The sequence below is a fragment of the Hermetia illucens genome, chromosome 5 (assembly GCF_905115235.1).
Source record: "Hermetia illucens chromosome 5, iHerIll2.2.curated.20191125, whole genome shotgun sequence".
In the NCBI taxonomy this organism is placed as follows: domain Eukaryota; kingdom Metazoa; phylum Arthropoda; class Insecta; order Diptera; family Stratiomyidae; genus Hermetia; species Hermetia illucens.
In genome coordinates this window covers 99630787-99774965 of record NC_051853.1, presented here as the reverse complement: position 1 = coordinate 99774965, position 144179 = coordinate 99630787, and the positions used below count along the sequence as shown (strand labels likewise).

Genomic DNA, 144179 nt, shown 5'->3' with positions numbered 1-144179 from the left:
CCACAACATTTGTATCGGGCAGGCCGATCAACGTACTTGATGTACATGCCTTCATCAAATGTTTATATAAGAGACACTTGAAACACCCCTCTAAGAGAGTTGCTCTCTAAAGTAACAGACTAGCCACCTAATTTGGACCTTATCGATGTCCAACCTCTGCCAACAGTCGGATGGTCGCCTTCTAAGTGCTTCGTTATGCCTTTTTGAAACTTAAAATGGTTGTCTTATGTATGTCACGCAGTTTAAATTTCTCTGCTGAGGCAGCTCACACACCCACTTTAGTCCGAATTCAGCTGAAATTTTCCCCGAAGTTTTTAAATTTGGAGTCAGCTTTCACCTTTCTCAGTACGTCTGCGTAGGACTTATTACCAGTGCTTGAAATTATGACCGCCTTTGGGAAGATTTCCCAAAATTAATCCAGCCGTCACTTTTTTTATTATTTGTTAATTTAGATATTGACTTCCTTGATGGCGCTAGCGTTTTTGATACTATTTTCCCACCTACCAAAGTGTTATCCCCCATTCTTAAAGTGGGCGAAGCCGTTTCTGTTTGCTGGGAGCATGCTGGTTGTGGTGGATGTCCCCCTTCCTTCCTCTTCCCGATTGTTTTCCCGACCATTTGTGAGTATATATAAATGTTACATGTGTTGGCTAGAGCACCGTCAAAAGGGTAATTTTAGGGTTTTAACTTGACTATTTCTCATCTTCCCGCGGTTTATTGTACAGAACCTCAATGCCTGCCACCATATTCTTCATTACTTGGGGCACGTTGTGCTTGTCTTTAATGAATTCCAACAATTCATCAACAACCTTATTTTATGCCAGAGTAATCTCCATTCCTCCTCTTATCGTCCCAGATATTGGAGAAGAGATCTCTTAATCATCTTGGTTTAAACACTTCCTTTTCTAAGCTGCTTATAGCATTACATGCCATGGTGGTCAAACTGTTCACCACCGAAGTATTGCAGTCGGAAGCCTGCTCGCCTACTCTTAAAAGCCGCTGGTACTGGGGTTCCCAGTTTCTGTACCGTAGGTCTGATAGCCATTTTTATCCAGAAGTGAGAGTTTTCCCCACCGGTGCATAAACATGCCAACGTGTACATATTCGTGTTCACATGTAACCGCCAAGCATTCCGTTATCCGTACGAAGGGATACAAATGATGGGAAATTTCTTACGCGCTTCTTACTCTGTCCGTCAGTCACACGCACTTTTCTCAAAAACAGTTATACCTATTGGCATGCAATTTTGTGGAAAGGTTTAATGCGCGAACCCGCTCTTACCTCCTTTGAGATGAATGACGTCGTGTTACGTTAAATTTAAAAAAAAAGTCACCATACACCTAAACTTTCTTTCATCAAACGATGGAATGTAGATCATCAAAAAAGTAATTAGCTATTGTGTTCATTCTCAGAAGCTATCCAGTCCAAAAACCTGAAACTGCCTGTATAGAGTATCTAGGGCTCAAAATACCTTCTGTATTGATATCAGGCGGCGCGAGATCTTGGGCTGCACATCAATGAAGGCAAGACAAAGTATATGGTGGCAACGTCAGCACCGAAGACGAACCAACCAACAACATCAAACCACACTGGTCAAACGGGAAGAATAAAGATAGGAGAATACAACTTTGAGACCGTTGATAATTTCTCCTATCTAGGGTCGAAAATCACAACCGATAGCAGCTACGACGATGAAATCCGCGCGCGGTTGTTGTCAGCCAACAGAGCCTATTTCAGCTTACAAAGATTGTTCCGCTCGAAACGTCTCACCATAGGGTCAAAGCTCTTACTGTACAAGACAATGATCTTGCCAGTCTTCATGTATTCCTCGGAGACTTGGATTCTTAGCAAGAAAAATTGCGAACTCTTAGCCGTGTTCGAGCGAAGAATCCTCCGAAGAATTTTTGGCCCCCTACTTGAGACTGGATGATTCCACAGCCTATATAACGACGAAATCTATGAACGATACCATGACCGTCTGGTTGTGGATAAAATCCGGCTTATTAGGTTACGGTGGGTGGGTCACTTAATCCGTATGGATGAGGATAATCCAGCCCGGATAGTTTATAAGGGCAATATCTATGGTAGGACAAGAAGACGAGGCAGACCCTGCCTAAGAAAGAGCGATGGCGTAGGCCAGGACGCCAGACAGGTTTTAGGGATATCGAATTGGTGGACCTCGACGCAAAAGCGGGATGTCTGGAGTTCCTTATTAAGGGCAGGCTTAGACCGGATACCGGTTGTTGCGCCGTTGATGATGATGATTGATATCAAACAAAGTTGATGATTATTCTCTTTTAAGGTTTTGTCTGTCACGCACAATTTTCTCAGAAATGGCTGCACCTATTGACACGAGATTTGGTGGGAAGGTGGAAATTGTAAACTGCCATGCATGAGGGGAGCAATATCGTTCTAGATAGATTTTAACGACGGGTCCCCATACCTACGAGAAAGGGTGCAACTTGTTTTTTTTTTAAAGTAGGCAGGTGTATCAAATGAAATGTCTTGATAAATACTTTCTAAATCTTGCATCTGTTCTCACATTCAATGCAAGAGGAGGGAGTGTGGAGCCTGCAAGTTGATCATTCCTTTTTCGGACATATTCTCAGAGACAAAAAATTCGAAAAAAATCACGAAGCTGCCACTACACCGTCTGTAGACCTCAAAATATTATATAAATAGTTAATAATAGTACATTACTATATTTACGGGAAATTGACTGCAAACCCCTTTAAGCTCATCTTTAAACTATATAATAGCATAAGCTGTAATATAAAACATGACCCTACCAAGTGTGGTGGAAATCACACTCTTACTAACAAAGTTATAATAGATCAAATGTATCTCTTCTGTTCAAATTTACAGTAATCTAAGATTTTGAATGTATCAGGCAGAAGTGAATAGTCTGACACAATATATATGTACACATTACGAGATGTCAATAGATAAGAAAACCCTGCACACCTGAAGGGTCCAACTTCTGGTTTGCGTACTTGTTTGGAAATTGACAAGAAATTCCTCACATGAACATCCTACAATTGTAGAATATTGCAGTAGTATTGGCAATAATGTAAGCCACCACACCACTACATCGGGTAATCATGCTACTATCGGCTACAAAGTTGCAACCCACGGTCTTCTTAAGGCACAGATTGAATTTGTGACCACAATCAGAGCCCCGCTGTTACAAGCAACAATAATACCAGTCTATACTGGTGGAAGCAAGACATACCTAAGTCTCTACCAAACTAAGGAGTACGGCACCCAAGATGAAACGCAACTCCCGAAAGTGTCTTCGTCCATTTCGACATAACCACAACCCCCATGAGACTCCCACTAAGGGGGCTCCGCAACAACGGAGCTGAATGTACCTGAACCAGAAATTCTCCTGAGACATGTAAATCCAGAGGGCTATCCTAGTTCCCATTGCACCGGTGTACCCCTGGTAAGGTTTTGTGACTGAAGTCACTTCTGTGCAGACTCGGCTCTGATGACCCTAATTAAGCATCACGCCACCTCAGAGCACCACTAAATGCATACGTATACATTACGAGCTACTTCCATGTAAAACAGTTCTGAAAATATTCTTCCATAAGAAATACACAAAACCGTTCATTTTGAGATGTACTTGGTGGCTTAAATTTAACGCAGATGCATCGTGATATTTCTTTCACACTTTTGGTTAAGAGTGACTCCTGTCCCACTTTTTCATCCCTTACTACTTTAGTTGGCAAGCAACATAAAAAAAATCCAGATGCATTTGTTTGATACCCTATGGTATAGGGTAGGTATGTAGGTATCAGTGGCCGCTCCGGGGAGCCCAATTAGCGCTTTGGTGCGCCGTTTTGATGCCACAAACCCCTAAGACCGTGACTGTTGTTATGGGAGCAGGGAGGCAGAGTCCAGCCGGCTTGGATCTTCAGAGCCAGCCCGTAGTATTCACGAAAGAAAGCAGCTCTCCCATCCTGGAGCTAGAAATCTCTCTGAGGTCCCCAAAGAATGGTTTACCCAGTGTCCGCAGCCTGACCGTAGCCAGAGCTGGGCAATCCCTTCCATCCCCCCATATAGGCCCATGTTCCGTGCAGGCCGCCGTAGTCTTGAATGCATTTGCACGCGTCTGGCATAGGAGCGCTCGTGATAGGGCTATGTTATAAGGGGGCCAAATTCTCCTTGACTTGGCACAGCTTGTAAGCCTTCGCCATCTCATGCCCGCGGCTGCTAAGTAGTGCGAGTAGACTCGGCCCTCATGTGCTTTACTATCATACATGTGTGGGAATTTTAATACATAACATTCCGCTTCGAAATAAAATGCGTTTGACAGGCAAACGTATAGTAAATAGATGTTAATTTTAAGTTCACTGGTAAATAACCTCTTTTTCAGGTCTCCATCCCAATTTTCACGATGATCATCCAAAAGAACAACTATGATATTCCCGACTTCCTCAACGAGCAGTTTTTTAAAAATGCTGTCGAGAATAAAGTTGGATCTAAGAATTTCGAATTAACCAGCCTCGATTTCTCAATGGGATGTAAACCTGAAGATAATCATCTGAGCAATGTTTACCGTGTAGAAGCTGCTTATAATGAAAAAGGAAGCGGGAAGCAAAGCAGGAAATTTTATTGTCAAATGTGTTCCCTTAGAAGGCGACAGGAAAGAGTTTGCCGAGATGGACATTTTCGAAAAAGAGAAGCTAATGTATTGCGACATCATACCGCGGATTGCGAGCTGCCTAGTTAATATAAAAACTGCACCAAAGTAAAGTACAATATATGGTAAGGTTCCACATAGTTAAATATTTAATATGAGATTTACTTGATTGCTAGGTGCTACTATGTCATGGACGAGCCCATGGCGAACTATGGTCTTTGAAGACATGAAGCCAACGGGATACGATATAGGAGATCGCGTGAACGGGGTGGACATAAACCATTGTAAAGTATTTTTGACGAAACTAGGGCAGTATCATGCTGGTTCCTTATTGCTCCTGGAAAAAGTAGAAACTAACAATTCAGGAAAATTAAAATTCACAATAATCCTTTTCTGTAGGAACCTTCGTTGAGAGAATCAGAAAATTTAAAGCATGGTATATTTTCTTCGCTGAGCTTCAGCAAAGCAAATATGACAACCATGCCGTATCTGAATCTTTCAAGACTTATCGATCATGCATCAAAATGGCCTGGCTATGAAAAAATCGTGAATAAACTAAAAGACTTCCTTACAAATAAAACTTTCCTCAACAAAGTTGTAGAAAACATACGTATATCACCAGGTGATATAGTAGCAATCTGCCATGAAGATTGTTGGGTAAATAACATCCTTTTCCAATACAAAGGGAATTCGGTAACGGATGCTCTTCTCGTGAGTATACGATAATAATCATTTTTGAAATGGCATTCAATTGTAATAATATTTTATTTATGTCTGAAGAAATATTCTAAAATAACAGATAAATTTGCATCGATGTATTTTTAGATTGATTTTCAAGGATGCACTCGAGGGAGTATAGGACTTGACATTATATTCTTTTTTACTGTCAACGCTGAACTAAATGTCTTACGCCAAGATAGAGATCAACTAATTGAAGAATATTACTACCCAGCGTTCCGAACATCACTCGAACAAGGCTCCTATAAGAACATCCCTACAATTCAAGATGTCAAAAATGAAGTTAAAAAGAAAGCAATGTTTGGACTTTTCGGTGCAGTTCTAGGTCTTACCTTTTATCTCAATGAAAAAAGAAGACAAACTTGAAAATACTGTTGAATCCCTAAAGGATAAAAGTAAGGTGGAAAAGATGGCCGACATCGCTTGCTCATCAGAACGATTCAAAGAAACTCTAAAAATTTTCCTGAAGGAATGGGAAACCTATGGGATATTTGATTGATAAATTACCCCGCTAAAGAACTGTGCTACAAACTACTTCATCTCCATCAATTCTATTCAGTATTTCCATCAACATACTTGGGATTGAAACTATTAAATTGATAATAAACATGTGAAAACTGAATTTTATGTGTAGCTCTTTATTTTGACTTGAGGTAAAATCAAATTTTGATCATCTAGGGGAATCTGGTAGATTCTTGGAATCTAAGACTCTTTTCTCTGTGAGTTGGGACCTCCGAACACACTCAACGTCTTCCTCGCTAGTCGCAATGGTGAGAGATTTATGAATTTCTGCGACATCGTACGAGCAATCAGAATAATCGCTTCACGATCGGCAGTAAATCAGGAGTTGTCTTTTTAATGTGGGTAATAAGAGAGTGCCCAGATTGGCTTAAATGGAGCGGAAGATCCCGCTTCAAATCTCACTGGCAAAGGGATTTGTTATCGTGACTGGATGTGGGATGCCAGTCGATACAGCTGTGAATAAGTACTTGGCTGAAATCAGCGTCATAGTCTCGGGCGAGCAATGCTGACCACATTGCCTCTTACAGTGTACTGTAGTGTACCGTTACGGTCTTGAATGAAATGTTCTAACACACTTGAAGGCCCTGATCTAATATGGATCCTGGATCCTTGTGACAACGATTATTATTATTATTCCCGAGTTGCCACAATCTCAGCAGATGCCGGATTTTACCTAATATTAGCACTAACGGCCAAGCATTTGGACTCGGATGATCCTACCTACTTAAAAATTAAGGGGCGCTAGTGGTGGTGGCCCGTGATAGGTCAATGCGAGAATCCGTCGAGAACTCCCCGCAACATCGAGCATGTATGCAGAATGGTGTACTTCTACATAGTTTGAACCAGACTGTTTGAAAGTCCCAGGACACCAAGAGAAGCTGTGAGGTATTTAGGTACAGTACCTGTAGCTGACAATATTATGGTACCAACCGCTCGAGACGCCAAATTTCTTAGGTTTCCCGAGCCATGGGCACAGAGTTCACCTTCTTCTTCACGTATTTCCGTTCAATGTTGCTATTATGGAGGATAGCAACATCAAACGCCGTAACTGCACTTCAATACACAAGTGATTGTGGTTGCAGCAGCAACGTATCAGCAGATAGCCGGGATGCAATCTCATCATTGATTTGAGATAGAATTATCGGAGTTGATGGAGATGCATAGAGCGTGGTCTGTGCAAAGTATTCACTTCCGAAAATTCTATAAACGCTCTTTGGAATTCGTCCCGAACCTCAGTCGAGACATCATCTGGACGGTGGAGAAGAGTGCTTCGGCGAACACTGAAACTGTTGCATGCAGTGCGACCTATTGTTATTGGTGCACCGCCTCTGCCTCCATCGACTCTCATTCACCAGTTTCCGCGATGACCTCAAGTCGAACACGTTCGCTAATGATGGCCGGGATTGTGTCGCTGCGAGTAATAAAGCGGTACTGGTCTGCGACTTGCTGCACAGTCACATACCCTCGACGAATCTCTGATGCAAGAAGGGGAGGAAAGATGCTGTACTCGCCTTCCCCGTTATTTCGTAGTAGGAGCAAATGATAAACAGGTTCATTTCTTCAGTCCACCTCAACCGCTGCCTACGCGAACCTGCTGAAGTAGTCTCCACCGGTTCTGAGAGACGAAGCAACGCTCCTGGTTGTCGTGGGACCTAGACGTCGAACCGCCCGACGACAAGCTATTTCGACGCCGTGCAGTCCATTAGGAGAGCCCAACCCAATCATCAAGTCAGACGACTCCCACCGGTTATCTGTGCGGGACCTCAAGTTTCTCCTTCTCATTAGATGGATTTGCAGTAAGGCATAAAGCCTTACTGCCACGTATATACAATATGCCGTGCTACTGATATGTGTTTTTCTGTCCTGTTTTATTAGCTCATTTTCTTTTAAATGTTCCTTGATGCTAGTTTTGACTAGCCGTTTGGCTTGCCCTACGTGTATGCAAGGACAATCTTGGCAAGACATCTTGTACATACCATTTTTTTCTCTTCCTTTTTCAGGTCTTCTTCATTGCCTAATTGCGCTTTGAGCCTGTGAATCCTACTGCTTCGATGCTTTCTTTGGCCAAGATTCGTCGCAAAGCTGGGAACATTTTCGTTCAGTATGTTATGCTGGCTCGATGTGTTCATCCTTTGTTGTACAAACAAAGTTGTTAGGCGATTTCGTTCCTTCGTACCTTGCATTTTCCTAATTAAGTTATGAATTAGGGTTGGCCGAAATCCATTTTTTGTGGCTGTATCCACAATGTATGACTTTCCTTTTTCAAACCTTTCTTTCTTAGTAAGAGGTATAGACAAAAGTTTTTGCACCATGGATCGGTAGGCGACCACTTTATACTGGTGTGAGTGGTTGGGCATCCTGACGATGATACGGTGTGTACTCGATAGCTTCCTATATATGTCGAATTCGAAACCGTTACTCCTCTTTAGTAGTATTTGGATGTCGAGGAAGGGAATGTCACCGTTTGATTCCTCTTCCATCGTGAATTTTATATCAGGGTGTGATTTGGTCAAGTATATCTTGTTTATTCCCCTCTTTTACAATGGCCAGAACGTCATCTACGTAGCGTAACCAAATTCTAGCTTTGGTCATCTGCCGTACCATTTTCTTTTCCAGGCCTGACATGAAAATTTTATTTAATAGTGGGGATAATGGATTACCCATCGCTATCCTTTGGTCGTCTTATAGAATTTATCTCAAAAGGTAAAATAATTTTCTAACATACCTGTCGCCGCTAGTTTGGTTTACAGTTTGGCCTTTTCTTTACCCTCCGGAGTACTGTCGTGCTGTTTGATCCATTCTTCCAGCTTTCTTCTTCCAGCTTGCCTTCAGATCGTATGAACCCAAGATTTCAACGTCCCCTATACGGCACTCTTACAATCTCTCCACGACTTCTGCTGTATTTCTCACTGATGTGCTCTTGTAGATATTACCAATTTTATGTACTTCACATATCACTCACTTGGCTATGTTGTATGTTGGAGAGTTCGTACCTTCTACAGGGTGCGGCAGCATAACTTCCTTTTTTCAAAACTCAATAAAAACTATTGTATGCATCGGAAAATATTTATTTATTTTTTATAATGTAGGTACATGTCTAAAATTTTTATTTACATTGTTTTAAAGATCAAACCTGTTAGGTGACGTTCCCCATTCTCCATACATTGCGTAAACCACTCTTCCTCTTGCTACGCTGGATGACGAGCTTGAGGGTTTTGCGAGCGGCCTTATAGCAGCACTCTTTCTGCCCCTGATCGACTCTACCTACCGCCCTCTGAGCCGCTCTTCTGGCTCGGTGGCATGCTGATCAAAGACCGGTCAGTTCATCATTCCACCAGTAGTTTGGTCTTCTACTGGGGAATGAGCATCTCCTAGGCATGGACACGTCACATGCTTTGGCGGTGCATTGAGCCAGATGGACGGCTCTTTCCGTAAAGGCGCCTGCTTTATCAGGTTAACCACACCTCTATGAAGGTCTACTCATGCAAAGATTTTGTAGACCAGCTTGAAATCTTTTTCGGTTTCGGGCATGATAGCTCTTTGCCCTGAGGGTCGACACATGTCTCAAAGAAGATTGCCTGTTGACCGCTGTAGGTGTACCGTTCGCTGACGCACCAGGATATACCACGCGCCAGCGAAGGGCTGACAAAGGTCAGGTCTACAACTGAGCCTGACCCTCCTTTCTGGGAGGTGTTTATAGTACCTTCGTTAGCCAAAACCATATTCATCAGCGCGAAAGCTTCTATTAAACTGCGCCTCCTAGCATTTGATTCTCTGCTACCCCACTCTAGGGCCCAAACATTGAAATCACCACCAATCACCTTTGGAGTTCATCCCCTTGCGTCGAGAACAAGATTATCAAACGTTTGCTCGAATTCAGGCAGTGTCAAACTTGGTAGGGCGTAGCAGCTGTATACATATACACCACTTATTTTCGCCCCAACAAAGCCACGGACTGCCTGACTTGCAGTACATTGTATGGCCTGTCGACCGCATGCCCATATCGTCGCTCCACCAGTCGAGTCTGTGACCCATACGCCACCGTAACGGTTTCTGCACGGGTCACTTATGATGGCGATTTCCATCTCAGATTCGAACGTGGTCTGCTGAAGTAAATCCTGAGCGACCCTGCAATGATTAAGGTCTATTTTAATAAACCTAATTTACTACTTCCGGCAATATGCCGGTAATCTTGTCCCTCTTTCACCTCGCACAATAGGCAATTGGGGTTCCAGATTGCAAGCCCTGGCAATATAGTTCTTCTCCCCACACCTTCTGCATCGATCGGATCGATCAATGCTGCTGGTGCATACCTTGACGAAGTGCCCAAACATGAGGCATTTAGAGCACCTGTTTAGTGAGGTCTGTTCTCTTAAATGGCAGACAACCCATCCGAACTTTTTCGACCGCCTACAACTTCTGCGCTGTCTCCGCTGGTGCTTATATTGTGGCCGTTTGAGTTCCACCATAGACTTTTCGTAAACTCACAACAGACTCCTCGGCAAGTTCTTCCAACTTGAATTGCTCCTTCAGAGCAGTAAAAATTTCTGCTTTCGATGTTATTTCATCGAGATCCTTACATTGTATATAGACCTCAAGTTTTTTGGCATGCACTGCGGCATTCTCCCCAAGTGAGTCCTTCATCCGAGTGCGAAAGTCATCAGCCTTGCCCACACCCGATCTTTTCAGCTCGAACCCCTTTCTGGGTTCTTCGGATTCGATTCACATTACCGCTCAGATCTTTTAGGTCGGGATCCACTTTGACCTTTCTGAGTATCTCCGCGTAGGACAGATTGCTCTTACTGGAGATAACAATCGCACCTGGACGGGTTCGCACTTTTGCTTTGCTTTTCGCTTTTTTGCTCCATCCATCGTTTCCGTTCGTCATGGGCTTCGCAACGCTGGCCGACTTTTCTACATTCGCTGTACGCTTTCCTCCTTCAGAACTATTAGTGCTGGTTTTCAGAGTTTCCTGTCTGCTTTTTTTTCTCTTAGGCGACTGATGATTATTTAAAGGATCCCCCTCTTTTTCCCGTACTCTTTTATTTCCCCGTATTTCGATGGTAGTACGGTTAGGTGTCACTTAGATCGCTTGTGACACTGTTAGTGCAGCGGGGTTTGGCATATCCTTAGTATTCTTTTCCTCCATCTGCGATCTATTATAGAGGACTCTAATAGCCTGGCCTAATGGCTTCGTGCACGTTGTGCTTGTCCTTGATGAACTCGGACAGCTCAACTATCTTTCCCCCAAACTGGATAAAGGGTAATTCCTCCGGATCGTGACTCCATTCCCTATAAGCCCCGACAGGGTTACTCCTTTTGTACGCTGTTTCACTTTTGGCAGTTATTAATCTTGGCTGTACTTTATCCTTCATCGTCTTTAGCATTAGTGGAGATCTCAAAGTTGATGAGCTTCTTTTGAATAGATCCTTTTCTTGTTCCTGGAGCACCTCTTGCTGTCGCGCATCTTAAACATATGCGGTGGGTGTTGTCACAGTTTTTGTCGTCCAACGATCCGTCTTCAGTTCATCCTTGGTTGTTCTTGTTACTGGTATTCTCGGTAAGGTCGTGCTTCGCTTGAGCACTTCCTTCTCCAGATCCAAATCACTTGTAACATTATATGCCAAGGTGGCCACCGAGGCACGGCGGTCGAGGGATATCGACGACTGGGAGCCCGCGTCCTCACTCCCAAAAGCCGCCGGTAATGGGGTTCAGGGCCCCTGCACCGTAAGTTTACTCCTTCTCTCGTCTTCCATGGCGGTTTTATGTTCTGTGTATCCTTCCCATAGCCATTTTGGTCCGCGCACCAGAGATGAGCAAACACTAGCCCATGCATAGTCAGAAAAGAAAAGGACATGAACACATATTTACACATCAATAGATATGCCCCAATCCGCCAGCTGGGGTCGCGCCTGATGGGAGATCTGGCCACTCCTCACAGGTCTATCTGTCTGTCACAAGCACTTTTCTCAGAAACGGCTATACCGATTGACACGAAATTTGGTGAGAAGGTGGTGGACCCCCAGACATGCAGTGAGTGATATCCTTCTAGGTTGAATTTAGGGGGAGGTCCCCATACATGTAAAATGGGGGTGTACATTTTTTTTTCACCGAATGTAGCCATGTAGAGTATCAAATGAAAGGTCTCGATTAGTACTTTTCGAAGCCGGACTTAGTTTTAAGATTTGTTAAAAAGGCGGGGAGTGGAAGGGGTGGAAAGTGATGATTTCTTTAAAGGAGTTATTCTCAGAAACTACCCAACCGAAAAATCTGAAGAAAATCATGAAGCTGCCTCTATATGGTGTCCATGGCCTCAAAATACTCTCTATATCGATATCTATTCAAATTAAGTTAATAATAGTATATTACCATATTTTTGGAGAAATTAGGTTAGGTTTATCCCAGAGTTACAAAAGTTGGTATTGTTATAAAATATAATATGAAGCATATTATCTCCAAGTTTAATCAAAATCATAATATTACTAACAAAGTTACAGTAGCTCAAAGTTGACTCTCCTCTGTAAATACAACTAAATATCAATATCACATTGAAGTGGGTAGTCAGACATGCTAAAATCAAATACATAACGGACTACGTACAAATGGAATAGTTCTACACTTAAATATACTCACAGAAGAAGCAAACAAAACCTTTCATACCTGAAGCGGCCAGCTTCGGGTTTCCCGACTTGTTTAATAACCTCGCGGGAGTAAACTGGATTCGGAGCTAGTAGATAGAGAGGTGAATATGAAGGGACAAACCAACGCAAAACGTTTGAGAGGGTCGATAACGAAGTTTATCTAGTTCAGTTCAATTAGAAATGGAGCCAATTTCTATTCCGGCTCACTTTGCTTAAATGGAATAATTGCATCCTGAAATAATATTTATGACTGGGAGTTTTCCTTCATTAATTTATTATCAGTTTGGGTTGAAAATATTCCTACGAGAAAAAGTGAAAATTATTCCACGACGTTTCCAATTGTAATTATAAAAATTTATTATAATTATATAAATTAATTATAAAATTTGCAAATGTTGAATGGCACAACCATATCTGAATTGTCACATGCCGTTTATAGTCTCATTAACCTTATCTTAACGCTACACCTAATTCAACATTAAAATAGTCCATTCGTATTTTTATCTACTGAAACATGAACGTCATACTCGATTGTTCTAATATGGGGTATTCATGCAGCTCCGACTCCGACTAAGATTTTATTCGTAAAATTTTCAGAAAATTAAAAAAATGACAAAGCATTCATACAAGATTTTATTCGTAAAATTTTCAGAAAATTAAAAAAATGACAAAGCATTCATAAAAAATGATAAGCATGAGTAAGAGAAATAAAAAAATAATTAAGCTATGCTAAAGGTTTGGACAACAAATTAATGCCTAGTGACTAGCATTATTTTTCCCATATATAAAAGAGGAGGCGTTAATAACTTGTCTTGCTAGACGGATAGTCCCATGCGCCTCGAACACATCAGCATGCCAGACAGGCTTCACTCCAGCAGATCAGTGAAAGACTAAATTTTCTCCCTGCGACAATTGATGGAGAAAGTGTGGGAAGTGCGTTTGCACCATCATATCATCAACGTTAAGGCCCTTTGCGATTTTAAACCCATGATCAAACTTTACGGGCCAAAAACGATTTCAGTATCCTGAAAAATTTCAGATTCAGGTCAGATAAAAGCAGCTGAAGTACTCCCCACACTTTTCATGATTACAAATGGCGTAACAAATCCTAGCTCTAGGAAAAGTTATCGGCGACGATTTGGTGGATGTTAGAAGCACAAATTGCATTCATCCAGATCGAACAAGTGATATCAGTGACATAAAATAGCACTCTTCAACCAACAATGGTAAAAGCGGGAAACTACAATTTCTGAAAATTGTTGAAATCCAGTATCGAAATTCACATCCGATAACAGGTATAACGACAAAATCTGCACACTGTTGTTGGCAGCTAACAGAGCCGATTCCATTGAAACAACAAGTCGGAAACTGGTTCTACATTATATGTACCTTCAAATCGGTTTCAATGACTTTTGGGAGTTTATCTAAACTTATTTGTTAGCCTGTTTTCGTTTTCTTTTCTTTGGCAGCATAGTCTGATATCGGTTCATGATCTCCCAAATTCTTCATCTCTATTCTTCTCAATTGGGCAATTGACTTTACGAGAAGCTTGCCCTCCTTCTCCCCTGTTCTGGGCCATATGGTTGTAGGACGACCCACTCAGGGGCCATCCTGGTACAGTGTGGGATCCATTGCACGACGCAGGCTGCAATGAAGTTAATACCGCTTCTCGATGAGGAATCAGGGAAGTTTTTCATCAGACCAGAGTACCTCAATGGTACGACACAGGCAACAACGGCGTTTACTTGCCTCCATTTGTTGAGAAGGACTTTCATATAAAGTGGAAATACTACGATTGTTCACAAAGCTGATAAAGTTGCTTGCTGTGCGTATGTTTAGTGCACCTCAAGGCCGAGCGCGGACTAAAATTGTAGCGTAATAAAACCTTTTTTTCGAAATTAATTGTTCCCCTGACATTGCGCATACTGCAAACATAAAGTTTCATAAATGGGCATAATTTCAACCACCACTTGGCTTGAGAGGGAAAATACTCCCCTTTCCCGTGGAGATGGTAGGTACGCTGACTTCTGCCAGATGGTTATGTAGGACTTTTTCCCTCCTAAAGCTACTTCCTCCTCAATCCACTCTCCCCGCGGACTACCATATGATACTACATCGCATGGCTGGATCAATATTTAACCGTTATTCATGATGGAGGTCGTCTCCTTTTGTTTCTTTCTTATAAACTGCGTCCGCCATAGTATTCCGTGGATGTTGTTCCTTGCTTTTTCCACACCTTTATCGAACTCAACATATTCTCCACGATACTTTCCACTGATAAATGGGATATGATGACGACCATGGGCATGGAAGAGAATATGCTCGGCATCCTCCGTTACATACTCGCATCTTTACTAGTTCAATGAATCATCATGGCCACATCGGTGGAGATATCCTCGGACACCACCTAGTCGTAGTGGGTGAGCTTGTGGTAATTTACTACTACACTAAGGGTGGTGTTCAGAGGTGGCAGTAAGGAAGACGGAGCGGCAACCCTGTCGGCCAAACCAAAACCAAGTGGCCGAGGAGAAACTCCATAGTGGTGGCTCCGGGAGACGCTGTACTCACTTTGGTTTGCCGGCCGTGATGCAGTAGGCGAATGCTCCAAAGGCCTAATCAGGGCGATCAGACCCGAGTCTGCACGGGGACTCATCTGAAGTGGCAAATTGGTCACGAAACCTTACCAGGGGTATACTGGTACCATGGGAGCCGGGATAGCCCCTGGACTCTCATACTTCGGGTGAACTGCCGTTGTATGTGAGTAGAGCTCGGTTGTTTGCGGTTGGCCCCCCTAGTGGGAGTTTCATGGTGGTTGTGGTTGTGCTCAAGCGAGAAGAGACCTTCGGGGCTTGGCGTAGTGTTGCGTTTCAGCACGGGTGCTGAACTCCTTAGTTCGGTAGAGATTTACGTAATTCTTGCATCCACCAGTATGAATGCTAAGCCATGCACTTGGTATAGACTGGTACCGTTGTTGCTTGTCTCAACGGGGCTCTGATTGTGGTCACAAAATCAATCCTTGTCTGAAGAAGGTACCTACGTAAAACACTCATGGACTTAACTACACTAAGGGTGTCCAAAAACACATGAAGATGGAAACAAAGGATTGTAACTCCCCAAGTGGTAAGAAGTCGACTCTGAGAAATCAGGTCGTGGCCGAGGCACGAATTTTAGAGGCCTCACCTAATTCATGTTTCCTCACGGAGAAATCTGTGGAAGACAGGCTCTCTACTTCAGTGGAAAACCTACACCCGGTGTCAGCCAAGAAGGATAGTACAGCAACCCCCTTAATGAAAGGAACTGGAAATCTGACTACGGCCGGCCTGTCGGTGCCACTGTTGCCTAACTCTTCTAAAATACGGGGGAGGAAGCGAGCGAAACTTTACCCGCAAAGGAGAAGGAACTGCCTTGCCTGTCAGAACCTCTGCTTTGCCTGTAACCGGAAAAACGGAAGAAAGGGAAGCTGGTAATGTGGACGCAACTGGTCTAACGCCGGTATATGAAAACAGATCCATTCAGCCCGGACCCCGTGAACCTGGGAGGGCTTCTAGCCGGCGACAACGAAGTTTCTTGGGAATGAGCACATGGACGTTGCTACACCATCAATTGTGGCGATATCTAAAGAAATCGGACGCAAGAAAGTGGAACTTTCGGCAAAACGTGAAGACAAGCTGGTAACCCCGGTGAGATTTACACTGAATGCAGCAGACTTCTCAGTTAGCGGCGGTTTTCATGTTAGACAGCACTGATGGCTACAAACATAAAAATTAGTCAAATCAACCTTCAACATGCGAAAGCTTCTTCCTATCTTCCTTCCTACTGGTTGGCAAATTTGCAGAACTGTCCTTATATATTTCTGGTCCAAGAATCATGGGTTCGTTTTAATAGCATCCGTGGTATTGGATCCGTCAAAGGGGCTAGGATCTTCTTCGACGAAAGATCCTCGAGACAGAGGTCCTGCGTTCCGATGTCAAAATTGTTAGATGCAACCATGCTGAGCCAATTCTGTTCCCAGGTCCTTACATACCAAGTTAATGGTATGAGGAGAAACGTCATAGCTGCCTCTACTTACTTACCCTATGCTTTTTTGTGTCCTCCGCCGACGAAAGAACTAAAGGATCTGGTAGTGTATGCAAAATCAAGTGGCGTTGAACTTTTAATAGATTGTGATACAAACGCTCAGCATATTTGTTGCCATGCCATCCTAGAGGAGAGGAGCTGTTTGATTTTATCATTTCAGCTGGTCTAATGACCGCGAACGAAGAAGAAATGAAGTAATTGAACTTATAATCTGCACTTCCAAATTATTAAAGTTAATTAGAGACTAACAATTGCTAAATGAAGTCTTACGTTCAGATACGTAGAATTTAGTCTGACTATTGCAGGCGAACAGTCTCATACCAGGCTGTGCAGGGTCCTTTATAAGGATGAGCCAGCCAAGTTTGGCTCCCTTGGAAAACCGGATGGTACTTTCACGAACTCCAGAGTTGAGTCTATACAGATTCTCTTGGAAGGACACCACCCGGGAGAACAGGTCTCAGCAGTGGGAAGAAGTGAATTGGCGGTTTCTGTAAACCCTTCAACTCTGAGATATTGCAAAGGGAATCGGGACACTGAGAGAGCGGTTGTTACAAATGAAAAGGCGAGAGCTACTATACTTTCATTTGAACACTTCAAAGCAAGGAGGGTATAGAGCACTTAGGGCAACTTCTAACAAATATTTTTCGAAGATGTCTTGCTCTGGGCTACGTACCTTGGAAAGATGACTATTCAAATCTGAAGAACTTCAGTCAAATCAGCCTAACATCAGTTTCGCTGAAATGTCTGGAGAGACTGGTTGAGCGTCACATTCGCATGAAGACTAAGGCTAAGGTCCCACCTCCTAAATGAAAGCCAACGTGCTTACCAACGTGGAAAGTACTGTGAATCTGATCTTCATTCTTTGGTTTCAAAGATAGTGGATGCAACTCTGAAGGCTAAGTACGCGATGGGGGTGTTCTTGGACATTGAAGGGGCTTTTGACTGTGCGCCCTTCCAAAAGCTCTATGATTCCGACAGAGACCGTGGTATTGACGAAACTCTAACCAACTGGATCCACTGCTACCTAACAACGAAAACCGCGAAAGGCTGCCCTCAAGGAGGGCAGGGAATGCTGATCAACTCACTACTATCATCATGATCATAATCATCAACAACGGCGCAACAACCGGTATCCGGTCTAGGCCTGCCTTAATAAGCGACTCCAGATATCCCGGTTTGCGCCGAGGTCCACCAATTCGATATCCCTAAAAGCTCTCTGGCGCGCTGACCTACACCATCGCTCAATCTCAGGCAGGGTCTGCTTCGCTTTCTTTTTGTACCATAAATATTGCCCTTATAGACTTTCCGGGCTGGATCATCCTCATCCATACGGATTAAGTGACCCGCCCACCGTAACCTATTGAGCCAGATTTTATCTACATTCTGATGGCCATGGTATCGCTTATAGATTTCATCATTATGTAGGCTACGAAATCGTCCATCCTCATGTAGGGGGCCAAAAATTCTTCGGAGGATTCTTCTCTCGAACGCGGCCAAGAGTTCGCAATTTTTCTTCCAAAGAACCCAAATCTCCGAGGAATACATGAGGACTGGCAAGATCATTGTCTTGTGCAGTAAGAGCTTTGACCCTATGGTGAGATGTTTCGAGCGGAACAATTTTTGTAAGCTGAAATAGGCTCTGTTGGCTGACAATAACCATGCGCGGATTTCATTGTTATCGGTTGTGATTTTTAACTCAAAGTTGTAGTCTCCTATCTTCATTCTTCCTATTTGACCAATGCGGTTTGATGCTGTTGGTTGGTTGCGTTTTGGTGCTGACATTGCCACCATATACTTTGTCTTGCCTTCATTGATTTTCAACCCAAGATCTCGCCCCATTAGCCGCCTGCTCGATCTAGATGAAGGCAGTTTGTACGTCTCGGGTCGTTCTTCCCATGGTGTCGATATCGTCAGCGTAGGTTTACCTTAGCATCATGGATCACTTTCGATGATAGGTCATCCCCTTGTCGTAGACCGTTGTTGATGTCGAATGGTCTTGAAAGTGCTCCTGCTGCTTTTATCTGGCCTCGCACATTGGTCAGGGTCAACCTAGTCAGTCTTATCGATTTCGGCGGGATACCGAATTATCTCATGGCCGTGTACAGTTTTACCCTGGCTATGCTATCATAGACGGCGTTAAAGTCGATGAACAGATGGTGAAACTGATGTCCATATTCCAACAGTTTTTCCATCGCTTGCCGCAGAGAGAAAATCTGATCTGTCGCTGATTTGCTTGGAGTGAAGCCTCTTTGGTATGGGCGAATGATGTTCTGAGCATATGGGGCTATACGGCCTAGCAAGATAGCAGAAAATATCTTATAGAATGGTACTCAGCAACGTGATACCTTTACAATTGCTACACTGTGTGATATCTCACTTTTTATGTATGAAACAGATAATGCCTTTTTGATGAGGTGACTACTATGCGAACTGCAAAATCTGCCTGGCTGTGCTGGCAGTTGGTCGAGATCTCGGAATGTAGAAGTACCCAACGCGTCGTTGACTTGATTGACAGTTGGTGTTTCAAGCATGTCTCAGTAAAGCCAAATAAAACCACAATGGTATTATTTACATAAGGGAGGAAACTGAATAGTCTTTACCTTCCGGAGATGCGGGGTACCACCCTTCAACTCTCCGAAGTAAAATATCTAGGAGCTATTCTAGACAATAAACTTCTTTGAAGAAAACATGTTGAGATAAAAATGGAACGAACTCTCACAGCTTATGGGCTCAGTAGGCGGACCTTTGCTTGGACGTGGGGACTTAGGCTTTAGGTAGTAATGTGGATATATGCATATCATTAGGCCGATCTTCGCTTATGCGTGTTAAGGTGAAAAAAAAGAATTTTCGCTGTAAACTAGCCACACTGCAAAGAACTGTGTGTCTAGGTAACACCGATGCCATGAACACCACATCCGGCGCAGCTCTGAATGTATTACTCAATTTGTATCCCTTGGATTTGTTTACTCAGAGCACAGCAGCTCATAGACTAATTCGATTAGATCTGTGGGAAAACAATGGACGTGGGTGGCACAGAGCATTGGAAGGGTCATTGGGAGAACTGAATTTAGTTTTCGCATTGCCTTCCAATTCTCAAATGGCCATACATCAGTTTGGTAGAAGATATGAGGTTATCTTCAAACGGAAGGAAAACCGGGACGAACCAGAAGAATGCGTGTCAGGATATAGTGACGTCTTCTCTGATCTCAAAGACCGAAAATGGTTCTGGAGCAGGAGTGTACATCTCGAATAAAAACGAGAAATGTCCTTTGTGGTTATTGTGGTGTAACTTTCTATATGCCCCGACCCGAACCAGCAATTGGGGTGTCGGTAGCATTGGCTGATGGTGCTATCAAAAACTGGGAACAAGCTTCCCATAATAACAGGTTAGGTTTACAAATTTCATAACCTGGATCATGAATCCATATGGCTTCAGTCACCAAGTTATCGATAGACATCATCCCAGTTCGGTAAGTACAGTATGTTCGGAGAATACAAAGTCGATACGCTCCAATAAAATTAATAACGGTATATTTCCATATTTTTGAAATTTACTCGAAAACCACTCTTAAGTTCATTTCTCGTTCCAGAAGTGCATCAGTATAAATGATAATATACCACATAATTTTGGAAAGTTTGAAGGCAATCTAACTATCAATAACAAAGTTATAATACAAAAGGTCAAAATTTTGTTGTTGTTTTGTTGAAAACTAGAAAGTAGTCCTAATTTTGTTGAAGGTCTTCAGGTTAGTTATTTTAATTTTCATTATTTCCTTAACTGTTGTGATAATCTTTCTGTGATGCCTCAAGCATTTCGTTGGCAAGTGCAAAAATGACATGCCTTGGTGTGGTGGCCTCTAACACCTACGGAGTTGAGTAGTCGCAAATGAATTAACTTCCTGTTGCAGATATTTTGGTGCTTCGACGTGCCTTTCGCTGAGATCGTGGAGTTCCCATATGTTCTGCCGCGGCATTAAAATCACCACCAATGATGGTATTAGAATGTTTTTTTAAAAAGAGAAATGTCGTTCAGACTTTTCTCGAAAGATACCTTTTGAGGTATTCGGTGGAAAACGGTTATTAAATTCGGTTTCCAATTTTGTTTAATGGCTATCAGAATATCATAATCAAATTGATAATGCACTTCAAAGGAGAAGATATAATTTTTGAGAAATATGCCTGCTCCTCCATATAGATCTTTTCCAAGTATGAAAATTGTGTTGTACCCAGAGATTATGCTATACGCAAAACTACCGTTGATGTTGAAAATTCCCCAGAGAATTTGGGTATTAATGTCTTGTCTATTGGCAACATATAAAAGAGTTCTTATTTTTGGATTGGCTTTACATATTATGTTGTAAACTCTTCACCATTTGCGGCTTTGATAATTAAGAAATCATCATGTGTTAATTTTATCTGCAAATCTACGAAGACTAAAGTAGGTAAAAAAAATTAACTTAACAATGGTAGAAGGAATGAAAGCATAGGTACTATCTGTATCTCTTCTATTGAGTTTGATAACGTTAGCAATTTTCACTGGCAATTTTGTATCACAAACAATCTCTCGTTCAGTGAACATGAGAGAAGTACGTTTTATGATATGGTATCTGTAAATAAAATTTTTGAGAATAAGATCTCTAAGATGCTTGTCTGTCGAGAAAAATGTCATGTTAAACCTTTTTTGTGTCTGTAATTCATTTTACATTTGTTACATTTGTTACATTGTTACATTTGTTGATTCATCAGATTTAAAGGATTTTGGGGGATCAATAATGTTGAATGGGTTTAGTTATTTGTTAACCTATTTGGGAGAATTATAAATCGATTAGAAATGCACCGTTTTTCCAGTTGAGTGTTGAAGATAAAAAACAGCTAATTAACCGGAAAAACTGGGGACTTTACCCAGGAGAAATGACCAAATGCACCAGAACATAATAATTTAAACATCCGTACTTAAAGCTCAACATCGGTCGGCGTGACAATAGCAAAACATGTTTGGAATCCTTCCCACTTTGTATGCCCCAAATAGCCCTCATTACAACAGCAAACCCCATTTGAATTCGATTGCGTCTTGCCTTAGCCAGAAAAAATGTTGGAAATGCATACAATATTATGCAGCATGAGCAAGTCTATGTGAAAGCCAGAGGTAAACGATTATTTCCCAATATTAAGAAATTGTTATGACAAAATTTGGAAAATTTAAATAGAAATGGATTATAGAGTTTTGGGGAAAAGTGCAACGTAATAGGGTTTTGTAAACAAAATTATGATAAGGGGAATTTAATTGATCATTTTAAGTTAATGTTGAGACGCTAATTAAAAAAATTGGAAGGAGGGTATTGGAGCAAAGAAGAGGTGCTAAAATATGAGAAAAAGCAGAAATGTTCCATATTAGCAAATGCATTTTCTCGTCAGGCTGCCACCGGAAAAGACAAAGGAAACTTTGGACATTATATAAAGCCGCGAACACTCACGATAGTGCAATGTTGCATCGACTGGTATCGAACTTCCAGTCACGATACACTACCCTCTAGAAATAAGTAGACAATTTTATCTTCTGTTACGTACTAACGTTTTTCAAGGAAAAAACTACAAAATGCTCCACACCTGGAAACTGTAAGCTGTTAGTTTTTTTTTTGTGTTTTGGTCTAGCTGGTAGCGTTTTCATTCCGATAACTGGATTTTTAGGTCTATCTCGGTGAAAATCCAGATGTTCCGTCATTTTGAAAAGAATTTAAGCGAAGTGCCCGGTCACATGACCAGATTAATGGAATTTGTGCACAATAACATCTTGACAGACTTTCCACGTTCATAAGAGATTTCAACGTTTAAGTCGCCACTTATTACATAGCAATCAAATGGTCGCATTTATTTGTCTTTCGTTTGTCCATGTCACATCATTCCAAATTTTTGTCCAATATTCTATTCCATATGATACGAATAAAAAGCAATCATTTCATTCAAGATAATCATAATTACGCGTGACTTGCATTCTATGCTCAATATGTCAACTTATCACAATAAGTGTAGAACCGAGCCTTCATCGGCCTTCGCTGGAGTAGCGAACGAATCCAAAATATTTGATACGTGATATTGAAGCCACATGGGTTTATTTTCAGAGCATCAAAATCTCATCATTACCAAGCAAATTATTTCACTGTCAACTCTGAGTTTATTTCAATATTTGAATAGCTCCAGCAAGTATAAAAGGGGTTGCGACTTTGTTTCAATGTTCTAATCAACACCAGGTTAGAAGCGTAGTTGTTCAGAGTATCGGCGTTTCAGTTCCGAATTTGTTCAGATATTGTGCCGCGACTAACTTTTGCAAATTAGTAATTATTGATCACTGAGATATTCTTATCAGGTAAGGCGGTCTTCCAGTGATCGAAAATAAGTGAATGTACGAAAAGTCTTATGCTAGTGCAAGTAGTTTACATTAAGATTGTCAACATACAATCGCTGGTGTTATCGTGACTGGATATCGGATACCAGTCGAATCAGCTGTAAATAAGTACCTGAGTCAAATCAGGGCAATAATCTCTGACGAGCGCAATGCTCCTACAGTGTATTGTAGTGTACCATTACGATCTTGAATGAAGTGCGCTAACACACTTCCAGGCCCCGATCCAATTGGATTATTGGGCCAACTTATTATTATTATTAACATACAATCGCGTTTTTATAATAGCTAACAGAGATGTGAAATGGTGACCTTGTCTGACAAGAACAAAGTGTTTTAGATAGTACAACTTAGTGAATAGGTATGCCCAAAAAAGTAATCTGCAAAAACTGAAAGATAAGGTATTTTAATGGACCAGTGATGTGATTTTAATAATATCAGATCAACCATCAATCAAAGTAAATCAGTGGATAACTAATCTAAAGTGACGATATCTATTTAATTGTTTGGGGAGAATATGTGGGAATCCTTTTACGTGCAGTGAGTGACATAATTTTATGTTAAGTTTAAGAACGGCTCCCATTAAATGTGAAAGGGTAATGTACAATTTTTTTTTATAAGAATATTTTGTTATGGGGTAACAATAAAAAGGGCTCAATGAGTATTTTTCAGAACTGTTCTAACTTTTTATACTAGCTGGAAGATGAGGGAAATAGCACCCAAAATGTACCAGAAAATGTAAAAGACCTCGTTCTCAAAACGTGTCCAATGACAAAAATTTAATAATAATCTAAGCCCAAAGTACATCTCATTTCTTTGTCTGTTCAAATAAAGTTAATAAAGGTATCTAAATATATTTTAAAAATTCATCAAAAAGACTACCTCCGATTCTTTTTAGAAGTTCGAACATAAAGGAAAATATAGGGCATAATCACGAAAAGTTTTATGTAAATCCCACAACTAATAATCCTACAATTAATAAGAAAGTTATAGTAGGTCAACATTTGCAATTTCGGTCGATTTTTTCCCCGGAAGATATCATACATAGGATACGTTTTATATGTATTGCGATAAGCGCAATAAAATGAACCGCTTAAGATACAGTATATACCAAGGCAGTATTTAGACTTTTTTAGTTTTTCATAGATATTTGTAAATAAGCTTCTATTTCTCGACATCGGACATGAATGGAATTGAATAGGAAGCATGTATGTCCATGTTTGTTCTATCTATTAAGTTGCGCTCACACAAATATTTGAATACATGTGTGTATGCACCAGTAAGCAGTAATGGGCAAAGTTTGTTTAAATATTTAGAATAGTAATAATAATCGTTGACGCAACAATCCATATTGGATCAGGACCTTGAAGTGTGTTAGAGCACTTCATTCAAGACCGTGACGATACACTACACTACTACACTACTACTACTAACCTGTAGAAGGCAATGATTTGACTCAGGTACTCATTCACAACTGAGTCCACTGGTATCCGACATCAAATCACGATACAAGTTCCACTGTCACCAGTGAGATTTGAACCGCAACGTTCCGTACGACAGTCTTGCGGTCTAACCACTCAGCTATCCGAACACAATAATTATGTATTCGATATGTACATACATGTGTAAACGAATATTTTGAATTTTGAATTAAAGTTATATTAAAAATTCCTCACATTACGGAAACACAAAACCGTTCATACCTGAAGCGCCAAGCTTCTGGTTTCTTGACTTACTTTCTTAAATATTGCCGAAAATACATATGTCTTCGGGTTACTATTAATTTATTCATTGGGGCCACATATTAACTAGAATAACTAACTATTTTAACCAGTGTGTGCAGTTCTTTCGTTGAAAACTATCGCAGAGTTTGAAGATGTCGTCCGCACCTACACGACCCCATTTGCTTTGTACTCTTTAAATCGAAAATTTAGAACTCCATGGAATAAGATTCTTAAACGCTGCTTCCTTCAATCTAGCCCACAGGGAAGTTCTGGGTACTGGCTTTCGCAGCATGATAGCGAGTTCCATTCTGCATACATATTTAGGGATATTGCTTCGATCGGACATTGGTGCACTACGTGTAGATTGGCAAAATTCAATTTCGATATTACTCGCCGTTCTTCTTCTTTTTCGTTAATCTTTGTTCCGTTCACAAGTTGGGTCAGTTCATCGCGATTGGTTACGCCATTTTATTCTACCAAAAGTCTGATCTGGTTGCTGTCGCAAAGCCCCCAACTCCCCATCCAGCGTATCAAGCCTCCGTTCTTTTGGCCGGCGTTTTGGTAGCTTACCATAGACTTAGATATTCAGACTATTCTTATCAAATGAGTTCTCGTTGACGTGAATTACATGACCATACCATCAAAGATACCTCTCTCGCAATTTTTCGATCAGTGCCACCCCGTATCGACCGCGCATCTCGGTTCGATGATCAAGGCGTGTAACGTCACTTGTCCAAAGCAACATCTCCGTCTCCACTACCGCAAGATGCCTTTCTTCTTTTAGAGTCGTTCGTTTAGAGACGTTCGTTGATACGTCGTTCACAACGAACACCAGTTGTGGAACGCCACTTCATCCAGGTTGCGCTTATGCGTGAAGCAGTTTCAGAGTTCCTCATTCGCCGATGACATTAATCCGACTTATTCAAACCGTTCAGATCTAGGTAGTTCACTGACACTGCTTCAAGGGCATCGACCAGCCCATTTTTAGACAAGTTGTTCAAGATTCTTTTTGCTATTAGACGCCATGGAAACATCATCTACATAAAGAGGAGAGCATACTAAATGAGTTCGTATGGCACACAATCAAATGATTTCTCCAGATCCAGAAATGCAATGTAAAGAGGGCGACGCTTCATACGATGTTTCTCCACGATTAACCGCGCGGCGTGTATTGCATCCGTAGTTCAGTAAGCATTTAAACGTTTTAGATAGATACGTCAGGCACGCTGATAGGTGGATTTGCCCCAAACATATCAACAAATTCTTCCGTTAAAATCTGCCATCTATCCGTCGCGGCTCATCGGTCGGCAAGCAAAATATCGTGCTTGTCATTAACATAATAGAAGTGTTCGATATCCTCAGTGCGTGAATTACTTGACAAGTCTATATAAATCTCTCTCACCACCCCAAAAGTCCAGTTTATCGTACAGATTTTTGTGATGGACAACTCGAGTGACTGCGATCATTTTCTTTGCTTCCCGGTTGCCATTTTTAAGGTTTTGTGTGAAACAAAACCTTATTAGAATCGAGACGGTGTCTGTCTGTCCGTCTGTCCGTCTGTCTGTCTGTCTGTCTGTCTGTCTGTCTGTCACACCCGATTTATTCGGACACGGCTAGACCGATTGTGACGAAAATTGGTGAGAGTATGTAATCTGGTGATCCCTTTACATGCAGTAAGTGGCGCCATCTTGTGTTAAGTTTAAGGGGGGGCTCCCCATACATGTGAATGGAGGGTGCAAATTTTTTTTTCACAGAATGTAGCCATGTAGGGTATCAAATGAAAGGTCTCAATTAGTACTTTTCGAATCTGGTTCAATATTTGATATTAGATGAAACATAGGGGAGTGAGGGTTCAAAATATGACCCACAAAAAGTGTAACAGGTCTCGTTCTCAGAACCTATCCAACCGAAAAATCTGACAAAAATCACACTGGTGCATCTCTACGAAATCTAGGCCTCAAAATATATCCGGTTCCGATGTCTGCACAAATAAAGTTAATAATAGTATATTTCCACATTTTAGAAATTTACCCGGCACCCCCCCTTATGTTGATCCCAGAAGTACAAAATTTGGCATGCGTGTAATGAAGAACATAATGCACAGTTTGGTCAAGTTTGAAAAAAATCCAACCATTATTAACAAAGTTATAGGGGGTGAAACTTTACAATTTTTTGTGAATTTCGTGCACTCTACAACCTGCATGACGTCATCATCACATATCAATTCGTCAATACCACAACGAAATGAGTTCTTATGAATTGGGTCACAGAGAATTATTTTGTTTTAGTTTTTTAGTTATTTGTCAGCCAGACATGTGTGTATGTAGGTATATCATAGATGCCTGCTAATGAACTTTGCGGGTAGTGCCTAATTCAAATAGATATAAGAAGTAAATCGGAAATATGGGTAGGATCAATTTATATACGTGCATATATGTGTACAGTATTCGGTAATAGGCAGTTTGTTTGTTTAGGGTGAGCGTGATATCTATGGCTGTAAAATGTACGTATGTCTCGTAGTTTGGAAAAATATGAAGGATTATGTTGGATTTGTAGCTATATACGGACAGAAAAATGTGCGTTGAAGTTTCTCACATAAGATGAACACAAAACCTTTATACCCGAAGCACGAGCTTCCGGTATTCCGACTTGTTATAAATTAGCCAACTGGCGAGCATTTTATAGTTGAGGAACTGGTGGTAAAGACGTTTCTTTTCAACATCGTCATCCCAAAGCCAAGTATGTTGGTTCATGAACTGCTCATCTGGTGACTGCATTTAGGTCGTTTTGTGGATAATATGTTTAACTTGGTTCTTCGATTGCAACATTTAATGCGCGGCAGGCCTGTGCATTCCTCACTCTGTTTCATCGGTGGCTTGATGCGGAAAGTGAAAGTAAACGGCCGACGTTGAGGTTCGATGGTCTCGTAGGGAACGGCTTTGTAGTCAGTGGCGGTGGTAAAATATCTTATAAAAATATAGTCAAATGTAAAAATATAGTCAATTTGTGTTTTACTGTACCTACTATAAAATGTAGGAAGACGAGACAATCGTTTGATGAACCATGTATTCATAATTACAAGGTCCGCAAAATCGACTATACCCTCGCCATCCTCATTGCATGCTTCAAACCCTTTTCACCCATGGCACTAGATGCTTATAATGATGAGATAGTCATCAGCAGGCACGTTACAGGTTTTTTGTTTCAAGAAGTTGCCAGACGGCATCAGGTCGACCTGTCTACGGTGCGTATAAGTTCAACAAGTGAATAGAGCCATCAGCTAATATATTGGTGGGCTCCATGAGCCAGTCATCAAATCGTTCGACTTCGTTAATGACGTCACGGAAACCCTCTGAGATGGCAATACCAACACCGGATTACCTGTGTGGGCTACGAAAATAGAGAAGTTTATAGCCATTTTTACCGCCATCGCGTTCTAAGCTGCAGCTTTTGGCATCAGACTATAGGGTTTCTTGTAGCTCGCAGAGATCAATGCGCCTTCTCCGATGGCGCTTGCGAGTTGCTCGATGTTTCCAGTGCGGGTGCCAATATTTAAAATGAAGAGACATATTTGTTTAGCTCGGACTAATTTACTTACTCCCTGAGGTCTTCCATGCGTCAAGAATCCATGCCCATTTCTCGACACGACCAGGTCCTGCCATTTGCTTTGGCTGTTCCCCTTTTAATCGAAAGTTGCCGTTTGTGCGGTCATTGCACTATTACGATCCCCGCCTAGGTCAAAATCTTGAAGTCAGCAGCCGAAACTGTGCCTTTCAAAATTGATCGGGATTAATGAAACAACACATTCTCGCTTATTTCGGGAGGCTTGCTAGAATGAAAAATACAGTTCCCTATTAAAGGGACGACAATTCACCAGAATCCATATTTTATTTTCACTTAACCTTAAAATTTGCAATATGCGCATGTTCTGTGTGACGGTCCACGACACTGTAGCCGAGAGGCTTAACCGTATTCTAGACACAATTCTTGTCCACTTTCAATGGCCAAGGCCAATCGATCAACTTTTCTGTGTTGTTCATATATCAAATTTTTGAATTTATACGGTACCAATATATAGATATATAGTTGCTATGTACCTCCAATTGAGGTATAGCACTGTCTGTTTGCTAAAATATATTCCAGCCCCTCTCACGAATTAACAAAAGGTTTGCACCCCTCTTCTATTGATCTATGCCACGTACTTCTAAGGAAACCTATTCGGTGGTCATCGTATAATAGTGAGGTCCATTATATGACGTAACCTGCAAGGGAGTTGACGCTCTTTCTTCATATTTGACGTATCCACTGCTTCTATCCTCTGCCTGCTCCTTTTTCAAATTCGTATGTCACGCTCCCTTGAACCCCAACCCCTACATACTCCAAATAAGGCGGCATGCAGAGCGTCACTGATAACGAGAAGACATAATATCGGAGAGAGAGTGAAATCGTGGCGAACTCCTCCTTCGACTTGAAATGCACCCGAAATTCAACCTCGATGCTCGTGACATTTTGCGCCGTGAGAGAGAGAACTGAAACTTTGCCAGATGTGATACGGTTCAGAACTGTGGGGAAGTGCACATCTAACCTCTTGGAATGGTCATCATAGTAAATGAGGAGACACTTATTAACGTCCTTTACCAGACCAAACCAATTCCGAAATCATTATCTTATCTTCCCTGACCAGCGCAATAATAATATTGTTTTATCTCTGTATATCTTACCTTAATTTCTTACGGTATTGGAGATCAAGGGGGTTACGATCGCCACCACTCTCAGTGATAATAGAGCCTTTAATCGGATGAGTTTACCGATCGACGTCCACAGTACCGCATTGAGCCCGATTTTGTGACACTTTTGCAGGATAAATTCGACACCTGAATAGCGCCATCAATATTCTTGGGAGCGACCGTTTCAAACATCTGTCGACTGTGAACGAATTAGTTCACAGCTTGGCGCTCGAGGTTGAAACTGCTCGGTCAAATTTCTCTTGTCCTACAACAATCAACGGATGCAACACGCAGCTTATGCAAGAGATTGTCATAATCCCTTTCAAAACTGATATTATTGCCTCTCTTGTCATGTACATCGTTCGTAAATCTACTGCTAATCATGATGCCATAAATCTAATTGTTGGCACGTTGTTGAAATTCAACTGAACTTGTAGCAGTGTTCGATCAATATGCCTCAACCAGTCATCCATATCACAACAGTCTCTGGGGCCGCGTTTGCTCATCCTATGCCCAATTAGGTGGTCAGAACTTACCTTAGCACGTTTCATTAGCTAAAACAAGTCGTAGTATGCATGTTGCTAGCCCACAAACTCCGATCCCCTTTAATCGTATTCTCCGAGAAACACGTAATACTTTTAATGAGTTTCTAATTTTGAACTAACAAGAGAGTGACTATTTAATAGGCACTATTATTAACAGCACGGAAGCAAGCGAATGAAAATCATAAATTTATACAAACGTTCATGTTTCAGGGACCATATCCTACTAGGGGGAGGACCCTGTTCCTAAATACTGTAATTGCAGTAGAACAATTCATAGTCATGGGAAAAGATTTCCCTTTTTAAGGTACAAGTGCTGTCCAAATATTCCTACGTGTTGTTGAACTAAAATATTCTTTCTTCGAAGATTTTCAGGTAATGCGTAATAAGTTGCGACTTCCTAAGGTGGAATGTTATAATATCTTTTGCGATATATTTTTATAAAAACTGGATATCACTTCTCTATTGTCATTAGATTAAACTGCAATTTAAGGGGGTCATCTGGTTTTTCGGATCGGAGGAATCGATTTTTTGGCATCAATTTTATCCATATATAGTGTAAAATAAAATATTTGGGCAAAGTGATTTGTGGATATTCGGAGTCGTTTATTCAGTGTTAAACAGGTAAATTGTCAGGTTTATGTCGATCGCAGTAATTAAGCGAAAATTTACCAGTCCAAACGACGTTTGAATGTCTTGAATTGAAGCCAAGTTGAAGATTTATACATTAGGTATAGTAGATTAATGGTCAGTTAAGGTTTTATCGTTACTAATCACATTCTAATTTTTAAATGCTTTTTTCTCGAAACTGCATATTGAAAATCGTGTATTCAACGAAATTCTCAAAAATTTTCATAACTTATTCAGAACATAATTCTTCGGTTCGTAAGCTAGAAAAATTGTGATTCATCGAGCCGCTTTTAAGGTTTTGTGTAAAACAAAACCTTACTAAAATCGATTCACTGTCTATCTGTCTGTCTGTCTGTCACGCGCTTTTCTCCAAAACGGCCAAATCGATCCAAACGAAATTTGGTGGACAGATGGGAACTATGAAATCCCACGCATACAGTGAGTAGTATAAATTTAGGTAGAGTTTAAAAGGGAGCTCCCCATACATGAAAAGGGGGGATTCAAAAATTTTTTTGAACGGATATAGACGTGTGTCCGGAGAGCTCAGTGGTTAGAGCACTGGGTTGTCATACGGAAGGCCGCGGTTCAAATCTCGCTGGTGGCAGTGGGATTTGTATCGTGACTTGACGTCGGATATCAGTCGACTCAGCTATGAATGAGTACCTGAGTCAAATCAGGGTAATAATCTCGGGCGAGCGCAATGCTGACCACATTGTCTCCTACAGTGTTCTGTAGTGTACCGTTACGGTTTTGAATGAAATGCTCTAACACACTTCAAGGCCCTGATCCATTTGGATTGTTGCGCCAACGATTGTTATTACTATTATAGACATGTACGGTATCAAATGAAAGGTCTCGATTAGTACTTTCTGCGAATATTAGTTATTTAGTTTAGTTTTGTCATTTAATTATTAGTTTTGTTTTATGTTTAGATATTAGTTTTGTCGTCCGCGAATGAGGAGTCAAAATGTACGCACTTAAAGTGAGACAGGACTCATTTTAGGAAACTACCCAATCCAGAAATCCGAAAAAAACAGGGTAGTGTGCTTAGATGAAATGTAGGCCTCAAAATATGTCCCATTCCGATATCTGCTCAAATAAACTTGCTAATAGTATATTACCAACTTTTAGAAATTTTCTGGAAAACCCCCCTAAAATTCATCCTAGGACTTATATTTCGTATATACGTGCCAAATTTCATGGAAATCTGGCCATTAACGCCAATGTTATAGCAGATCCAACTTCGCGCGAATTAATTGCTTCCTAACCCATACAAATTAGTTGCTGACGTCATAATTGACATTCGGGTGAAATATTAAAGTCGTTTTTATGAAGAATCTACTTCGCTCCAGCCTTTTTTACGGTTTTCTGTAAAACACTTATGTGAAATCTAAGCCTCGAGAGATATCCCATTCCGATATCTGCTCAAATAAACTTACTAATAGTATATTATCAACTTTTAGAAATTGACTGAAAAACGCCCCTTAAGTTCATCCTAGGAGTACTAAATTAAATAGCACCAACATAGAAGACAGTCTCGTGCATACACATGCCAAGTTTTATGCATAATCCGTCCATTAGTGTCAAAGTTATAGCAGTTCAAACTTATCAATCGTGCGAATTTACTGCATCCTAAGACATACAAATAAGATCCCCAGCCCTTTTTCAAGGTTTTGTGAAAAACAAGACCTAATTAATATCGGTTTACTGTCTATCTGTCTATCCGTCACACGTATTTTTCTCGGGGACGGTTATAGCGATTGACACCAAATTTGGTAGAAAGGTGGGAACTGTGAACGCTCATGCATATAGTGAGTTATATCCTTTTACGTCGAATTTTAGGGGGGTCTCCATACATGCAAAAGGGGGGTGTAAATTTTTTTATCATCAACTATAGTCATGTGGGGTATCAAATTAAAAGTCTCGGTTAGTACTTTTCGAAGCTAGTCTTAGTTTTGACATTTATGAGAAAGGAGGGGAGTGCAAGAAATACACAAAACCTTTCATACCTGAAACGCCTAGCTTCCGGTTTCCCGAATTGTTTATATCTGTTGAAGCGTATGTGGTTGACTATTATCAATACAGGGCTTTCCATCAAATGATTTATTTAGATCGCTTTCTAAAAAATAGCGGACAATGGAATTTGTAACTATGCGACACGGAGCTGTCACTCCTCACTTCTTCTTCTTTTTCTTTGTCCCATTCACAAGTGGGGTCGGCTCGTCGTGAACGGTTTCGCCATTTTATTTTATAAAACGCCTGATCTAGATGTAATCGCGAGGCTTTTAAATCCCCATCCAGCGTATCAAGCCACCGTTTTTTTGGCAGCCACTTGGTCGCTTACCGTTGGCTTCGATGTTGAGACCAATATTGGCAAGTGAATGCTCATTAGTGCGAATTACGTGACCATACCAACGAAAACGCCTCACACGCACGCAGAAGCGTCAAGCTTCTGGTTTCCCGACTTGTTTATACATTAAAGAAGAAGCACTAAAATTTACATAACAAGAAAGTTTACCAGACACCAAAAATTTACGTTTCAATATTTTCTAATAAACCTAGTTTGCGAATCGTGGTATAGTCCAGCCGTTGAAATCCCAGTTATTTTTTCTCTATGATGAATAAAGCGTCCTCTATCGTGTTACCCGAGATAGGTGTATGTTGCCGATATTTCAAAAATGAGCAATTGTATCGGTTTTCGTATGCGCAAGATATAAATAAATACCATGGTGAAAAATTCACATCTGTATCTTTTAGTGCTTCACGAAAAATTCCCAAAATAGCAAAAAAACCCCTTTCACACGGGATGACCCAACGTCCAAATTTTAATATTCAGGTAGCAAAAACCTTGAAGAGAAATATATTTTCTAATGGTGAAGATAAACTGAAATCTATTTTGTTCCTACCCTTACGTCATGAATAAATGCTCATCTTAAGAAAAAGTATGAATGGAATTTCTTAGATAAATATGCTAATATTTTGGTTGTAAATAATACATCAGGTGTTCATCTGTATTTATTGTTATTATCTTTCATGTTGATATGGAAGTTTTATCGTATCGTATCGTATACATTTATTATCTTCTTATCAACTATATATTTACTATGAAACTAGTAAATAAAAAGTTTTTTGGCCGTAGCCAAGTATCAGGAAGCGACTCGCCTCGGCTTCTTTTCAAACCGAAAAATTTCTAATCGTAGGTAAACAGTTTCTTTCATTCTGCAAGTCATCAGTTTCAGTTATGCTACTGTTATGTTTACTCCAACACTTCAACGCTCTCAGATAGTATATACCACCGGCTCCGTGGTTCAAGGTTTGAATTGAATACGCGTGTGTAGTATATTGAGTAACTTTTGATAGTAGTTACTCGCGTTCTTCATTCTGTCGTGATCTTTTCGGTCCTAACATTCTCAAAGATTTTGGGAGTCAAGTGTGAGTTTTGATCCAAAATCCTTTTTTCAGCCCGAAAATTTATGTCCGATATCTTACCAATGCAACTACCAAACATAGATAATCTTTCTAGTCAGACAAGAGTCAAAAAATTAAAACGAAGCTTCTGAAAAGAATTTCCTAACAATAAAGTGAAAGTGATTATAATTTAGAATTTCGTGGAAATGGACACCAATTCTTGTACGCTGCGAGAGAGATTTATTCCATTAAGTTTTACGCGCCACATGATTTCTAAATTCTACTTCGATAGAAAATCCAAGCTTCTCTGGCAAACTTGTTTACCTTCGAGTATCATCGCCAAGCGTATTTTGCCACAAGCCTAAATTTTAGCCTTGAATTCTGGCCAACATATGGTACATATTTATTTTGTTTCACGGTGGATATTCTAATATTAACCTTTTAAAAAGCAAGTCATCATTGCTAACGGTCGACTGTTTCGAAGATAAGCGTGCACTCTACTCAATGAAAATCACTTGTTTTTAGGACAAAGGAGTCGAAAGAGCCGGAAGATAAAATCTATAACCTACCCATATATATGCAGCGCGGATTTCGCTTTATTCAAGCCATAAGTCGATAGTTCCCGATTCGATATTTTGTGTAATTTTCACTGCAGAGGTACTTTTTTGAAATCAATTCCTTTTTAGAATGTGCCTCGACTCAGCTATGCAACAAGTACCAGAGTCAAATCAGGGTAATAGTCAGCGCAAGCAGACAAGCACAATACTGACCCCATCGCCTCCTACAATACAATAGGAATGATCTTGAATGAAGCACTCAAACACCCTACAAGGCCCAGAGTCAATTCCAGAATTAATATAATCGCGAAGCCCAACCTAATTTAAGTAACATTAACATTTCATTCATTTTGCAGAAAGCCACGCCAACCTTGCTGAATGTACACACGATGGCAATCTTGTTGTCGGATTATTAGAGTAGTTTACTGCAGGTAGGTTTAGTTTTGTTGACTCCTGAGTCAAGGCACATGATAAAATCTCTGTGTCTTGACAGGGAAATAATATTTAAGAACTAAGAACCCCGCCCTCATCTCGTGGAACTGCTAGCATTCGGGTTAGCTCCAAGCACGTGCCGTTCGGTTCCACATATTATTTCACGCAGTCAGTGTTCACGACTGGCAAACCTGTTAGGGGAGTTTGGTTGGTTGGCAAGGTCATGCAACGCTGAACTCTCGTAGTAACTAAATTGGCGCCCGACGTGGGGCCACATTTGTTGCATACGTAACAGAGTTAGCGCCCAACGTGGGGCCACCGGGTTGCGTGCGTTACATGATTCAATGATAATTTTTGTAGTACTTTTCCTCTGCACTTGTTAAACCAAATAAAACGTTGTGTGTACTATCAATGCATTCGCCTTATTTCATTTACTTCAACAGGAATTCTTTATTTCACTAAGACTAAGCCTATGGAGCAATTGGAACATTTCATTTCATTTTCGATTATTAGATGCGTCCGAATTGGCAACGTCTTTCATTCTAGGGGCGCGCTGCCTGTTTGTGATCTGTCAATGGAAGCATTTTATTATTTCTCATTCTTTCGATTGTGAAGTGTGGCCTTTGTGTGGTTGATTTAAAGAACGAGCAGCTGGATAACGCTTTTCCGCCTTTTTAAGGCTTTGTGTGAAACAAAACCTTATTAGAATCGAGACGGTGTCTGTCTGTCTTTTTTTTTTTTTGAGGAGGTGGAAATCTTTAAAAGACACTGGTCTGTACACACCAGCGTGTGGGATTTTTACCCACTAAAACCGCCCCCGACTCCCTCCCTGCCCCGCGGAACCACCATAAGGTATTACATCACGGGGCGGAGTCAGCTGAATAGATGCGATCATGGAGTTGACCGCATCCCAATTGTCTTGATGTGCTAGCATTTGCGGCACCAGATTTTCTGGTACCAGCACTTCTCCTAGAGTCTCCTCTAGATTCCCCCTTTCTTCCACAAATCTCGGGCAGTGGAAAAATACATGCTCTGGGTTCTCTGGGACTCCATCACAATTTGGGCAGTCGGGTGAGGTCTCCAATTTAAACCTGTGAAGGTATTGGAGATATCCTCCATATCCCGTGAGAAACTGGGTGATATTATAGTTAATCTCACCGTGTCATCTCTCCAACCACTCCTTCATGGCAGGAACGAGCCTGTGAGTCTACCGACCCTTTCCCGAGCGTTCGCACCGCTCTTGCCATCTATTTATGGATCTCTCCCTCTCAGTCTTCTTCGTCTGCAATAAGGCAGAGGTTGGCTTCGCATGCTATATATATTTGCCATCTCATCTGCCAAGATGTCAATGGGCATCATTTCAGAGATGACGAATGCTGCATCATCTGAGACAATCCTGAAGGCAGAGCATACCCTCAGGGCTGTCGTCCTGTATACTGCACTCAGTTTGTTAGTGTTAACTGACAACTGCAGTGCCTCCCTCCAAACTGGGGCCGCATAGAGCATGACTGAGATCACCACCCTGGCAACCTAGAGGTATGCCGTGGCCCTCCCACGTTCGGCATCATCCTGGCCTGGGCCATACTTGCAGTGGACGATCTATCGCAAACATACTCCACGTGTTGCTTATAACTGAGCTTCCTGTCTATCACCACACCCAAGTATTTGATGGTCGGCTTGGAAGTGATGATATGATTCCCGATTCTTATACAGGCGTAGTTTCTCTTCCGGCGCTTCGTGATGAGGACCGCCTCTGTATAACTCAGCATCTTCGAGATAGGCAGGAATACCAACCTTCACTAGGGATTTCCGAATTAGATTCCAATTGGCCGAATTGAATGCATTTTTCACATCCAGAGTTACTACCACGCAATATTTGCTTGTGATGTGCCACCTTATGTGGTTGTTGCCAGTCCACTTGGCAATACCTTACTCTTCTTTCTTTGTAAATTAGATTATGGTTAGTCGGAGCAGCTAAATGCCAAAACTCCAGACTAACCAGTTATGGGAGCAGCAATTGCCTGAACTCCACAATGATCTAGTCAAGCAGTGTAAATTTTGGGAGCAGCAAATTGTCTGGACTCCACAGAATAAAACACTTTAGGCTTGTATTCGATTGTTCTAACGAACTATGTATTTTTAATTTATATTTCCTATTTTATACAATTTTTACCTATACTTAGTAGGCCAGTACATATGAATTTACAGTATTTTAGAGAAAATATTACATAGTAGGCAATAATAAGTTTACAGTATTTTTAGAGAAAATATTACATAGTAGGCAATGATAAAGTGGATAAGTTTACAGTATTTTACACCTTACCCCTTTTGAAAAAAATGAATTGTCTTTAGGAACGGTAGACAATTCGTTTTTCCTTTATTGTTTATATTATGTATAGTTAGAAGTTTTTTTTTTTTCTTTTTTTAACAATGAGTAATATTGTAATATGAGTAATATTTTTAAAGTCTACTTATTGTAATAGTATTTTCAACAGTATAGGCAATTTCAAAGCAATTTTGTTTATTTTATTTATTTATTTATTCGTCTTAACCTATTTTTGTGAATTTTAGATATTTTATTGTCCTGGTCTTTTATCAGGCAATTTACATTGTCAATTGATATTATGCTATAAGGACCTTCATACAATGGGTCTAGTTTTCGTCTGTTTTCGACGGATAACAAAACTTGATCTCCTATTTTCAATGATAATGGGTTACATTTTGGGTCATTTTGGTTTTTTGTCTTTTTCTTTGCTTTTTCTAGAAGTTGTTTGGCTTTGCTAATGGAATTTTGTAATCTGTATTTTAGTTCATTATTGTACAAGTCGTAATTATATATTGGTTCTGGTTTTGTTTTAGAGAGTTCTGAGGGTATATTTACTTTTTTTCCAAACACTAACTCGAATGGTGTGTAACCATGTATGGAATTGGGTGATGTGTTGTAACAGAAAGAGTAGTACTGTACCCAATCATCCCAATCATCTTTGTTTTCGTTAACGAAACTCCGTAGGTATTCGTTTAGACACTTATGGTTACGTTCTAGAGCTCCTATGGTTTCAGGATGAGCTGGTGTTGCAAATATTTGTTCTATTTTTAGCAATTTACATATCTCTGAGAATACTTGATTTTTCTACTCAGTACCGAGATCTGTTTTTATTTTGTTCATGGGTCCGTAGTTTAATATGAATCCATGGACAATTGCTCTTGCAACAGTGTTCGCTTCCTTGTTTGGAATAGGTATTATTATCACATATTTGCTCAGATCACACTGCATAGTTACAGCGTATTTATTACCTTGGTTGGTTTTGGTAAACGGTCCAACTGTGTCTATTGACATGGTATCGAATACTTTGGTTGGTGTTGTTGTTATCTCCAGTAATTCCCTATTTTGTTTTTGATGTTTATTTTTTGTACATGAACTACAGTTTTTAATATAATTAGCGATTGTTTTTTTCATGTTTTTCCATTTGTATATTTCACGAAGTTTTTTATACATTTTACTCTGTCCAATGTGTCCTGCTGTTGGAGTAGAGTGATTGTTATGCAATATTTCTATTATTTTCGATTTGTCCGTTATTGTAATTAGTGGTTTGTATATTTGGATATCCATATTTATCAAAGTATGATTCGCTAGCGTTTTAAATGCGGTTGTATTTAATATAGTGAATAATTCACTTTCGGCGGATAATTTCAGAGTCTTGATCTGAAACCTATTATTTAGATATTTTTCCAACTCTGTGAGTTCCTGCACTAATGCGGGTTCAATTGATTGGTTATTATTTAGATTTATATACCGCTTTATTTGGATTTTATTTTTATGTATTACGTTTATCTCTATATCAGTATTTTTATTTTTATATTGCGCAAAATTAAATTTCAATTCCGGTAAATGCATTACTTCAATAGGTGATAAAACCTCGGAAACGTGCAGTTGATCAGGCTGCATGTTTTTGTTAGTAATGTGGTTTTCTGATGTATTGTGAATGAGTTTTGATTGATTTATGTTTTTGGTCATTGTTCTTGTTTGTATTTGCAAGGCATTTTTCAGGTTTGTCAGGTCTGTTATATCTAGTTCTATTCTAGATAATGTATCTGGGCCAATGTTCTCTTTGCCTTTAATGTACTGTATGTCAAATTGATATTCTTCTAGATCAAGCCTCATCCGTGTTAGTTTGGATGATGGGTTTTTCATCCCAAATAAGTAAATAAGTGGCCTATGATCTGTTCTTACTATAAAATGTCTTCCATAAACATATGGTTTGAAATACATTATTGCCCAATGAATTGCTGTTAGTTCTTTTTCTATGGTAGATTTATTTTTTTCACCTTTAGTGAATGTTTTGCTAGCGAAAGCTATTGGCAATTCAGTTCCATCTATTGTCTGTGATAGTATTGCTCCACATGCATTTTCGGATGCATCTGTGGATATTGTAAACTGTTGTTTAAAATCAGGGTACTGAAGTATGGGCGGGGACATTAATATTGTTTTAAGGATGTCGAATGCAGTCCTACACAGTGGTGTCCATTCGAATTTAACATTTTTACGCAACAATTGATTTAAAGGTAGGGCAATTTCAGCGAAATTTGGGACAAAACGTCTGTAATAATTACAGAATGCGACGAATCGTCTTACTTCGTCTGGGTTTTTTGGTACTGGAAATTGTTTAATGACTTCGAATTTTGAAGGATCAGGTTGTATTCCTTCGGCAGAGATCTGATGTCCGAGATATGTTACTTCTGATTGAAAGAATTTACACTTATCAGGGTTTAACTTTAAGTTTTTGGCTCGTAAGCACTGAAATACTGAAGTTAGATTTTTTAAGTGATGGTTTTTCGAACATCCAGTGACTATTATGTCGTCAATGTATAAGAAAGCTGTGTCGGGTGATAAACCTGATAATGCTATGGTGATCATTCTCTGAAAGCTATTAGGACTAATATTTAGTCCGAAGGGTAGGCGGGTAAATTGGTAATATCCCTGGTTTGTAGAAAAAGCTGTGTATTTTCGCGATGATTGTTTTAGAGGTATTTGATGAAATCCAGATAGTAAATCTAAAGTGGAAAAATATTTGGCTCGACCCATTTGGTCAAGAATTTCATCTATTTTGGGAAGTGGGAATTTATCTGCTACGACTTTTTTGTGAAGATTACGAAAATCAACTACCAAACGCCATTTCTTATCTCCTGTTGATGACTTTTTAGGGACTAATAGTATAGGTGAGTTGAAATGCGATGTTGAGTGCTCAATGATACCGTCGTCCAACATTTGTTTGACTTGACGATTTATTTCTGTTTTGTGGGCTTCAGGTATACGGTAATCTTTTGTGTATACCGCTGAGTTATCACTCAACTGGATATGTTGGCTATAAAAGTTGTTGGTGGTTAATGGCTCATTTTCCATATTAAAAATATCCGCGAATTCTCGGCATAGTGTTTTAAGGTCTTTTATTGCATATTCTGGTACGTGTTCTACGTTCAATGTATTTAACAATTTTTGCATTCTTTGTGTGTTATGCAATTTATCGGTATTGTTGTATACAGAATAATCCGAAAGGTGTTCCCATTGAGGGTTGAGGTTTTTGATTTTTACTGTATTTGAAGTGGTGTTTAGGATTTTAACTAGTGGGTTTTGAGGAGAAATAATTGATCCTGCTAAGAATATTCCGGGTTGTATTTCTTGTCCGGGTATAACTATGTCGTTTGAGAATTGATTGTTTAGTTTGCGTATTACTTCGCATCTGGGCGGGATTAAAATTGTGTTCCGTGTAGGACCATCTAGAATTGGAATTTCATGAAGAATATTATTGATATTAATTGTCAATATCCAGGTGTCATAGTCGATTATTGCCCTATGTTTAGTAAGGAAGTCTAAACCTAGAATCGCATCTGCGTCTAGTGGAAAGTCATTAGCAACTATTTGGAATGTGTGCTCAATTGAAAGAGTACTATCGAATTTTATATGGGTTTTTGTTGCACCAATTGATTCTTTTTGTACCCCAGTAATGCCCTGTATTGTGCATGTGTTATTTGGATAGTATATTTGATTATTGTCAATTTTTCCCCGTTTAAATATGGAAATGTCACCCCTTGTGTCTATTATAAAGGTACATGTTGCGTTGCACATTTCAACGAAAGCTCGTACAAAGCTTGTGAGCGATGGATTTATAGTATGGAATGTGACCTTTCTTATTGATTTCCCCCCAACCGGTTTTGGTTGGTTTCTAGTACCGACTGAGGGGGTTGGGATTCCCCCGAACTCAAATGGTTTATATTTTGTCGATTGTTACTGTTGTTCCAGAAGGATCTCCGGTAATTGTTGTTATTATTTCTGAACCTGTTATTTTGGTTGCGGTTATAATTTTGGTTTCTATTTGGAGTATTGTTTTTGTTAAAATTTTCATATGAATTTCTATTTGCGGTATTATTAAAATTTTGATTATTACGTCTGTTTTGGTTATTAAAGTTGTTATTGCGATTGTTACCTCTTCTGTTAGTTTTGTAATGATAGATATTTTTGGGAATTGGTTTATCGACTACAATTGCCTTTGCAATTGTGTCGGGTAGATTTGTAAGATTACCGGCACGCAAAATTAATGAGGTTTCGCTGTTCGAAACATTTTCCGCTATTGTTTGCATTGCAAATTTTTCAGCTAATTTCTCTGCAGTTTCGCCCTCTGCAACTTTTTCTGATATAAAGGCTCTGGTCAATTGTCTTGACAAGTCCTCTATTTTATTTGTAAAATCAGTCAATTTGGTATTTCCCTGTTTACAACTTTTAAGTTGCGCCAGAACGGCATCAGACGATATTTTTATAGAGAATTTTACTCTCAGTTTATCGGTTAGTTTAGTTATTGTGTTTAATTCCTCGGATACCGTGTATTTGGCTTTGCCGGTTATCCGGGTTTTCACAAATTTAAGTAGAATACCTTTGTGTTCTACTGGTGTGAGTTCGTTCAATAGTGAAACTGACTCAATGAAGGATTCTGTTTCCTCTGGGTTTCCGTCAAAGTATTTGACTAAAGCTGTGGCTGTTTTAATGTCGAAAGCCATGTTCCCTAATTATTGTTTGTCTAATATTCAAAGTATTTCAGCAGATAGTTGCTGTATTTCCTTGTAAACTCCCTTTATTAGAGTTGCTGTTTTAACGTCTGTTCGTATATTTTGTTCAGTCGACTTTGCGTCTATTAGTGTTTGTTCAATTAATTCGCGTTTTTCGCGTATAGTTTTTCCACTGTAAGGACGATTTACACTTTTCCGTAGATTTATTAGTGTAATTTGAAGTTTCTCTTTTAGAGATTCTAATTTGTCTATTTAGAAAAAGCAAAGAATAACATTTTCAGACATCTTCTTTTATATTGTTATATTGTCGTGCTTTCAATCATGTGGTACAAATACTAACATTATTTGGAACAAACAAAAAAAAAAATGATTTATTATTTATTACTATTACATTTATTAAACTAATTCTAATTGGGAACAAACATTTTTTTATATTATTTTACTGATTAACTTTATTATTTTTTTTTTGCATTTTTTTTAAATAATTTATTTCTTTTTTAACTTTGGTTATTAAATATTTATACTTGTTGTTCTCTTCTGGTGTAGCTGCGATTTGCTCTAACCGTTTATATTTTATGAACTGCCGCTGGAGTTCTCTTTTTCGTCCTCCTTTAGCGCTGACAGATACGTTATTGGATAGTCGTTTCGTTCGTTTCTTATATTCTTCTATTGTGAGGCGTCGAGGTCCCGCAAGTTTATCATCAACCGTAGTTGTCGGTGTTGATTCTGACGGTTTCCAGCGTGGTGGTTGCTCTCCAACTTTATATAGTGTTATGCCTCCGGTGTTTCGCTCTGGTTTTTTTAGCAATTGCAGATTTTCTGGTAAAGCTGGTCGAACTTTTCCCCAATGTCGTTCATTTGTACGACCTTGATTTTCAAATTTTCACAATAGTAGCAGAAGTCTTTAGACTGTCACTTATGTACGAACTCTTTAGACTGTCACTTATGTACGAAGTCTTTAGACTGTCACGGTCGCCATGTGATGTGCCACCTTATGTGGTTGTTGCCAGTCCACTTGGCAATACCTTACTCTTCTTTCTTTGTAAATTAGATTATGGTTAGTCGGAGCAGCTAAATGCCAAAACTCCAGACTAACCAGTTATGGGAGCAGCAATTGCCTGAACTCCACAATGATCTAGTCAAGCAGTGTAAATTTTGGGAGCAGCAAATTGCCTGGACTCCACAGAATAAAACACTTTAGGCTTGTATTCGATAGTTCTAACGAACTATGTATTTTTAATTTATATTTCCTATTTTATACAATTTTTACCTATACTTAGTAGGCCGGTACATATGAATTTACAGTATTTTAGAGAAAATATTACATAGTAGGCAATGATAAGTTTACAGTATTTTTAGAGAAAATATTACATAGTAGGCAATGATAAAGTGGTTAAGTTTACAGTATTTTACATGCTGGTACTACCCTTTCCGTGGATTTCATCTTCGGCCAAGCCAGTAACCAATTTGATGGCATCAATGGTTGATCTGGCTTTACGAAACCCATACTGCCGATCTGAAAGGCCGCTTTGGCTCTCAACTACCGGGAGTAATCTATTATAGATTACCCGCTCTAACATTTTCCCCACCGTGTCCAAAAGACATATGGGTCGGTATGAGGATGGTTCACCTGGAGGTTTACCAGGCTTAGGCAGAAGCACTAACTTCTGCCGCTTCCATACCGCTGGAAATATTCCCTCGGACATGCACGCTTCGAACAACTCAGAGAACATGTCCGGCCTGGATTTCACGGCAAGCTTAAGGGTACTCCGTCCAGGCCCGGCGCTTTATTGTCTCCTATTCTGCCGCAGATCTCCAGCAGTTCGTCTCTGGTGACTGGAGGAATTGCCGTCACATTCAGAGGTGGTTGGAATATGTCGGTGCTCTGACTGTCTGTCTGTCTGTCACACCCGATTTATTCGGAAATGGCTAGACCGATTGTCACGAAAATTGTTGGGAGTATGTAATCTGGTGTTCCCTTTACATGCAATAAGTGGCGCCTTCTTGTGTTACATTTAAGGGGGGCTCCCCATACATGTGAATGGAGGCTGCAAATTTTTTTTCACAGAATGTAGCCATGTGGGGTATCAAATGAAAGGTCTCAATTAGTACTTTTCGAAACTGGTTCAATATTTGATATTGGGTAAAACATAGGGGAGTGAGGGCTCCAAATACGACCCCCAAAAAGTGTAACAGGTCTCGTTCTCAGAACTTATCCAACCGAAAAATCTGAAAAAAAATCACAGTGGTGCATCTCTACGAAATCTAGGCCTCAAAATATATCCGGTTCCGATATCTGCATAAATAAAGTTAATAATAGTATATTTGTTTGTATAGGTATATAATATATGCGTGCTAATGAACATTGCGGATAATGCCTAATTCAAATAGATATAAGAAGTAAATCGGAAATATGGGTACGATCAATTTATATACGTGCATATATGTGTACAGTATTCGGAAATAGGCAGTTTGTTTGTTTAGGGTGAGCGTAATATCTATGGCTGTAATATGTACGTATGCCTCGTAGTTTGGAAAAATATGAAGGGTTATGTTTGATTTGTAGCTATATACGGATAGAAAAATGTGCGTTGAAAATTCTTAGATAAGATAAACACAAAACCTTTATACTTGAAGTGTGAGCTTCCGGTATTCCGACTTATTTTTTCCTAATGCCGAAAGGAATTGCATCAATCTTCAAATGATATTTCTTGTAGGAAATATTCTCGGCGTAATTAAATTATTTGTCATATAGTATTGTCAGAGGAAGTCACACTGCATCCTAAAAGAACTATCATGCCCGTTTACTGGTTATAGTATACCTATAGACTATAGTATGCCATTTGAATTCATAACTGACAGAAACTTTAATATGTCCCCTATTCCCAATTTTTTTAACCTCGTAGAAAATATTCGCCCAGTGAACCCACTTTGCACAAGTGCCGGATACCGTCTCCGAATATGCATTTTTGGATTTTCCGCTCCACAAAATGCTTCTGGCCCGTATAATTTCGTTGCTGCTTCTCTCCTGGCCAGCTCTTCTGCTGCCCTACTGCCATCTAACCCAATGTGGCCTAGAACCCAAAATATCAGACTTTATTGAACGAGCCGAGCGAGTTCAGTTTGCTAAGGCGTTCCCATATGAGTTTGGAATTTACCTGGCAAGACTTAAATGCCATGTTAGCCGCTTGGGTGTCTTTTAAAATACCAATAGTTCCTTTCGAGGTTGAAGGAGGCACATCTGTCTATGGCGTGTATTTTCGCCTGAAATATGCTGGTGTGCTTACCCATTGGTCCCCAGTGCGTTTCCTTTGAAGCAATGGCAAAGAATGTTCCGGTGTGGGTTGGGACCCCAGGAATTGAGTTCTGGAAAGCAGATGTATCCCGCCCTCCTCATTCTTAGTCAATGTTTCATGTTCATTCTTCAGATAGACAGAAAATATTGCCCCGTTTTTGGGTACAGCTTTGTATAGCCTGAATGCTTCTGTGGTTTGTTATATCCCTTCACAGAATAACCTGTAGCTGATTCAATTTGCTTCGCGTTCTTATGCGTCGTCATTACCCTTTTATATCTCTGCCAGTCCCCTTTCGTATTCTGGCCAGGTTTCTGTTCCACAAGAGTTGTTAATATGACTGTCTAAGGCAGACAATTAACCCTATATACGTTAACGACAAATCTATTACGGTCTTACACCAATGTTTCTAGCTCTATTCCGTTCCTCAGATCACTACTCACCTATTAATGTAGAGCCCTATTGTCACTCAGGTGGCTTGTATAGGAATCCCAGTCTGTTCTCTTAAAATTCTTTATTATTGTATTTACTTCAAAGTTGTCCTCTATGTCGAATCTGATTATTCTGTGATCCAACATAGAAGGGTCATCCGACGCCCACAATTTCTTGACCTAACCGCCCCACAAAGTGTTCCCTAGAGTTTTATCTAGCCTGGTGTTGGTCATCAATATTGAAGTGTTCCCTACATTATGTATTTCTAACTTAGTACTGAGAATAAATTCCAGAAGGTACTTACTCTATTAATGTCTCTGCTTTTCCGGATCTCATGATGAGCATCACAGCCGAGAAGAAGCAGTGGTGCTTTCCTCTCGCAGAACTTCACCACCCTAACGACTAATTTGGGGTGGAATCTGGGTGTTGTCTCTTTGAAAGTATCTTGATGTTACGACTGCCTCTTGAATTTTTTCTCCGGTTTCCAATAAGGCTTGGATAGTGACGAGGCCCGCAGTTAAAAACTCTGAAAGACATATGTATCTTAGGTTTCTGTTGGGAATGATGCAAGCCCTTGGTTTTTCAGAACGGGAATCCGAAATTACCGCATACTTTCTCCTTGTAGACCGCGACCAGGGTGCAACCAGGGTTCTTAAGACAGCACTATTCCAAGGTTATCCTTGGAACTAGCCCTTGCAAGTACTGGAGATGCAGCTTTGGCTCGTTAGCGATTTACCTGTTCTAGTTTAGTGCTGGCCATGGGGGTCCTTTAATGCTTGGAGTTCTTCTTCAATGCCAGAGTATTGTCCTCCTCCTCCGACATGGCACTTGCTTGTGTTTCGCCGTCGGACTTGAGAACTAGAAGGTCCAGGTCAAGGTCATTCGGCCTCTCCTCTTCTGTGGCAGCTCGATCCTGCCCTTTGTGCCTCTATGGCCTCCGCGATTCCTTCGAAGACATCTGTATGGATCGCGGTCGTCTACGTCGATCGTTTGGAGTTAGCTTTTGCTCTCCTGCTTGCTTCTAAAAACTCTCCATAACAATTTGTGAAGATCCATGTTTTGGTTGATAAAGAGGCGTAGAAGCTTCATCATCTGCAAATGTCAACTGTTTCATTCCCTTCCATCTTGGCAGTTTAGGGACTATAGTCCTAAGCCAGTCCCCCGTGTCTTCCGTCGCGTAGTCTACCATTATAAAACCTGGTCGAAAGCGTATGCTAGCAAACATGAACTCCTTATTCTATCCTTCACAAATTTCCATGAAAAGAAAGTCCCCAATTGTTTCCTCTTCCTTATGAGTGAGTATTTGCTCCGGAAATACGTTTGGCCATATGGCCAGTCGAATGCTCTTTACCGCATTATCATAGCTAACGGAGGGCCTTCCGGCTCCTGCTTTCATCCCTGATCGCCTCGAGGTTTTCCTTTCTTGGGTTCAGGTTTGGGTTTTCTTGGGGGCAAACTGATTTCCCCCTGCTCCCCGCTTTCCTGGCTCGTATGCTGAAGGCTTAGGTCTGCCCTTAGTCTTCTCAAAGATCTCCTTTGGTTTTAGGCCTTCTTTTGGGTAGCGCAGATACCATTTGGCATTTGTGCGACTGAGGTCTACCTCCTTACTGCCCTCTGATATCCAGAATTCAAACATAACCATGCTCGTGCCTGCTTTATGAGCGGGGACTCTTGTTGGTTGCGGTCTTCGCAGTAGGCCAATGTTGATCTTGGCTCCACTGCTTGACCATCAGTTAGCCCTGACTGCAAACTATGCAATTGGTACTGTACGCACAACACCCTGGATTGAGGGAGGTAGGTATCTTTCGACTACTCGATCTAGATCCGTAGCATTTTGTTAATAAGAGGGTCACCTCGTGCGGGGTGTGACTAGCACCACCCACTACCGGAAGAAAGGCTTGGGTCCTGAGGAGTGACATATCGACAACAGAAAGAGATTCTCTTCCCTAGATCTTCATCTTCATCTTCACCTACTTCAAGCTCTAGCAACTAAGCTCAAATCAGTCTCCATCCATTGATGGATGCAGTTGACTGCATTCTAGTTCTCCAGTCGCGCAAGCATTTCCTTGGCTAGACTTTCCGGTACTACTGTTCTCCGCAATGTCTCCTCGAGACTGTCTATTTTCTCTGTGAATATAGGACAATGGAAGAACACACATGCTGCCAGTGCATCGCGAGCCCTCAAAGTATTTGGTTTTGAAGTGATGAAGTGGTTCTCCATTCTGATACGAACAGTGGTTTCCTTACGGTGCTTCCTGATAAACACCGCCTCTGTTTTGGTCACTGCAAGTACAAAATCTGTATCTTTCAGCCACTGCATTTTAATGGTAATTACTTTGGATGAATACAACTTCGCATCCGCTAGATGTTTCCTAACAACCATCACCGTTTTATCATCGGTGTAACCCACTATCGTGGTCTCGATAGCAACTGTAATGTCGAGGGCATCGCTACATACAGTGTTTCCTGCTCATTTCTTAGTGCAGTATAGGACATCCAAGCAATATCAGAGGAGATTTTGCTTGAGGTTCATTATCATTATACAATGAGACAAACACAATAACTAGACAGACATCCATGACGGTTAGAATTCTAAGACAGAACAACCAGGTTGAGAGACTGACACTCTACCGCCTCTACCATCATCCCGTCAACAGGACGTTCCACTATAGGGATCTCAGCACAGAGTAGTGTGGAACACCGACGGAGACGACGTATTCCCTGAATACATTGAATGCATCACGCTAAAGCCGGGAAAGCTAGTTAAATAACTGATTGCACCAATAGTCGTAAAACCTCCTGATAAGGGATCAAGGAATATGTTGCGTAATGTAAATATTCATGCATAAACATATATATTAACGCAACCCGGATAAAGTGGCGTGCGACAACTGGTGTTTTTTGTGATCGATGCATCAACGAAGGTCTCGAATCTATCATTTATCGCAATGTCGTCCATCCTGCCGCTCTCGATGGTTCTTAATGTTGGGCGACTATAACCGACAATGAACGGCGTCTTCCAGTAATGGAGACGAAGATGTTGCGTTGGACTAGTGGTGTGACATCCGAAATGGAGATATCCGCGACCGATATAGATTGCGGCGATCGTGAAAAAAAACTGCGAGAAAGGCGTCTTCGATGGTATGGTCACGTAATTCGCGCTAAAGGGAATTCACTCGCCAAGATTGGTCTGAACCTCGTTGTCGATGGTAAGCGACCGGAAGGCTGGCCAAAACAACGGTGGCTTGATACGCTGAATGGGGATTTGAAAGCCTCGCGACTACATCCAGATCAAGCATTTTATTGAACCAAATGGTGAAACTGATCACGACGAGCCGACCCTGCTCGTGAATGGAACAAAGGCTGAAAAAAAAGAAGAAGACGGGTGGGAGGATGTGTAGCAATGTGGTGGAGGGTAATAAATTACAAAAAAAAAGGGAAGTAAAGATCGTCGACACAAAAAATCGATGGTGCCAAAATCATTAGTCATTAGTCTCCACTTGTAGAATAGACGGAAATAGAAATCACTCTCTCTCCTTTTTTTTCAAGGTTTCGTTGAAAACAAAACTCTATTAAAATCGGTTTATTGTCTGCATGCCAGTCTGTCCGTTTGTCTACCTGCTCCACTCATTTCCACAGAAATAGTTTAACCTATTGATACGAAATTCGGCGGGAAGAGGGAATCACGAGTCGCCTTTCGCCCAGTGAGAAACATTGTTCTACGCTGAGTGGAAGAAGGCGTCAACGTAAATGCAAAAGGGGGGTGTAAATTTTTTTTCACCTAATATGTATCGAATGAAAGGTTTCGATTAGTACTTTTTGAAGCAAATATTAGTTTTGATGTTGGTTACAAAAAGGAGGGGTGCGGAAGTCGGAAACGGGTCAATTATTTCAAGAACCCGTTCTCAGTAATTGCCCCACCTAAAACCTGAAAAAGTCATGGTGGTCCGCACATATGGTACCTAGGCCTCAAAATACTCTTTGTTCCGATATCTACTCAAATAAAGTAAAAAATTCCGGGCAATTTACCAAAAAAGTCGCAACTATATTACTTATTCAAAAACATTAATCTCATATAAGCAATCACATTATTTAGATATATACAAAGTTTCAAGTCGATCGTGTACACCGATTTTGAAAACTTATACATACAAAGTTTTGGTTGGGTATCGTAGACAGAAAGGTCTCCTTGTATTGGGGCCACATTGGATTTATAAACGGAAGAAACATCCATACCTAACTTTAATTCTTTCAGAGCAGAGCTGCATTTCATTCGAAAAACACTTTTGAATACTGGATTTTTTTGGGGCTTAACGGTCAAAAGGGTCCCTCGCTCAATCCTATAACTTTTAAAATTTTTCGAATTTCACGAAGTCGAATCGAAATCGGAAAATGTTCTTCAACAATAATACTATCGACTAAAAAAATAAATCAACCCGGAAACCGGAAGCTCGGTGCGTCAGATATAATTTTTTTTTATTTTTCATTTTTTATGAAAAAATAGTTGAGTATAACGACTTTTCCATTTCGTAGTGTATATTCTTTGAATAAACTTGATCAATTCGATGTGGTACTGACATTTTATTGCTTAGGAAATAGAAATTTGACACGAAACGGGAAATTTTTATCGACTATAACTTTATTATATTAGTAGTAGAATAGATAGTAGAATTTCTACCAAACTTTCCAATATGCTTCTTTATATTAAAATCTATATTACTGCAAAATTTTACGAAGCTTGTTCTAATTTTCTATCTCCCCTTAAAAAGGCCAGTTATGTATAAGTTTAAGGACTATTACCTCGCCCTTATAGCAACAAAATAAAATTAAGTAAAACTATTCAATTGAAGCTTTTCCATTTTTATAAAGTTTCGCTATTATTTAATAAATCCGGCAGCATAAGGCACTGTCTAAATGTATGAAAGATCATTAATTAAATTATAACCCAAAAGTTGCCCCAGGAAGCCGAGGAAACCATCATATTTGACAGAGGAAATTCCCTAGATTACATCGTCAATAATTTACAACTAAAAACTAGTTAGTAAAAAATTATTTTCTGTAAGTAAGTAGTGATCCGGATAGCTGAGTGGTTAGAGCACAAGGCTGTCGTACGGAAGGTCGCGGTTCAAATCTCGCTGGTGGCAGTGAAATTTGTGTCATGATTTGACGTCGGATACCAGTCGACTCAGCTGTGAATGAGTACCTGAGTCAAATCAGGGTAATAATCTCAGGCGAGCGTAATGCTGACCACATTGCCTCCTACAGTGTACTGTAGTGTACCGTTATGGTCTTGAATGAAGTGCTCTAACACACTTCAAGGCCCTAATCCAAAATGGATTGTTGCGCCAACGATTATTATTATTATTAAGTAAGTAAGAGCACCGATCTTTTCTTTGCTACGAGGGTATTACAGCCGCATCTGAAGATCTGTGGAGATTATTATTACACGTACGCTTCTAAAAAACAAACCATGAAACCCATTGGTTCATATCTACCTCTTTTCCCAACTTCTTTGTCAAGATATTGCTCGTCTAGCCCGACGACACGCCGACCGAAGATCAGACAGTCCACTCTTCCAGCAGAAATTAGACCTTTCACTGGGGAAAGTATAATTATGTCCCGGTTATAGAGTTCGGGGCCAACCACACATTTAAAATTTGCTCGTATATTGTTTTTGCAGACCAATCTGACGTTCTTCTCATTCTTGGACGTGCAGGTTCTCAATTATTTGGTTTAACGTGGTGATCACTATAGGTGTAGTATTCACTGACGTTGCAGACTAGTGCAAGTTAGTGCAGGACTAACAAAAGTCAGCTCAACATCCTAATCGGACTTTTCAATTCAGTATGTGTTAACCCGATTATCGTTAGTCAATATGATGACTTATAACGCGAAGGCATTCAAGAGACCACGCCCTCTTGTCTTCATCAGTGAACTTCCCAAATCAGTGGTCAGTGGTTCATTAATGTGACCGGTAATAAGTATCTGCTTCTGACAGCCGTCTGTGTTTCTGTAAGCGCCTTTTTAAGGTTTTGTGTAAAACAAAACCTTATCAAAATCGATTCAATGTCTGTCTGTCTGTCGGTTTGTCTATCACACGCATTTTTGTCTAAAACGGCTAGACCGATCCGAACGAAATTTGGTGGACAGATGGGAGCTATGAAATTCCACGCATACAGCGAGTGGCATAAATTTAGGTGGAGTTTAAAGGGGGGCTCCCCATACATGCAAAGGGGAGATTCAAAAATGTTTTTCACCGGATATAGTTGTGTAGGGTACCAAATGAAAAGTATCGATTTGTACTTTCCGAAAATGACATTAATTTTGGCATAAATTGCAAAGTGCGTGAGTAAGGGGTCAAAATGTACGCACTTGAAGTGAGACAGGACTCATTTTCGGAAACTACCCAACCTAAAAATCCGAAAAAAATCAGGGTGGTGCGCCTGGATGAAATCTAGGCCTCAAAATATGTCCCATTTCGATATCTACTCAAATAAACTTACTAATAGTATATTTCTACTTTTTAGAAATTTACTGAAAAACCCCCCTTGAATTCATCCTAGGACTTCCGAATTTTGTACCAGCATAGAGGACAATATTTCGTATATGCTTGCTAAATTTCGTGGAAATCTGGCAATTAACGCCAAAGTTATAGCAGTCCAAAATTTCGCGCGAATTAACCGCTTCCAAAGCCATCCAAATCAGATGCTGACGTCATAATTACCCGGAATAATTGACATTCCCGTGAAATATTAAAGTCGCATTTATGAAGAATCTACTTATCTGCAGCACTTTTTAAGATTTTGTGTAAAACACTTATGTGAAATCTAATCCTCGAGAGATGTCCTATTCCGGTATCTGCCCAAAAAATTTACTAATAGTATATTATCAACTTTTAGAAATTGACTAAAAAACTCCCCTTAGGTTACTCCTAAGTGTACTAAATTTTGCACCGACATAGAGGACAGCCTCGTGCATATACATGCCAAGCTTCATGAAAATCCAACTATTATTGAGAAAGTTATCACAGTTCAAACTTATCAATTTCGTGCTAATTAACAGCATCCTAAGCCATACAAATAAGATCCCGACGTCATAATTAACGAGAATAATTGAAATTCGAGCAAAATATTAAAATTCCATTCAAGAAGAATCTAATTCTCCCTAGCCCTTTTCTATATTTGATGTTGGTTAAATTGTTGGCATTTGCTAATAATATTAAACTGAGAGCGTGAAGCGTATGAGGTTGACCATTATCAACACAGGGCTTTCCATCAAAAGATTTATTTAAATCGCGTTCTAGAAAATAGAGGGCAATGGAATTAATTTTTAACTATGTGACACGGAACTATCAGGCTCATCGCTCCTAACATCTTCTTCTTTTTCTTCAGCCTTCAGTTCACAAGCGGGGTCGGCTCGTCGTGATCGGTTTCGTCATTTTATTTTATCAAATGCCTGATCAGGATGTAATCGCGAGACCTTTAAATCCCCATCCAGCGTATCAAGCCACTATTGTTTTGGCCGGCTTTTTGGTTGCTTACCATTGCTTTCGATGTTCCGACCAATACTGGTTGTTGAATTCTCGTTAGCGTGGATTACGTGACCACACCATCGAAAACGTCTCTCTTGCAGTTTTTCCACGATCGATGCAAACTCATATCGATCGCGGATATTCTCATTTCAGACGTAATCAAACTGTGTCACACCACCAGTGCAATGCAACATCTTCGTCCCCATAACCGCAAGACGCCGTTCATTTTCCTTTATAGTCGGCCGACACTCAGAACTATAGAGAGCGGCAGACGGACGACATTGCAGTAAATTTTAGATTTGGGATGTGCGCTGATACGTCGATCACAAAGAACACCAGTTGGGGAATGCCACTTCATCCAGGTTGCATTAATGCGTGAGACAATTTCATTACGCAGTTCTCCATTGGCTGATAGCATTGACTCGAGATATTTAAATCGCTGAGTTCTGGCAATGGCAGTAACCTGCCCTTCAAGATATTTAAATCGCTCAGTTCTGGCAATGGCAGTAACCTGCCCAGAACTGAGCGATTTCAATATCGCGGGTCAATGCTATAAGCCAATGGAGAATTACGTTATGCTCCTCACATAGGGAAACACAAAACCTTTTATACCTGAAGCGTCAAGCTTCCGGGTTCCCGACTTGTTTATATTTGGTGTTGGTTAAATTCTTGGCATTTGCTAATAATATTAAACTGAGAGCGTGAAGCGTATGAGGTTGACCATTATCAACACAGGGCTTTCCATCAAAAGATTTATTTAAATCGCGTTCTAGAAAATAGAGGGCAATGGAATTAATTTTTAACTATGTGACACTTAACTATCAGGCTCATCGCTCCTAACATCTTCTTCTTTTTCTTCAGCCTTCAGTTCACAAGCGGGGTCGGCTCGTCGTGATCGGTTTCGTCATTTTATTTTATCAAATGCCTGATCAGGATGTAATCGCGAGACCTTTAAATCCCCATCCAGCGTATCAAGCCACTATTGTTTTGGCCGGCTTTTTGGTTGCTTACCGTTGCTTTCGATGTTCCGACCAATACTGGTTGTTGAATTCTCGTTAGCGTGGATTACGTGACCACACCATCGAAAACGTCTCTCTTGCAGTTTTTCCGCGATCGATGCAAACTCATATCGATCGCGGATATTCTCATTTCAGACGTAATCAAACTGTGTCACACCACCAGTGCAATGCAACATCTTCGTCCCCATAACCGCAAGACGCCGTTCATTTTCCTTTATAGTCGGCCGACACTCAGAACTATAGAGAGCGGCAGACGGACGACATTGCAGTAAATTTTAGATTTGGGATGTGCGCTGATACGTCGATCACAAAGAACACCAGTTGGGGAATGCCACTTCATCCAGGTTGCATTAATGCGTGAGACAATTTCATTACGCAGTTCTCCATTGGCTGATAGCATTGACTCGAGATATTTAAATCGCTGAGTTCTGGCAATGGCAGTAACCTGCCCTTCGAGATATTTAAATCGCTCAGTTCTGGCAATGGCAGTAACCTGCCCAGAACTGAGCGATTTCAATATCGCGGGTCAATGCTATAAGCCAATGGAGAATTACGTTATGCTCCTCACATAGGGAAACACAAAACCTTTTATACCTGAAGCGTCAAGCTTCCGGGTTCCCGACTTGTTTATATTTGGTGTTGGTTAAATTCTTGGCATTTGCTAATAATATTAAACTGAGAGCGTGAAGCGTATGAGGTTGACCATTATCAACACAGGGCTTTCCATCAATAGATTTATTTAAATCGCGTCTAGAAAATAGAGGGCAATGGAATTAATTTTTAACTATGTGACACGGAACTATCAGGCTCATCGCTCCTAACATCTTCTTCTTTTTCTTCAGCCTTCAGTTCACAAGCGGGGTCGGCTCGTCGTGATCGGTTTCGTCATTTTATTTTATCAAATGCCTGAGCAGGATGTAATCGCGAGACCTTTAAATCCCCATCCAGCGTATCAAGCCACTATTGCTTTGGCCGGCTTTTTGGTTGCTTACCATTGCTTTCGATGTTCCGACCAATACTGGTTGTTGAATTCTCGATAGCGTGGATTACGTGACCACACCATCGAAAACGTCTCTCTTGCAGTTTTTCCACGATCGATGCAAACTCATATCGATCGCGGATATTCTCATTTCAGACGTAATCAAACTGTGTCACACCACCAGTGCAATGCAACATCTTCGTCCCCATAACCGCAAGACGCCGTTCATTTTCCTTTATAGTCGGCCGACACTCAGAACTATAGGGAGCGGCAGACGGACGACATTGCAGTAAATTTTAGATTTGGGATGTGCGCTGATACGTCGATCACAAAGAACACCAGTTGGGGAATGCCACTTCATCCAGGTTGCATTAATGCGTGAGACAATTTCATTACGCAGTTCTCCATTGGCTGATAGCATTGACTCGAGATATTTAAATCGCTGAGTTCTGGCAATGGCAGTAACCTGCCCTTCGAGATATTTAAATCGCTCAGTTCTGGCAATGGCAGTAACCTGCCCAGAACTGAGCGATTTCAATATCGCGGGTCAATGCTATAAGCCAATGGAGAATTACGTTATGCTCCTCACATAGGGAAACACAAAACCTTTTATACCTAAAGTGTCAAGCTCCCGGGTTCCCGACTTGTTTATATTTGGTGTTGGTTAAATTCTTGGCATTTGCTAATAATATTAAACTGAGAGCGTGAAGCGTATGAGGTTGACCATTATCAACACAGGGCTTTCCATCAAAAGATTTATTTAAATCGCGTTCTAGAAAATAGAGGGCAATGGAATTAATTTTTAACTATGTGACACGGAACTATCAGGCTCATCGCTCCTAACATCTTCTTCTTTTTCTTCAGCCTTCAGTTCACAAGCGGGGTCGGCTCGTCGTGATCGGTTTCGTCATTTTATTTTATCAAATGCCTGATCAGGATGTAATCGCGAGACCTTTAAATCCCCATCCAGCGTATCAAGCCACTATTGTTTTGGCCGGCTTTTTGGTTGCTTACCATTGCTTTCGATGTTCCGACCAATACTGGTTGTTGAATTCTCGATAGCGTGGATTACGTGACCACACCATCGAAAACGTCTCTCTTGCAGTTTTTCCACGATCGATGCAAACTCATATCGATCGCGGATATTCTCATTTCAGACGTAATCAAACTGTGTCACACCACCAGTGCAATGCAACATCTTCGTCCCCATAACCGCAAGACGCCGTTCATTTTCCTTTATAGTCGGCCGACACTCAGAACTATAGAGAGCGGCAGACGGACGACATTGCAGTAAATTTTAGATTTGGGATGTGCGCTGATACGTCGATCACAAAGAACACCAGTTGGGGAATGCCACTTCATCCAGGTTGCATTAATGCGTGAGACAATTTCATTACGCAGTTCTCCATTGGCTGATAGCATTGACTCGAGATATTTAAATCGCTGAGTTCTGGCAATGGCAGTAACCTGCCCTTCAAGATATTTAAATCGCTCAGTTCTGGCAATGGCAGTAACCTGCCCAGAACTGAGCGATTTCAATATCGCGGGTCAATGCTATAAGCCAATGGAGAATTACGTTATGCTCCTCACATAGGGAAACACAAAACCTTTTATACCTGAAGCGTCAAGCTTCCGGGTTCCCGACTTGTTTATATTTGGTGTTGGTTAAATTCTTGGCATTTGCTAATAATATTAAACTGAGAGCGTGAAGCGTATGAGGTTGACCATTATCAACACAGGGCTTTCCATCAAAAGATTTATTTAAATCGCGTTCTAGAAAATAGAGGGCAATGGAATTAATTTTTAACTATGTGACACTTAACTATCAGGCTCATCGCTCCTAACATCTTCTTCTTTTTCTTCAGCCTTCAGTTCACAAGCGGGGTCGGCTCGTCGTGATCGGTTTCGTCATTTTATTTTATCAAATGCCTGATCAGGATGTAATCGCGAGACCTTTAAATCCCCATCCAGCGTATCAAGCCACTATTGTTTTGGCCGGCTTTTTGGTTGCTTACCGTTGCTTTCGATGTTCCGACCAATACTGGTTGTTGAATTCTCGTTAGCGTGGATTACGTGACCATACCATCGAAAACGTCTCTCTTGCAGTTTTTCCACGATCGATGCAAACTCATATCGATCGCGGATATTCTCATTTCAGACGTAATCAAACTGTGTCACACCACCAGTGCAATGCAACATCTTCGTCCCCATAACCGCAAGACGCCGTTCATTTTCCTTTATAGTCGGCCGACACTCAGAACTATAGAGAGCGGCAGACGGACGACATTGCAGTAAATTTTAGATTTGGGATGTGCGCTGATACGTCGATCACAAAGAACACCAGTTGGGGAATGCCACTTCATCCAGGTTGCATTAATGCGTGAGACAATTTCATTACGCAGTTCTCCATTGGCTGATAGCATTGACTCGAGATATTTAAATCGCTGAGTTCTGGCAATGGCAGTAACCTGCCCTTCGAGATATTTAAATCGCTCAGTTCTGGCAATGGCAGTAACCTGCCCAGAACTGAGCGATTTCAATATCGCGGGTCAATGCTATAAGCCAATGGAGAATTACGTTATGCTCCTCACATAGGGAAACACAAAACCTTTTATACCTGAAGCGTCAAGCTTCCGGTTTCCCGACTTGTTTAGGCTTGCAATAGATACTTCCTGTAAGTCTTCAAGCTTAAATTGCTCTCCTATGGCAGTGCAGATTTCTGCCTCAGACGTGATATTTCCACTAGGTTTCACGCTTTTAAGTAAGCACCCCCACACTCTCACCCAGTAAATTTTTAATTAGCTGCAGAAGCGTTTGGCTTTTTTCTCATTCAGACTTTTCAGCTCGAGCATCACATTTCCCCGGGTCCGGCTGACACTTCCCCCCAAGTATTTAAGATTGGAGCCAGCGTCGCTTAGTATGCCTGCGTGAAATTATGATAACCTCGAGACGAATCTTTCAAATCCCTTTTCTTTTTTTGTCCTTCTTGGCTCCACCCTAATGAAATCAATTGTCGTATTTTTCGCGCATCTTCCTGCGCTTTAATTGGGCGCCTGCTTGGGAGCCAACTCACCTACTTCCAAAATCCGCCAGTATTGGGTTTCCGAGCTTCTGCACCGTAAGTTTTCACCTTATCTCTTCGTCCGTATCGGTTTATTGTTTTGGGTAACCTGGCTATAATCATTTTTGCTTTACACCCAGAGTTTTGCCGCGCCAACCCAACCTCTGCATAAACACCTCTATGCCTACACCTCCAAGTGCGTACATGTGTATTTTCATTTACATCTGTCGAATATTTCGTTTTCCGCACGAAGCGACACGCCTAATGGGAGATCTGCCAAACCCTCGCAGGATATCTACTCTGTCTGTCTATCTGTACGTCTGACCACACGCACTTTTCTTAAAAACGGTTATACCTACTGGCATGCAATTTGAGGTAAAGATTGGATGAGTGAACGTTTAATGTCTCTCTTTTGTGTAAATTTACTGCAACCCATATCACAAAAATTTACAAAGCCTAACGTACTAAATTCATATGTATGTATATATAACGAGCTACTTACAAGTGGAACAGTGGTGGACAATATTCTTAAATAAGAAATAACAAAACCGTTTCTATCTGAATCGTCGAGCTTCCAGTTTCCGACTTGGTAACGCAGAGATTTTCGGTAATAAGGTTTTAAAAAATGTGTTGTGTCTCGCTTTGAGTCTGCACTTTTTCAAACCTACCCTTTTGCAAACAACCTTAAAAGCATTCAGGGAGTACTAACCAGATGTATTCATTCGACACCCTGGAAGCCACGGAAAAAAGTATGCATATTTGGCATGTATGAGGAAGCCGTCCTTAAACTTAATATATGATAAATGCGTGGGAGTTTTAAGACACTGAATTCCACACCAATTAGTACAACCACTTGCGAGCAAAATGAGTGTGTCAGACAAACATTCAAGAAAAAGATGTTAAAGTAAAGCTTAAATGATAAATAAATTCTTTTGCAGGTCCACATCCCAATCTCCACAATGATTATCCAAAAGAACAACTACGACGTTCCCGACTTCCTCAACGAACAGTTCTTCAAGAAGGTTGTAGAGAATAAAGTGGGATCTAAGGACTTCGAACTAACCGGCCTGAATTTCTCAATGGGATGTGACCCCGGAGAAAATCATCTCAGCAATGTGTACCGTGTACAAGCTACTTATAATGAAAAGGGATCGGGAAGCAAAGTAGGAAATTTCTTTGTCAAATGTGTTCCCTTGGAAGGTGACAGGAAGGAATTTGCCGAGATGGACATTTTCGAAAAGGAGAAGCTTATGTATTGCGACATCATACCGCAGATTGAAAGTTGCCTAGTTAATATACAAACTGCACCTAAGTAAGTTCCAACCCCTCATTAACCCATATACAAACAAATTTAACATTAAATCTTCTTGATTGCTAGGTGCTACTACGTCACCAGCGAGCCCATGGCGACCATGGTCTTTGAAGACATGAAAGCAACGGGATACGATATCGCAGACCGTGTGAACGGAGTGGACATAAACCATTGTAAAGTTTTTTTGACGAAACTAGGCCAGTATCACGCTGGTTCCATGATACTTCTGGAAAAAGTATAGACCAATTCTTCTAGAAAATTAGAATTCACAATAAATCTTTTTTTAGGAACCTTCGTTAAAAGAAACAGATAATTTAAAGAATGGTATATTTTCGTCGCTGAGCTTCAGCAAATCAAGTCTGGCAGTTCCAACATATAGGAATCTTTCAAAATTTATCGAGCATGCATCAAAGTGGAGTGGCTATGAAAAAATAGTCAACAAACTGCAAGACTATCTTACAAATAAAACTTTCCTCGACAAAGTTTTAGAGGGAATTCGAATTTCACCAGGTGATATAGTAGCAATTGTCCATGAAGATTGCTGGGTAAACAACATCCTTTTCCAATACAAAGGCAACTCGGTAACTGATGCACTTCTCGTAAGTAGAGGACAACGATAATTCTCGAATTGTTTCCAAGTGGCATTCAATTCCAGTAATATCTTATTTATGTTGATAGAAATATTCTAAATAGCAAATAAATTTCCATTGATTCACTTTTAGATTGATTTTCAAGGATGCACTCGAGGGAGTATCGGACTTGACATTATCTATTTTTTTGCTGCCGACGTAGAACTAAATGTCTTACGTAAAGATAGAGATCAACTGATTGAAGACTATTACTACCCTGCCCTCCGAGCTTCACTCGAACAAGGCTCTTATAAGAACATTCCGACACTTGAGGATGTCAAAAATGAAGTCAAAAAGAAAGTTATGTTTGGACTATTTGGTGCTGTCCTGGTTTTGCCTCTAATCTCATTGAATAAGAAAGACAAAGTTGAAAATACTGTTGAAGCAATGAAGGATAAAAATAAAGCAGAAAGGATCGCCGAAATCGCTTGCTCATCAAAACGTGCCCAAGAAACTCTAAAAATTTTCCTGGAGGAGTGCGATAGTTATGGGCTATTAAATTGATGACATTGTTTGACCCGCGAATTGCGTCACTAGCTACTTCATAACGACCAATTTGATTCAGTATTTTTATTAACGTACTTGAGATTCTATTAAATTGATAATAAACGTGTGAAAGCCGAAGCCTTTTTATTTTCAATTGAGATGAATTTAAATTTTGATCATCTGGATAAATCTGAATAACGGAAGGACTGGAACGGACATTGTTGTAAAATAGTCCCTGACGCCTTGAGTCAAGCTGACGATTAAGTTCAAAAAGAGTCAAAAATTGGATTCGCTTATGCCGAATAAGTCAATGGGATTATCTGCTCCCCAGTCCAGAAATAGTAGTGTAGTACCCGGGACTCCATGGCTTGTGCAACATTTCGTCTGCTTTGTCCGGTAACAAGCTGACCAGAAAATTCATTTGCTAAACGCATCAGTTTTCCTTTCTACGTTTTAGCACCCATTAACTTCTCCATTATCATCACCATTAACGGCGCAACAACCGGTGTCGGATCTAGACTTGGCTTATTAAGGAATTCTAGTCATCCTGGTTTTGCGCCAAGGTCCACAAATTCAATATCCCTAAAAGTTTTCTAATGTCCCGACCTACGCCAAAGCTCCATCTCGAGCAGGCTACCACGTCTTCTTTTTCCATAGACATTGCCCTTATAGACTTTCCCGGCTGGATCATCCTCATCCATACGGATAGGTGACCCACCCACCGCAACCTGTTGAGCCGGATTTTATCCACAACCAGACGGTAGCAGTATTGTTCATAGAGGCTGCGGAATCGTTCTCATGTAGGGGGCCAAGAGTTCGTAATTTTTCTTGCTAAGAACCCAGGGCTCCGTGAAATACATAAGGACTGGTTCTTGTACAGTAAGAGCTTTGACTCTATGGTGAGACATTTCGAGCGGAACAGTGGAACAATTTTCATAAACTGAAATAGGCTCTGTTGGCAGGGAACAACCTTGCGCGGATTTTATCGTCAAAGTTGTTATCGGTTGTGATTTTCGACCTTAACTAGGAGAAATTTTTAACGGGTTCAAAGTTGTAGTCTCCAATCTTTATTGTCCTCGATTGACCCGTGCGATTCTATGTTGTTTGATCTTTGGTTTTTGGCGCTGACGTTACGACCATGTACCTTGTTATGCCTTCATTAATGTTCAGCCCAAGATCTCACCCCGTCTGCTCGATGTGGATGAAGGTAGACTTCCCATAATTTCAATATCGTCAGCATAGGCCAGTAGTTGGCTGAACTTGAAAAGGATGGTGCCTCTTGTATTAACATCTGTATTGCGGATCACTTTTTCCTGGCCAGGTTAAAAAGTACGCATGAACGACGTCTTAAACCGTTGTTGATGTTGAATGGTTTCGAGAGTGTTAATACTGCTTTTGTCTGGCCTCGCACATTGGTCAGGGTCAGCCTAATCAGTCTTAGCAATTTCATCGGGATACCGAATTCTTTCATGGTCGTGTACACTTTTACCCTGCCTATGCTATCATAGGTCGCCTTAAAGTCGATGAAAAATTGTGCAACTAATGACAGAGAAAAAATCTGATCTGTTGCTGATTTGCTTGGAATGAAGAGCCGATGATGTTCTGGGCTTATGGGGATGTCCGACCGAGCGGAGGATATTTTATAGATGGTACTCAGCAACGTGATACCTCTATAATTGCTGCACTGCATGATATCTCCTTTTTTATATATGAGACTGATAATGCCTCGGAGCCAGTCATCTGGCATTGATTCGCTATCCCAGACTTTGAGCATCAGTTGACGAATCGCTTGGTGTAGCCGGTCGCCTCCATATTTAACCCATTCGGCTGTAATTCCATCGGCTCCTGGTGACTTATGATTTTTAAACAGATGGATTTCACAAAATGTTTCTTCTATTCTTGGTGGTGGCAATATTTGGCCGTCGTCTTTAGTTGGTGCGGCCTACAACTCGCCGATTCTGATCGTTGAACAGTTCATCAAAACACTTAACCCATCACTGCAATGTGCCCACTCTGTTGGAAATCAGATTTCCCTCTTTGTCTCGGCAGGATGAGCATCGTGGTGTATAAGGCTTCATCCTGCTAACTTGTTGGTAAAACTTCTGCACCTAATGCGGTTGCTCCCTGCACTTCACAGACCTGTTTGTTCTGTTAGGCTTCGATCTGTGTCGCTTCTCCTCTCGACGGAGTTCGTGATAGGCCTTTGCGCGTGCCCGCATCCTTTGAGAGTACAACATTACCCGGTATGCAGCATTTTCCGTTCCATTGCTAGCTAACATTCATCGTCGAACCATCTGTTCCGTCTTTTTTACGACTGGGGTGAAATATGTTTGTGGCCGTGTTAATGATAATGCTCTTCAGGTGGTTGTGGTGATCATTTGTTGATGCTTCATCTCCAGGATATCTGTTAGTTGCGGTTATTGCGGCATCCACTTTCCCCTTATAGGTGTTATGGAAGGGTGGACTGTGGATGGCTTCAGTGTCAACTCTCACCTGGTTGTCAAAAGGGATCGTAGGCGGTGTTGTTATTCGAGCCCGGAACACTATGTCATCGAGACAACCATCCGATTCTATATTAGCCCCCCTATATGTTCTGACATTCATCAAGGCTGAAAGGTCACGGCTTCCCGTCAGCGCGTAGTCAATTTAGTTGAAAGTGGTCCCATCTGGAGAGGCCCACGTATATTTGTGAACTGCTTTTCGCGCAAACCAGGTACTTCCAACAAACATTTCGTGTGAAACTGCTAACTGAATATTCGCAGTCCGTCATCTTTGGTATCCTTATGTAAGGTATCGGCTAGCTGTTGAGTAGCGTTCGGTTTGAAGAGGGAGCGTACGGTCCATGAGAAAATGCGCAAATCGTTATTCCGCTTTCGTTACCGAGTTTGTCATCGTGTTTTCAATCCGAGTCGGAGTCTCCTTTCTTGGCTTAGTGACGTCAGGTTTCGTGTATGGTTGTCAGCCCTACTCAACCCCGCACCTGGAGGACCAGTTGGTACAATTTGTCCCGTTTTTAGAAGTGGGAGACTCACTTTCATTCTTCTTAATCCGCAGTTTTTCATTAAGAAAGAACTCCCGGCGATGACCACGTGGAGGCGGAGATAAGATTTGATAGTAGGCGTTTCCCAGGTTTCATGCTCCATCGTAGGTACCAATCCACATTTCGTCCTGGGACATATACTACCCTTTGACCGTGCGACAAGAATCGAGTACCATTTTAAAGAATGTTTCATTTTTTTCTTGAAGCTGAACATATTGCCGACTTGGAAAACTTTGCAATAGATTCTTCGAATTAGTGTGATTAATAATGAGCGACCACTTTTCGGTAAAAGGACTTTTCACACCATTATCTTCTCACCCCCAAGTTTCTTTATTTTTTCTGCGAATTGTAAGGAATTCTTGATGTGAAGATTCGATTGCGCAACTACGTAGTTCATATACTCAACACAGTGTCTACCTACGACTGCCACCATTAGAATATCCTCACCAGCATAGTAGTGGTCACTAACGGAAGCGATGAAACCAAATATAATAGCTGTTCTCCCATAAAATTATAGTTGCCAAATAAATAATAAATCTCTTAGTTCACAGAGAATCATATCAACTATGACGCTTCTCCTCTTACCATTGACCATGGTATTGTAAAATGGTTGTCTGGTTGTTTCTAAGGAATTTGATATCAGGGCACAACTTCTCGGTCTTATGGACTCTTCATCACAGAAGATCCTGGTCCCCTTGCTGATCCATACCAATATAGAACTGCCGTGCCAGTCGTGGTAGTGCTCTGATAGCGACCGCCAAATTAATCCACGTCCGAAGAGGATCATGGGATTATGTCTACATAGCAGGTACTTGCGTTAAACCCTCAGAACCTTCATGTCCATACCATCGAAGACGCCTCTCTTGCACTTTTGTTGTAATAAAAGCAACCTCATATTAGTCATGGATATCATCCTTTCGAGCTTGATTATAAGGTGCAACGCCACTGATCCTGCACAGTTTCTTCGTCTCCATTACCAGGAGACGGTGTTCATTACCGAGATTACCGTCGAATTTCGGGTTCGAGACGTTGATGCGTTGATTACAAAGGACGTCGGCTGTTGAACGCCACTTTATCCAAGTTGCGTCGATGCAGAAAACAGCTGCGGAATAGTGTTCCAACAAACTCTAGAAATATGAATACTAAGGCATAAGTTCAGGTTCGTAACACATAAAAAATCTTTGTCTTCCCCATCGGCTCTAGTTTAATTTTACTTCCGAACTACTTATCGCAATTAAGTGTTAACAATCTTTTCAGAGATAATTATCCTGGCCTAAGGTCTAGATGGATTGTGAGGTTATTGCCTATCTATTATATACCGGAGTGCAGAACTTAATTAATTTAAATAGGTATTTCAATCTTTAGTAGCTTATTTTAGTGCGTTGATGTTAGAAGTGTTTCTAGTGTCGTAACTAACACTCTTTTTGCCGAGAGGTCACATAATTCGAAGAAAAAGCGACGAAACATAGATGCTTGATTTATTTTTACGAGAAAAATAAGACTTACCTCGGCGTCGATTTTCTTTTCTTGCTTAAACCCCGAACTAGTAAAAATAAAGTTACAACGTATGGAGGGGATTGAAGGTTCTTGTGACCACTAGGAGTGACGGCAAGCGTGGCGCGCTGAAGCTCCAATACCGTGGGATATTCCGGGAAGTTCAGCAACGTGGACACCGTGACATAAGGGAATTTGTTAAGATGCCGCAGAACGTAATGAATTCAGAAGAGGTCGATAGACCTATGAAGGATGATAACGGCTGACTCCTTATTCACGGTGATGAGCAGCTGAAGAGAAGGAAAGAATATTGCACATGGTTTTTAACCATGTCACATCCGGTGAGATGCCTCTTCTTGTGGATGATATAGCGAGTCACCGTAACATGCGGATTCGGACTGCTCCTTCATGAAAAGAGAAATCATTTCGGCAACCAATGCCTTTAAACGGAGTAAGACCGCTGGTGTTGACGGTCATCTCTTGTCTGGAAGAAGTGAAGGAGTTTAATGGACTATGATATCTTTCCTCAAAGACATGAACTACGCTAACGACATGTGTCTCCTTTCTCACCGAGACATGGGCTTTGGCAAATGACTCTGAATTTGGAACGATAAACAAGTATCTGCATTAATGGGTAGAGCATCGAAGGCGTCGATCAGTTTATATACCAACGAAGCGCGGTTTTTGCCGATGATGGGTGCCAACTCGATATTTTATGACGCATTAACACTAAATTCACTTTCGCTGCCTTATCTAAAACCTGGAAATGCAGTTATTTCAACACCAAGGTCAAGTTGAAATTGTTCAGTGTAAGTGTTCTTTCTGTGCAGCTATATCGTGGTAGCGCAGGAAGAGTCAACACTTGTCTGCATCGTAGCGCCAAAGTACGCTGACTTGATATAATTTCTAACAAAGAACTTAGTCGGCGAACAAGTCTGCCCTCCGTGAGCGATGTAATCGGAAGGTAGAAGGAGCAGTGGATAGGTCACACATTAGGGGGGAGTGACAATTGCATTCCTGGCCTCGCCATACAGTGCAACTCATTCACCCAAGATGGCCGGCGAGTGTGTCGCCCCAAGAACACTTGGCACAAAACAGTAGAGGAGAAATGCGGTGAACCGCGAGCGATATCGCATGGGTGTACTTGACAAATAGCCCGTCTCGAATTAAATGTTGGCGATTTTGTGAGAAAAGATATGAGATGATCCCATTTACGCGATTCTCGACAGTTACGAATATCTAAGAATCATGTAATCAATCTAAAAACACGATTCATAAAGCAACCTGTGGCGCAGCAGGATTCGCGGCATTCGAAATTTATTTCGAATGTTTCGAATAGGGGCGGATAAATGGCGCACAGAACTCTCCATGTTTTTTTAGAACTCGCCACGGGAGTGGCGAGCTACCGGTGAGAATGTGCCGTTGGTTGGAGGCAGAAGGACCGCATGAAGACGAACCGGTCTCTTCTGCCTCCAACTGTGACCGCCAACAGTACCCAAGCCGCACGACGTCTAATAGTATTTGAATTGAAGTTAAACTAGTATTTAAAATTGCAATAATTTACTAAAATAAATTGCACAACAAATATTAAGTGGCAAATTAATAGGTAAAAACCTAAAGGCCTATGCAGCCCTCGGGATCAGAATCAATTGAAGTACTTCGTTTTGAAGGACGATATCCAAAAAAGGTTGGTGAGAAGAAACGCATCCACCATACGATAAATTGACACCAACTCACAAGATATCAAACACTTCTATTGTGCTAATAAGAAGCACGGTACCTTACTTATCGAGCGAAGAGTTACGAAGAATAAATGGTGAAAATATTTCGAGCGTACTTCAACGGAAGATACTGCCCATACTTCACTTCTACAAATACTGCCGACATTTAAAGCAATTTCACCAGTTAGCGCCATTGAAGTCGAGGAAGCAATGACACAAATGTAAGCGGGAAAAGCAACAGGACCTGACGACATCGCACCTGAGTTCTGGTAAGCAAAGTGCTGAGGACAATACTGCAGCTCAATGAGTTGGCCAATCAGATTTTTGAAAGGGTAGAGGAAATCTGACTGGCTAGAAAGCTCGACCGTTTTATATGGAAATAAGTCGGAATACCAGGAACTGGTGCTTCGGGTATAAGCGTTTTGTGTTCATCTTATTTGAGAAACTTTGTACGCACATTTTCCCGTATGGCTAAAAACCCACAATATTTCTTCAGATTTCTTTCAAACTACAAGGAATACGCACATATTACAGACGTAGATATGCTCACGCTGAACAGACAAACATTACTTGTTACCGAATACTGTATTCTATATGCATGTATATAAATTGATCTTACACATATTTCCGATTTATTTCGAACATAAAAGCATACATATGTACATATAAAATGCATCTGTTGAATACCGCTCGTTCAATGTACAAATATATTTATCTGAATTCGGCACTACCCCAACTTTTATTTACATATGCATATAAATACACACATATGTCTGTCTGGAGTTATTGATATTGACATATAATTGATTAAGAAACTAAAACGAAATTTTTCCCTGCGACCTCCCATTCACGTGAGGTCACTTTGTTATGGTATTGACGAATTGATATGTTATGATGACGTCATGCACGTTTTAGAATGCACGAAATTCACACAAAATGTAAAAGTATCACCTTCTATAACTTTCTTAATGGTAGTTAGATTCTCCATAGCTTCTCAAAGTTATGCTTTATGTTACCCCTTATTGAAGTGCCATTTTCTAGTTCTAGCATGAAATTAAGAGGGGTTTCCGGCTAAATTTCTAAAATATGCTTAAATATTATTATGAACTTTATTTGTCCAGATATCGGAACGGGATGTATTTTGATGCCTAGATTTCGTGTAGATACACCACTGTGATTTTTTCAGATTTGTCGGTTAGATAAGTTCTGAGAACTAAACCTGTAATATTTTTTGGAGGCCATATTTTGAGCCCTCACTCCCCTACGTTTGACCTGATATCAAATATGAGACCAATTTCGGGAAGTACTAATTGCACCCTCCATTCACATGTATGGGGATCCCCCGTAAACTTAACACAAAATGGCCTGTTGTATATAAAGGGAACAACAGACCACATATTCTCACCAATTTTCGTGATAATAGGTCTAGCTGTTTCCGAATAAATCGAGTGTGACAGACACACAGGCAGACATCGACTCGATTCTACTGAGGTTTTGTTTCACACAAAACTTCAGGTATGAAAGGTTTTGTGTATTTTTTTTATAAAGGGATTTGAGTAAGTAACCTTAAAAAAGGCTGGGGAAAAGTAGATTCTCCATGAACGGAACTTCAATATTTCACCCGATTATCTACTATTCTCGTTAATCAGCATCTTATTTGCATGGCTTAGGATGCTGTTAACTCGCACGAAATTGATTATTTTGAACTGCTAGAACTTTGACACTAATATCATAGATTTATTTTCACAGCTTGGCATGCGTATGCATGATACTGTCCTCTATGCAAGTACAAAATAAGGTATTGCTAGGATGAATTTTGGGTTTTTTTCAGTCAATTTCTAAAAGTTGGTAGTATACTATTAGTAAGTTTTAAGTTTTTCATCTATGAGCACAACCCTAATTTTTTTCAGATTTGTGGGTTGGAGAGTGTGTACATTTCGACTCCTTACTCGCTTACTTTACAATTTACGTTAAAACTAATATCAGTTTCGAAGTACTTACCGAGACCTTTCATTAGATACCTCACACGACTATATCCGGTGAAAAAAAAATTTAAATCCCCCCTTTGCATGTACTAATGGGACTCTACCTAAATTTATGCCAATCACTGCATGCGTGGGATTTCATAGTTCCCATATGTCCATAAAATTTCGTTTAGATCGGTTTAGCCGTTTTGGAAGAAAGTGCGTGTGACAGACAAATAGAGAGACAGTGAGTCGATTTGAATAGGGTTTTGTTTTACACAAAACTTGAAAAGGCTATTCAGCAGAACGTTTAAATTATCGTTCAACCTGGTTACTGTCGCATACCATGAAAATTGGCAACCAAATTCGAGGTATGGTTCAAACCGGGTTTGTCAAGAACTTCGAAACTGTTGATGTATTACAAGGGGCACGTTTACTCATGGCGAAACCCCGTGAAAATCACCGATCTATCTACATTGTATTTCTGGATCTAGAGACGCGTTTGATCCTGTGCCACAGTAACTCATCTGGTATGTTCTCCGGCAACATCTAGTGTCAGAAGAACTGGTGCGTTGGGTTAAATTATCCTACCGTCATCCCAAAAGTAAAGTTCATTTGTATGATGGGTATTTCAAAACTGCTTCATGGCTCTGTCGGTATTCACCAAGGAACCGCCGTCTTACCACTCTTCTTTGTTCTTGTTATACATAGATACTGTCTTACGAAACATCTAATGTCCAGCGCCCTAAACACTTCTCTATGTATCCGAATGACATTTTTCTAGCATCTCATAGCAAAGATGACCTGGACGAAAATGTCCATCGACATCGAAACATGGTCTCGCATTAAATTTGAATAAAACAAAATTTTTAACGACCGACCGAAATAAAACAAGCTGCCAACTACCGAAAACTGAGCGGTTTAAATATCTTGGATCAATGCTATCAGCCAATGGTGAACTGCGTTCTGAAATTGCTTCACACATCCATATATCGGCGTAGTTTAGACGAAGTGATGTTCTACAACTGCCAACTACCAACGAATGTGAAAAATCCAAAATTTACAGCAGTGTAGTTGTTGTCCAAATATAAAATTCAATGAGCCACACCCCGCGATAATGGAGACGAAGATGTTGCGTTGGACTAATGGCGTGACACACCATAATCGAGAATGATGACATCTTCGATTAATATGGAGTTGCATCGACCGTTGTAGAGTTGCACCGAATTGCGAGAGGCGTCTTCGATTCTGTGGACATGTAATTCTTGCTTAGGATAATCACTTGCCAAAATCGCTATAAACATCTAAGACGATGGGAAACGACCAAAAGCCAGCCGAAACGACTGTTTGATTTGCTAGGTGGTGATTTCAGAGCCTCGCGACTCCATCCAGATCAAACCTATCACCATAAATTGGGGCAACAGTTCAGAACAAGCCGACCGGCCCCAAAATTCGAAGAAGAAAAGCAATTTTCTCATATTTTCCATTCTGTTCTTCTCATGTAATTCGTATTCTTTTAGAAATGCTAAATTCTCTGACAAAATCTCTGATTTTCCAATACACCCATCATCTCTAACGTATTTCGGAGCAATAACTAAAGACGCAAACCATCCTATTGAACTCCACCTCCCGCCGAAATCGAACGTAGCCTGTTCGGATATTCGATCCAGCACAGCTTACAACCGTAAAACTTCCAATAATATAAATGATTCTGGTTTGTCATTAAGATATCAGCCTACCTGCATTATTAAATATATAGGGTTGACCAAAAGAATCGAAATAATCCGCTACCTTAACCGAGCTTTTATTTTACGGGTTTTGCTATAGATGTGGCGAAAAAAGATGTTTAATAGCACGTATTCCTGTGCATGTACAATGTGATATGCATATTTATCGTGAGATGACCATGAAAGTAGTTCCATTTGGGTCAATCGATGTGGATTACAAAAACCAGGCAAGACATGAAGACGCTATAAAATTGTAAAAAAAAAGTATCAGCAAAGAGTAACATAACCTCTTACCAGAATTCTATTGAATGAATGCCAGGTGGAAAAATTTTTGGAAGAAAAACGTAGTTCCAGTGGTTATTATTTTAATGGCGATCTTTTGTAGAAAAAAGCATCTAAAATTAGTCCTGAGTTCAATGGTGAACACAAGAATTTATCAAACTTCATTGGTATAACTGATTCCTATTCCGATACTTACAGAGATGAAGAACAAAAGAATCTTTTACTTCGATTTATCCAAGCAACAAAGTATGCTGACAAGTGAAAAAGAGATTACAGTCAGAACCAAAGGTTGAGGCAATTCGCAATTTCATAAAAAGTTTAAAGGATATATTTTGTTTAAGGATGGGCGGATTTATGCTCAATATAATTCGCAGTCATGTCATGTTCTGTGAATTATGAAAACAAGCATTCAACTTCGGCTTCCGTCACGCTATTCCCAGGGCAGAGGTGAGGCAGCGTCTGACGATTGGCCTCTGCCCTGGTAAGAGCCCGTAAAGCCGCCTTCGCCTAATATTTTTGAGGGATAGTTTTAGAAATAACGAATATATACATAAGTACCATCTATGAGGAAATTTCAAATTGCATACAAGATGCCATGCATATTGAAACCTATGTTGTACAAATTGAAAGACTAAATGAGCGGGTCTAGGTAGGTAGGCCAAGAATCTGAAGAAAGCAGAAGTCTCATTGTGTACTTAAATGACCAATTAGGGTTATACAGCATCAAAAACGACTGAAACAAGAGATGTAAGAGAAATGTCGTGGCAGCTGGACCGAGGAAATAATCTGAAGCAACTCAAACGGCGTTTGAAACCGAACCAGAAGAAGTCTACTATTCTCTCCAATAAGTTTGACAACAGTGACAAGTTCCTAAGATGAGCAAAAATCAAACACTACATATATTTAAAGATACGACTTTGAAAAACAACGGCAAACCGGGAAACAGGTTGGTGCCGAGAAAATAGAACCTAGGGCAAGGGCAAGATCAACAGCAATAACAACGTTGCCACTTCACATATGTAAAGGGACTAATGGAGAATTCCCAAAGCGAACTCCCAAAGGCAAAACACAGCCGGTGCAATCCACAATCTTTCCCAGTAAAAGACTGCTTAACCATTTGGAGACACGCATAAACATCGATATTCGACTAAAGTAGAGAGAAAAGGAAAGCTGCAAAAGAGATCGTGGAAAGATGCGCCAATTAGATCTATAGCATGCGAGCTTATTGTAATGAACTTAGGGGAAATAGGACCAGACGATCATCCTAAGTGGCCGAGAACGACCTATAGGGAAGAGCTATCCCAGCAAAATTGACTGTGAAGGTCGGCCGGCAAAGACTGAAGCTCCATCAAAGTGTTCGGTCAAGTTCTTGCACGCCTCTGTGCTAGCCAGGCTCAGGAATGTGGCGGTTCCTTTGAGCGCTTTGATCCCTCACGTGTCATTAATGCAAAATTAACGTGTCTATACCGATGCGTGGGTCCAAAATAGACAACAAACGCAGGAAATTCGCGACGACTGAACGATGAAAACCAGAACGGAGGAAGTCCTCAAATCAATAAAAATTCCTGTCATATTGATCCACTCCAAACAAAAAAAAAAAACAAATATATAGAAATAAAAGATAGTTGAAAATAATAATATACAAACGAAAAAAAAATTAAATTAAATAAAAAAAAAATGAAAAAAAGAAAAAAGAAAAGAAATGAGATCCAATCAAAAAAATTAACACTTACACTTTGATTCACGTCGAGCTCAGCGTGGTGTGTATTTATGGTCATGCTGATTCTGTCTGTGGATTAAAAAATATTTAGAACATTAAAATATGAATTCCATAATTATATAATGTACTACTTCACTTTCCTTTTTTTAAAAACGAAACCTTTTGAAAGTTCGTGGTTGCTTCTATGGCTGGTTTTTTATGCGTCGCGATTCGTACGGTTAGCAATGAACCACGCTTCTCCTAAACCACTTGCTGTTGCGCGGAACGGGCATCGATCAAAATCGATTTAACCCTCTTCTCGCTCCCGCTTTAGTCTTCACACCTTCTGTGCCAGCTTCTTGGGTGCGCATCGAAATTTTCTCACGATTAAGCTGTGAAAACGACACTTTTGGTTTGCATTGTGATATCACCGGAATAACTGTAACACAAGAATGTCCACCGATCACCGGAATATCAACGGCATCCACGTCAAATTTACATGAATCTGAAATGAATTTTCGAGCAAGGACAATATCCAAAATTGAAACACCGAAGAGAATACGGGGATAGCACTTTCCTTTGGAATTTAGAACTTCTGCGGCAATTGGTACACACGAGTTCACAGCATTTGTAATAATCACAATTAAAGCTTTTGGATACTTGTCCGCAATGGCAGAAGTCAAATCGTGAACGATACCAGCATTGATGTTGAACAAATCACCTCGAGTCCTTCCAGGTTTACGTGGCACGCCCGCTAGAATAACAACTCCATCGACGCCTTTAAAACAATCAGCAACTTGTTCTGCTCCAACGTATCCCTTTACACTTCTGGCTCTGTCGATGTGGGAAAGATCCGCTTCGAGAGTCCGGACAGGAACTACTCCCTACTACCAGATGCCCCAGCGAAAATTCTTCCAACCTCACCTCCCGTCTTCACGGCTGTCTCATAACTTCGATGATGGCTTTTTCTTCGGCTAGATTCGATATTTGAGTTCAATGTATGTGGTGGTACTCAGACGGCCACAATCACCCTTCCAATGACGCGAAAAAACCATTGCTGGTGGCTGAGTCAGCTGTCCAATGCGAGAACAGATGATGCCAAAGGAGTGTTTCAAATGCCTGGAATTTGGGCATGTTGCTAGAAACTGTTTAAGTAAGTGCGATATGTCTGATGTGCAATAGGAATTCCAGCCGCCTGCTACACAAAGAAACGCCAAAGGATAATATCGACCGTATCGCAGATAGTTGTAGATGTCAGGCGTTCTAGAAGGCGATTTCAACTATTCGTAAATGAAGTTCGTACAGCTGAATGCCTGTTCTTGCACAGCGTGAAAATAAAATTGACGTTTCTATTATATGTGAATATTACAGAGATCTCCACTGTGGTGTTTTTGTATCAAACGGAAGCGGAAATCGAGCAATGAAACCACGATCAACAACCCAGAAGATGGATTCACATCAGCTAAGGTAGCCAACATTCACATATTCAGCTGTTACCCTGCACCAAGTTTCACACTGGATGAGTCCGCATTGAGGATGAAATGATTAATTTCCGAAGTAGATCACTACAACCGAATAATAAAAGCTGCGGATTTTAACCCCTGGTAAGAAGATTTGGGTTGTCGCGAAACAAATGCAAGAATTATTTTATATTATTATTTAAAGCCTTTTCACGTCTGAATGCCACTCTGGAAAATACCGGTAGAGTCAATACTTTTGGGAGACGGAATATAGGATCGGTGATAGACCTTACATTTGTTAGCGACATATAATTCAAAGGTCTCCAATGGCAGGTAAGCGAGGATTACATATATGTACAGCAATCATTTCGCCCATTTGATCTATTTCCAGGTAAAGTGTAGAACGAAAGCGAAACATACCCAGAAAATTGCAGTAGCTGGTTGGACATCCAAGAAACTCGACGCGCAAAATATAGAAAGCGCATGATGGTTCCATGCCACATCGTACTGTATTCAAGAAATTAATACCCTCTGTTGGGCGAATTCGGAAATTGAGGAATACCTTACACCCAGGAGATATAACAATCGTAGCAGGAACTGATCTAAGTTTCACAACCGGTATAGAAATAATAGGGAACAACTATAAGCAGCCATCCCGAGAAGTGAAACTGAACACTTCAAGAAGACCCATGAGAAGGCGCGTATAAGGTAGTTATGTCATCAGTTCAGAATAAACGCTCCCCGCTGGTCACCATCCTTGATTTGTGGAATGTTATTAGTATTTTGTTTCGACAAATTTCAATTGAATCGAATCTACCCACCCCAGGTATTCCTGAGGTAACCACAGAGGAAGATTGCCGAAAATAAAACTCCAGGCTTTGACGAAATGCCGAATAAAGTGCTGTTAGTGGCAGTCAAGACAGTTCGAAATGGGTTTTTAGGAGCTTGTATTCTTTTCCAAGTTGAACCGATGCTTATCCCTTCACTTTAATGAAAACTTAATAATATCTAGACAATTCGTCCGGAATTCCAGGTAAAATTAACAAACCAGGTACGTTTGAAATGGTTTTCTGGCATGTTTTTTGTATTTTACAAAGTTCTCATATTTAACAAAGTTCAATACACAATTTCAAACAAGTCGGGAAACCGGAAGCTAGACGCTTCAGGTATGAAAGGTTTTGTTTATTTCTTTTATAAAGAGATTTGGGTGTGCATTTGTCCCATTAGCATGTAGCACGTAAAATATGCATATATTATGTGAAAATAGCCACTTTCAAGTGATATTGACATTCATAGTTTCGAATTTGCAGAGAAGCGACAGTTTTGACTTAGTATTACTTTGTTAGTAATAGCGCGATTTCCACCAAATTTGGCAGGATCATGCTCTATGCTGTAGCCTATATTGTTGCAAAATTTTGTGATTCTAGGGTGAACTTAAGGGGGGTTTTCCTGTCAATTACTAAAAATTATAGTAATATACTATTATTAACTTTATTTGAACAGGTATCGGTATGGAGGGTATTTCGGAGCCTAGGCACCATATAGTGACAGCCCCCTGATTTTTTTCAGATTTTTCGGTTGAGTAGTTTCTGAGAATGGGTTCGTTAAAAAAATGACCACTTTCAACCCCCCGCACCCCCCACCTTTTCAACAAATATCAAAACTAAGACCGGCTTCGAAAAGTACTAATCGAGACCTTTAATTTGATACCCCACATGACTATATTTTATAAAAAAAAAATTTACACCCACCCTTTGCATGTATGGGGACCCCCCCTTAAATTCGACGTAAAAGGATGTAATTCACTATATGCGTGAACGTTCACAGTTCCCACCTTTCTACCAAATTTGGTGCCAATCGCTACAACCGTCTCCGAGAAAAATGCGTGTGACGGACAGACAGACAGACAGACAGACAGACAGACAGACAGACAGACGGACAGACAGACAGACAGTAAACCGATTTTAATAAGGTTTTGTTTTACAAACAAAACCTTAAAAAGTACTCCTATTATAAATCCGGGATATTAGAAATTATACTGATTTCCGTCCGTAACTATTTTCTTTCTGCATCCGTTCTTTTCACAATGACTGCTAACTGTCTTTTTTTACTTATTATTATTATTTTTTTTCATCTGACGTTTCTCGTCACCTACTCTGTTCTTCACTCTTGTAGCGAGGTTTGAACTGAGTGGAGCGCCGGTGACGCCATCTGTCCGCTGGTATTCGCGACATTCGAAATAAATTTCGAATGCCGCGAATCCTGCCGCGCCACAGGTTCACTCAAACATTCACGACATGCTCCTAAGAACAGATTTTCCCGGGAAAGTGGAAGGTTGTGTTCATTCCGAAGCCAAATAAACCAACAGGCTTGCACCCGTCAATGAAAGGGAGAGTGATGTCTCTGATATCCAATGTCAATATGATCAGAACAGTCATAAAAATTGCGGAGGCAGTAATGAAGCCCAACAAATCTTGGCAGTAGTTTCTCTTGATGTGATGACTGCCTACAATTATGCAAGGTGGAGCAAACTAATTGAGGTTTCAGCCAAATTAGACACTACTAAGTACTTGGTGCGTATACTCAAAGAATTACTCCGATAGGGGATTTGTGTCATAATCCAGTCGACCTAAGGTACAGCGAGTGCCCTGCGCTGTTCTACATGGATCGGTCCTGGGTCCTTTCCTGTGGATAATGATGTACGACGGAATTTTATGGTTACTCCAAAGGGAGACCGTTGTCGTTTTTGCAGATGAGATCGGGCACAAGATGTTAAGGAGAACGAGATTTAGACAAACGAGTCAATTTCGAAAAGCAAATTTTGGCTAGAAGAAGCTGGTCTGGCGTTTGCAAGCCATAAAACCGAGGTAGTTCTGATCAATGAATGAAAGAAAGAAACATCGATAAAGATGAGAATTGGCAAACATAGATATCTTGAAAGTTTAGGATCCGCGTTATACTATTGCTGACGAAAATGCTACCGAATATAGGCTGCCCAAGACAAAGTCGCCGCCTCCTTATCTGGACAGCTGTTAGTTCGATTTTGCTTTATGTAGTTCCTATCTAGCCCTTGGTTTGGAAGCATAGAAACAACTGCAGGGACATAATGGACAAATGCATTGATCCCAATTCAAAATCTTGGCGACCAAAGGTCAATTACAAAAATAGATTTTATCCTTCAGGGTTTAAAAGTAAAAACATTATCAATTCCACACAGTTAATAGCCGGCTGAACAGATGGAATCTTAGGTCGAGATTTCTGAATAGGGAACAAATTAACATTGACTACATGTGTGTTATGAACACCGTTTGGCAAAGAAGAGCCGGTATTACCCATGAACAATAGGGTAACTAGTAATACAGGGTGCGGCAGCATAACTTCCTTTTTTCAAAACTCAATAAAAACTATTGTATGCATCGGAAAATATTTATTTATTTTTTATAATGTAGGTACATGTCTAAAGTTTTTATTTACATTATTTTGAAGATCAAATCTGTTAGGTGACGTCCCCCATTCTCCATACATTGCGTAAACCGATTTCTGGCGTTTCTCATGACTGTTGTTAGCATAGCAGGTGTTATGTTGGCAATTTCTTCTTGAATGTTGGTCTTCAAATCTTGTAGGGTTCTTGGACGGTTCACATAAACACGGGATTTTAAAAAACCCCATAGAAAAAAATCACAAGGGAACAGATCGGGAGAGCGTGCCGGCCATTCCAAATCGCCTCTAATTGAGATAAGGCGCTCTGGAAAGTGTTCCCTCAAAACAACCATCGATGCTCTTGAAGTGTGTGCTGTTGTACCGTCTTGTTGGAACCAAGTGTCCCCTAAAATCAAAATTTTCTAGCCGTGGGAAAAAAAAATTCTGTAGCATGTTCACATTTCACTGTCACTGTAACCTCATTTTCCTCAAAAACCAGGGACCAATAATTCCAGCTGAGGAAATTGCACACCACACTGTGACTTTGGGTGAATGCAAAGGTTTTTGATGCAATTTTCGAGGGTTGGTGTCAGCCCAGTAGCGCATGTTTTGTTTGTTAACCGACCCACACGAATGAAAATGGGCTTCATCGCTAAAAAAAACAATAGCACCCTCGGGAACGACATCAAGAAGAAGCTCACACGCGTTCATCCGAGAATTGAAGTCACGTTCTCATAATGGAACATAACCTTTGAACATTTTTCCATTGTTCTTCTTGTAATATACCATTATTAACTGCATTTGAGCAGATACTGGATACGTTCTGAGAACAAAATCTTTTACTTTTATTGAGCCTCACTCCCATATAATATCCAGTAGCGATACAAATCCCTCTGCCCCCAGTAAGATTTACGATTTTACGAAAAATATTAGATGCGTAACTAAGTTCTCGTTGTCTTTTGTGAAACTGCAACTGTGTTGTGAAAAAATGGTCACAAATTAATCACTCATTTGGTAAAAATGTTTGCCTTTTGAGACTATCCACGGATTAAGCTACTTTCAAGGTTTTGTGTAGAACAACACCTTATTAAAATCGGTTTACTGTCTGTCTGTTTGCTTATCTGTCTGTCACACGCATTTTTCTCAAAAAGGGTTATATAAATTGACACCAAATTTGGTGGAAAATGAAAACTATGAACGTTCACGCATACAGTATGTTATGAGTATGCAAGGGGGGTAATAATTTTTTTTCACCAAATATTGTCATCTGGGTTTTCAAACCCAGTTCTAACATTATATGCAAAGGTGTGGATGGCGGGGACTGAAAAGTGGTAATTTTTTCACATACTTACTCAACCGAAAAATATACAGTGAATAGGCTGCTAAATGCGAAAATAAGTTTTCCTATGAGCGGAACAACCGATCAGCCAGACCATGGGCCATTGAATAAAACAACTAATAATTGCACCACGCAATTTCTGGAAAATATTGCAGTTGAGGTAGGAATTCTCATTTGAGCGCTTGCAGGTAGGTTTTAACGGGTTTGGCAAACCAAGGCCGATTGTTGTTTTTGCGCAGTGTTCGGCTAAATCATATCGCAATTGGTAAGAAATAGCTTGACGGGTAACCCCTAATTATAAATAGATCGATTTGCAGTGTTTAGCCAGCCAAAAGTGAAATTTCAAAAGTGGCTGCGGAAATGCAATAAGAATTGCAGAGGTAAAGGACATCTCTGTAATAATAATATACCATGTATACTTCTAAATCTGTTTAGGTTTAGATGAAAGTTGACCTTCTTACAAAGAACACGAACCAAATTTGGTGGAAAGGTGGAAACTGTGAACGCTCATGCGTACAGTGAGTTACATTCTTTTACATCGAATTTAAGGGGAGGTCCCCAAACATGCAAAAGCGGGGTGTACATTTTTTTTCATCAAATATAGTCATGTGGAGTATCAAATTAAAGGTCTCGATTAGTACTCTGGTCTTAATTTTGACATTTGTTGGTAAGATGGGGAGTTAAAAGTGATCATTTATATAAGGGGTCATTCTCAGAAAAAATAAAATTAATAATAGTGTATAAATACCTTATTTTTACACACATACCCAAAAGATGAAAATAAAACTTTATCATTCTTCTACGAGGGAGGCGGAAAAAAAACCAAACATCTGCTTCTATTATAATTTCAGTTGAATTATCTTATCAAAGACATACGTGCGTAGAGTATATTATCTGGAACCTTGCATAATTGGCACTTAAAATTGTACGTATATAAAACCTGCCGGTATACTTGTACTTGTTTACTGATCATACAGTAAAGTTAAACTTATCACAAAATTATCAATCATCAATTAACATTATTGTGCTTTACAGTCAGTGTTTCATATGTTATAGGGTTATAGGGTATATGTAGTGACAAACCTATCATAGGCTACAAATGCAGAATTGATATACTTCTCCTTGTATAGAAATATTAAATGGAAATACAAACTAGAAAATTAATGGTGTCTCTTTTCGCACTTTCTTTAATCAAAACTAATTTAATTATCCAATCGTTAATTTGCCTGATTCATGTACATACAGTGAGTCAAAAAAGTATTCCTATGCATACCTTCTCCGTGTTAACTTAGGATTTTCATAACTAATTAAAAAAGACAATATTCAGTTCATGTATTATCTATTTTTTAGAAATAAAATAAGCACTAATCAATTCACTCCACTGTCACAAAGAAAAAACAAAAAACACAAAGTAAACTTCATCATTACACATCAAACAAGTCGGGAAACCGGAAGCTGGGCGCTTCACGTATGGAAGGTTTTGTTTGCTTCTTCTGTACGCTTATTTGAGTGTAGAACTATCCCATTTGTACGTAGCCCGCTATGTATATGCATTTAGCATGTCTGACTACTCACTTTAGTGTGATATTGATATTTAGTTGCAGTAAATTTACACAGTAAAGTCAACTTAAAGCTACCGTAACTTTGTTACTAATAACACGATTTTGATCAAATAATATGTTTCATATTATATTTTATACTACTACCAACTTTTATAACTCAGCGGTAAGCTTAAGGGGGTTTTACTCAATTTCCTCAAAAATATGGCAATATACTATTATCAACCAAATTTTAACAGATATCGATATGGAGAGTATTTTGAGGCCTGGGCAGCATACAGAGGCACCTTCATGAATTTTTCGATTGGTTAGTTTCTGAGAATGGATCCGTTAAAGAAATCATCACTTTCCATCCCTCCCACTCCCCGTCTTTTTAAATCTCAAAACTAGGACCAACTTCGGAAAGTAATAATCGAGACCTTTCATTTGATGCCCCACATGACAACATTTGGTGAAAAAATTGTGTGAAATTTTACAACCCCCCTTTTACATGTATGGGCACCCCCCCCAAATCTCAACGTAGAAGGATATCACTCACTGCATGGATGTGTGTTCACAGTTTCCACCTTCTCAAAAAATTTTGTGTCAATCAGTACAACGGTTTCTGAGAAAAGTACTTGTGACAGACAGACAGATAAACAGACATTGAACCGATTTTAAAAAAGTTTTCTTTTGCAAATAAAACCTTAAAAAGTATTCGCCTCTACGCATCTTCTCTTGAAATATTATTTAGTGTTACATCTTAAAGCAATAGATTTCAAGCGTTGTAATAATTAAGGAATTTAACGAAAAGGCCAAGAAATAAATGTGGAAAAGCGAAAAATTGTAAATAATTTTTTTTAAACAAGCGCTAACAGCCCAGTTACAATTATTAAAAGCATTGTCTACACGTATCTGAAAACAGGGAAATGCGAAAATGCCTGAAGATCTAGTCGACCGCAAAAATTAACTGGAAGTAAAAAATAGCAAATAGTGCGAAAATTTGAAAAAAGAAATCCTAGCAAAGTGTGGCAAAAATAGCTGCTGGGGTGAAGAAAGAAGTATCGGATAAAACTGTACGGAATATTCTTCGTGAAGCTGGATATCACGGGCGAACAGCAAAATGAACAAGAACAAGTCGGGAAACCGGAAGCTAGACGCTTCAGGTATGAAAGGTTTTGTGTATTTCTTTTATGAAGATATTTGAGCGTGCATTTGTCCCATTAGCACCTAGCACGTAATATATGTATATATTATGTGAGAATATCCGCTTTCGCGTGATATTGACATCCAAGTCTTGAATTTGTACAGAAACGGCAAATTTGACCTATTATAACTTTATTAGTAATGGTGAGACTTCCACCAAACTTGGCGGTATCACGCTCTATGCTATAGCATACATTGCTGCATTTCGTGGTTCTAACATGCAGCCAATTGTTAAAAATTAAAGTAATATACTATTATTAACTTTACTTAAACAGATATCGGCATGGAGTGGCATCTTTTTGCATGTATGGGATCCCCCTTAAATTCGACGTAAAAGGATGTAACTCACTGTATTCGTGAGCGTTCATTGTTTCAACTTTTCCACCAAATTTGATGTCGATCGCTATAACCGTCTCTGAAAAAAATTGGTGTGACAGACAGACGGGCAGATAGACAGACAGACGTTGTCTCTTGAGGCTTTCGAGCAGTTAGATAGCATATTGGCTAACGATAGACAGGTAAATACTTACCGGAAAGGGGGGTCCGGTTCGGTTGTGGATCTCACTTTTGTTAGCTCGCGATGTGTCCTGGAACATCAGTGAAGAGCACGCCTATAGTGACCACCAGGCAATACTCTTTGACCTGAAGAGCAATCTCTGCTCAACCAAAAATGGGGAGAAAGTCAGGTTGGTCTGCGAAAGCAATTGACGAGCAAATATTAATAGATGTGTGGTTGGAGCAGGACACTATATTATGTAAACCCTCGGAAAAAGCCCCTCCATATCACGGAATGTAACGCGAAGGCATGTGACTCATCGATGCTGAGACGTTATACTTTCCTCAGTAGAAGGCCCAACTGCTGGTGGAATAGTGAATTGTCAGATCTTCGGTCGGCGTGCCATCGGACCAGACGAGCGGCTCAGAGAGCAATGAGTAGGATTATCAGGAGGTGAAACAGCGAGCTTACAAGGAAGCCCGAAGAAACTTGGAGTTGGCAAGAGGTAGTGCTTCAAGCAAGACCCATGGGGAGGCGCCTACGGGGTTATCATGGGGAGATTTAGAGGTTTGAGAGTTGTTTGAAGCATGCTCAGCGGAAGGGATCTTTTCTGAGACATGGAAGAAACAAAGGTTGCCTAAACCTGGTAAGTCTCCTGGTAAACCATTTTCCTACAGACCTATATGTCTATTGGACACTAAGGGGAAAATGTTGGGGAGAATAATCTAACAGATTACGTATAATGTATAATGATGTCCTCAATGGCTGAGTTGCTAAAGAGGTAACAATAGTGGGTTATGCCGATGACATAGCGGTGATTGTTGTTGCAAAAGATCTGGCGGATGTGGAACTGCATTCATCCGAAGCAATCACTGCTATAAAGAAGTAACTGAAAGATGCAGGTCTTGCACTCGCGGAGGATGCTTATCACGAAGTGACGTAATGAAACCACTGCGTGTATCAGAATGGGGAAGTATATCATGACTTCAAAGCTAGCAATTGAATATCTTGGACTGATGATAGACGTGAGGCTGAATTTCAAGCAGCACTTCCTAAATGTTTGCATCAAGGCGTCCAATGAAGGGAGCTCGCGATGCACTCGTAGAATATTTATAACTAAAGTGGGGAGTTCAATACTGCTTTACATAGCGCCAAATTGGTCAAATGCATTGCATACCGTATGCAATGCTCAAAAGATTAGCGCGGTGTATAGAAAGATCGCCCTAAGAGTGTGCTGTGATTATAGAACCATCTCGGACCAAGCGGTCTATGCAGTAGCCAGAATGATTCCGATTGTCATTTTGGCCAATGAGATGGCACGTATCTATGATGGACTGGATTCTTCCTCTGATCGGCAAATGAAAAACGCCGAAAGAAAGGAGACATTGGGAGGGACACTAGGACCAAAAAATATAATTGGAAAAATGCTTGCATGCCAGGAGAGCTGGAATGTAGTGAACGACATGGTAGGGCGAATTCAGTGCATATTAAAGGAGGCAGAATACAATCGATGGGCGAAGGAAGTGTCGAAAGCCATGTCCACCCCGCGACGAAATATTTGTGGTGGTTCCGCGGGGAGGAGGACAAGAGTTACAGGGTGGTTTTAGTAAGTAAAAATTCCATACGTGTAGCAGTGTCTTTGGAAGATTTCCACCTCCGGAAAAAAAAGAAAAGGTTTTGTTTTACACAAAAGAAAAGCCGGAGAAAATGCATAGAGACGAATACTTTTTTTTATAAGTAATGATGAGGTTTATTTTTTGTTTTTTTTTTTAATGGAGTGAAACGATTATTTTCCATTTTATTTCTAAAGAATAGATAATATAGAAAAATTAAACACATGAACTGAATATTGCCCTTATTATTTAGTTATGAAATGAGACGAATACTTTTTGACTCACTGTATATATGTAGGCCCTCTATGAAGCTCTTCTTTAAATAAATGTTGCAAACATTTCCGTTCAACTATATAATTTGCAAATCATGAAAATATAATAATTGGTATGGCGCGTAGTTCTTAATTGGTAAATATTTGTACTATACATTCAGCTGTGTACATATATGCACATATTATATCGAGATAACATGGCGATGGCAATTAGAAATATAAATGTGGGTGAGGAAGTTGTGACTTATTTTCGCAATTTATAGTGGAGGAGGAAAGTTTAAACCTCAATTAATTAAATACAGGGTGCGGCAGCATAACTTCCTTTTTTAAAATGCGCGCCACTCAGTTAGTTGATGTCATAGCGGAGCGCTAGTGGTCTCGCTCAAGAGGGGATACTGTAAAGTTTTGTCCCGACATGGTTCAGTCGCCATCATGCGTTGGAATAGTGAGGAGCGTGCCTTTGCCGTTGAGGTTTACTTTTCAAGCGGATGTTCGGTTATTGCAACACAGCGTGCATTTCGGAATCGCTTTAATTTAGCCCCGTTGGCTCCCGTCCCAGACCGCAAATCAATTGTTACATGGGTCACTACATTCGGACAAGCTGCAGGTGCGACAAAAGGAAGAACTGGAGTCCCTCGGCCCGTTAGATCACCTGAGAACATTGAAGCAGTGAGAGCGTCAATGTTGCGATCGCCACGGCGTTCTGCGGCGCGCAAACACGCATCTGCCCTTCGACTATCCGATCGTTCTGTGAGAAGAATTCTCCGTGATGATCTTCATTTTCATCCCTATAAGATGGCAATAGTGCAGGAACTTTCAGAACGTGACTTCAATTCTCGGATGAACGCGTGTGAGCTTCTTCTTGATGTCGTTCCCGAGGGTGCTATTGTTTTTTTTAGCGATGAAGCCCATTTTCATTTGTGTGGGTCGGTTAACAAACAAAACATGCGCTACTGCGCTGACACCAACCCTCGAGAATTGCATCAAAAGCCTTTGCATTCACCCAAAGTCACAGTGTGGTGTGCAATTTCCTCAGCTGGAATTATTGGTCCCTGGTTTTTTGAGGAAAATGAGGTTACAGTGACAGTGAATTCGGACCGGTATGTAAACATGCTACAGAATTTTTTTTTCCCACGGCTAGAAAATTTGGATTTGGGTGACACTTGGTTCCAACAAGACGGTGCAACAGCACACACTTCAAGAGCATCGATGGCTGTTTTGAGGGAACACTTTCCAGAGCGCCTTATCTCAATTAGAGGCGATTTGGAATGGCCGTCACGCTCTCTCGATCTGTCCCCTTGTGATTTTTTTCTATGGGGTTTTTTGAAATCCCGTGTTTATGTGAACCGTCCAAGAACCCTACAAGATTTGCAGACCAACATCCAAGAAGAAATTGCCAACATAACACCTGCTATGCTAGCAAGAGTGATGACAAACGCCAGAAATCGGTTTACGCAATTTATGGAGAATGGGGAAGAAGTTATGCTGCCGCACCCTGTATTAAGATATTTACATCAATACTATTTGTGTGCTGTTGTAGATTACAGTTTGTAATATTGAACCCTTCTAATATGACCATGGAATCAAGCAGTTTCAAAAAGTCGGATTTTTTTAGGTAGCGCTACTGGTCACTACACTCTAAGTAACATCTACCGAGCCTTAGTGAAGTATTTCTGCAAGACGCTTGTCATAAGGAATTGTTTTCCATTCCTAAAAGTGTTTCGAACATTGGTAAGCCAAATAGTATTTTGTCTGAATTGAACGTTTTCAATAAAGGAAAGTACATATACTTAAACATATTATCGCAACTAGAAGTGACGACAATCCAGCTGCATATTTAAATTATTTTACCATCAAAAAGTTTTATTGCACTCTACCGCACCGAGTAATTCAATTAAAGCATTTCTCTGAACTTTTTCTTCGATTAGATAACAATAGTACAGCTCTGAATATAGTTAACAAGTATTTCGGCTTTATGACCACTCCATGATGTCGCATCTTTGAGTTTCTAAACCCAAATCAACTCTTGTTATCGCCCTCGAAAAATTCATGTTACTTGCCTTTTTAAGGTTTTGTATAAACACAAAACCTTATTAAAATCGGTTTACTGTCTGTCTGTCCATCTGTCTGTCCATCTGTCTGTCTTTTTTTTTTTTTTTGTTGAGGAGGTGGAAATCTTCAAAAAGACACTGGTCTGGACACACCAGCGTGTGGGATTTTTACCCACTAAAACCACCCCCGACTCCCTCCCTGCCCCGCGGAACCACCATAAGGTATTACATCACGGGGCGGAGTCAGCTCACTCTAGCTTTGTCACCTTTCTTCTATACGCGGCGCACGTGACCGCGCTTTTCTCCCTTCCTCTGCCTTTCGCAATTTATCTTGAATAGATGCGATCATGGAGTTGACCGCATCCCAATTCTCTTGATGTGCTAGCATTTTCGGTACCAGATTTTCTGGTACCAGCACCTCTCCAAGAGTCTCTTCTAGATTCCTCCTTTCTTCCACAAATCTCGGACAGTGGAAGAATACATGCTCTGGGTCCTCTGGGACTCCATTGCAATTTGGACAATCGGGTGAGGTCTCCAATTTAAACCTGTGAAGGTATTGGAGATATCCTCCGTGTCCCGTGAGAAACTGGGTGAGATTATAATTAATCTCACCGTGTTGTCTCTCCAACCACTCCTTGATGGCAGGAATGAGCCTGTGCGTCCACCGGCCCTTTCCCGAGCGTTCCCACCGCTCTTGCCATCTATTTATGGATCTCTCCCTCTCAGCGTTCTTCGTCCGCGATGAGGAAGAGGTTGGCTTTGCATTGTATATATTCGCCATCTCATCTGCCAAGATGTCAATCGGCATCATTCCAGAGATGACGAATGCTGCATCATCTGAGACAGTCTTGAAGGCAGAGCATACCCTCAGGGCTGTCCTCCTGTAGACTGAACTCAGTTTGGTAGCATTCCCTGACATCCACAACGCCTCCCTCCAAACTGGGGTCGCATAGAGCATGATCGAGGTCACCACCCTGGCTATAAGCAACCTAGAGGTATGCCGTGGCCCTCCCACGTTCGGCATCATCCTCGCCAGGGCCATACTAGCAGTGGATGATTTATTACAAACATACTGTAAGTGTTGCTTATAGCTGAGCTTCCTGTCTATCACCACCCCCAAGTATTTGATGGTCGGCTTGGAAGTGATGATATGATTCCCGATTCTAACACAGGCGCAATTTCTCTTCCGGCGCTTCGTGATGAGGACCGCTTCTATTTTTTCCTCCGCAAGCGTCAAACCAGAGCTCTCCAACCACTGTGGCTTCCTCCGGAAGGAGAAGATTAAGTACATCGTTGTATATGATGTTCCACAGTAGTGGGCCCAATTCGGAGCCCTGTGGGACACCGGCGGAAACAACGTACTCCTGCGGTCCGTCATCAGTGTCATACCATAGCCCCCTTTCAGTTAAGTAACTATCGACGATAGCAGCGAGATAGGCGGGAATACCAATCTTCGCTAGGGATTTGCGTATTAGATTCCAATTGGCCGAATTGAATGCATTTTTCACGTCCAGGGTTACCCTTTCCGTGAATTGCATCTTCGGCCAAACCAGTAACCAATTTGATGGCATCAATGGTTGATCTGGCTTTTCGGAACTCATACTGCCGATCTGAAAGGCCGCCTTGGCTCTCAACAACCGGGAGTAATCTATTATAGATTACCCGCTCTAGCATTTTCCTTACCGTGTCCAAAAGACATATGGGTCGGTATGAGAATGGTTCACCTGGAGGTTTACCAGGCTTAGGCAGAAGTACCAACTTCTGTCGCTTCCAAGCCGCCGGAAATATTCCTTCGGACATGCACGCTTCGATCAGCTCAGCGAACATGTCCGGCCTGGATTTCACGGCAAGCTTAAGGGCCTTATTCGGCACTCCGTCCAGGCCCGGCGCTTTATGGTCTCCTATTCTGCCACAGATCTCCAGCAGCTCGTCTCTGGTGACTGGAGGAATTGCCGTCACATTCAGAGGTGGCCGGAATATGTCGGTGCTCTCCTCTTGCTGGGGGAATAACCCCTGTATGATTTTCAGCAAGAGGGTGGGACACGTGATCTGCGGAGAGGAGCGGCCTCTGAATCGTCCCATCACTATTCTATAAGCACTCCCCCACGGGTTGATGTCCACTTCTGAGCAGAGCTCCTTAAAGCATTTTGTCTTGCTTCGGTGGATGGCGAGCTTGAGGGTTTTGCGGGCTGCCTTATAGGCGCATTCTTTCTGCCCTTGATCGACTCTACCTACCGCCCTCTGAGCCGCTCTTCTGGCTTGGTGGCAGGCTGATCGAAGACCGGTCAGTTCATCATTCCACCAGTAGTTTGGTCTTCTACTGGGGAATGAGCACCTCCTAGGCATAGACGCGTCACATGCTTTGGCGATGCATTGAGCCAGATGGACGGCTCTTTCCGTAGAGGCGCCTGCTATATCAGGTTGATCTAACCACACCTCTAAGAAGCTCTGCTCATCCAAAGATTTTGCAGACCAGCCTGAAACCTTTTTCGGTTTTGCGCATGATAGCTCTTTGCCCTGTGGCTCGACACATGTCTCAAAGAAGATTGCCTGGCGATCGCTGTGGGTGTAGCGCTCGCTGACGCACCAGGACATACCACGCGCCAGCGCAGGGCTGATAAAGGTCAGGTCTACAACCGAGCCTGACCCCCCTTTCTGAAAGGTGTTTACGGCACCTTCGTTAGCCAAAACCATGTCCAGTTGCGCAAAAGCCTCTAATAGACTGCGCCCCTTAGCATTTGATTCTCTGCTACCCCACTCTAGGGCCCAAGCATTGAAATCACCAGCAATCACCTTTGGAATTCGTCCCCTTGCGTCGAGAAAAAGATTATCAAGCATTTGCTGGAATTCAGGCAGTGTCAAACTTGGTGGGGCGTAGCAGCTGTATACATATACACCACTTATTTTTGCCCACACAAAGCCACTGGCTGCCTGACTTGCAGTACATTGAATGGCTTGTCGACCACAAGTCCATATCGCCGCTCCACCAGTCGAATCTGTGACCCATAGGGCACCGTGGCGGTTTCTGTACGGTTCACTTATGATGGCAACCTCCATCTTAGATTCGAACGTGGTCTGCTCAAGTAAATCCTGAGCGACCCTGCAATGATTGAGGTTTATTTGAATAAACCTCATTTTCTCATTGCAGTGAGCGCCTTCCTAAATTCCGGACATTTGGCACTTCCGGCTATGTGCCGGTTATCCTGTCCCTCTTTGGCTACGCACAATAGGCATTTGGGGTCCCTATTGCACTCTCTGGCAATATGGCCTTTCTCCCCACACCTTCTGCATCGATCGGACCGATCAATGTTGCTGGTGCATGCCTTCGCGAAGTGCCCAAACATAAGGCATTTAAAGCACCTCTTTAGTGAAGTTTGCTCCCTTAAACGGCAAACAACCCATCCAATCCGAACCCTTCCGGCAGCTAACAACATCTGCGCTGCCTCCGCTGGCACTCGTATGGTGGCCGTTTGAGTGCCACCATAGGCTTTCCGTAGACCGACAACAGACTCCTCTGTAAGTTCTTTCAACTTGAATTGCTCCTTCAGAGCAGTACAAATTTCTCCTTTCGATGTAACTTCATCGAGATCCTTACATTGTATATAGATCTCATGTTTTTGGGCACGCACTGCGGCATTCTCCCCAAGTGAGTTTTTCACTTGAGTGCGAAAGTCATCAGTTTTGCCACCGCTGGATCTTTTCAGCTCGAACATGAGATCCCCTTTCTGGGTTCTTCGGATTCTGTTCACATTTCCGCTCAGATCTTTTAGGTCGGGTTCAGCTTTGACCTTTTTGAGTATCTCCGCGTAGGACAGATTGCCCTTACTGGAGATAACAATCGCATCTGGACGAGTTCGCACTTTTGCTTTTCGTTTCGCTTTTTTGTTGGTTACTTTAGTCCATCCATCGTTTTCGTTCGTCTTGGGCTTCGCAACGCTGATCGAGTTTCCTAGATTCGCTGTATGCTTTCCTCCTTCTGAACTGTTGGTGTTGGTTTTCAGGATGTCCTGTCCGTCTTTTTTTCTCTTAGGCGCCTGCAGATTATTTAAAGTATCCCCCTCTTTTTCACGTCCTCGTTTATTTCGCTGGGATTCGATGGTAGTACGATTAGGCGTCACTTGGGTCGCTTGTGATACTGTTGGCACAGGGTTCGGCGTGTTGTTATTATTCTTCTCCTCCATCTGTGATCTATTATAGAGGACTCTAATGGCCCTCACCATATTCTTTATGGCTTGGTGCACGTTGTGCTTGTCCTTGATAAACTCGGACAGCTCAACTATCTTTGCCCCAAGCTGGGTGAAGGGTAATTCCTCCGGATCGGGACTCCGCTCCTTATAAGCCCCGACAGTGTTACTCCTTTTATACGCTGTTTCACTTTTGCCAGCTATTGATCTTGCCTGTACTTTTTCCTTCATCGCCTTTAGCATTGGTGGAGATCTCAAAGTTGATGAGCTTCTTTTGAATGGATCCTTATCTTGTTCCTGGAGCACCTCTTGCTGTCGCGCATCTTGAACATATGCTGTGGGTGTTGTTACAGTTTTTGTCGTCCAACGATCCATCTTCAGTTCATCCTTGGTTGTTCTTGCTACTGGTGTTCTCGGTAAGGTCGTACTTCGCTTGAACACTTCCTTCTCCAGATCCAAATCACTTGTAACATTATATGCCAAGGTGGCCAAGTTGTCCACCACCGAGGCACTGCGGTCGAGGGATATCGACGACCGGGAGCCCGCTTGCTCACTCCCAAAAGCCGCCGGTACTGGGGTTCCGAGCCCCTGCACCGTAAGTTTACTCCTTCTCTCGTCTTCCATGGCGGTTTTATGTTCTGGGTATCCTTCCCATAGCCATTTTGGTCCGCGCACCAGAGATAAGCAAACACTAGCCCATACACAGTCAGAAAAGAAAAGTGCATGAACACATATTTACACATCAATAGGTATGCCCCTATCCGCCACCTGGGGTCGCGCCTGATGGGAGATCTGGCAACTCCTCACAGGTCCATCTGTCTGTCTGTCTGTCTGTCACACGCATTTTTCTCGGAGACGGTTATAGTGATTGACACCAAATTTGGTAGAAAGGTGGGGACTGTGAACGCTCATGCATACAGTGAATTACATCCTTTTACGTCGAATTAAAGGAGGGGTCCCCATACATGCAAAAGGGGGGTGTAAAATTTTTTTTCATCAAATATAGTCATGTGGGGTATCAAATTAAAGGTCTCGATTAGTACTTTTCGAAGCCGACCTTAGTTTTGACATTGGTTGGAAGGGTGGGGAGCGCAGGGGGTTGGAAGTGATCACTTCTTTAAGGGGGCCATTCCCAGAAACTACCGAACCCAAAAATCTGAAAAAAATCAGGAAGCTGCCACTATATGTGGTGCCTGGGCTCCGAAATACCTTCCATGCCGATATCTGTTTAAATTAAGTTAATAATAGTATATTACTACAATTTTTTGTAATTGGTTAGAAACCCCCTTAAGGTCATCCTAGTACCATGAAATTTTGCAGTGATATAGGCTATAATATAGAGCATGATCTTACCAAGTTTGGTGGAAATCGCACTATTACTAATAAAGTTATAATACCTCAAATTTGTTGTTTCTTTGAAAATTGAAGACTATGAATGTCAATATCACCCGAAAGTAGATACTCTCATATAATATATGGATACATTACGTGCTACGTACTAAGAAATACACAAAACCTTTCGTACCTGAAGCGTCCAGCTTCCGGTTTCCCGACTTGTTTATTTCTATGATTTGTCATTTTTAAGGTTTTGTGTAAAACAAAACCTTATGTCTGTCTGTCACACGCCCTTTTCTCCAAAACGGCTAAACCAATCCGAAAAAAATTTAGTGGACAGATGGGAGCTATGAAATCCCACGCATACATCGAGATGGGATAAATTTAGGTGGAATTTAAAGGGGAGCTCCCCATACATGCAAAGAGGGGATTCAAAAAATTTATACGGATTTATACGGATATAGTCGTGTAGGATATCAAATGAAAGGTAGCGACTTGTACTTCCCGAGACTGACATTAGTTTTGGCATGAATTGCAAAGTGCGTGAGTAAGGAGTCAAAATGTACGCACTTAAAGTGAGACAGGACTCATTTTCGGAAACTACCCAATCCAAAAATCCGAAAAAAATCAGGGTGGTGCGCCTAGATGAAATCTAGACCTCAAAATATGTCCCATTCCGATATCTGCTCAAATAAATTTACTAATAGTATATTACTAACTTTTAGAAATTTACTGAAAAACCCCCCTTAAATTAATCTTAGGACTTCCGAATTGTACCAGCATAGAGGACAATATTTTCTATATAAGTGCTAAATTTCATGGAAATCTGGCTATTAACGCCAAAGTTATAGCAGTTCAAACTTATTAATTTCATGCGAATTAACAGCATCCTAAGCCATACAAATAAGATGCTGACGTTATAATTAACGAGAATAATTGAAATTCGAGTGAAATATTAAAATTCCATTCAAGTAGAATCTAATTCTCCTTAGCCCTTTTTTTTATATTTGATGTGGGTTACATTCTTGCCATTTGCTAATAATATTAAAATCAGAGTGTGAAGTGTATGAGGTTGACTATTATCAATACAGGGGTTTCCATCAAATGATTTATTTGAAACGCTTTCTGAAAAATAGAGGGGAAAGGAATTTTTAACTATGTGACATGGTGCTGTCGTTGTCAGCCTTTGTCCCGTTCACAAGCAGGGTCGGCTCGTCGTGATCGGTTTCGTAATTTTATTTTATCAAATGCTTGATCAGGATGTAATGGTGAGGGTTTTAAATTCCCATCCAGCGTATTAAGCCACCGCTGTTTCGGCCGGCTTTTTGGTTCTAACCATTAATTTCGATGTTCAGACCAATATTGGTAAGTGGATTCTCTTTAGCGTGAATTACGTGACCACACCATCCCATATCGATCGGGGATATTTTCATTTCAGACGTGATCAAAACATGTCACGCCACCAGTGCAATGCAACATCTTCATCCCTATTACCGCAAGACACCGTTCATTGTCTTTTATAATCGTCCAACACTCAGAAATGGCTGAGTTCTGGCAATGGCAGTAAACTGTCCCTCGGCAAGTGTTGGACTATATGTAACTAACCTAGATGCTCAATATCAATTACGTGAACAGAGCTATACCATATGGCACTTTTAGAAGTAATAACAATAATCGTTGGCGTCACAATCCACATTGGATCAGGGCATTGAAGTATGTTAGAACACTTCCTTCAAAACCGCAACGGTACATTATAGTACACTGTAGGAGGCAATGTGGTCAGTATTGCCCTCGCCCGAGATTATTATCCTGATTTGACTTAGGTACTCACTCATAGCTGAGTCGACTTGTATTCGACATCCAGTCACGATAATAAACCCCTCTGCCACCAGTGGTACCTTCCGCTACAGCAGCCCAATCCCCCCCCCCTCATTTAACCACTTGAACCATCCGCACACGGTACTTTGAGACAGTTGGTGTTTATTGATCACTCAAGCGAGTCAAACGTGAAGTGGGGGTAACATGCCTTCAACGTCAATGTTTTAGCTAGTTCGGCAAAATGAACCAGCTCATCGTAATATTTCGATCTCTCATACTACTTTTAACAAAATGACGTCTGTCGTTGGGGTTCTTCAGCATGGCATCTCTTAATTTACACGTTGTGTTTATATACCTTCTATGGCATTACAGTCATTGACTTCCCGAAGTCTTCATCTTCACCTTTCTCGGTCGATAAACGCGTCCTCAAAATTCGTAAACCGAGTAATTTGCGCTGTTCAATCAGTTATCCATAAGCCCTACATGATCTGTAGTTTTTCATGTCGAACTTTTTGATTGTCATCAGTGTTTGAATAAAACGACCAGATTGTTTTTTTAATTAGGGACAACCCTAGTGTATTTCAGCACTGAGCAAGGGAGCAACTCGCTCCCGAAATATCGATATCTTCGATTAAATACACTAGGGTTGCCCCTAATTAAAAAAAGTCTGGTTGTTTTCTTCTACATAACCTGCTTGCTGAAACTTTCGAATCTTAATATGAAGCGCGGCTTTTGTATCTCATTGGCCATCTGCACCCCATCCAATGATGTTTCGCTTTCCGACCTAGTTCACCAGCAACACTCCGACATTGTAAAATAGAATCAGCCAAATGAAAACTAATGTAAACTTGGTTTTCCTTGGCAAAAACTTTAAACGCTTATTTCTCCGTTAGTATTGAGAATTTCGAGAAAAAGAGTGAAATTCGTGATCACTCGTGATCGTGTGATCGTGGCCGAATCAGAAGAGAGTTGCAAAATGGTATATGGATATGCGGATCTTGGTGTCAGGCTAATTGGTGAATTTTGGAGGAATCTTGGGAAAATCATTAAACGCTACGTTAATATTGAGAATTTTGAGAAAAGAAGCGAGGTTTGGGCTGCAGAGTGGTATATAGATTGGAGGTCTGGGTACCCGGAGTGTTCCTGTAATTTGGAGGAATCTTGGGAAAACTTTGAACGCTTTGAACACTTGCATCTCCGTTAGTGTTGAAAATTTCGAGAAAATAAGCGAAATTCGTGATGACTGGTGCCAGAGGAGGGTTTGAGCCTTAAAATTGTATATCGATTGGGGAATTGAGGTGCCAGGGAAACTGCTGAAATTTGGAGAAATTTTGGGAATTAGGTAGGTTTGATAGAACTTTAACACGTAGCTTCTCCTTTTTACAAATAAATTTTAATTAGCCTGTAACTCCGTATTTCGGGGGCTACTCACTTCCTTCAGCAGTGCTTAGCTAGTCAATCTCTGTCAAGTGCTCTTATGTTTTTATAGAAGGTTAGTGGTTAGATGCTCTGTGCTTTATTCGTCTTTATTCCTGATCGCAACATTTTGTTTTCATTTTACTGATTACAGTATTAACTGCTTTGCTTTGAATCCAGCTACTTTATTTGGGTTGGGGAACAACATTATATGTAAATAACACGGCGGCGTTTCAATGAGAAAAACAATATTCCAATATTGAATTCCAGATCTAAAAATAAGAAAAATCGAATAGGTATGCAACCAAAAAGCTGTTTGAATTATTTCAATTCATTCTCATGTAATTTGATGTGCTGAAAACGAAAACGATATCAGAAAGTGTCTAGGACGTCAGGAATTTTCACAAAGTGCGATTTGAAAGTTGGCTCCTTTAAGAGACGTAAAAAACTGAATGCAGGATCTACTAAAAATGTGAGTTTTCATGTACACATAACATGCTTACTACATGTAAGCTGCCTACTACATTTTGTCGATCATGCGGAAAATCGGTGGCAAAGAGATACCAGACTCAGTTGAATGTGAAGTACAACCTTAAAACGATCAGGGCTCAAACTCTAACTTTGAAATTGTTGTTCTCACAAGAAGAGATAAATGATTTTGGCGAGAGATATCGATCTGCCCAAAGATGCTGCTGGGTTGCTTAGACTACTGTTACTTATTACTACCTCGAAGATTTTTTTGTTAGCTGAGATTTGGTGAAAAGAATTTTTTCTTAACCCAAGAACAAAAGCTAGTTTACTGTAGTGACGTTAAAGGTTTGGTGGTTCAATTTTCAATTTAAAATCTAGAATGAATCTACTCAATGGCGTTTCTTTATTGAATCATTGAAGCGCGATTTAAAAGCAGTTTTGCTCCACACAAAGATGGTTTGCATTTAAGCATGTTCTAGAAAAAGTTTTCGGCAACAATAAAGATGCTTATTGCAGAACTATAGTCAGAAGAATGTTAAAGTCTTTTCAAGATTAGGTTCGACTCAAGAGCCACCTGGGCTAGTTTCTTCAGAATTCAGAGGCCGTGAATGAAGAGCAGGGGTAACGTTTGCATCAAGATATCAAAAAGATGTAAAGAAGACATAAAAGAAATTGTAGCATAATAAGGATGGCAGATTCTTCCCGCTGTATGCTACTGAGGGACATTCCAGATGCTACTCATAAAGTGTACCAAAAGGAGCGTCGCAGTGAAGAAGTAACGATTTTTAGTAAGTTCACAAGTTCTTTTCATTAAAAAATCAGTCTTTAAAATAATAAAAAATGATAAAATGATTTCACATATTCTTATGTGCACTACTTATACTTTAAACTAATAGAGTAATTTGTGAAAAAACATTACGTGTCACGGCCAAATAAAATTCATTTTTGGATTCAGTGCATCAAAAACAAAACATAAATCAGTTAAAATTATCAAAACAACTTTTAATTTTTTTTTGCAGACCTGTGTTATCAACTGGGAAAAAGGTTTTAATTGTATGCTAGATGCAGTTGGATTAAGAAAAGAATTGTTTGAGTTGGATCACAGCTTCCATTCTATTTAAATTTAAACGCACTATCATCATCATCAACAACGGCGCAAAAACCGGTAACCGGTCTAAGCCTGCCTTAATAAGCAACTCCAGACATGCCGGTTTCGGGCCAAGGTCCACCAATCCGATATCCCTAAGAGCTGTCTGGCGCCCTGACCTACGCCATCGTTCCATCTCAGGCAGGATCTGCCTCGTTTTCTTTTTCTACCATAGATGTTGCGCTTGTAGATTTTCCGGGCTGGATCATCCTCATCCATACGGATTAAGTGACCTGCCCACCGTATCCTATTGAGTCGGATTTTAACCACAACTTGACGGTTATGGTATCGCTCATCGCACCGTCAACGCACTATACGGACCTATTATATTAAGACAAAGTTATTAATAATGAATAGAGCTATCCTATTTTAGGACAAATTCGAATTTCACACGGCATAGATTTCACAAAACTTTGGAACAAACTGAAATCTTTTTGATCCTATACCTCCTTAATGCTCAGTCTCAGTTCCTTTACAGTACGGAAAGTGTGATTTTGCGTTTTATTTTTATAGATGTTAGGTGCTATGCAATGCCACAGATTTTCCGTGGGGTTCGGACCCGGATGTGGGACCGGACGAAATGGGGAGCAACTTGCTCCCTCGTTTTTTGCGCCACGGATCCCTTGTTTGGGCTTATCACAGAAGCTTCAAAAAATAAAAAGCGAAGACGGCTTCACGACCGAAGAATATGTACAATCTTTAAAGGCAATTCATGCATATTGCCATGTCGTAGTTCTAAAACAAAAGAAAATTGTTATCAATACACAAATAATATTTCTTGCCAAATCAACGATCATTTTCAGCCATAATAAGTTTCTTCAAACTTATTTTTGGAGTAATAGAGCAAAAGTGAAAAATATTGCAGTACGTTTATACGTTTATATTTTGCAGTGTATTGTATTTCCGAATATGCTATAGAAAGTTTTTGGATTCTTGAATTGCTTCGCCAATACGAATTAGAAGTGGTTTAGTCACTAGTGGTAAATTGTCCTTGGCAATGAAACAGCATTTGTTACTAAAACTTCAAAGCGCGGCAATGCAATCACAATATAGCCATTAGATCGTTAGATATATTCGGCTTGGGTCTGATTCTTCTCATGTTTTAGCAGCTCTTGAAGTCTTTAGTCGTGAGCCTTTGTTTTCAAATATTTCGGGAGCTTTACTGCCTGCCTGGTTGATTATCGATCGTTAAATTTTTAAGGTTTTGTGTGAAACAAAACCTTATTAGAATCGATTCATGCAGCAACTGATGCCATTTAGTGTTAAGTTTAAGGGGGGGGCTCCCCATACATGTGAAAGGAAGGTGCAAAATTTTTTTTCATAAAATGTGGCCATGTGGGGTATCAAATGAAAGGTCTCCATTAGTACTTTTCGAAACTGGATCAATATTTGATATTGGGTGAAACATAGGGGAGTGAGGGCTCAAAATATGACCCCCAAAAGTGTAACAGGTCTCGTTCTCAGAACCTATCCAACCGAAAAATCTGAAAAAAATCGCAGTAGTGCATCTCTTCGAAATCTAGGCCTCAAAATATATCCGGTTCCGATATCTGCACAAATAAAGTTAATAATAGTATATTTCCACATTTTAGAAATTTACCCGGCACCCCCCTTATGTTCATCCCAGAAGTACAAAATTTGGCATGCGTATAACGAAGAACATAATGCACAACTTGGTCAAGCTTGAAGAAAATCAAACTATTATTAACAAAGTTATAGGGAGTAAAACAGTTTTTTGTGAATTTCGTGCACTCTACACTCTGTATGACGTCATCATGACATATCAATTCGTCAATACCACAACGAAGTAAGTTTGTATGAATTGGGTGGAAAAAAATTATTTTGTTTTAGTTTTTTAATCATTTGTATATGAATATCAATTATTCCAACGAGACATGTGTGTATGTAGGTATATAGTATATGCGTACTAATGAACTTTGCGGGTAGTGCCTAATTCAGATAGATATAAGAAGTAAATCGGAAATATGGGTACGATCAATTTATATACGTGCCTATATGTGTACAGTATTCGAAAACAGGCAATTTGTTTGTTTAGGGTGAGCGTAACATCTACGACTGTAACATGTACGTATGTCTCGTAGTTTTGTAGCTGTATACGGATAGAAAAATGTGCGTTGAAATTTCTTAGATAAGATGAACACAAAACCTTTTTACCCGTAGTGCGAGCTTCCGGTATTCCGACTTGTTTGGATAGCATTTTAAATAATTGAAAGAATATCTCACTAATCACAGTTATTATTTGTCATGACGACTGGAAGGTGTAAAAGTTGATCCATTGCAGCGTTACTGAGAGGCAAGGTTCGACAACGTCAATAGCACCAAAATATTTCCCATTGAAAACACCTATATATACCAATTTTCATGGCGATCAGTTGTGTAGGTAGAAGTTTATTGCTTGCAGCGGCTCCTAGTGGTGAGATGCAGCAACGTATATATCGTAAAAACTATCTCCATTTAAAAGATATACATGCATGCACCAATCTTCACGGTGATCGGTTGAATGGTTTCGTAGTATATAAATCTGTAACGGAGATACCTACACACATATATATTAACATCCATTTTTCCGGTTTTTTGTGAAACAAAACCTTATTAGAATCGATTCAAAGTTTATCTGTCTGTTTGTCACATACGGAAACGGCTGAAGTTATTGACACGAAATTTGGTGTGGACATGGTCTGCGGTTCGCTTTACTTCCAACGAGTGGCTTTATTTTGCCATGGGTTTAAGGGGACGCTCCCCATACTTGCAAAAGGGTTTCGTAATTTTTTTTTCAAGGCTCGTTTAATGCTTTTCGAAAATGATCTCTGATACTGCGGCGGAGTGGGGGCTAAAAACTTGTGGTCCGAAAAGTTTAACAGGTCTCTTTCTCAGAACGTATCCATCCGGAAAATCAAAAAAAAATCAGGATGGTGTGTCTATACGAAATTTAAGCCTGAAAATACACCCCATTCCAATATCTAATCAATTAAAGTTAATAAAGCATATTACCATATTTTGGAAATTTGCCCGAAAATCCCACGTTAGTTCATCCTAGAAGTACAAAATTTGGCGTTGTTATAAGCAATAATAAAATACACATGAGCTTCAAGGAAATCCAACTACTATTAATAAAGTTATAAAAGGTCAAAGTTTTGTATTTTATGCGAATTTATCGCAATTTAAGACTTGTATGACGTCATCATCATATAAAGTGAACTGAAACTACATATATTGACACATTTTGAATTTTCAACGATGCAGTAACAAAAAAGCGTGCATAGGATGTTTTTCACACAAGATGAACAAAAATCTTTATACCTAAAGTATCCAGACTCCGGAATTCCCACTTGCTATAAATCAGATGATAGGAAGAATCAACTTTTAGTTCCGGCTACAGGTGGCATTATTCTTTTTAAGGTTTTGTGTGAAACAAAACCTTATTAGAATCGATTCGATGTCTGTCTGTCCGTATGTCTGTCTGTCTGTCTGTCACACCCGATTTATTCGGAAACGGCTTGACCGATTGTCACGAAAATTGGTGAGAGTATGTGCTCTACCGTTCCCTTTACATGCAGCAACTGGCGCCATTTTGCATTAAGTTTAAGGGGGGGCTCCCCATACAGGTGAAAGGAGGCTGCAACATTTTTTTTCACAGAATGTAGCCATGTGGGGTATCAAACGAAAGGTCTCAATTAGTACTTTTCGAAACTGGTTCAATATTTCCTATTGGGTAAAACATAGGGGAGTGAGGGCTCAAAATACGACCATCAAAAAGTGTAACAGGTTTCGTTCTCAGAACCTATCCAACCGAAAAATCTGAAGAAAATCATAGTAGTGCATCTCTATGAAATCTAGGCCTCAAAATATATCCGGTTCCGATATCTGCACAAATAAAGTTAATAATAGTATATTTCCACATTTTGGAAATTTATCCGGCACCCCCCTTATGTTCATCGCAGAAGTACAAAATTTAGCATAAGTATAAGGAAGAACATGGTGCACAATTTGGTCAAGTTTGAAGAAAATCCAGCTATTATTAACAAAGTTATAGGGGGTGAAACTTTACAATTTCGTGCACTCTACAACCTGCATGACGTCATCATCACATATCAATACCACAACGAAGTAAGTTAGTATGAATTGGGTGGAAAAGGATTATTTTGTTTTAATTTTTTAGTCATTTGTATGTGAATATCAATTATTCAAACGAGACAGGTGTGTATGTAGGTATACGCGTGCTAATGGACTTTGAGGGTAGTGCCTAATTCTGACAGATATTAGAAGTAAATCGGAAATAAGGGTACGATAAATTTATGTACGTGCCTATATGTGTACAGTATTCGGGGAATAGGCAGTTTGTTTGTTTAGGGTGAGCGTAATATCTACGGCTGTAATATGGACGTATGTCTCGTTGTTTGGAAAAATATGAAGGAGTATGTTGGATTTGTAGCTATATACGGATAGAAAAATGTGCGTTGAAATTTCTTAGATAAGATGAACACAAAACCTTTATACCCGAAGCGCTAGCTTCCGGTATTCCGACTTGTTTCTGTTTAATTCAAAACCTGACAAGAGTATAAATTATATTGTCCGAAATCGCCAGGTTTGCACCTAGACTGGTTTCGGTTAATATAGTTACTTTTGTTTAGGGATAGGTGATTCGCCATTAGTAGATGGCGGGGATTCAATGAATTCACGTGGAATACAAAATTTTCACCTTCTGTAATTTTCCTAGTAATAGCTGTATTCCCTTCAGTCTTTCCGTAATTGTGTCTTATATTATCACCATGCTTCCAGAGTAAACTTAACAGGGGTTCTCCAGCAGATTTCTAAAATATAGTACTATACTAGGATGTGAAGGGAGTCACAGGCCTCTACCCAAATTTCGTGCAATAAGTTCTGCCATTTCTGAGTAAATCGGCTATGACAGACAGTCCAACGGGCAGACATTTATTGGATTGGGAAAAGAGGCTTCCCCATATATGGCATTTTACAATTTCACTAGTTTACCAATTATTCTCGTTAATCTAGCATCTTATTTGCATAGCATGCAGCAAATTGGCGCGAAATTGATACGATTAAACTGCCACAGCTAATAGATGGATTTGCACATAGTATTAGTGCGATACTATCCTCTATGGTGCCAGTCAAGTTCAAAAAGTTGGTAGTATATATATATTTTCTGGCCTAGATTTCGTCACCATTATTTTTTCGAGATTTTTAGGTTGGGAACTTTCCGAAAGCGAGTCCTGTCTAACTTTACATTTGTGGATTTTGAATCTTCCCTCACCCGTTTTGCAATTTATGTCGAAACTTAGATCTACATGCAAAAGTGTGAAACATGGGTACATTCGATGAAAAAAATTATATATACTCCCTTGCATGTATCGAGAGCTTCCCTTTAAAATTCACGTAAATTTATGGCACTCATTGCTTTCACAATTCAAAAATTTCGTTTAAATACTGGCTCAAACGTTTTGGCGAAATGTGCGTGTGACAGACAGTGAATCGATTTTAATGAGGTTTCATTGTACAGAAAACCTTAAAAATGAAGGCGATTTTCAAAATTAATTTTATAAAATCTGTCAATTATATTTTTTAACTGATCCCGTTGGTTCGTGTTCGGGCCTAAACTACGTGAAAAAGGTAGGAGTATTTGGATCAAGTTTCCAAAAAAAGGTAATTTTAATATCAAATACGATCCTGTGCGTAGCAATGAAAACAACCGAATTCTTCTAAATAAAAAACTCTCAAATTAATATGGTGTTTTATTCCCAGAAATAAACTTTGAAAACATACCCTTTCGAAAATTTTGCATGCATCATCATTTCAGAATTACCACACATCATTTGGAGCCTCATTAACCTTATTATATAACTGTACCTAATTCATTATTAAAATCTTCCAATCTCACTTTGGCGCTTATCAATTGGAATATTGTCGTCACCCTAGATTCTTCGCATATGGGGTGTTCATAGAGCTCTAATCAGTTGACTGGAACGACTCCAGCCAAGGTGTTATTCGTTAAATTCTCAAAAGATTAAAAGAATGGCGTAGTAAAGTGATTAGGGCAAATAAAACCAATACCGGCTTTTCATATATATTGTTCGTCATAGAAAACATCCACTTTTTCTAATTGACAATTACCTGGCTTTGAGAAAATCTTTATTATTGAACATCTTTCTAGTATATACACATTTTCCGCTTCCTTTCGATTCCCTAGCAAATGCAGCAAAATCTACAGATGCACTGATTCCACCTCATATAAAGCCGTTTCACAACTAAAAGCTCTGTGTTGCCGGTATGAGAGGTTTTATGTATTCCTTATGTAAAATTTTCGTCAAATTTCGTATCAGTGGGAGAATCTGTCTCTGAGAAAATGACTGTCCAAACAAACATACAGACCGACGGCCAGACAGACGGTAAGCAGATTTTATTAAGGTGTTGTTTCACACAAAACCTTTAAAATGGAAGCCCCCTGCTTACTCCATTGCGGAATATAGGGTATCTAGATACTCTCTTCTTTTTAAGGTCTTGTTTTCAACAAAACTGTATTAAAATCGGTTCAATTACTTTTCTCAGAAACCACAGTATCGATTGACACAAAATTCGGTGAGCATGTGGGAACCGTGAACCCCCACACTTACGGTGGTGGCACGATAAGGGTATATGAAAATATGAAAAAATGTATGGCAGTTTGGCAAATAAGATATCTCCACCCCAAGTTAATAATAGTATACTATATTTTGAAAATTTATTGTGCACTCCCTCTTAAGTTCATTTGAAATTTTGCAGTCAGATATACTTTAAAGGGAAGCATCACACTGGAAAGTTTGTTGAAAATCCAGTTATTATAACGAATTTATAGTAGGTCAAAGTTAACCCTTTTGCTTCAAATTGCTACTCCCCACAAGATCAAATGTCAGTAGCACGTCAAATTGAGTATCGCCTAATATACAATGTATATTCACTACGAGCTATAAGCTCAAATATTGATATATAAAAATCAAGAAAGCCTTTCATACCGGTTTTCGACTTGTTTGCTAGTTCAGTTTTCTAATAGTCTAAAACGGGTGCAGTTTTTTTTTGAACCAGTCTTTTTGGTTGAGCAAGCTGTTATCGACTACTTCTTATTGGTAACTTCAGATAGAAGTCAGATTCGATTTTCTGTTCGCTTATAGGGGCCAACGACTTTTTCGTTATTATATGCTTAGTATGTCAGCTGCACGGAATCTCCGGGACTTCAAAATATCTTAACGTTCGCAAATTGTATGAATGACCATCGAAAATGAAATTTGAGAACTTTGCTGATGGCTCTACACAGGATAATTTGGTGTACGCGAGTAGCAAGTAACTTCTTTTTCTTCAGCTTTTGTTTCGTTCATAAGCGGGATCGGCCTCGCCATTTGGCCCTATCAAATGTCTGATGTGAATGCAATCTCGAGGCTTTTAAATCGTTAGCGCGAATTACGGCCCATAATATCGAAGAAGCTTCTCTCGAAATTTTTCCATGGTCGGTGCAACTCCATATTGATTGCAGACATCTTCATTTCGGATGTGATAAAAACGTATCACACCACTAGTCCAACGCATCATCTTCGTCTCCATTACCGCAAGGCGCCAATACTTAGAACCATAGAGGTCGACAGGACGACGTTGCGGTAATAAGGTAATGAACGCCCACATCGAACTGCTCACGCGAATGTCGGTAATTGTGGAAAGCAGTCCTTCTTAATTTTAACAGGATCTGCACTTTGTAAGACACCAATTATTTTGACAAATTTAACCTTCACAAAAAAGGTGTGTAAAATGCTGACATATACTCAGAAGCCTGGAGGGAAAAAACCTCACAGGCCGCACCTCATTGCACATCTGAAGCAGGAGAATCATCAATTAAGGATGCGATTCGTCGTGAATCTTCCTTTTCGATTGAAGTACTCGGGTCCGGAGTTTCAGGGTTCCACGCACGTGGTGAAGCCGTAATTTTTTTATTATATTTCTGGTTTAGCACGCGTGTTTATCTTTCGCTAGGTTCCATGTTTGTTGATTTTCAGGTTCCGGTGCGGACCTACGCATCGGTTGATGACACATTAAGTTTTGTTAACACTCCACATTCCCGAGACGAGAACTTCATTGTAAAGTTTGTTCTGAACATCCAAACGAAACGACCAAAAAGCTGACCAAGGCAACAGTAGCTTGATACGGTAGTGATTTGAAAGCCGCTTGGTTCCTCCCAAGTCAGGCCTATGACTCTACCGACCCTGCTAATGAATGTCCCATTCTTCGGCGAAAGCAGTAGAAGATATATTAAACCACGCCTACATGGGAGAAATGTTTAGTAAAGAACGACTGAGGACTTTTGATATATCTTTTCAGAATAAAAATTCCAGCATTCAAATTAGCCGGAATGAGACTCGATCTAAAGTGGGAAAATTTTAAGATGCCTTATCGAGAATCCAAGCTGACAGGGAATTTTTTGCTGATATTACTATATTCAGAATTTACACCCGGTTCGCAACCACGAATAGCAGAAGCAAGCAATTTTTGCTACATCCCAAAGGCGTCGCAATTTATCCCGCTAATGAATTGTGCCGCTTGAATATATGGTTGCCATAGGCTTAGCGTGTCAACCACACCTTCGCGTCATCGTTGTTGTTTCCGACTAAAGCTCCTTCTGAAATTTTCCTGGAAGCTTGTACTTTTTCTAAATTCTTCTACGCTATGTAAATCCAGGCTGAACCATCCATTCGTAGACTTTCCTGCGATAGTGAGTTCCATTACAATGGGATAACTTACAATATATATAGTTGCTGCCCTTTCTTGATGTGTGACCTATGATGAAAATTGAACACCTGTTTGCAACCACTGCATATTCACAAACGATTGGATCGTTAGAACGAACCCATAAAAGACTACATGTTTTACGAACGAAAATAAAGATGTTTGGGACGATTAGGTGCGGTATAGGGGCTGCTCCCTCTGCTACAATATAATGACTATATTCCGCTCGAGTTAATATCCACGAAAATGGTGATTATTCCAGGAACAACAAAAAGAGTATTGATCCAATATATGTACAACTAGGAATTATTAAAAAATGAAACGAGTTTTAGATTGCAAAAGTCGGTTACTAATGCAAAGCAATTCAATTTGCGAAAGATTTGTAAACCTACTGAAATTACAAGTAAGAGATATTAGTACATTATACTAGCATCGAAAGAAAATTTGAAAAAAAAACTAGACTCACTCTGCAAAGATCCTTATAAAGTAATTAGAATAGATAATCCATAACATAACATGTCAGCGGCAGTGATCTGCACAGAACTGAGCGATTTAAATACCTCGGGTCAACGCTATCAGCCAATGGAAAACTGTGTTATGAAATTGCTTCACGCATTAACGCAGCCTGGATGAAGTGGCGTTCCACAACTGGTGTTCTTTGTGATAGACGTATCAACGAACGTCTCAAATCTAAAATTCGCTCTCAATGGTTCTGAGTGTTGGCCGACTATAAAAAACAATGAACGGCGTCTTGCGACAATGGAGACGAAGATGTTGCGTTGGATTAGTGGCGTGACACGTTTTGATCACATCCGAAATGAGGATATCGGCGATCGTGAAACTGCGAGGTAGACTTCTTCGATGGTATGGTCACGTTATTCGTGCTAACGAGAATTCAGTTGCCAAGATTGGTCTGAACATCGATGGTAAACGACCAAAAGCCAAATGGCGAAACCGATCATAACGAGCCGACCTTGCTTGTGAACGGGACAAAGGCTGAAGAAAATGAAGAAGGGAGGGAACACTTCGACCGTTATATTAAATTAAACTTAATAACTTTTGTAAATATTATATAAGCGTCTGTAATATTCAAATGTGTCTCGATAAACACAATTTCGAATAGACAAAGAATTCATTTCAGAAAATACATAGATTTCGGTTTTAGCTCTCATGGTGATTACGTGCTATTGATAAGAAAATTCTAAACCGCGTCAGCAAAGCAATTGCGATAAATGAAACGCGGCAATTGTATCATTTACAATCGATAAGTTACAAACAGATTTAACATAAAATGTTTCAGAAAACGTATCTTCAGTCAAAAGTCTAATTAAACAATGAATATCAAGAGAGTCCATAAAGATAATGGTTTGAAATATAAGTTGTGTTTCTATTTGATTGATTTAACTGATCGCGTATTGCAATAAATAATCTAATCCAGAATAACTCCTACTCCTGAAATTGTTTAGTCCTCTAAGTTTTTTAGGAATCAGCACAATTTTTCTAGTGAGTATTTATGTGGGCGCTTTAGAAAAATGCGCTAATTAACCAGTTTGTCGCGAGCTATAGTTGGAATACAAACACGATTTCTAGACAATACTTTTATTCTTTTAATTTCAAGTACAAATGCTATTTAATTGGTGCCTGATTGTTATTGTCTTTCTGACCAACTCTTTTTGTTTCTAATTTTTGAGAAATAACTCAATTACAATTTTTACGCCAAGTACAGATACTTTATCTGTAAGTACAGATTTTTTATTTGCACTTACGACTTTTACAGGTGCTTTATTAGATCTCTCACAATATTTCCATATCAAGTTTCAATGTAATCAGTGCAGAGCATCGAGGAATGGAGCCAAACTCAGGGTCGATCAAACTTTTGAGATGTTGTTTTGTCCTTGCGCGTTCCAGGATAATTTTAGTGGTAATATCCCTCTGATTGGGTGATAACTGTGATTGTTTTCATTCACCAATTCTAATGGATGAGGAATCAACCGCAAAAGTTCTGATAGGACCATTGGAACACTTGAAACCAGGTGCCAGTTCTTTCGTGATACAGTATACTATTTGGGGTGACCTCAGCCTTTTCGTCCCACACAAGAGCAATAATTTAATTCCTTTTGCTATGACGCATAGTTCTTTGCACTCCATGATCTGTTGAATTGCTTAGAGGAATACTTGTCTTTCTCAACATCGAATGTTTTCGTTAGTGGGTAACACTATACTATTGACACTTTCCTGACTGGAATCTCATCATTAATATTCCGTTTGATGCCGGTTTCCAGGTCACGAAAGACATGCTTGGCGGATGCGATGAACATCATTACAAGGTCGAATTTAAGTAAGCAGTACGCAATAACGAGTATTCTATAGAGCCCCAATATCATCATCGAGGGGCGTTCCCACATTCCTTAATCTAATCATAAACCGTTGACGAGAGCAAAAGGCCATAGTCGAAAGATCAGCTCGGTTCCGATGCATGGTAGCCGATTCAGAAGCGTAAGGATTTTCAAGATTTTTAGCTTACTAGTCCACAAATTTCTATCCACTTTAGTTGCTCTTTACAACAAAAAGGGAATCATAATCATCAACGGCGCAATGACCGGTATCCGGTCTAGGCCTGCCTTAATAAGGACCTCCAGACATCCCGGTTTTGCGCCGAGGTTCACCAATTTGATATCCCTAAAAGCTGTCTAACGTCCTGACCTATACTATCGCTCCATCTCAGGTAGGGTCTGCCCCGTCTTCATTTTATACCATGGATATTGCCCTTATAGATGTAGGCTGAAGGAATATTTTAACTGAATTCTAAATCCCCAACCTAACAGAGGAGTCATTGTGACATGAGTGCCCTGACTTCCTACCACTTTCCATAATGTCATTGAAAAGTAGAGCGATTTAATGACCGGCTGATGAAGGTCGCTATTATATCAGCCGATTATACAATTCATTTCTCCACTGCATAAGCATTACGGACATATCGTGGCAGCCATTACCAATATTGAAGGAATCGTGGAATTAAAATAAAACCACGATCTACAAACCAGCTTCTGCAACCCTCGGGGTCACTAGGCTTGGTGAATGGTTCATCAACCGACCAACCGGGTTTGGAATGGAAATGTCCAAATGAAGCTTATTGAGAAAAACGCATCTACCATCGATGTAACCCTAGCTAATTGGCAAATTTAAAAGACTGGCAAAGAAAGCTGGAGCTGGAGGGGCGCATTATGAAGATCTTTGCAATAAAGTGGACACTCGGGACAGCGGGAGAGATCTACATATGTATATCGACTTGTCAAACCTGACATCATATTTGAACGGAGACATCGTGGTATCGTGAGTTGTGCATTGAAATTACGAATTCATTTTTGATAACCGAAATCGCGACATGATTCAAATGACAGTAAATCAAGTCGGGTTAATACTGGCACAATAATATGTTGCACACTCATGGAGAAACATCGTGAGAAGCGTCGCTCCCCTTTCCATTGCAGTGCTGGATCTGGTCTGTTCTGTGGCAAAAGTTAGTACCAAAGGAGCTCCAACGCTGGGTTAAATTGTTCCACCGCCATCCCACAAGTAAACTTCACAGTGGCGAGAGCTTCCTTTCGCAACTCCTCTTTGTTCTTGTTATGGATACGACCACACGCGATATCCTACATTCGGTGCATAACATACTACTCGATGAAGATAATGTTTTCCTAGCTAATAGCAAAGCTGATTTCGAGCAACTAGCAAAACGGTCTGAGATTGAATCTGAATAAGACAGGATTTTTGATGAACAACCCAATGAAGCAGGCACTATCGCTGTGAGTGGCGGAAACCTACCGACTACTGAGCAATTTATATATCTTGGACCAATACTCTCAGCCAATGTTGAAATCCGTTATAAAATTGCTGCACACATCTGGCCCCTTGTCGCCCTTTATGGCAAGGCAACGAACTAACCTTTGCAGTAATGGAAAAGAAAATTGCCCGTAAGATGGCGTCATCCCATGTTATGCATCGATATACACCGATTCTGGAAAAATTGTGCCAGAGACGTCTTTGATGGTATGGAGAAGAATTCACGCTGATGAGAACTTACTTGCTAAGATTATTCTCTACATCCAAGTTGACGGGAACCATCAAAAAGCCAACTGAAACCACTAAAAGCCGGCTGAAGCAATAATGGCTTGGTAACCTGGATGGAGAGTCGCGATTTAATCCATAGCAGGCCTTTGATTGATGAAAACGGAAATGATCAAGATCAGGCGACCCAGTATTTGAATGCGACAAACGTTAAAGAAAAATGGACAATTAGACCGGATTGAGTTGATCCCACCTACTCCGTCAGTCGGCAACTTATTACACCGCCATTCGAACTGTAGTGACTTTCCCTCCTTCGCTCTCAAACGGGCGTGGTCCATATGTGCCAGACTATCTGCCAGATAAAGGAGCACAGATTTGCATTATAAGTAAAGGAAAAATTTTTCACATTACTTTTTTTCTGTATATTTTAATTGTAAATTTCTTTATGTTTTTTTAAATAATGCTCAACTCTAATCTTGAGGGCAGGTAATAATGCTGATTGGCTTGCCGCGATTTAATACCCTCCATTATAAAAATGCATAGTTCTCTCAAATAGTGAAAAACTTCATTTTCAGCTACGTACGAATGTTTTTCACATTGGAAGCTGAAAAAGCTTTTACACTTGAAGGGGACTGGGAGCTGGATTCTGTTTCGTTTTCCGTTTAATGGGCAGGTCAAGTTTTCGGCGCGATTTCTTTTGATATCTCGGTTTCTGGACCTATCCCGGTGGAAATTCAGATATGTTAGGCAGAAACGACGTGATGTTTTGCAAAATGACAAGGAATCGTCGCATCTGTTCACATGATCACAGTAGTCAGAATGAGGTATAACAATATGTTGACTGGCCTTTCTGTGGTGTTACACTTACGAGTTGTTGCTAATAGTAAACCGAAGGACGTCGCTTGATCACCCCCAAACACCAGCGTTCATTAGAGATTTCTGCCTTGAAGTCACCCCATATTACATCTACTAATCAAATGGTTGTATTAACTTTTCTTCCATTTGTCCAATAACCCACATATATAACTTTTATCATTCCAAATTTTGGTCCAATATTCGATTATATATGATGATATGATAAGAAAAATCATTGCATTCAAGATAACCACAATTACGAGTGACTTGCATTCTTTGCTCAATAAATCAACTTATCAGAATAAGTATAAAACGGAGCCTTCATCGGCCTTTGCTGGAGTAGGCAACTAACCCAAAATATTTGATATGTGATGTTTAAGCAATGTAGGTGTATTTTGCGAGCATCAAAAATCTCATCATTACCAAGCAAATTATTTCGTCGATATGTGCCCGTCAGCCCTGAATTTATTTCAATCTTTGAAGATTTTGAGCGAGTATAAAAGCAGTTGCTTTTTCGTTTGATTGCAATACCCGTGTGTGTGTCGCGACTCATTTTACAAAGGATCGAATAAGTAATCATTGATCACAAAGATACTCCTGACTGGTAAGGTGGTCCTCTGATCTTCGAAAGCTAGTGAATGTGCATAAAGCCTATATCAATGCAGTGAAAGTAGTAGAAAATATTCAAATACGAACGCGCTATTATAATATCTAACTGAGAAAACATCAGTGATAAGACAAAGTGTTTTAAAGACAGTAATTTAGTGAATATATTAATAGATTAGATCAGTGATGTGCTTTCAATAATACCACAACAGTCATCAATCAGAACAAATCAGTGGATTGCTACTCTGAATATAAAGAAAGTATTCATATTGGGGTCGTAAGAGAGTAAATGGTCCTTTCTTTCTCCATTTAGTTGTTTGAAAATTCTTAGGGTTAGGGTTATTTGGTCAAGATTAAATTTTGGACGTCCCCAACAAATTCAGTGAATTTCTTGCAACATGATCACATATAAGTCCCCAACTGAAACGAAATATAGAACAAAGTTCGGGCGCTAATATTGGGCAATGGTTTTGGGGACTCAAATATAACTGCTCCTAGACAAGTATGTCAACATATGTCCTTATTTTATATTTCCGAGAACCTTATAGGGGAATGAGCTGACAGTCTCTTGGTTTGCCAACCCAACACGGTATTGGTTTCAACGACTTGATTTAGCAGTTTCTAGAGTACAATATTCACTTTCCTAAAAGGACTGTTCGATATTTGGAAGCAAATGCTCCATTATTTTCGCATAACATAAGACATAAGTTACCCCCTTTAATATCGCCCTAGGTTTACTAAATTTTGCAGCAGCATAGAGCTTAGCATAGCAGTTCCGTGAGAATTTGGGTATAAGTATCAAAGTTATAGCAGTTCAAATTTATCAATTTCGCGTGAATTTACTGCAACTTAAGCAGACGTTTCATAGTCAGCATCTTCTATCCTCTCGCTCAAAGTTCGAAGTCAAAACTTGCAACAAGTTGTCTTTAAAGTTTTGTGTAAAACAAATCCTTATTAAAATCGATTCCCAGTCTGTCTGTCTGTCTGTCACACGCACTTTCCTTCAAAACGGCTAAACTGGTCTGAGCGAAATTTGGTGGACATATAGGAACTATGAAATGCCACGCATAGTCAGTGACATAAATTTAGGTGCAGTTTGCTCCCCATACATGTTAAGGGGGGATGTACAAATTTTTTTCAGCGAATGAAAGGTCTCAACTAGTATTTTCTGAATCTGATATTAGTTTCGACGTGAATTGTAAAGTCCGCGAGTAAGAGGTCAAAATGTACACACTTAAAGTGAGACTGGACTCATAATTAACGAGAATAATTGACATTCGAGCGAAAATTAAAATCCGAGCCCTTTTTAAGGTTTTGTGTTTACACAAATTTATTAAAATCGGTTTACTGTCTGCCTGTCTGTCCGTCACACGCATTTTTTTCGGAGACGGATACAGCGATTGACACGAAATTTGGCAGAAAGCTGGGAACTGTGAACGCTCACGCGTATAGTGAGTTATATCGTTTTACGATGAATTTATGGGAGGTCCCCATACATGCAAAAGGAGGGTGTACATTTTTTTTTATCAAATATAGTCATGTGGGGCATCAAATTAAAGGTCCCGATTAGTACTTTTCGAAGTTTTGACATTTGTTAAAAAGGGGGGAGTGTGGGGGGTTGAAAGTAATCATTTCTTTAAGGAAACTACCCAACTGAAAAATCTGAAAAAAATCCGGAGGTTATCACTATACGGTGCCTGGGCTCCGAAATACCTTCCATACTGATATCAGTACAAATAATAGTATATTACTATATTTTTTAGTAATTGGCTACAAAACTCTAATTAAGTTCATGCTAGCACTACGCAACGATATAGGGTATAACATAGAGCATGATCTCACCAAGTTTGATGGAAATCACACCATTACTACAAAGTTATAATACGTCAAATTTGTCGCAAATTTGTTGCAAATTCAAGAATGTCAATATCATCCGAAAGTGGATAACGAAACGTTGAAACGTTCGCTGATACGTCGATCACAAAGAACATCAGTTGTGGAATGAAACTTCATCCAGGTTGCGTTAATGTGTGAAGCAATTTCATTACGGAGTTCTCCATTTTCTGATAGCATTGACTTCAGATATTTAAATCACTCAGTTCTGCGCAGGTCACCACCGCTAACAGAACTGAGCGATTTAAATATATCGAGTCAATACTATCCAATTGGAAATTCCGTTATACTCCTCACATATGGAAACACAAAACCTTGTTTACCTGAAACGTGAAGCTTCCGGTTTCCCGACTTGTTTGAATTTTTTTTGCGAATGCGAGACAAGTCATTACTATCAAGATGACACACAGCAGCACATTTGTCATATGAATTGTACTTACGATACCACGTTTTTCCAGCTACTTTTATTCCCTAGACTTGTCTTTAAAAATCTGCATTTAAACTTAAGTTTTTACATTCCGAATGGTGGAAAAAAAACTTCTGAATCGTTGAGAAAACGCGTTTTTCAAAATTTCTCCTCATTTTCCCAGGAACTACTGAATCGATTTTGATGATTTTTTATCAGAATGATCACAATATTTGCCATTATGGCCTGAACTAGAATTTTCGAAATTGGTTGATACTTCTTTCGATGTTTGAAGTAAAAAAAAGATAGCAATTTTCAAACTTAATTTTTTGAAAGCTGCCACAATTCTATTTTTCAACCGATTCTGTGAAGTTTGGCTATAACTACATAACAAAACTGCATTTACACTTTCACGGATTAGTAAAAAATATATATAAGCTAACAAATATATATAAGCATATTAAGGTGGGCTTTTGCACCATTCGTACCTAGTTCGTAATGTTTACATATTTCGTCTGCCAAACTATACTTCCTGTACCCAGCGTGTCCAATTAAGAACTGGATTAGATCATAGCTCGTCTCACCGTAGTTTCGCCACGGTCCTATGTCGTTTGCCATGCAGTCAATGATCTCGTTCTCTCAATTTGTTTGCTTAGGCTCGCTTCCTGTCTCTTGGACAAGGAGCTTGCCTCATGGGCTAAAATATCTACGGGGATTATCGCCGCAATCATGTATGTTCAGAAAACGCTTAGCGGGAATGAAGTTCTAAGCTGTCTGCAATTTTCTAAGATTTTTATTGCCAATGTCCACAATGAGCCCATATAGAAGAGCAGCGCTTACAATTCGTGATAAAAGTACTCGTCAGCTGTATTTCGGGTCGCCTATGTTTGGAAGCACCTTTGCTAGTGTTAAGCTGATGGCCGCCATTTTGGACCTAGTAAGCTTAAAGTGGAGTTTAAAGCTCTGATTGGAGTCCAGTGTTACTCCCAAGTATTTCAGTGACAGTTTAGAGCAAACAACTTTTACACCGAAACAAATTTCGGCCCCTTTCGATTTCTGCCACTTTGTAAAGAATACCAACTCCACCTTGTGTTCGGTAAGCTTCAGTCCGGAGCCTTCAAGCCAAGACTCGATTGTCCATATAATCTTCTTCACATTCACCTATCATCATCATCATCAACGGCGCAACAACCGGTATCCGGTCTAGGCCTGCCTTAATAAGGAACTCCAGACATCCCGGTTTTGCACCGAGGTCCACCAATTCGATATCCCTAAAAGCTGTCTGGCGTCCTGACCTACGCCACCGCTCCATCTTAGGCAGGGTCTGCCTCGTCTTCTTTTTCTGCCATAAATATTGCCCTTATACACTTTCCGGGCTGGATCAAACTCATCCATACGGATTAAGTGACCCGCCCAACGTAACCTATTGAGCCGGATTTTATCCACAACCGGACGGTCATGGTATCGCTCATAAATTTCGACGTTATGTAGGCTACGGAATCGTCCATCCTCATGTAGGAGGCCAAAAAATCTTCGGAGGATTCTTCTCTCGAACGCGGTCAAGAGTTCGCAATTCTTCTTGCTAAGAACCCAAGTTTCCGAGGAATCATGAGGACTGGCAAGATCATTGTCTTGTACAGTAAGAGCTTTGACCTTATGGTGAGACATTTCGAGCGGAACAGTTTTTGTAAGCTGAAATAGGCTCTGCTGGCTGACAACAACCGTGCGCGGATTTCATCATCGTAGCTGTTGACCTATACTTCGTTGAAATGATTGGATATTATGACCACTACAACGTTGTCTGCGAATTCGACGACAACTTTCTTGATGTGCAGAGTCACCAGTGCGCAGTATTTATGCCTACCGTGCCTTCCTGAAGGCAAACTGCCTGTTTGATAAAAAATCGCTCGAGGACCTTGTACTCAGAAGACAGACTTTTGCATTTCCACTCTGCGGGAAAGTCTGTTTGAACATGCTTGGTACCATTCTAATTGTCAGTTTCAGCGCTTTGTTGGGAATTCGATGAATACCGGACGTTGCGGTATCTCGAACCCTTTTCGCTGCGTCCAGAACTTTGTGAGCAGTTGCTTGATGAATGTCTTCGGCACTCATTGGCACTGAAAGAGGGGGTTCCCTGATCATCGTTGAAGGGAAAAACTTGTCCCTCAGCGCCTTGAAAGTGGATTCATCAGTAAACAAGAGCTAAACAACCAAAATTAGCTGCAACAAGTTTTTGTAATAGCAAATAATTTGAAATTACTTTTCCTTGAAGCCATATTATAACCATTCAATTAAGTCAAGTCAAGTGTCGCTTTTTAAAGTTTTTTGTGAAAATCGTTCGTGCGCTTGTCCGTCCTTTTTTATCTGTCCGTGTACCTGATTGTCTGTCAAACTCGGTTTACTCGAAAACGGCAGAAGCTATGGTATCGTCATAACTTTTATGAGATCTAACTTAACCTACTAAAACTATTTTGTACAATTAGCACATTATATTTCTTGTGCTTATCCTCTATATATATTTCCCAGTCAAAGAGGGAAAGAATTTGGGATTTAAGGGTGGAGTTCAATATTTTTTCAAGCCAAAGGGGATATTTTACTCTGCTGGTGCAGTCTTCTAATATTAAGATTTGGATGGTTTTCCGTTTTTTTCGAAACACCTTTCCATAAGATTGGGAACGAATTCTATAAGTGATGACATTTGCTCTCTCATATACTTCGGCGTCCCGACAGCACTTTTTGGTCTTCCAATCCGGTATTCAAAGGGTAGTATAGGTCCCGGGGCGAAACGTGGATTGGTACCAACGATGGAGCATAAAACCTGGGAAATGCCTGCTGAACCAACACCAACAGCTCTACTACCAAACCCTATCTTTACCTCCACGTGGTGACCGCTGGGAGCTCTTTCTTAACGAAAAGCTGCAGACGGAGAAGGATGAAGGCGAGTCTCCCGCGCCTAAAAACGGGACAAATTGTACCAGCTGGTCTTCCAGGTTGGGGGTTGGGTAGGGCTGACAACCCTTCACGGAAAACAACTTGTTACGAAGCCACAACAGGAGCCTCGGACAGGACGGATTTTCAAACGACGGACCCGGCAACGACAACGGAATAACGATTTGCGCATTTTCTCATGGAACGTGCGCTCCCTGTACAGAGGTGAAACTGATGAGCAGCTTAGTCAACCAAAAAATGAAACCTGCTGTTATCGGCTTTGAAAACATAAGCGAACGGCTATGCACTCTGCGCTTGCGAGGCAAGTTTAGAAATATAAGCCTCATAAACGTTCACGCCCCTACAGAGGAGACTGCAGAGTCGGAGAAGGATACCTTCTACGAGGCAATAGAACGAACCCTCGTAGCCTGTCCCAGATATGATATCAAAATCATACTTGGGGATTTTAACAGCCAAGTAGGGAAGGAGCCCGTATTCAGGCGATACGTTGGCTCCCACAGCTTACACGAAAAAACAAATGATAACGGACTGCGGACTATTCAATTAGCAGGGTCACACGAAATGGTTGTTGAAAGTACCTGGTTTGCGCGGAAAGCGGTCCACAAACATACGTGGGCCTCTCCAGATGGGACCACTTTCAACCAAATTGACCACGTGTTGATCGAACGCCGCCACCTCTCAGCCTTGATGAATGTCAGAACATATAGGGGGGCCAATATAGACTCGGATCACTATCTCGTCGGCATGGTGCTCCGAGCCCGAATAACAATACCACCTAGAATCCCCTCTGACAATCAGGTGAGAGTGAACACTGAAGCCATCCACAACACAACCCTTCGCGACAGCTATAAGAGGGAAATGGATGCCGCAATAACCGCAGTCAACAGAGGACCTGCAGATGAAGCATCAACAAATGATCTTCACAATCACCTGAAGAACGTTATCATGGATTCGGCCACAAACATACTTGGCCCCAGTTGCAAAAGGAGTCGGAACGGCTGGTTTGACGGCATATTAGAGCGATGGGTTGAGTACTTTGATGAGCTGCCGAACAACCAGAACATCGGCGAGTTGGAGGTCCCGCCAACTGAAGACGACGGACAAATACTGCCACCACCAAGTTTAGAAGAAACAGTCCGTGCAATTCATCGGCTAAAAAATCATAAGCCGCCAGGAATTACAGCCGAATTGGTTAAATATGGAGGCGACCAGTTACGCCAAGTGGTTCATCAACTTGTGCTCAAGGTATGGGAAAGCGAATCAATACCTGACGATTGGCAACGAGGCATTATCTGTCTCATACATAAAAAGGGAGATATCACACAGTGCAGCAATTATAGAGGTATCACGTTGCTGAGTACCATCTATAAGATATTCTCCGCTATCTTGCTAGGCCGGATAGCCCCATATACCCAGAACATCATTGGCCCATACCAAAGAGGCTTCACTCCAGGCAAATCAGCAACAGATCAGATTTTCTCTCTGCGCCAAGCGATGGAAAAACTGTTGGAATACGGACAACAGTTGCACCATCTCTTCATCGACTTTAAAGCCGCCTATGATAGCATAGCCAGGGTAAAACTGTACACGGCCATGAGAGAATTCGGTATTCCGACGAAATTAATAAGACTGACTAGGCTGACCCTGACCAATGTGCGCGGCCAGATAAAAGCAACAGGATCACTCTCAAGACCATTCGACATCATCAACGGTCTACGAGAAGGAGATGCGCTATCATGCGTCCTCTTCAACCTCGCCCTCGAGAAAGTGATCCGTGATGCTGAGGTAAATGCAAGAGGTACGATCCCCTTTAAGTCAACCCAACTACTGACCTATGCTGACGTTATCAACATCATGGGAAGAACCATCCGAGAAGTACAAACTGTCTTCATCCAGATCAAGCAGGCGGCGCGAGATCTTGGACTGCACATCAATGAAGGCAAGACAAAAAATTATAGGGTGGCAACGTCAGCACCGAAGACGAATCAACCAACAACATCAAACCGCACTGGTCAAACACGAAGAAGAATAAGAATAGGAGAATACAACTTTGAGACCGTTGACAATTTCTCCTATCTAGGGTCGAAAATCACAACCGATAACAACTACGATGATGAAATCCGCGCACGGTTGTTGTCAGCCAACAGAGCCTATTTCAGCTTATAAAGACTGTTTCGCTCGAAACGTCTCACCATAGGGTCAAAGCTCTTACTGTACAAGACAATGATCTTGCCAGTCCTCATATATTCCTCGGAAACTTGGGTTCTTAGCAAGAAAAATTGCGAACTCGAGGCCGCGTTCGAGAGAAGAATCCTCCGAAGAATTTTTGGCTCCCTATATGAGGATGGACGATTCCGTAACCTACACAATGACGAAATCTATGAGCGATACCATGACCGTCCGGTTGTGGATAAAATCCGGCTCAATAGGTTACGTTGGGCGGGTCACTTAATCCGTATGGATGAGGATGATCCCACCCGAAAAGTCTATAAGGGCAATATCTATGGTAAAAAAAGAAGACGAGGCAGACCCTGCCTAAGATGGAGCGGTGGCGTAGGTCAGGACGCCAGACAGCTTTTAGAGATATCGAATTGGTTGACCTCGGCGCAAAACCGGGATGTCTGGAGTTCCTTATTAAGGCAGGCCTAGACCGGATACCGGTTGTTGCGCCGTTGATAATGAATCCGGTATTCGGAAGCCATGCACTTTTCCACTGACTTTCAGCTATAAGCATCTAACCTTCTTGTGGATATATTTAGAACCAGAGTATTTCCGAAAGATGCGGACTTCCATCTTTGCCTTGTTTATTTTTATTCCCTATCTCTGGTAAGATTTGCAGGGAAGTACGCGATACTTCTCTATGGCTTTAACTGCCTCGTAAGACCGGAGGTCTGAAAAATCGATGTATCACCGGCAAATTGAATCAGGTCATTGCCGATTTCAGGGAACGAAACATCAGCCGTAAAAGTTGTACAGGGTTGGGCCAGAGACGGATTCTTCCGGCACTTCAGATGTTATCGGCAAGAGATCAAAAATCTTCTTTGACATAGAAGTTAAGGATCATCGAAAGAACTGACAGCAAGTCTTATGATCGGGATAGAAAACAGATTTTCAATTAATTTATAATTGAGTCCGTTTACACATGGTTATGGATAAAATCTGGCTCAATAGGTTGCGGAAGGCCAGTCGCTTAATGCATATGAATGAGGATGATCCAGCCCGGAAAGTCTATAAGGGCAATATCTATGGTAGAAAAAGAAGACGAGGCAGACCCTGCCTAAGATGGAGCGATGGCTTAGGTTAGGACGCCAGACAGCTGTTAGGGATGTCGAATTGGTGAACCTCGGCGCAAAACCGGGATGTCTGGAGTTCCTTATTAAGATAAACCTAGACCGGATATCGGTTGTTGCGCCGTTGATGATGATGACAGCAGACAGATGGTTTGCACACTGAGAAAGCAACTCGCAAAACTATTATCAATCGCGCCATAAGCAATCTGATTAGGTGTACGTAGCCGATCAGTTGAAATTCAACGGACCTGGTGCTAGGTCCTGTGATCGAATAGATACCACTGGAGGCAATGCGGTAGAAGTTACAAAGATCAGGAATCTATTAACCTACTTTATCATGTGTTCGAACAAGGTACTGTTGGGCATTCTGAATAACCATGGTGTCTTTAAAAAGCATCTCACGTGTTAAGTCAAGCATCTCAAGTGTTAAGTCCAACAAAATGCAAGTATGCTGCCTTGTAAAGTGACAAATTTTCTTTCTTAGTTATAATGCGTCAATTTAAATTGAAACAAGTCGGAATACCGGGAGCTGGACGCTAGTATAAAGGTTTTATGTTCATCTTTTGTGAAGAACATTCTACGCAGGTTTTTCAATTTATACATAGTTGAGAATGCAAAATATTCCTTCACATATTTGCCAAACTACAAGTGATATTTATGTCCATATTAAAGACATAAATATTGTGCTCAGTGTAAATCAACAACACTACATAGTACCGCATTCTCATGCATATTACATATATGTAGTATAGAATGCAATCAATTTAGATGAAATACAAAACCTTCTATAAGTTTGTGAATAATAGTAGATTGCCCTCATAAGTATGTCCTATATTATAGGTAACGTTTTCAAACTTTTTTTCGCATTTGTTTATTGGATTTTCTGAATGAAGATGTTTTAAGAATTTAAGAACAAAATGGATGGTTTCGTCTAGGACAGAGGCAACTCATTAGGTTCTGCCTCATCTTTGCTCTAGGAGGAGCACGACCGAAAGCGGCGAATGCTAGTAATCACTCCATTTATATATAATCGCAAATATAACACGAAAAGAGAAGGGTCCGTCGACCACAAGAGAGGAAGTAAGTTACTTCCCAAATTATCCGACCCGTCATGAAGTAGATGCAGACTCAGGAATCCTCCTGCATCCTTAACTGTCAAAAATATTGTGTAAAGATTTGAGATGAATCCGAGCAAAACTAAGGAAGATACGGAGGTTTAAATAGCTACGCCACATACATCACTCAGCACGAATTCGTTGTTGGAATGAAAATAAACTGCAGCTGCTAATGCATTGGGTTTATTCAAACACACATATAGCGTTGTTTCCAAAAATGTTTAGGATGCCCCCAAGTCTCTCTATGAAGATTTGAGCAAAGATGTCCCCCTGAAGCGATGTGTCGGAGGTTTTAGGCAGAACAACAATGAGAGTTCGAAGCAATTTATTTGGACAATCTTACCAAAGCACTTGAGTGGAACCTCTATCATCGCTAAGATTGCAGCTTATGTGGTAGCCTGATTCTTAATAAAGGAGCAGAAAGTTGCTTTAAACATCATGGATGATTTTTTTAGGTGGGGTAGGTGAATGCATTTACGCACAAAGTGTTGGACTTCCGCAACGGTACGTCTTCGGACTACCAACTAAACACCTCCCCGTCGTCGGAGAGCTAGCTTGGAACCATTTGTCACATTACTTTGGGCTAGACCCTAAACTCTCCCGTCTTACGGAGCCATCAAATTAGGGAATTCCTTTCACGGACGGGAGGGAAGAGGAGAAAGGGAACTGTCAGTGCCTTTGTAATCTTTTGGAGGTAAGACTGAAAACCTCCATGCCCACTTAAGAACTGAGTGTGGAAATAGTCAGTCCCACCATGCTTCCGATTCAGCCAGGCACCTAAGTTTCCAATGAGCTGCGCAGTCCGTCTGCATCTAGTTTCATTTTGCCAAGAGAGTTGCCATTCTTCTAAGGTGCGTTGTCGTTCTTCACGAGCAACCACCTCCATTGGCTCTTCTGCGCTTATATATGGCTTTACACTCCTTAGCATAAAGGGCAACGGGGATCACCCCGCGATCACCGTCACGGCCGGTTCAGAGACAGTGCGGTATGCAGACGCCATCCGCAAAGCTCCCAACTCTGTACTTGCGTGATACACTTACGGTGTACCTCCTTGCCAAGAGCGTCAGCCCAGACCTCTGGGTCGTGGAGCCGGACGGACTACGTCGAACTCATCAGGAGACGTCGCCTGCTAGACGTAGGACCCCCAATATTTTCTATTAGCCTACTTAACCTCGAATCGTCAAGAGTCTGAGCCAGGAGTCAGTCCAAGGTACTTTACCGTTGGTTTTGACTTGATTATCGACTCGCCGAACGATATGGAACGCAGAGTCAGAAGTATCTTTCGAGTCACGATGACTACTTTGGTTTTTTTCAGTGCATGAAACGATGAGTACTCATCCATCTGTTCACCCGTCGCATCAATATGCCAAGTCTGGTATGCGCCTGTTCGACAAAGCGTTCAGTAACAAGCTCCGCGGTATTATCTGCATAGCCGACCAGGCGCGATTCTTGTGACATGTCGAATTTAAGCCGACTATCGTAGGAAGCGTTCACAAGTCCGGCCCTAGGATGGACCCCCGACGTGACCTCCATCCTCCTCTAACCGTCTAGTGTTCCATAGAGCAAGGGGCGGTTCATCAGATAGTCCCTCAATATCCGTAAGAGATAGTTCGGCGTTTCTGATGTCAAGCGTTGAGAGCAGCACCACCCGTCCAGCTCGGCGGCTATGTGCCCCCGCTTAACGAACGGCATCCACGCCTTGCACGACGGCATTAATTGTGGATCTCCCTTCTCTAAACCTTTTGAAACTTTGAACACTTTTTCTGTACATAATTAAAGTGGTAACGTGTTAATATCTTTTATTTTACAATAATAAATTAGCCGGGTTTTCCCCCAAAAATCACGTTTTTCACTTGAAAGTGTTCCCAAAAATTGAAAAATTGAAACTTTTAAAACTTACCTGAGGAAAACAATAATCAAATGAATGACTTTTTGGTTTGAATGATCAAGCACCTCAATATTACTTTTTCCGAGGTGCTTCCGAATAAGTGCTGTCATTACCTTATTTATTAATATTTTTTCGTGAACATTTTACACAATATTCTTCGATGCCATACTTTAATGTTCTATTGGTTTTAATGAATAAATTTTAACTGTGTCGTCAAAAACCAAAATCGCAAAAATATGCTTGTGCATGGCAAACACACAGTTAGCAGATGTTAATATAAAATTTTAATATCAATTAATTTAAATAATAAATAAATTCTTTTGTAGATCGATATCCCAACTTCCATAATGATCATCCAGAAGAACAACAACATCATTCCCAACTTCCTCAACGAACAGTTCTTCAAAACTGTTATAGCGAATAAAATTGGTTCTAAGGTCTTCGAACTCACCGGGCTGGATTACTCAATGGGATGCAATCCTGGTGATAATCATTTGAGCTATGTTTACCGTGTACAAGCTACTTATAGAAAAAAAGGATTGGGAACCCAAGTAGGACATTTTATTGTCAAATGTGTTCCTTTGGAAGGTGACAGGGAGGAGTTTGCAGAGATGGACATTTTCCAAAAGGAAAAACTAATGTATTGTGACATCATACCGCGGATTGAGAGCTGCTTAGATGATATAAAAACTGCACCTAAGTAAGTACGAGTCCCTTATTAACCAACCGTTGAAATATATATAATTCAATTCAATAATATAAATTAATTCTACTTAATTACTAGGTGCTACTACGTTACAACCGAGCCCATAGCGACCATGGTCTTCGAAGACATGAAACCGACGGGATACGCTATAGCAGATCGCGTCAACGGGGTGGACATAGACCATTGCAAAGCCTTCTTGAAGAAGCTAGGCCAGTATCATGCTGGTTCCATGATACTTCTGGAAAAAGTACAGTATATATAGTAGTATTCTTCCAGGATTTCAAATACACAAAGAAATCTTTTTCTTTAGGATCCTTCGTTGAGAGAATCAGAAAATTTAAAGCATGGTATATTTTCGTCGGTTAGCTTCAGCAAACAAACTTTGGCAATTCCAACATATATGAATCTATCAAGACTTATCGAGTATGCATCAAAATGGAGTGGCTATGAAAAAAGCGTGGATAAACTAAAAGACTTTCTTAAAAATAAAAACTTCCTCGAGAAAGTTTTAGATGGAATACGAATATCACCAGGTGATATAGTAGCGATCTGCCATGAGGATTGCTGGGTAAACAACATCCTTTTCCAATACAAAGACAATGTGGTAACTGATGCTGTTCTTGTAAGTACACGTTAACAATAATTCTTAAATTGTTTCTACTTTGCATTTAATTCCAATTATATCTTTCTTATTTATGTTTATTAAAATATTGGAAAATTACAAATACGCTTCCATTGATCTATTTTAAGATTGATTTCCAAGGATGCACCCGAGGGAGTATAGCACTTGACATTGTCTACTTTTTTGCTGTCGACGTAGAACTAAGTGTCTTGCGTAAAGATAGGAATCAACTGATTGAAGACTATTATTACCCTGCCCTCCGAGAAGCACTCGAAAAAGGTTCTTATAAGGATATCCCGACACTTGAAGATGTCAAAAATGAAGTCAAAAAGAAAGCTATGTTTGGACTTTTCGGTGTAATCATGGTCTTACCTCTAATCTCAATGAAGAGAAAAGAGGGAGCTGACGATACTATGGAAGCAATGAAAGATAGAAAGAAACTAGAAAAGTTCGCTGACTTGGCTTGTTCATCAGAGCGAGTTCATGAAAGTCTAAAAATTTTCCTGAAGGATTGCGAAAGTTCTGGATTACTTGATTGATGACATTGTCCGGCCATCGAACTACTACACCAATTTCATTCAGTATTTTTATTAGCGTACTTGGGATTCAAACTATTAATTCATAATAAACATGTGAAAACCGAAGTTTGTGGCTGTTTCTTTTAACTTGAGGTAAAATCAAAAGTTGATCATCTAGGAGAACCCCTGACGCCTTGAGTTAAACTGCTCCAAATTATTGAACAGTTGTGAGGAACGAACTAAGTTGCCGCATATCGGTTATCTGCCCATCACCCTATGGATCAAAGTTACGTCCTCCGACTACGACTAGGAATTATTAAAAGAATAAATATTTTCGGGTTATCTCGCATTTAAATTTCAAACCGCGCCGAAAATGTCCAATCTATTGTCTATTATGTAAAAATGGAAGCGGTTAATATACATTAATTTTTGATCGATGGACTTCGAAACCGTCCAACCGAACGCCATGACAATTGACACATGTATGTATCTTTAATAGAGAGGTTTTTTCCCTTATACAAGTTATCGTAAATTTCCACTAGATGGCGATGTGAGGGTCCTGCACCGTTCACCTGACCGGCAAGAAAATTGGTATTTGTTTTGGCATGGAAAATATTTTGGTCCTATTGACGATGTTGTAGCTCGCCCCTAGATGACGCCGCAATGATAATTGGGGTAAAGGTTGCATTTTCAACCCCATCCTCTCAGGGGGTGAAAAGTTTTTACAGGTGGGGAGGGCCCCCCCCCCCTTCAATCCAGATGAAAGCTTGTGGAGCCCTCCCTCATTAAATGTTATGACTTTTCAATTGCTAAGAATTTGCCCATTTAAAAAGCGGAAGCTGGACGCTTCAGGTAAGAAAGGTTTTGTGTATTTCTTTTATAAAGACATTTGAGTGTGCATTTGCCCATTAGTACGTAGCACGTAATATATGCATATATTATGTGAGAATAGCCACTTTCAGGTGATACTGACATTCAAAGACTTGAATTTGCAAAGAAGCTACAAATTGGACCTATTATAATTTTGTTAAACTTGATACGATCATGCTCTATGTTATAGCTCATATTGCCGGAAATTTCGTGGTGCTAGGGCGAACCTAAGGGTGGTTTTGCAGTCAATTACTAAAAATTATAGTAATTATTAATTATTAACTTTATTTGAGCAGATATCAGTATGGGGGGTATTCCGGAGCCTAGGTACCATATAGTGGCAGCTTCTTGATTTTTTTTCAGATTTTTGGGTTGCGTAGTTTCTGAGAAGATTAAAGAAGGTTAAAGAAATGATCAATTTCGCCACACGCACTCCCCACCTTTTCCCATAAATATGGAAACTAAGATTGGCTTCGGAAGGTATATTTGGTGAAAAAAATGTACATCCCCCTTGTGGATAGAACGTAGAATTATGTAGCACACTATATGCGTGAGTGTTCACAATTTCCACCTTTTCACCAACATTGGTGTCGCCAGAACACGAGGTCAACGCCGAAGAAACACACCAGAGTATGAACAAAGGTACAAAGGAATATAAGCAGGCACGCAGAAAACTGCAGTAGGCCATCACGAAAGGTAAAAATTATTATTTCATTATTGACTCTGTGATGAGATCCATGGGGTGGAGTATACAAGTCAGTTATGTCTGCAATAAAAGGCGACAGGTCTACTCCTATTATGTACTTTAGATTATTGCGGGAGATAATTTCGACACTGTTTCTCCAGCATCCGGAAGCAATCTTCCCAATGATACCAATGAGTGCCGAAGACATCCCTTCAGTAACAACAGACGAAGAATTGGACGCAGTAAAAGGGTCGGGGATATTGCAGACCGCGGCATTGATCGAATTCCTAGCTGAGCGCTGATACTGGCAATGAGAATGGCACCACACATGTTCGCACATGTAGTTACAGACTGCCTAAAAGAAGAGTCCTTTACCGCTGGGTGGAAAATACAAAAGCTTCTATTGATCTCGAAGACAGGTAAGTCGATAAGTGAACCAACATCCGATAGACCTACCTGTTCCCTGAATACAATAGGCAAGGTCCTCGAGCAGGTAATCTATAACCGGCTATATCCAATAATTGTTAGTGGTGGTATTTATCAAATACGCAATTTGGCTTCCAGAAGGCCCGCTCCGCGGTTGATGCTACCAAACTGGTTTTTGAGCTAGCCACAAAAGCACACGCTGAATATTGCGCATTGGTGACTCTCGGCATCAAGAACGCGTTCAGTTCTGCCAGATGCCACGTCATCGGAGCGCTCATTGCGGCACAAACGCCAAAATATATATTAAATATAATCTTCGGCTACTTCCGACAGCGGAATTTATTTTATGATTTAGACGAAGGGTCAAATATGTATCTAATAACGGCAGGAGTTCCGTAGGGGTCTGTTCTTGGTCCTGTGCTATGTAAGTTAATGTATGATGGCGTTTTACGGCTCCCAGAAGCTGAGAAAACCGTCGCCGTCGGTTTCACAGATGACGTTGAAGTGGTCATAACATCCAATCACCCCGACGAAGTACAGATATATGCAAACGAGACTATACGGAGGATCAAGTCTCGGCTTAAAGACCACGAGCTAGCCGAACACAAGACGGAGTTGAACTGTTGAAATTTGTATCGGAACGCGTGTTGTTGGCTCTCAGCCATAGCTGAAATATATGGGAGTAGCATTCGACTGCAAGCGGCGACTATCAGCTCAACACTAGCAAGGCTGCTTCCGAATGTAGACGGTCCTAAACACAGCCGACGATTGCTTTTATAGCGAGTCATCAGCTCTGCGCTTTTATACACGACACCAGTGGGGGCGTCGGCGATAAAAATCGGAGAAAATTGCAGACAGCTTCAAGATGCATATCGGTTAAGCCGTCTCCGAACATGTTGCGCCTACAGAACAACATCTTATGAGGGAGCATGCACGATTGCGAAGATGATACCAGTGGATATTATAACCGATGAAGCAAGTTGTTTGTACGGGAATCAGGAAGCAAGCCTAACAAGCAAAGTGAGTATATGCGGTCATTGGCTGCATGACAGACAGTACGAGATCAAGCGTAAAATGACCGTACAGGCTTATCCCAGACATAAGTATCTGGACTATGCGGAACTACAGTGGCACGAGTTACGATCTGTCTCAGTTCATAACCGGACACGGTGGGTACAGAAAGTACCTCTATAGGTTCGGTCTCGATGAATCGCCCGATTTTCCTACGTATGAAAGTGCAGCAGAAGCTGTAGAACACGTTTTCTTCACCTACCCAAGATTGTTGTTGAGAACTAAATACTCGTTTAACGGTGGATGGTGCAATTCAATACAGCATGGGACGCGCTAGTTGCAATGGTGATATGGATCCACCAGCTGCTAAAAGAAGCACAGCAGAGGCTTAGAAGGGAAGCTACTGCAAGGGGTAGCAGGTAATGTAGAGTGAACAGCTAAAAACTGAACGACAGCGCGAAGCAATACCAGAACGATGGTCTGGCGGGGAGAGTGTGGAGAAAATACAAGAGATTTTAGTCGGTAAGAGTCCGGTATGCGTGTCCTAGATTCCAGATGCGCATCGATGATGAATTTCTCGCAGTTAGCAAAAAAAAGGCAGACAGACAAACAGCGAACTGATATTAAAAATGGAAAATGGTATACATATTCTTTTGTTATTCATGGACTCCGATACCGTTCAAAGGATCGATATGAAAATTTTTGCATATATGTATTTTTTAATAGAAAGGGTTTACGCACGTCGCTGTAATTCTCCATTAGATGACGCTACAAAAGATCAACTTATACACCGTTTACCCGATCCAATCTCATCCTCGTAGTAAAAGGGGAATTTATGCGAGGAGAAGGGCGATCCTCCCTTCAATTCTGATGAAATCTCGTTTCCGTCATCCATGTTTAAAAGTCATGAACGTTACAATGGATCGTCATATTGATTGGTAAAGCCTTAAGTTCTGAAAATGAACGACAATTCCACCCAAAAATTGGGCATTGGAAGATCAAGCAGGCATGCTCGCAAACTGCCAGCCTGTAGAACTCCTAAAGTATCTAAGGAACGAAACTCACAACTAGAAATAGTTCGAATCGGAGCCTCTACTTTAAGAGCTACTGAAATATGAGAACAATAAGACCCCTGCGAAAATATGACTGGTTCAGAGCTTCTACGTCAAGAGCTGCTGAAACATTGAAAAAGCGAGATGCATGATGCGAGTTTGAGCTTTCACTTCTAGGACTGCCGAAACAATTCGATAAAATGATGTACGAATTGCAAATATTTGAGTAAAAGCGTCCACTTGCTGCTGTAATTTCCGAAGAGCAGGACACATCACGTAAGGCTGAATGCTGACGACAGGCTCGAATAAGGTTGAGAGTCGATCTCAATAAAGAAGTATTCAATTACAATGAAGCCTACAGGTACAAAATGCATTAAAATGTACTCATTGATCTTATGGCTATGTTGTGTATACATTGCCACGCTTTCAAGTTTCAATAAGAAATGTCCGGAATGTGTTGTACCACTAGAAAGGTAAATTTGAAATCACAGATCCACCTCTAACTCATGAATCGAAAAACCATTTCCAGCAGATTCATAAAATTCAATGGCTGCTTTCAAATGACATCATTTGGAGTAATAAATATTGAAAAGTATGGTGATTTCACATCCACAGTCCAGTTGCAAGAACATGAAAGACGAGGGGGTTCAACGTAAATGCCACGGCCCTCTTTGGACACGGATTGATTTGGAGACCACAGAGTCCTGACGAGATTGGTTCAGCGACACTAGTTTATACTGAATGCATGAGAGGCCGCAAGTAAGTAGTACGTCGCCCGAGTTGTGCAGCACAACTTCACACTCGCGGTATAGACACAACCACCATGAAATTTCTACAACGACGCAACGGCAAATTATCGGGCCAGAAGCACATCCATCACGGTTCCGATGGTACTAGATCTCCCACTGCACAAAGAAAATCATCAGTTTTTGCAAATATACCTAACCAGAACAATGTCTGGGGGATTCAACTATAATAGTATTTTTATATAAGAAATACACAAAACCTTTTATACTTTAAGCGTCCAGCTTCTGGTTTCCCGATTTATTTGTATCAGGCTTAGGTGAACTTCTTCACATTTGATAATAATGTCAAACTCCTAGTGTGGAGTGTATGAAGTTGACTATTCACAATACAGTACTTTCCAAATCAAATTATTTGCGCAATTGAATTTTTAACCATCTATACGAGGAACTGTGATTAACTCACCGTTTCTCACATAGGGAAACAAAAAAATTGATTTTCACTAATTATTAAAAAGAGGGCGCTTGAAAATATGATATCATTCCACAGAGTGATTCATATTCTTGGTACATTTATAGAGAATCATACCTCCAAATTTGATAATAATCGGTTTGTTACTTTTGAGTTAGAATTCCTGTGAAAGTGAAAAAGCCTTTGAAAAAATTGTCTGAAAAGTACCCCGACGTGAAGATATTTCTCACTTTTAAATGCCACCTAAATTTATGTTACTCACCGTATGCGTGGGATTGCATAGTTCCCATATGTGCACTAAATTTCGTGTGGACCGGTTTAGCCGTTTTGGAGAAAAGTGCGTGTGACAGACAGACAGACAGTGAATCGATTTTGATAAGAATCAAACTTAAGAAGTTTGTATTTGGCCAGAAACGATAGTGTGTTTCTGGCAACATAGGCTAAGTGCCTGCCATCAGTCCTATTGGTGTACTTCGTGGGTGGTATCAGGTCCTACTAGGACTGTTAGCCTGCCGGACAAACAAAAAACAACAACATCACCATCTACCCAACCCAAAAATGATTTAAAAAGCAACGAACATTTAGTATCAGAAGTGATACTTCTAACTGCGTACTCTGGAGTCAAGTCGAAAGGCATTGGGGCTAGGCCACTCAACTGCTTCAGACTATCATGTGCTGGTTTTATATCAACAAATGTTTGGTAAACGTTGACGTTGAACTCCAATGGCTTGTTTCAACTATAAAATGTAGGAAGATGCTACAGCCGTTTGGCAAACTATATATTGACAAAATATAGGCTATACGCTTACCACTCTCATTGCGTGCTTTCCCCCACCAGCCTGTTACTGTCTGCCTCTTCATTAAATTACCCGCGATGACAGTATATCTACTGTCAATCACGTTATGGATTATTGTGTTAAGTAGTAGCCAGAAATTATATTTCTCGGCATCGGGCCAGCCTGTCTGTAATGCGTATGCAGTGAAGAAATGAATCGTGAAATCACCTGATGTAATAGTGAGTTTCATTCATAAAATCGCTCTACTTCTTTAATGAGATCAGGGAAACTCTCAGAGAGAAGAATACCAACAGCATATTAAATGCCGGAACTGCAAAGTTTATAGCCTCTGCGACCGCGTTCGCCTTGAGTTTCTTGTAGAACACAAATATCAACGCATCTCTTCCGAAGAACTCATGCAACTTTCTCCAACTTTCCAATGAGGCTACTAATATTTAACTAAACTAGGTCGCGGCTCAAATTTCATTGCAGGCAGATGGACTTATATTATGACTGTATGTCGGATATTAGCCTACCCAGCTAAGAATGAATACGTGAGGCAAATCAGGGTCATAATCATGCGCAAGGGAGCTGTCAAAATCTCCGTAGAGTACTAGCAGTTTCTAGTGGTGGTAGCCGGTGGTAGGTTAATGGGAGAATCTGTCGAGAATTCCCCGCAACATCCAACACGTATGCAGAATAGTGTACCTCTGCACGGTTTCATCCAGATTGTGTGGGAGTCCCAGGACATCAAGGGAAGCCGTAAGGGATATGGGTACAATACCTGAAGTTGCCAAAATTATTTAAACTACAATCGCCCTCTCGAGATGCCAAATTTCTTTGATTTTCCGGGCCAGTGGCCCATAGTTCACCTTCTTTTCCACCTACTATTCCACGGATATGTTCCCGTGTTAAGCCCATGCTTATATGCAATGTTTTGATGGATAACCTTATTATGCCTGGTGATATATTGCACCGGTGCCATAACAGTGCAGCCAGAAATGAGATGGGCTAACATCTCTAACACCGATACTCAAGTGGCGACCACGTTCACCTGAATAAATCACATAAATCCCTCCATCTCAGCAAAGAGCTTCCCAGTACATAGCCATCTGTTCGACAAATGCAGATCGACAAATGGCTACCAAAGACAATTCACGTGTTTACTGTGCATTGCCTTCGACCTCCGTCCATCGATCCGCTCTTGATCTGACTTCACCTCACTCAGAGGATCGGAAGATCGATCCTTCAAGTTCAGTGGAATCAGCACACAATCTACCTTATAAACAGCCGTATGTAAAGGACTTGCCTGCTCTTCGCTGTAAAAATAAGGGCGTAACGGGTCAACTTGGTGGTGATGTTGTGAGCCACGCCAACCACGCCGTTACCTCCGATGTGACGAGGCAGGTTTGAATGATGAATTCTGAATGGACACAGTAGTCTGTATCCGCTGCTGGACGTTTTCCAGGTCAGCTTTCGTCCACGGTAATATTTCAAATGCATAAGCCAGTGAAGGGATAACAAATACATTCAATGCGCTTATTTTATTCTTTCCCGAAAGTTACTGGTACTTTACACGTCCCAGGAATTCGGATAATAGGGCAACCTTCAAATCTATCCCAACTCAAACATGGGTACCTTGCAGAATTACTAGATAATTGTAGAAGTGTGTCTCAGCCATAGATTGGATGTCACCGTCCGGCATGATGTTCGTGATAACTTTTGCAGACGGCTTGCATTCCACACTTGTCTAATCCAAATGCCATCCGAATATCATGACTGAACATGGTCGTCAGTACCAGCATACAACTTGATGTCATCTAAGTACATCAAGCGTATGCCACCCTTCATGACAATTGCCAGATTATTAGAGTGGGATCAGTACGATACAGATATAGGACATCAATTAGCTAGACGTGCGGGACGCTGTTTAAAGCCTCGGTATAATCAATGCAGCAACTAAAAAGGTTTCTTCGGCTTCTAGTTGCTTGTCCTACAACTACTGAATCGATAATGAGTTGCTTTTTCCAACCCCCTGACCGGGCTCAGCAGCCGTTCTTCTCCTCGAACAAAATTTTAGTAGTCTCGAGGTGCGCATTAACCCTTCCACTAATAATCGACGTAATGAATTTGTAGAGACTTGGTAAGCAAGTAATCGCTCTTGTATCTGCGGGGTCCTGCACCGTGTCCTTCTTAGGGATGAGGTAGGCAAACCCCACAGTGAGGAAAGGTGAGGAATAATGATTTGAACTATGCCATGTGCCACCCGACCATGTATAGTGGTAAACGATTTGTACTAGAAATTCTACACCCGATCCAGACCAGGACGACTACAGTTCTGCTTATGGATCGTCGAACCTCCTCTTCGGTAACTTCCGCACAATTCAGGCCAGGCAAAGCGGTAGGATGGATGCCTTCAGAGGTAATCCACTCAACATCCTGTGCAGTCCCCTAAACTTCATTCCAATATTCATTTGCTTCCATTACATGAAGCTACGCTGTCTGCACGCTCTGTTGAAATTCGTTGGAGGAATTTAACCAACTGCATACAACAAATTTCTGCTTTGGTGTGCCCAGAATTTCAACTACGAGTGTCTCACTATGAACAGTATCGTGCCGATGAACCCTTTGCACTTTATTTTCTACTCGTCACCTGGCACCACCATATCTGATTTGAGTCAGGCTAGCAATATCGTGCCACAATGAATCACGTCAAAGTTCTTGATGAATTTTCCATGGTGGATTTCTGGCCAATAACGCGAAAGCGAATCTTCTGACCGTGCAATCCGGCAGCCGCCTGTACCACAATAGACAAATGCACAAAGCACACAGTCTAGAATCAATTTGATTTGCGATAGAATTCTCGCAAAAATGCTATACACGCTCTTTGGGGTTCGTCCTGCATCTCAGTGGAGAATTGAGCCGGATGGTGAAGAAGAGTGCTTCGGCGAATACTGAAACTATTGCCTGCAGTGCGGCGTGGTGTTGTTGATACCGTCGTCACTGCCTCGCTGCGAACGATAAAGCGGTACTGGTCTGTGATCCGGTGATAAAATGGTTTATGTCCCTTCTCCACATCATCTATTGCCTACGCGAACCTGCTGAAGTCATGCTATGGGTTATCGTTGCACCTAAACGTTGAACCCTCCCACGATTAGCGGTTTGCACGCCCTCCTTCCCCCTCCAGCCCATCCCTTGACGGTTTTCCCAACTTAAGCGAGAATTACAGCAATATAAGCTGGACATTCTGAGTCAAAGGAAAGTAGGAAAGATGGTGAGACTCTGGAAAGAAATCCTCTTCCTCTTGTGACGCTGTGCCTTTGTAATCTATAAGGTAGTAGACGCAAATTTGTTAACGGATTGTTGCTGACGACTATCACAAGGCGATGATCTGCAAGCGTTTTCGGCAGGATATTGACTGCGAAATGAGGGTCCAAGTTAAGGAGCGCCACAATTATGAAGTGCAACGCACCAACTGAGATTTCAAAAAAAGGACGCTTTCTATGATCAGCTGTATGCAGTTCAGTATTGGCCTACCAAAGGAAATTTTGTGACTATAATTAATGATCTGGATACCACTTTTCGCGACCATCTAATGCGGATCTGAATGGCACAATTAGTTAGAGCGCTGGGCTGTCGTAGCGGAAGGTCGCGGTGAATGAGTACCTGAGTCAAATCAGGGCAATAATCTTGGGCGAGTGTAATACTGACCACGTTGCCTCCTACAGTGTTCTGTAATATACCGGTCTTGAAGGAAATGCTCTAACACACTTCAAGGCCCTAATCCATTATGGATTGTTGCGCTAGCGATTATTATTATAATGGGGGAGGCACAGTTTTGGCGACCATAACAACGGTATATTTTAAGTTAATCGCTTCTTCATTGGCGACATACTTTCTGAGCACAGGACGTACCACAAAATCAAAATCAGATCGACCATATTACCGTTGGCAGCAGATTTAGGAGTTTTCTTCTAGATGTGCGCACCTAGAGCGAGCGTGATCATGACCTTATGGTCGCTTGCATCCGAATGCGTGTTGCGTTCGCATCTAATCGTAGGCATTCCGAAGCCCAAGACGGAACGCTATCATAATACGGTTATCTTTCGAGAGTGCTACCTCTCCAACCGGACGACAAACATCTGGAAGATAAGCGTGAGCGTAGTAGGCGTCTATCAAAAATGTTTTTTCTGGCGCAAATCGAGTTGTTGATGTTGTATGCACCATAAAACTTCGACGAAAACTGGACTGCTGATTAATGGAGCTGAAGAAACTTAAGAGGCGAACATAATGATCTTGGGCGCTAATACCGCTTCAAATCTCGAGAAGCGTAGCGTGCACACGTGGAATTACTTTTTGCGTTGGCCAGATAAACAGAAGTTGCGCTATGCCGATGACATTTGCTTGCCCTTAGAATGAGTCTTACACCATAGTCAAATAACTTTGGATTTGTGGAAGGAAACGAGCAAACCAAAGTAAAACCAGCCAAACCAAAGTTCACAGTCTGATTGGTTTCCGCCCTATCAAAATGAAATTGTTTCTATCATATATCTGTTTGATGGCAGAAATAAAATTAGCCTCACGAGCAGGGTACACTAAGGTCTTCTACTCCGATGGCTCAAAAACAGAACAGGCTTCTTCAGCTGGGATATAGTTTTCGCATGCAAATAGGTAGTGTGTTTTTTCCTTCCTTGTGTAACGATCTTCCGGGCAGAAGTATACGCGTCCTAAGAGCTCGATTGAAGGACAGAGGGATAGTAATTTACTGGGATAGCATTTCATTATATAATAGTAATAATCGTTGGTACGAGAATTCAGTTCGAGCTAGCCTTAAATTATATTAAAGCACTTCCTACAAGGCAGTAAGGATATACTACAGGACTTTTGCACCCTGTTGGAGACCATGTATTCACTGTTCCGTTCGTATGCGATTACTACCCTAATTTCACTCAGGTACCCATTCACAGCTGACGGAACTGGTATCCGACAGTTTATTGATCATCACGAAAAATTATTCAGGAATGTACCACACTATATCTAGATTCCATACGGTGGAAATACTAAGGGTTTCTAGTTACTGAAACGAAAAAAAAAAAATTAGATCCCAAATACCTTAGCAAAAGAGGGTTCAATTTCTCCAAAGGCTAGACCAAAGCCAGCAGTTGGATTTTCAATTACATTAAAAAATGCTACTAATAAAACTAGGAAAAAGTTTCCTCTAAAGACAAACGCTAGAGCTCAAACGCCGCTTTAGTTTCTCCACTGGAGGGGATATCATTGTGGTACCAGAAATATATTTTCAATTCAGAGTATGTGCCTTCTTATTTCAGTTGTTTGAATACACACGATTTTATGTATAGTATACCCTCATGTCACTCAGGAAGAAATCCGTCTTATCCTTTCCCAAATAAATTCCCGATTTTCGGTTTAGTGAGTAGGTGAGTGGCTTAGTGAGTAAGCTGTATCTTTTTGTACTCTCAGATTTACAATATATCATATATGTTGAAAGCTCGTGATCGGACATTACGTTTTCGTTATTATTATAATAATATAGATATACATGTTTTTCTGAAACTCCTTTAATTATCTAGAAATCAATGACATCAATGACTTTTCTTTATCAGATTAGTCGATCAATACGTGTATAGACTCACCGCTGGAGAGAAAATTGGACTTTTGTGCTGATTTCGGTTCAAATAATGCTCTGCCTCTGCTTGAACTGCGATAAAATCAGTTCCTACGAGGGCTAGGTAAAAAATGCTGGGCCTGGTAATGAAAGACTGCAATTTTCAGTTAAAAAATGATTTTATTTTTCTACATAATCTTCCTTGACTTCATGGAAGTTGACCCAGTGTTTCAGTATTCCTTCCCGATAGTGAAAGTGTGAAAACGTCGGTCTATGGCGGTGTAAAATGAAACTTCAATATCTGTTTGTCAAGCTTTCGTGAAACGGCGGAATCTATTGATATGAAATTTAGTAAAAATGTGTGGTCTTCGGACCACTTTACATGCAATGAGTGATATACTTTTTTGTTGAATTTAGGACGGGCGCGGTGCACATATCTATTTATATGTGAAAGAAAGCGGAATTATTTTCTATCAGAACATATGTACATGCACATTAAAGACATAAACATTGTGTTCATCCTAAATAAACAAACATTGCCTATTATGTATGTTGATGCGTACATACATATGCAGGCATATAAATTGATCTGTCGCCTTTTCACACGCTTCACCCTTATTCGGTGTACAAAAAATTGCATACAAATAAATTAAATACAGCTAGTACTACGTGTGCACATAACCATCTTATAGGACACTACCCGCAAACTTCATTAGCGCATAAATATGCATACGCATGTCGGTCTAATATGTTTCACCCGATATTAGAAATTAGATCAGTTTCAAAAAGTGCTAATTCAGTCGATACTCCACATACCTATATTCTGTAAAAAAAATCATGCAAGCCCATGTTTGGGAGCCCCTCTCCCCTTGAACTTCGGCACAAAATTGCGCCTACTACGTAAAGGAATTCACTGACCATATCTTCTCACCAAATTTCGTGACAATAGACTCAGCCATTTTCGAGTAAATTAGGTATGACAGACTGACAACCATTGAATCGATTTGATTAAGGGTTGTTTGACACAAAACCTTAAAAATGGATGATGTTTTTATGGCTCCGAAATGGTTCAGCCGATCATCATGAAAATTGGTATATATATGAAATGTTTAACGGGGAAGGTTTTTATGCTATATAAATCGCCGTAACTTGACACCAGCGCTGCGGCAAATCAAATTCAACACAATTCATCCGATCGCTATGAAGAGGTTAGCGCATTTCTGTTTTTTGCATGGAAAATATTTTGACCTCATCCATGCTGTTGTAGCTCACCTCTAGATGGCGCTTTCTACACTGTCCACCCGATCGCCATGAAGATTGGTATATATGTATATATGTAGTTTATATATATATATATATGTGGTTTTTAATGGAAAATACTCTCCACGGATCAGTAGATAAACTTATAAACCTCAAATTGAAAATCCCATTCCAAAAAACATCGGAAAATCAAGCAGACATACAGGACAACTGTCAACGGGTAGAGTTGAACAAAGATGTGATAAAAGAAACTTGCTAGTGAAAACAGAATGCATCATAACCTCTACGTCTGTAGCTGGTGAAACATCAAAAGAGCGAGGCACACACCGGGAATATTAAAAGGGCGAGACACACAAGTTGATAACCTGCCAGTGCGAGCTTTTATTTGCAGAACATCTTAACGACATGATGTACGAATTGCAAATTTTCAAGCCAGAGCTACTTTGAGAGCTGCTACAACACCTGGAGAGTGTGACACACAACGGGAAACTGAACGCTCACTGCAGACTTGGTCAAAAATGGGAGTTGATCTCAATAAAGCGGCATTTAGTTAGCGTAAATACTCAAGGGTGGCAGGTGCACTTGCAAAGTAAAATTCTACCACTGACTAATCCAGCATTGTAAAATATGAGAAGCATTGTAAAATATGAGAATTCCACACCCTCGCTAAGAGTGCATGAAAGTCCTGGGGGTTTAACGTGAGTATCTAGCAGATAGCATGTAGGCATAATTCTATGTCCTCTTCCGATACGGATTGCAAGGCCTACTTTATGCCTCTACCAACTACGAAGCACAACAACCGTGTGGCAAAGCGCAGCTCCATGCTTGTTCCCATATGGAGCTTTGCCCGGGATATGGTCGTAACCACAAGAAAGAGAAATAACCGGGACGAGAACATATCCGCCAGGAATTCTCCTGGAACATATGAACTCGGGGGGCCTGAGCAAGGCAAGAACCACTTCAAATGAGTCCCTTGCAAACCACACCGAAGAAAATCCGCAATTATTGCAAATAGAATAGAATAGAACAACTTCTTCCGGCTAATATGTTTTATGTGTATAGTGACATACATTATACAGTGTGAAGGTAAATTGACCAGACGTAGATACGTAGATTGTTTTCGTTTTTGGAGTATTTATTTCATTGCTTTCCTTCATCGCATGTGGGTGGTGTAATTTATGCCTTTTGTCAGTTTAGCGATCTTTTCATGTTTGTTTCCCGCAGGGGTTGTCTAGTTGTGATCCAGGGCGGCTTAGAAGGCGTAAGTCGACTTGGTCCAGGAATGAACAAGGACCGACTATGTCTGCGATTGTATCGTAGAATATAACCTCATTGAAATTCTCGGCCTGATCAAATCATGAAGCACGCGCCTGACAAAAACTCAACACCATTAATGATTTGCAAAATCTTTCAGACTTTCAGACGCTTTCCTCAAATTCGTTTGGTTATAACTTTTTTTTACTACACACAAGCATAAATATCTACGATAAAGCTCTGTCGTTCGTCTGCAAAATTGACGGGCAAAAAACATAACATTCGAGTTCAAATTCAATTATCTTATCAAAGATACACCTGAATAAAATCTTGCACAATAGGCAGATAAATTATGTGTAAGCAGAAGCTCCCGGGAATATTTTTTATTTTACAGATTCAGGAAAACTTGGACTTATTATCATAATATCAACAGTCATTCCTCACATACAGTTTTTGATATATGTATGCAGATGTCGCAGTGAATTTTCATTATTGAATTTAAAGGAAAAGTCCAGTATAGGCTATTACGTTCACGGCTACATAAAAATAATATTAAATGTAATTTAGCCGCTATGCCATTATGACTGACTTCTGTATTTTATTTAGAGATTTTAAAGGTATTAAAACTATTTATTATGTATGACCTTCTAAAGTACAAATTATAGTAGGAAATATTCTGTCGTTACTTAGGCGGAAAGTAGATGGCTACCTTTTATGACGAAACAATTTCTTTGTCTGTTCAGAATTTTCATTATGTTCGCTACACATAAAAGTGGAATCGGCTACTGTAGACTAAAGATACGTAGCTTTAGCAATTGAGTTGAATCTGCTTTAAATCGTACAAGAAAATGCAGTGAGTCCCTCTTCCAATTTTTCTCTGATTACTTTGATCAAATCCAATTTAATTGTGCAATCGTTAATTTTTCTGATGCAAAGAATTCTTCTATGAAGCTCTTGTGGTGAGTAATTGAATGTACTATGTACATTATTTTGCAAATCATGAAATTTGCAAGTCATGGAAATATAATAATTGGAATAGCGGTACTATCTAAATACGTATGAACATGTACGTAATACAGGGTATGCCAGAAAGAAATGCATTCTTTCCAATTTGGAAGGGTCACAGAAGTTAGTAGATAAAGATTTGTTGAGGATGTCGGTGGAAAATACTCCGGAAATCGGAAACTCGGCGCTTCAGGTATGAATGGTTTTGCGAAGTTTTTATGTAGGAATGCGTGGGCCCACGATAGGAACTATCTGTATTTTACAAATTTCGTAGCATATATCCATATATGGGTTGCGTAGGTTCGACTATTCACTCATTCGTTGCAGTAATTTCACTTGAATGAGACAACTTTGACTTATTCTAACTTTGTCCATAATAGCAGAACCCCACCAAACTTTCCAGGACTATGCTTTATTTCATAGCCTATAATATTGGAAAATCTTATGGTTACACAATGAACTTAGGGAGGGTTAGCATTCAATCTACTAAAAGTATAATAATATACTATTATTATTCCGAGCAGATATTGGGCGGGATATACATACGGGGAACACCATGACCTTTTTCAGATTTTTCGGTTGGGTAACTTCTGAGAATGGATATTTGAAATAAATAAGCACTTTTCAACTCCCTACTCCATTATTTTGCCACTGTTGTCCAGAACAAGATCAACAACACAAGGTACTAATTGAGACCTTTCATTTGATACCATATGATTCTATTTTGGGAAAAACGAAACTCTATATTCGCTTTTGCAAACGATAGTAACTTCTAACCAAACTAATAGGATTCAACAGTTGGCTTCACAATTCTTGTAGGCAAATTATTTACATCCCTTTCCACTTAAAAATCCGAAATTCTTTGAACAGGCCACATATGTTGACGTGATTGGATACATAATGCATGTGATTTCGGAGCTCAATATTCGCAACCTTGTCCCCAGTTTGAGGCATTTAGTTTCGCGATACGAACATTGCTAGGATAATTTCAGGCTTAAGACTTTCATTTGAGCAATCACCGCGTCGGTTTGATGGAAAATCTATTTTCGGAATTCTGTATGGAGTTTTAAGAATATATCTATTCAAAGTTCTGATTACAGAACAAAACTGTTGAAAACCATTAACTCCAAAACTGCTCTAAAACCTTTACTACATCATCATCAACGGCGCAACATTCAGTATCCGGTCTAGGCCTACCTTAATAAGGAACTCCAGACATCCCGGTTTTGCGCCGAGGTCCACCAATTCGATATCCCTAAAAGCTGTCTAGCATCCTGGCCTACGCCATCGCTCCATCTTAGGCAGGGTGTGCCTCGTCTTCGTTTTCTATCATAGATATTGCCCTTATAGACTTTCCTGGTGGGATCATCCTTATCCATACGGATTAAGTGAACCGCCCACCGTAACCTATTGAGCCGGATTTTATCCACAACCGGACGGTCATGGCATCGTTCATAGATTTCGTCATTGTGTAGGCTACGGAATCGTCCATCCTCATGTAGGCGGCCAAAAATTCTTCGGAGGATTCTTCTCTCGAACGCGGCCAGGAGTTCCCAATTTTTCTTGCTAAGAACCTAAGTTTCCGAGGAATACATGAGGACTGGCAAGATCATAGTCTTGTACAGTAAGAGCTTTGACCCTATGGTGAGACGTTTTGAGCGGAACAGTCTTTGTAAGCTGAAATAGGCTCTGTTGGCTGACAACAACCGTGCGTGGATTTCATCACCGTAGTTGTTATGGGCTGTGATTTTCGACCCTAGATAAGAGACATTGTCAACTGTCTCAAAGTTGTATTCTGATATCCTTATTCTTCCTGTTTGACCAGTGCAGTTTGATGTTGTTGGTTGGTTCGTCTTCGGTGCTGACGTTGCCACCCTATAATTTTTTGTCTTGCCTTCATTGATGTGCAGTCCAAGATCTCGCGCCGCCTGCTTGATCTGGATGAAGACAGTTTGTACGTCTCGGATGGTTCTTCCCATGATGTCGATAACGTCAGCATAGGTCAGTAGTTGGGTTGACTTAAAGAGGATCGTACCTCTTGCATTTACCTCAGCATCACGGATCACTTTCTCGAGGGCGAGGTCGTTGTCGTAGACCGTTGTTGATGCCGAATGGTCTTGAGAGTGATCCTGCTGCTTTTATCTGGCCTCGCACATTGGTCAGGGTCAGCCTAGTCAGTCTTATTAATTTCGTCGGGATACCGAATTCTCTCATATTCTGGGCGTAAGGGGCTATCCGGCCTAGCAAGATAGCGGAGAATATCTTATAAATGGTACTCAGCAACGTGATACATCTATAATTGCTGCACTGTGTGATATCTCCCTTTTTATGTATGAGACAGATAATGCCTCGTTGCCAATCGTCAGACATTGATTCGCTGTCCCATACCTTGAGCACAAGTTGATGAACCACTTGGTGTAACTGGTCGCCTCCATATTTAACCAATTCGGCTGTAATTCCATCGGCTCCTGGCGACTTATGATTTTTTAGCCGATGAATTGCACGGACTGTTTCTCCTAAACTTGGTGGTGGTAGAATTTCTCCGTCGTCTTCAGTTGGCGGCACCTCCAACTCGCCGATGTTCTGGTTGTTCAGTAGCTCATCAAAGTGCTCAACCCATCGCTCCAATATGCCCATTCTGTCGGAAATCAGATTTCTCTCTTTGTCTCGGCAGGATGAGCATCGAGGTGTATAAGGCTTCATCCTGCTGACTTGTTGGTAAAACTTGCTACTTTTCTAGTTCCTTTTTCGTCTGTGAAGTCGCTTCTCTGCTCGACGGAGTTCGTGATAAGTCTCTGCACGTGCCCGCGTTCTCTGAGAATACAACATTACTCGGTATGCGGCATTCTTCCGTTCCGTTGCTAGGTTACATTCATCGTCAAACCACCCGTTCCAACTCTTTTGTGCGGCTGGGGCCAAGTATGTTTGTGGCCGTATCCATGATAACGTTCTTCAGTTAATTCTAGGTGGTGTTGTTGTTCGATCTCGGAGCACCACGCCAACGAGATAGTGATCTATATTGGCCCCCCTATATGTTCTGACATTCATCAAGGCTGAGACGTGGCGGCGTTCGATCAGCACGTGGTTAATTTGGTTGAAAGTGGTCATGTCTGGAGGGGGTCAAAAATTCTTCGGAGGATTCTTCTCTTGAATGCGGCTAAGAATTCGCAATTTTTTACTACGTTGCTCCAAAACATTCTCCGAAATGTTCACCACATTAGTCTTTTTCAGAACATTTTGAACCTTCAAGAAATAACAGTCACTCCATAGCTTGTAATAAAGGTGGATATTGGTGATGGCAAAAAATGACTATCCGGATTAACTATGAGTAAAAACAATGGTAGAGCTGTCCCAAAATCCAGAAAAATAATGAAAGTGTTTGCTGCTTCACCACAAGCTAAGTGCAACTTTGCTCAAAAGTGTCATTCGACAACACATACTTGTATGTCTCAATCCTAGTAAGGCTAAATCCTAATTCATGATGCGTTGAGATCATATCAGAATGGACCTAAAAATCACGTATGTCGGGGCGAATAGTGAAACAAGTTATAGGGGAACTTTCAAATTTGGAAATAAAATTGTAACTCAAACGCGTATGAGGAGTCCAACTTTCGTAAAGCTGAAACCCGGGCCCTTCAACTATCCCGCCATCAAAAATAAATACTATAGTTTGGTGTATATTCAAATGTATCGATATGCATTTTGCGATGGCATATGGCAGTTGAAAACCTGCGACAGTTCATGCTTCGAAGTCTACTGAGTCTCGTTTTCTGCTGGAATTACTGAAGTTGATCACTTCGGTCATTACATCCCCACCTTAGTTTTTCTGATCCAAAATTTCCTAATTTTTATTAACACATTTGATTCCACTTAAACTCCCCGCATCTAAATACTCTGTTTTCGCCCAATTTTCCTTTCTTCATCCAACTCTTTCGAGGTCCGCTCCACTAATCCTTTGTTCTCTGTACGAATCTCCTTACCTCTAATTAAGTTCCCCAATTCAAACCAACGTGCGCTCCTTCAAACACTGTTCTAATTGGCTTTCCATGTTGTGTTTTTTTTCTAAATTATATGGTTGCCATAAATCCATATGTAAGGAGCAGCATGCCAACCACATCCTCGTTGTCGGCAATGTGTTGAGCTCCCCCCCTGCACCACGACTTTCCGAGAAACTTATTTTCTTACTCCATTGTTTCGCAACATATAGTTCTCAGACAACTTACTCTCTGGTCATTCTGGGATAGTAGCTTCCATTGCATGTCAAAACAAGATACAGTAGTCACCCTTTCCCAATGTATGACTTACATGCTTCCACTTTCATCTTCTCATCCACATGTTCACAGGTATTTGAGCCGTATGCAAGCGAAGTTCTGCCCGTTAAGGAGAGTACAATAAATACAAATATCATTCCAGCACAGGTCCATCTTGAGATGCAGGAAACTGCAACTGCAACGATACACTTGTAGTTGTAAGATGGAGGAAAATGAACGCGATTCAAGATCAATTGGACAATGTTATTTAGAGATTGGTGGCAATTCTAGCTTTCTAGTGAGTATAGGTAGCAGACAAGGTCCTTGCGCGTAAAGACCTACGAATTTATACGAAAAAAATGTCATTTAGGCCCGATGTCAGATACTAGCCGGCTCAGCTATGAATGAGCGCCTGAATAAAATTAGGGTCATAATCACGGGCGAGCGCAATCTTGACCACGTTGTTACGGATTTGAAATGCTGTAAGATACTTCAAGGCCTAGATGCAG

General features: G+C 40.6%; 4 protein-coding genes across 13 annotated transcripts in view; 3 read left to right on the top strand and 1 right to left on the bottom strand.

The window, feature by feature from the left end:
- The window catches only part of LOC119657435, a 16697-nt gene extending 10689 nt beyond the window's left edge, over positions 1 to 6008 (top strand). For all 3 annotated transcript variants that reach the window (XM_038064340.1, XM_038064342.1, XM_038064341.1), the window contains exons 2-5: positions 4382 to 4756; positions 4825 to 4994; positions 5048 to 5359; positions 5474 to 6008. In XM_038064340.1, the coding sequence (XP_037920268.1) occupies positions 4833 to 4994; positions 5048 to 5359; positions 5474 to 5752 (753 nt within the window). In that variant the 5' untranslated portion in view covers positions 4382 to 4756; positions 4825 to 4832 and the 3' untranslated portion in view covers positions 5753 to 6008. The remainder of the gene's footprint in view (positions 1 to 4381; positions 4757 to 4824; positions 4995 to 5047; positions 5360 to 5473) is intronic.
- Positions 6009 to 22793: 16785 nt separating this feature from the next.
- On the top strand, positions 22794 to 60986 carry LOC119658376. Of its 6 annotated transcripts, none has more exons than XM_038065740.1 (6): positions 22794 to 22990; positions 34971 to 35045; positions 59359 to 59732; positions 59799 to 59967; positions 60020 to 60331; positions 60455 to 60986. In XM_038065740.1, the coding sequence occupies exons 3-6, from the start codon at positions 59380 to 59382 to the stop codon at positions 60863 to 60865; spliced, it is 1245 nt and encodes a 414-aa protein (XP_037921668.1). In that variant the 5' UTR covers positions 22794 to 22990; positions 34971 to 35045; positions 59359 to 59379; the 3' UTR covers positions 60866 to 60986. The 6 variants fall into 6 exon arrangements, with proteins under 6 accessions (XP_037921668.1, XP_037921666.1, XP_037921671.1 ...); XM_038065739.1 differs by lacking the exon at positions 22794 to 22990 and adding an exon at positions 33912 to 34081; XM_038065738.1 differs by lacking the exon at positions 34971 to 35045 and having other exon boundaries at positions 22795 to 22990.
- A 12084-nt stretch (positions 60987 to 73070) lies between these two features.
- Positions 73071 to 119770, bottom strand: LOC119658178 (malate dehydrogenase, mitochondrial-like). The gene is made up of 2 exons (XM_038065445.1): positions 119723 to 119770; positions 73071 to 73658 (listed from the first exon to the last, which is right to left on the bottom strand). The coding sequence occupies exons 1-2, from the start codon at positions 119768 to 119770 to the stop codon at positions 73071 to 73073; spliced, it is 636 nt and encodes a 211-aa protein (XP_037921373.1).
- On the top strand, positions 110605 to 124366 carry LOC119658321. Of its 3 annotated transcripts, none has more exons than XM_038065656.1 (5): positions 110605 to 110851; positions 122721 to 123094; positions 123179 to 123347; positions 123411 to 123722; positions 123851 to 124366. In XM_038065656.1, the coding sequence occupies exons 2-5, from the start codon at positions 122742 to 122744 to the stop codon at positions 124259 to 124261; spliced, it is 1245 nt and encodes a 414-aa protein (XP_037921584.1). In that variant the 5' UTR covers positions 110605 to 110851; positions 122721 to 122741; the 3' UTR covers positions 124262 to 124366. The 3 variants fall into 3 exon arrangements, with proteins under 3 accessions (XP_037921584.1, XP_037921585.1, XP_037921587.1); XM_038065657.1 differs by lacking the exon at positions 110605 to 110851 and adding an exon at positions 110858 to 111109; XM_038065659.1 differs by lacking the exon at positions 110605 to 110851 and adding an exon at positions 110858 to 111138.
- The last annotated feature ends 19813 nt before the right edge of the window (positions 124367 to 144179 follow it).

Excerpts from the sequence above, each read along its gene's own strand:
- LOC119658376 (XM_038065737.1), top strand. The coding sequence starts at position 23,584 with ATGTTAAGTTTAAGAACGGCTCCCATTAAATGTGAAAGG. Across the intron at positions 23,623-59,358 it reads CTCCCATTAAATGTGAAAGG|GTCCACATCCCAATCTCCAC; the intron begins GTAATGTACAAT and ends ATTCTTTTGCAG. Across the intron at positions 59,968-60,019 it reads CCATGATACTTCTGGAAAAA|GAACCTTCGTTAAAAGAAAC; the intron begins GTATAGACCAAT and ends ATCTTTTTTTAG.
- LOC119658178 (XM_038065445.1), bottom strand. The coding sequence starts at position 119,770 with ATGGTTATTCAGAATGCCCAACAGTACCTTGTTCGAACACATGATAAA. Across the intron at positions 73,659-119,722 it reads TTGTTCGAACACATGATAAA|GGAGTAGTTCCTGTCCGGAC; the intron begins GTAGGTTAATAG and ends ATCTGGTAGTAG.
- LOC119658321 (XM_038065656.1), top strand. The coding sequence starts at position 122,742 with ATGATCATCCAGAAGAACAACAACATCATTCCCAACTTCCTCAACGAA. Across the intron at positions 123,348-123,410 it reads CCATGATACTTCTGGAAAAA|GATCCTTCGTTGAGAGAATC; the intron begins GTACAGTATATA and ends CTTTTTCTTTAG. Across the intron at positions 123,723-123,850 it reads TGGTAACTGATGCTGTTCTT|ATTGATTTCCAAGGATGCAC; the intron begins GTAAGTACACGT and ends ATCTATTTTAAG.